Source organism: Dermacentor andersoni, chromosome 9, assembly GCF_023375885.2.
Source record: "Dermacentor andersoni chromosome 9, qqDerAnde1_hic_scaffold, whole genome shotgun sequence".
NCBI classification, from domain to species: Eukaryota; Metazoa; Arthropoda; class Arachnida; order Ixodida; family Ixodidae; genus Dermacentor; species Dermacentor andersoni.
In genome coordinates, this window is record NC_092822.1 from 108,992,239 (window position 1) to 109,114,134 (window position 121,896).

The window sequence follows — 121,896 nt, forward strand, 5'->3', positions numbered from 1 at the left end:
TGTAGAGGCAATGAAACATGCGCGAAACGCAGTTTCATTGCGTTAGTTTCAGACCATCCGTCTGAAAACTAACGCTCCCCCACGCTGTGTAAACTGCAAAGGGGATCATCCAGCATATTTACGATCATGTCTCTCTTGAAAGAACGAGAAGGAGGTGATTGTCCTAACAGTCAAAGAGAAGATTTCATTTTTTGAAACGAGGAAGAAGCTTTCAGTCTTACATCAAACAACTTATACCAATGTGGCGCGGCAGGGGGCAGCACCACATCGGTCTCAGGAGTCTACGGGGGTCACAGTCAGCAACTCCATCCACCCCCTTAGTGGCAGCAGCTGGTGCTGCTCCATCATCATCCAAGACGGCCGCCCAGCAGGCAGCTGTTCCGCAGGTCCCAAAACTAAACCGAACGCCAAGGCTCGAGGCACGTGTCTCGGCGCCTGGCTCTCGACCATCCAGCGCCTCAGAGAAGGCGATGGAGGTCGATGCGAAAACCTCGGCGTCATCGACGCCAAAGGAACAGCGTTCTTCTGAGCGCTCTAAGGACAAGCTCCTTCTAACTGCGCCGCAACGGACAGGTAACCTGAATGGTTACCGTCCATCAAACGTGTATTATTCCCTATCGCACGTCACCTTTAACTCTTACGTTTACGCACATTACATTTTTTTTTTCATAACCATGGCGTTCATTGTACACTGGAATTGCAGAGTTCTTATACACAATATAGGTGACATCACAGACATCATGAAAACCTTTTCGCCAGTTGCACTGTGTCTTCAGGAAACGAATCTCGGTCCGAAAGATAGTAAAATTTTCAAAGGTTTCACCGTTGTCCGAAGGGACCGCAAATGTTCCAGCCGCTTGTCAGGAGGAGTCGCTATTGTCGTGCAGGGCGGCACTCCTACACGAAATGTCTAATTGAATACATCTTTCGAGGCCATAGCCGTCATCATTCTGTCTCACAAAACTACCGCCATCTGCTCACTGTATATTCCACCCCACACCCATTTCATTACTAAACACTTAGAAATATTTACACATCAGTTACCGGAGCCATTTTAGTAGGGGATTTTAATGCTCACTGTACCCTTTGCGGCAGTGTCAAAACTGACCAAAGAGGGCAGCTGGTTGAAGATTGTATTCTGTCCAATGACATCTGCCTTTTAAACACTGGTGCACCGACCTGCTTTTCACCCACTTCCCGCACTTTTAGTTGTTTAGATTTAGATTTTTGCTCACCATCTCTTCTTAATAAACTTAAATGGGAAGCCCTCGACACTTCCTATGGTAGCGATCACTTACCCGCTGTCATCAAACTCTTATCATCACCAGCAACTTTATATACTAGGCCACGCCGATGGAAATTACGGCTCGCTGACTGGCCGGTTTTTACGGAGAACTCGAAACTGGAAGATATCTTTTCGCCAGAGCTAAGCGTTGACGAACTTCACAAAAGAATCACTGAGGTTATAATCTCAGCGGCAGAAAAGACAATGCCCCAGTCATCCGGTATTGTGGGCAAAAGCTAAATACCTGGAGGACAAACGAGTGCACTGAAGCCAAAAAAAGAACAAAATGTACCCCCACTTATTGCAATCTTTTAAATTTCAAACCAGCCAAAGCCAAAGCACGATTTATTCGAAGAAAGGTGGAGAAATCATCATGGCAAAAATACATATATTCAACCGTCCATCACCGTACAGTCACATCAAAACGAATGTGACCAGGTGAGGAAATTTAAAGGAGAGTGCTCATCATACACCATACCGCTATTTACATGTCCAGGCGCAGATAACACTACAGGACCAGACCGACTTATGAGGCGAACACGTCTACAACGTCTCCAGCTCAGCAAACTGCTCAAATGCATTCTTAACATATAGAGTTGGCTGAGAAACAGAGGTTTCCCACTACTGGGGCTTCGAATGAGCATTATAATAACGTCCTCAGAGTGCAAAAAATGAATAGAGTTCTCTCTACCGGTAAAAAAACGGCAACAGGTTTTGCTCGTGTCCACTACACAATGCTGGCACACCTATCTCAAGCATCGGTTGAGACTCTTTAATTTTTTCAACAAGATATGGAAGTTTGGGGTAATGCCTATAGATTGGAAAAACGCGGTAGTCTTTTCTAAAATCTGGTGAACCTAAATCCTATGATATCATTATTCCTATAAGATCAAATCCTAGCCAAATCCTATGAGATCATTATAAACATAAGGCTCACATTCATCCTTGAAACAAGAAGCCCAATAAGCAAGCATCAGTGCGGATACAAACATGGCTGCTCCACCACTGACCATCTCGTGCGACTAGAACATAAAATACGTGGCGCGTTTCTACACAAACAACACTGTCTCGCGGTTTTCTTCGATTTAAAAAAAAGCATATCATACCACGTGGCGACATGGAATTTTGAAAGACCTGGCTGACTTGGGAATTCGCGGCAGAATGCTAAACAGTCTATGTGATTTCATGTCAAATATTACATTTCAAGTACGTCGCGGCACAATACTTTCACGCACATTTATACAAAAATATGGTGTTCCACAAGCTTGCATTCTGAGCACGATACTCTTCATAGTCAAAATGAATTCTGTTAATAAGATCATCCTATCATCTGTTATGCACTCAATATATGTCGATGATTTGCAAGTGTCTTGCCGCGCCTCAAGCTTACCCACCTGCGAAAGACAACTACAAATAACGATAAATAATATTACACAATGGGCTGACAAAAATGCTTCCGGTTTTCAATACACAAAACTCTTACAGTTCTCGTTTCTCAGAAGCCAAGGTTACAGTGCAGTCCAGTTCTCACATTGGATGGTACAACGCTGCCGGTCAAAGAAGACTACAAGTTCTTAGGCGTAACTTTTGACACAAAACTAAACTTCCTGGCCCATATTAACGCAACTAAAATTAAAGCAAATAAAGCACTACATATCCTCAAGGATTTATCGCACGAGCACTGGGGATCTGACCGAACATGCCCACTGCGTATATACCGGTCCCTTGTACGTAGCATCCTCGACTACGGCGTCATAGTTTACGGTGCAACTAGGAAGTCCTACATTAGGCGACTTGGTCTTGGCCTACGACTGGCGAGCGGTGCCTACAGAACATTGCCTGTCCAAAGTTTATCCGTTTACTGCAATGAGCCTTCCCTACAGCACCGCAGAGCACTACGTACATTTTGCTATGTACTGAGAATTCGGTCATCACCACAACATATATGTTGCAATATCGTAACACAGTGCAAACCACGGGTACACTACATAAATAAGCCGAACATGATTCGGCTACCTATCTTACGACACGGAGAATACTGTCAGACTTATGATGTTCCTCATGAGGCTCTGCAGGTTGCTGAAAGGCCACCAAGATTACCACCTTGGTACAACTTTTCACGGCTATGTGCCTGGACACTAACACATCTAAAGAAAAATGAGAGAGAGAGAGAGAGAGAGAGAGAGAGAGAGAGAGAGAGAGAGAGAGAGAGAGAGATGCAAATGAGAGCAAGCAGGGAGGTTAACCAGAGTTAAAAAGAAAAATGACATTCCAAAAGAATACATATTACAAGAGTTCCTAGCTATTCAAGAAAAGTATAAAAACTACGTGGAATTTTACACTGACGGCTCTAAAACACAAGAACACGTAGGTGTCGGGATCATAACGTGAAATGTGGAATATAGCAATCGGATAAATAATTTTTCTTCAATCATTACCGCCTAAATTTATGCAATATGGATGGCAGTTAACCAAATTACTACTGACAAGCAGAAGAATGCTATTATCTATACCGATTCTTTAAGTGCCCTAAGAGCTCTAAACTTAAACTCCACGTCTGAACCCCTGCTTGTCGATTTCTTAAACATCTTCTTTAATAAGAAATACGGAGGAACCATACGATTCTGCTAGGTGCCAAGCCATGTTGGGATACCAGGGAATGAAGTAGCACATAGAAGCGCATCCATGGCATCGCACAAAAGGATAACTCACATAAAACTCACTTCAATACAAAGACACTATCCGAATGATTCGTAAGGCCGTAGCATGAAAATGGCAACAAGAATGGAACTCGTGCATAAATAACAAGTTACATATGACTGAACCCCTGCTTGGGGAGTGTAAATCATGCAGTCACCAAGAACGATTCTATGAGGTGATGTTATGTCGACTTCGAATTGGACACACGCATCTAACACACAATTTTATATTTCGAAAAAACCCGCTAACTTGAGAAAAATGCCATGAATCGCTTACAGTAAATCACATCATTATGTCAAATCTACATGCTGAAACACAGGGGCGGAAACATTTCAACAATATGTATCACTTGCATATACCTTTCCATTCTGCCTTATTATGGGGCGATGAGCCGCTGGTGCCATTAGGTAACTTGTTCGAGTTTTTAGATGAAACTGGGTATTTACATCGACTTTAAGGTAACGCAGCTATTGCTGCCTTAACATTGGATGTTGTACTGTCCTGTGACTGGCGCAGCATGGCCTAAGTCGCTCTTGCGCCATTAAACTCGAATTAACTAGCATCACGTAACTCTAGCCAACCCATGAGTAACTTTTGACACCAACCAACTTTTTACCAACCATGCCAGCATGCGACGGTACGCACGAGCCGAACGTCAAATCACGTGGGAAGGGGCGTCACGTGACCTCACGTATCTTTCGCCGGCCCATGCATGGTTCCCAACCATAGTGACATGAGTGTCAAACGAATGAGAATCGCGAACGCTATGCGGTGGTACGCACGTAGCGAACGTCAAATCAGTGGCAAAGGGTGTCACATGACCTTACGCATCTTTCGCCTGTCTCATGGCTCCATACTGACGTGTGGATGCCAAACGAACGGGCTTCGAAGAAACTCTGCGGTGATACGCACGTAGCTTACTTCAGACCATGTGAAAAATTGCCACGTAAGATCGTGTAACTTTCGCAAGCGCATGGGTAACTTTCACCTATTCCGACATGTATATCAAACGAACTGGAATCGAAAAAGATATGCGGTGGCACCCAATCGCTTGCAAATATCCGTCAAACCGGTTATCCGGTTTGACGGATTTCGGGAAGTGAATCCGGTCTCGAAAACCGCTTATCCGCTTATCAGGATTCCAAGAAACCGATAATCAGGACATCTGGTTTAAATAACCGGTTAGCCGGATATTCGAATATTCGGACACGAATATTTGGTGTCGCTAATAGCTTATTCAAATTTTCAGTTCTATTGCATGTATACCGATGCGATATGCGCAGATGATTATTTCAGCCTCTATAATATCGCGTTTTTTATCAGACGGCTCAAAAATGTGCCCGTGATATTCCTTGTGCTTTGTTTTGTGCATTATGCTTCCTTTGGTATTGAAAAAAGGGCAACTACATTATATTTCCATAACTTCTGATAGCGCAAAGGAACCGAAACACGAACGAAGGCGACAACACAGCGCGTGTCTTGTTTTATTCGTTCGTGTTTTGTCAGAGGGTATGGAGCCTTAACAAGCCCGATCTCAGTGCTTGTTAGATTATTTCTTTAGAGAGGACCTCTTCTTCGTTAGGCGACCTATAATTATATGAGGTAAAAATCTTCGAACATACGTGCCTGACAAGGTCGTAGGATATAAAGGCATCTCCAGAATAAAAATCTTGAACCATATTTCCGATGTTTTTGGGTGACCATTGAGCCTCAAAGCTTCCCTTAAATTTATCGTTGACCTGCTCCAGCAACGCCGTGCAGATTTCTTTGAAAATAGTTGTGGCAACAGTGACACGTTGTAATGGGTCATTGTTCAGTAATGCACGTGAAAGTAATCACGTCAGTATGCTATGACTATGCTCATGTATTATGACCGTGTATCTGATCAGTGACGTTAACGCAGTGTGAACACGCCCAACGGCAGGCAGACCGCAGGCTATATACTTAATAATGCGTAAGCAGTCTTTGGTTAGTACCCCAGTGCCGTCACGCGAAAAGTGTAATGCCTGCATCTGCATAAAAATGCGTAATTTTGCAAAGTTAAGACATTGAATTGTTGTATTAGTGTAAATTAGATTATTTGTAGCTTTATGAGTGCTGAAGGAACAATTAAAACCAAAAAGGAAATACGCGTAAACGGAGAATACCTATAGAGATACATAGGGATCCTTAGAAAGTGCATGGGGAAGCTTATACTAGGGGTCGGTCAACTGGAATTCGTGGATGAGTCAGCTTGAATTTTGGAGGTGGGCCAACTGAAATTTGGGTGCCGGCCAACTTAAGTTTGAGGGCGGGGCAACACGTAATTGGAACGTAGGCCAATGGAAATTTGGGGCTGGGCCAAGTGAAATTTTAGGGAGGACCACGTTAAACATAGACATCGTCGAACTTAAATATGGAGGTGGCCCAATTGAAGTTTGGGGGCGGGCCAACTTATACTTTGGGATGGCACAACTTGAAATATGCCGGTGGGCCGACTGAAATTTGGAGGTATGCTTGGGCGTACTCAGACAACTACAGTGCAGAACCGGTTTGATTGCTTCAGGTATGGCGCACCACCTAGCGACAAAAATAAAATAAAACAACGCAGATAAAATTAAACCACCAGCTGTCCGCGTTGAAAGCTCACTGGAAATTAGATGTGTAAGTGTTGTACAGAAACCAATATTGATTTTATCAAGCTAGCAACATCATTCAATTACTATATCGTCCCCAAAGTAAAAACAAAAATGATGACCTGGTCTTGTGGCAGTACGCCGCTCGTTCATTGGTCTCCCTCGCGCCACGACGTTCCTCTATTTCTACGAGTGACGTAACCCGCACGTAACAGTCACAGCGAACCGGTTCCAAAGCGAATCGTTAAGGAACACGGCTCCGGAATGCCAAAATAAACAATAAGATGCATGTAAATTTAGGAAATGGACTCTCATGCACAACAGGACTTGGCAGTGCGGGTATTATGGCAGTTACGTAAAGAAAATTTGCACTTAACTGGACCTATTTTTTGCAGGTTATGCCTACTCAGTGCGGTTTTTACCTTCCTATATAAGCCGAATATTTTGTTGCTGAAATTGACCCAACAAATTACAACGTCTGACATCCCGAACGAGCGATGACTGCTTCTCTTCTTTCGGAAAAGTGATTGCGAACAAAATGGCTTAAAATTCCACTTTGAAGCACCAAAGAAACACAAAAGGCAGTGATTTTGAATACCTTCTCCAAGAATAATATGAAGCATGAATGCGTTCGCTCAAAAAGAATCACGGAGTCCACAGAAAACTAAACTATAAGAAAGATTCAAGCCGCCTGGTTCTGTTATATAGCTTCCTTCCTTCCACAGACAAATATTTATAGGGTGAAAAGTACTGGCAAACTTAAGACATCGTGGTTATAAAGAAGATTTACTTATTCCACCTCTGTCATCTTTATATGTCTGTGTACGCCCTATTTTGGTACAAGAACACAAGCGAGCTCATATTTTCTGGTAGAAGGCAGCTTCTTTTGGCATTGATTATATTTGTGGCTGTTGAATATACGCGCTCCCAGCTTCCGTATGATGCTGGGATGCACATGTATTTTTTCGGAAGTTCCACCACTAGGGGAAATTTGGAGTCATTGTCTTTCCACCATATTAAGTGCGGCCATGTTGTGCCCCAGCTGAGGCTCGGAGAGGTATGCGTCAAGTTGAGCCGACGGGTCACTGACGCGCGGCTGTTCATGAAACAGTATGTCGAGTGCAGTTGCTTAGGTCTGGGTAGTACTCATCCCCCTTTCATCAACCGAAGGCGACAGTTGTTTTAAATTTCTCTAACATTGCTACGGATCGCCTCTCTGGCATCTCTCTCCTGATACTGGAGGTATCTGTACCTCGGATCGAGAAAAGAATCTCTCCGGCGTGCAGACACCGAGCTCTGCTGGGCGTCCCAGTCAGAGGGGAATCGCCGAGATGTTTCCACCCGAACCACTTCTTTGAAATTCTCGACTTGGAAGTCATCCATACTCTGAGGCTCTAGTTACTTTATTACTGCTTTCGCCACTGCCTGAACCATGGAGACAGGAGACACCGTGTCGCCGAAGGGAATGGTAGTTGCAAGATGAAGAGGCTCAAGGACCCTCACAAAGCTCACTGATTACATTCCATTCTTGCTGACTCATCTCTAGGTTCTACGCTTTTTTTTACTATGACAATTTTTCGTTCAGCAAAAAAACACTTTGTATAGCAGAACGATACTTGATGAGCTTTGTGAGCATCTGGTAAGTCGAGCTCCATCTTGTCGGACAGCTTTGCATGATGTGCGCTCTGTGGGTAAGCCGAGTAGCTCCTGTCCCGTACTCAACTCGTCGCTGGCGATAGTCGAATGCCTGAAGTGAGCAACCAATCTTCCGCTCTTCTGGCAGAGGCCGTCTATCTCCGTGTTAGAGCTTTTTTGATGCTCAGGTGGATACTGTGCGCAGAACAGGCAACGTCATTTGGCTCTAAAATACCTAGCAGCGCATTCGCAGCACTAATGCCATTCACTGCATTATCCGTAACAACAGCCGTTACGTTCCCGTTTAACTTCCATCCCGAAATTACTTCTTGCATTCGCTGCATGTTTTTTTTCTCCTGCGTGGCGCTCTTGCATTTCCTCCGTTGCTGAAGTGAATGCTTGCGACTTCCACTCACTGTTCAGAGTGTGCGCAGACACTGTAGTATATGAATCCTGCGCTCTCGACGCCCAACAGTCTGAGATGAGGGCAGCAGTGGTGGCTGAGTCGATTTGAGACACTATTTTGTCTGTCAACTGATTATGCAGAATTTTTATTCCATTTTTCAGCTTAGCGACCGAAGGTGCCTTATAACATGACTCTATGACGCCCATGAAATGCCTAAATCGGGCCCTGGTTGTGAATACCAAAGGCAAATGGTTAAAAGCGACCACTTTTGCTAGCGCCTGGTCAATCTCCTACTTTCACTGCACCCCTTCCGTCGCCTTGGAGGTTTAGGCGCCGCCGATGTCCCAGGTTCCGTTGTAGGACTGATAGCTTCGTTATCATCAGGCGGGTCATCACCAGAAACTTCATCAATATCGCTGAAATCCGAAGTTGGTGGTAGCCTGTAAAAATATATATGAATCGGTGAAAACCTCCCAACGCCATTGATTATGGCAGTAATATTATAAACAGAATCCAAAAATTTATTGAATAATATTTCGCTGAATAATAGGTCTACTAAATCTAACTCGAATTATAGTTTTGTAACTATCTGTCTGTACCATCAACAAACTGAGTTCCTAAGGCGACCATCAGAATGAGGAAATTCGGGGGCGTTTGTGGGAATACGTTAGGCGAAATTAAATTTTTATAGTTTAATTTTGTGTCCTGAGCCTAATAGCAAGAGCAAAAAAAATGTTTCTCATGGAAGCTATCGCAGCTATCTCGCGCAACAAAGCTGTCAGTTAGAGCAGGTATCTGAAGCATTCTTCACCGTGAAACAAATTCATGCCAAGAAAACAGCTCGGAAGTACGTCCTGCTAAAGATGTATCATGTAGAGAACAACGTTGTTCCGAGCTGTTTTCTTGCTATGATATTGCTTCAGCGTGAAGAATGCTTTAGATAAAAAAAGCAAAGAGATCAGGTTTGGTACAAACACTCGAGTACCTAACTTCGCATCCTATGAAGGGGTTATGGTGACGCTCGTGTCGAATAATGGCCATGATACGTTCAAGAGAGTCAGGCGCGCAAAACATAATTTCTGTTATACCTGATGAGCTGGATAGACTCAGTCTTCGCAAGTGCGACAAAGTTCTTTAATGATAATTTTGATGGCCATGGATTAAATTACGTGAATGAGTAAGGGAACATTTATATTTCTACAAGGCCTGCTGTGAAAAGCAAGTAATTCCTAGAAACGACACACTTCAACAGGTATTCGAATAGAACATTCTACTTACGAGTTGCGGTTTGCTGGCTTCTTTAGAAGTCCTTGTTCATTCCGAAAGTGCACAACCAGAGATGAGGTTGACATATTAACGCGAGACTACTCATTACAAACGCCACACTTTGCTCTGGTGCATTCCGAAGATCTTTCGGCATGTTGACACACCCAGCTCCGTAATCTGCCCATCACTAGTGATGAAGCGATCCAGCACGCCACTATGGTGGCTAGAAGAGTAGGTGTGGGTGTCCGGACCGGTCCGTCTGGAGCATAGTTCGCCACTTCTCCGCATCGTGAAGCAAAAGTGGCGCATCGCTCAGTGCAATGGTTCTTAGCGGCGCATGTCGTCTGGTACTTCTGGTAGACGGCGCGCAATAAATGAAGCACACAGAGTCAAACACTCGTCTGTACCTATCAGTTTGTGCAACGAGGAGATACGGGTCTCTGTTATTGCGTATTTGCAAGTTGCTAAAATATGCTAAAGCTTCTACGACGAAAAGGTGAGCGGCATTGCTAGCGGAAGCTCATATCCGATGGCGAATAAGCGGAGCCCGCACGAAAAAGTGGCGGTATTTCTGCGTCAGAGAAAATCAACACGCACATTTATTCCTTCGCTCCGAAATATAAATAATGGGGGCCTAACGCAGCAGCGGGGACTGCTTGTGGGCGAAGGACACATTTAGGAACAGCTACTCAACCGTTATTTCACCCATGTTGTCGACTGCGAAAGTTTACCGAAGATGCAATAACATGGTGCTTCTGCTCATATCTGTAATATGACGCCCAAGTAATTAAGGGCTAACATTATTTGGGACTGTGATTACACAGCGTGATATGATCGCGAACCTTCGGAGAGATCAGAGCACCAAGCTGCGAATGACCTCTATACGAATTACGACGTCAATATTTCTGTGCCGGCGCTTGCGGAGCTTCTCATCGCGTACATGTTGCATCATGCTCGGTCAGTGGATCTGGAAGTGGAAGGTTCCACGGCTGCTGCATTTTCTGTTTGAACGAAATTGTTGTTTAACATTACGCTCAATAATTAAAGCTCGATTGGAAGCGTGTGAATTTCTGTGCAAGGAACTGACGGCTGCACCCCATAACTCGGGAGGAAAGGTAAGTTCGCTTGTTCCTGAAATATTACCAGGTACGGCGTAAATAATTATAACGCTATATTACCACTACTTAATACTAAGACTTAATAGACCCCCTGCAAAAGTACGCCGCTCGCGCCAACCGCCGCAACTACGAGCGCTGCCGCCATGTTAAGGGGCGCCGCCAGCTGCCGCTGCGGTCACAGCTGTGTTGACTAAGCAAAGCGTCGCGTCGTTCACGGCTATTACGTATATGTTTATTGATTGCGCTGGCAAGTCTACGTTAAAAAGATTTATTAGGCAATGGTGAACTTCTGCTGTGTTCCTGAATGTCAGCAGCAGGGATACCGATGCAAAGGCGGCGAGAAGGTACGTATACGTACGTGCTATTAATACGCGTATTATTCGCGGGCATGCCACTGTTGTCCTGCTGCATTGACCCGGCGTAAACGAGCTAGGAGCGAACTTTTCCCGCTGCCGTATTCAGCTTTTTAGCGAAACATTGTGGGAACTGTTTAGAAGCTTTTGGCAACCGCGTTGTGTGTGTGTGTGCGTGGGATCACAGCAGGAATGAAACGACCGTACGCGCTAAATGCAGGTGTTAAACCGCGCTTCGCAAACACTGCGCAAAACTAGCCGATCGAACTTCGCTTCCCACCGCATGGGATGTTTGTGCAAAGCGCTCGTTTATCCCCGCATGTGTTCGTATTTTGATGGGCGGTAATATTTTGGGGCACTTATATAGGGAGTAGATACGCTGTCGCTCGCTGAAACCGCCGCTGTAGCGCAGCGCGGCGACTGTACCACTGACAACACGTAAAAATAAATGACTTCGTCTCGGTGTCCGCAGTCTACAGGCACAGTCACGCTATCAGAGATAAGGTGAACTATTTGCACCGACGAAAACTCTGTGCGACCCTAAATTACACCTTGATGTAACTGGAACGTCGCGGTCTTTAGTCAGCCTCACTGGTACGCCGTGCTACAAATGTGTGGGCAGCCGGCAAGTATAAAATGTATGTGGTCTACCTATAGCTGCCTAGTTTCCTCATAAGCATGCCGAGTATTTTAGTCAAAGCCCCGATCAGAAAAAAATATCACATTTTTTTTGTCTGCCCTTTGCCATTCATTAAAGAAATCCAGCGATCATTTTTTTTATGAGCCACTAATTAAAATCGTGCCATCAAGGTAATGCGAAGAAACCACTTTATTGCGAGTGAGCAACATGCAGTGTTAAAAACAATGCCTGCAGCCATCCTGAACTTCCTTTTAATCAGCTGCATTGGTGCCCAGGGCAACGTAAGCACATGAGGGCTAGTGACCCAACTCTTTTGGTGAAATACTTGCATTTTGCACAAGCATATCATGATTTACCTTTAAGCAGGTCTCATTTCATAAGTTCCCGCTGGACAAGATGATGTTCAAAAAGTGGATAATCGCCATAAGAAGGGGTCCAGGGACAAACTTCGTGGTCGGCCAGTTTATGAGGGTCTCCTCCAAACATTTCAAGCCGGCTGATTTGAAATAGAAAACTGGATTTTTCCACCTGTATCTCGGACGTATTTTCGGTTTTTCTGCAAGTACAGTGTCAAGAGTGTTTTCTGGTTGGATAAATTTTATGTACATCCAGCTGGGAAAATTTACTCTGTGGGTACAACGCAGTAACACTGACCGGCACATTCCTCCTGCGTTTTGGAAGCTGTACCCAAGCACAAGGGTGTCGTCGACGCCACAGATGTGAAGTGTGAAGTACCTAGCTCCCTCGTTTTGCAGTCAGGTACGTACTAAACTTATAAGTCGGCAAACACGTTTAAAGCCCTCATTGGCGTGGCGCCAAATGACGTTCTGAAGTTTCCATCCGAACTTTTCATGAGGTCGCTCTCCAATCGCGAAATAGTGGTCAGAAGTGGTTTTCTGGACTTAAAGTTTGCTCCCGGCGACACTGTCATGGCCCACAAGGGTTTAAGGTCAAATATCTACTTCAAGAAAAAGGGGTCGGCCTGAATCTGCCAACTTTCTTGACGCAAAAGCGATTTGAGGAGGACGACGTGCAGCGTACACAGGAAATTGCTTTACTGCGTGTTCATATCTAAAGACGACTACAGCGAATCGCGTGCTACCACATCTTTGATAGGGCAGTACCACTTTCCCTAGGTCCACTGATTAGCCAGGTATCGTCAGTGTGTGCCTTGCTGAGCAATATGCAAAGCCTTTTGATCGCCGAAAGTAACCGGTGGGAAAAATTGGTTTGTTACTGCTAACTCTTACAAATGGATTTCTGTTTATTGCAAAAGTTTACTTGTCTTTATTGCATATAATGTTTAGACCTTCGTGCAACATTCCTGTCCTCACCTGCTGTGCGAGGAATGGGAGCAAAGTGTCAAAGTGAAAACTGTCTAGGAAATGAACCACGTCGTTCCACTCTTTTTCGGCAAAACGCACGTTGTCCGAAGACAACGAATAAAGTGCGGTCCAAAGACAACGAAGTCTGCCCACTGTGTGCGGGTTATCCTCTTCTGACCAATCACCTGCTTGTAGTGTTCATGGGAAACTTTCAGTGAAGGTCGACAATCTTCATCAAATGCAACGAAGTCTTCCGAAAGGAGCACCTCTCTGGTAGAATGTCTGAGGGAGTATGGACATTTTACCTCTAGTGTCCCCCATGGAAACGGTTCACAAGGGTCAAAGGTTAGGGTGTCAGGCGATGCTCTAAGCCATGGCCTTGACGGGTCGACAAAATAGCCGGAATTGAATACTTCGACAAGTTGTCCCGTAGTTTTCAAGGTATCCTTGTACCTCAGGAGAGCGTCTTTCTCGTTAGCTATGCCGTAGCTGGGAAAGGAATTTAGTGAAGCTTCACGAATTCAAGTGTAGGCCCAGGACAAAAGTGCATTCGCAAAATGTTTTCCCCCGCAGGGGCGTCTGCGTCAGCAGGCGTTTGGTGGGTTGCGACACCACGGACCCGAGCACACGAGGGTTGGACCCTCCCGCGTGTAGCCGTGCGCGGCTTAGCCGTGTCTGGGGAAAAGGGGATCCTGGGGGTTGAGCCGATGCCGGGTGTTTGGACCTTTAAGGCCCCCCGGCGGAGGCAACACACCTCTTCGGCCTCGGCTTCACATAGACGGCACCCCCGGACTGACCCACCCGGGGGAAATCGGTAGTCGCCTCTTCCTGTCCTCCTCTCCAATCTTCGTCTTTCTCTCCCACTTTTACATCTTTCCTGTCTTCTCTTCACTTCTTATTACTTCCTTTCTCCACGGCGGCAAGGGTTAACCTTGTGTATGTGCCCTCCCTTGGGTATAATATATTAGGTTATAGTAGCAATGTACGGCTGGCGCCTGCAGCCTTACGCGTTAAGGCATGCAGCGTCCCCATGTTGGGCTCCGTGGTGGGTGGCCGCCATTGCTGCCGAACACAAACCAAAATACCATGGGAACACCCGCATTTCCCCGCCTACTTGATCGTCACCCTCAGAAGAGGGGACGCACCGAAGACTTCAGCACATGCTTGACCCGCACTAAAGAGAACTACCCGAAATACCATGTTGTACATAGTGAGAATGCTGCAAAACAGGCCAGACTCATTTCACCATTCATAGTCTCAAAATCTTTGACCGAAGCCTTAGGGTCAGGTTACAAGGTGACAAAAATGGCAAGCGGAGATCTTCTTCTTGAGATCCCACAGAAAAATCAATACGAAAAGCTAGACAGTCTGGTGACCTTTGGCAACATTCCAGTTTCTGTTACGCCACACCGATCAATGAACAGCTCACGCGGAGTCGTCTCAGAGGCAGACCTTCAGGATTTGACAGAAGCTGAACTGCTGGAAGGATGGAAAGATCAAAATGTGACCGATGTAAAGCGAATTATAATTAGACGGGACAATAAGGAAATCCCCACAAAGCATCTTATCCTAACATTTGCATCCAGTGTACTGCCAGAAACGATTGAAACAGGATACATCAGATTAAACGTTCGACCATATATCCCCAACCCTAGAAGGTGTTTCAAATGTCAGAGGTTCGGCCATGGCTCGCAGAGCTGCCGTGGTCAGACAACTTGTGCAAAGTGTGGAGTGCAGGGCCACCCCTCCGAGAACTGCAGTGGCACACCTCACTGTGTGAACTGCAGTGGTGACCATCCAGCTTACTCACGCTCCTGTCCGAACTGGAAGAAAGAAAAAGATATAATCACCCTTAAAGTCAAAGAAAATATTTCGTTCAAGGAAGCCCGTAAACGGTGCTCACCTTTCCACAGCACACCTTATGCTGATGCGGCGCGTCGGGGGGCAGCGTCGCAGCGGCAATCGCCGAGTGCCCTGCCCGCGTGCAGCGAGCAGGCACCTTTGGCTCCTGCCCCCAGGGTGGAAGTAGGTAAGCCTACTCCATCCAACCAGCAACCAGGCCCGGCTACCCTTGGGTTGCCGGTGCCACAAGAGTTATCTGCGGAAACCTGCGCTGCACGCAGCGATCCCGCAGGACCGATAGCGGCCACGAAGGTAGGCGCAGCTGAGGCTGCCTCGACCTCCCCGGCCCCTCCCAGCGCTGGCAACAGCCGGCGCAGCCAAATCCCACAGGGAGCCCCATCGACCTCAGGGCTGGTGGGCGCAGGGGTCTTGCCTTCCGAGGTGAGACTCTCACGAAAAACTTCTCGCTCGCAAGAGCGCGTGTCCGGCGCCTCACAAGAGGCAATGGACACAACACCTATACCTACGGCGCAGCAAGCGCCTAAGGAGCGGCGAGGTTCCCTCGAGCGCTCCAGAAAAAACAAAACCCCGGTTACAGGGCCTCGAAAGAGCTCTGTAACCTAAGGCATCACCTCCCTTTCCGTACACACAGCACTTATTTACATTAAATATGGATACACAAATTATTCAATGGAACATTAGAGGTCTCCTAACAAACCTTGATGATTTGCAAGAACTCATCCACAAACATAATCCAAAAGTGCTGTGTTTACAGGAAACACATTTAAAATCCAGACACACAAACTTTCTCCGTACGTATGTTACGTTTCGCAAAGATCGCGATGATGCCGTCGCATCATCGGGTGGTGTTGCGATTCTCACTCACAAAAATATAGCATGTCAACCTTTACAGCTTCGAACGCCCCTTGAAGCAGTGGCGGTGCGAGTTGTTCTGCTAAACAAACTCATCACTATTTGCTCGCTTTATATACCCCCACATTACAAGTTAACTAAACATGAATTTCAGTCCTTTATAGATGAATTGCCAGAACCCTATGTTGTTCTTGGCGACTTCAATGCACACAACTACCTGTGGGGCGACCCTCGTATAGATGCGCGAGGACGTCTTATCGAACAGTTCCTTTTCTCTTCTGGTGCTTGTCTTCTGAATAAGAAGGAAGCGACATACTATTCTCTTGCAAACAGAACATTTTCTTCAATAGATCTTAGCCTAGTCTCCCCGTCACTACTGTCTGAACTTGAATGGGAAGTCAACGACAATCCTTACGGGAGCGATCACTTCCCTATACTACTAAGAACATATAAAGAAAACGAATGTCTACCACAGGCTCCCAGGTGGAAAATCGATACAGCCGACTGGCAGAAATTCCGAACTCTCACCAGGATCTCATGGAATGACATGTCCTCTTTAGAAATTGATGCTGCCGTTCAGTACTTTACAGCCTTCATTATAGATGCCGCATTTAAATGCATATCTGAAGTAAACGGTTTCGCATGCAAACGGCGCGTCCCGTGGTGGAACGACAAGTGTAGGACCGCCCGTAAGAAACAAAACAAAGCGTGGGGGTTGCTACGCACCTCTCCCACTGCGGAGAATCTTATTAACTTTAAAAAAGCAAAATCTGAAGGAAGGAGAACACGCCGACAGGCCAGAAGAGAGAGTTGGCAGAAGTTCTTATCGGGTATCAACTCTTATACAGAGGAGGGGAAAGTCTGGAACAGGGTTAACAGGATAAAAGGACGACAAACTTATTCACTCCCCCTGGTAAACACTCAAGGCGATACCCTGCTTGAACAAGCAGACTCACTTGGGGAGCACTTTCAGAGCGTGTCAAGTTCCACCAATTATTCAAACCCCTTTCTCAAATATAAACAAATAGAAGAATGCAAGCCACTCATAAGAAAGTGTCGGCAGGATGAACCGTACAACCGCCCGTTTACTATTGCAGAGTTGAGAGCTGCCTTGAGCTCATGCAAGAGCTCTGCAGCAGGATCTGACAGAATCATGTACGAAATGCTGAAAAACTTACACAATGACACGCAAGTGACACTACTTACACTTTTCAACACTCTCTGGGACGCAGGGTACCTTCCGACCGCATGGAAAGAAGCCATTGTGGTCCCTGTTTTAAAACAAGGGAAAGATCCTTCCTCAGTGGCAAGCTACCGCCCGATAGCCCTCACAAGTTGCATGTGTAAGGTATTTGAAAAAATGATAAATCGGCGACTGATCCATTTCCTTGAACAGAACAAAATGCTTGATCCTTATCAGTGTGGCTTCCGAGAAGGGCGCTCCACAACCGACCATCTTGTACGTATTGAAGGAAATATCCGGGACGCATTTATACATAAACAGTTCTTCCTCTCGATATTTCTCGATATGGAAAAGGCCTATGACACGACGTGGCGATACGGGATCTTGCGAGACTTATCGGAAATGGGCATTCATGGTATTATGCTAAACATAATAAAAAACTACTTGTCCAATCGTACCTTCCGGGTGAAAGTCGGCAATGTGCTATCACGTCCTTTTACACAAGAAACAGGCGTACCCCAGGGAGGCGTGCTCAGTTGCACACTTTTTATTGTTAAAATGACAACGCTTCGTGCTTCCTTACCACCAGCCATTTTGTATTCCGTCTATGTGGATGACATTCAAATAGGCTTCAAATCCTGTAACCTCACAGTATGTGAGAGACAGGTACAGCATGGTTTGAACAAGGTGTCAGGGTGGGCAGAGAAAAATGGTTTTAAAATCAATCCACAAAAGAGTTCTTGTGTGCTGTTTACAAGGAAGAGAGGCCTTGTTCCGGATCCTTGCTTACAAATGTGTGGTCGACAGATACCTGTAAACAAAGAGCACAAATTTCTAGGTGTTATACTTGACAATAGACTCACGTTCGTCCCACACATTAAACACCTCAAACAAAAGTGTCTGAAAACAATGAACCTAATGAAACTTCTATCCCAGACTACGTGGGGTAGTGACAGGAAGTGCCTAATGAATCTGTATAAGAGCCTCATCCGGTCACGATTAGATTATGGTGCCGTGGTATATAACTCTGCCGCCCCAAGCGCGCTAAAGATGCTAGACCCGGTTCACCATCTAGGCATCCGTTTAGCCACGGGCGCCTTCAGAACAAGCCCGATTGAAAGTCTATATGCCGAATCAAATGAATGGTCTCTCCACCTACAGAGATCATACAACAGCTTTACGTATTTCCTTAAAGTACACTCAGATCCTGAACATCCATGTTTTGATACCGTTACCGATATGACGTGCGCTACACTTTTCAGCAATCGCCCCTCTATAAGACAGCCTTTCTCGCTGCGTGTGAAGGAGCTTAGCAATGAAATGCATGTCCCACTCCTCGAGCATCGCTTAATGCACAAAATCAAGCTCTTACCTCCTTGGGAGTGGCAGGTGATACAATGTGACATATCCTTCATAAAAGTTACAAAGCACGCTCCTGAGGCCGAAATCAGAATGTATTTCCTAGAACTTCAGTACAAACACTCCTGCGCAGATTTCTACACAGACGCTTCAAAGTCAAATGCCGGGGTATCCTATGCAGCCGTCGGCCCATCGTTTTTGGAATCCGATGTACTGCATCCGGAAACAAGTATCTTTACGGCCGAGGCCTACGCACTACTCTCTGCTGTAAAGCACATAAGAAAATCGAAACTTCCAAAAGCAGCGATCTATACAGACTCTCTCAGCGTCGTGAAGGCCTTAATGTCACTTAGCAAACATAAAAATCCCGTATTCAATGAACTGTATTCGGTATTGTGTAAAGCGTACTCATCTAACCAGAACATCATAATATGCTGGGTACCTGGCCATAGAGGTATCGAGGGCAATGTACTGGCTGATAAAATGGCCACATCACTCACATCACTAAACACCTCTTCTGCAGTTGCTGTCCCGTTCACAGATCTGAAGCCTTTCTTGCGTAAGAAACTGCGACAACACTGGCAACGCATGTGGAACGCAGAAATAAACAATAAACTGCACGTTATAAAGCCACAGCTAGGTTTTTGGCCCTTCCCATCCAAATCACGGCGAACAGATGTCCTATTCTGCCGCCTCAGAATAGGGCACACATTTGGTACACACAGTTTTCTTCTTACTGGAAACGAACCGCCAACCTGTGGTCGATGTGGTGAGAGGCTGACCGTCCTCCACGTCCTCTTGGAGTGTCGCGAAGCCGAACCTGAAAGAAAGAAGCATTTTCCTGTTGCATATCGTCATTGCATACCTCTTCACCCAGCAATGTTTCTTGGTAAGGAACCGCTTTTCAACACCAAGGCAGTTCTCGACTTCTTAAAGGATGTAGTTCTACACGTTATAAGCCCAATCAATTCGTAGAGCATCCTCGCTCCAGAGGATGCCGCTGCGATAATTGTTCTGAATAGCACATGCCTCCAGGCCCTTGTGTTTTCAAGGGCCATATGGAGGCAGTAGTGCTCTAGCATTTCTTATAATCTGCTATATTTTACCTATCGTATCATTCTTTTTAAATGCATCTAAATGTTCATCGTACAAGTCATACGTCATCGCCATAATTTTATTATACCGATTTTACGCACTTTATTGCGTATATTTTAAGGCCCCTTTACAGCCACGTCACACCAACCTCATAGTAATCATAAGTACATTGCAAACCCATTAGCACAGACATGGCGCTCTTTGGCCATACCTGGCCCTTGCGCCAAAAAACCCCCATACATCATCATCATCATCAAAATGTTTTCAATAACACCATGCTTGAACGTACCTGACGGTCTGATGAGTCAAATGTACAACATACCCGGTTTATGCTTGATTGCCGCTTGAAATTCTTGATCAGTTTGCTATCTTTCAGCTGCGATGAAAAGCACGCGACCTTCTGTTACCAATCCGAGGGGGGGGGGGGGTTACCCCATACATACGAAATCCTGAAACGAAAAGAGTACAGATGTACAACAGTCCCTATTCATGCTTGATTGCCGCGCAAAATTCTTTATATGTTTGGTATCTTTCAGCTGACTTGAGAAGCACGCGACCTTTTGTTACCAATTGGGGGGGGGGGGGGGGGGGGGGGAGGGGGGTACCCCTTATAATATACGCAACGGACCGCGGCTCGTTGGGACGACGCAATTTTTTCAGTGTGGGCGTGTGATGTAGTATGGCTTTCCAACTGCGAGCTTATGCAATCATGTGGACAATCAGATGTGCGTCCAACAGGAAGCCGATAGGTCTGATTTCGCTGCAGGGTAGATGAGTGACACAGCAGTGCTCTTGAAGGGGCAAAGTTGATTAACGTAGTGGGGCACACGCTGTGACATCAAGCAATGTAAAACGTGATTCATGAATTCCGTGATGGCGCGGTGCCCACCACATTTTTCGAGTGAAATCAGACGCTGGGTCTCTCCGTTACCCTCCTTTGCCCACTTGATCATTCAACTGCGTTGTGGCGAAGCAGAAATACGAGCATTTCTAGTGCAGAATTACGAAGCAAAAGCCCGAAATTTTTTTAACAGGTGGTAGCGGGACAATCACCTTTTTCGGGAGAAAAAATGGAAGTATTTTGCGGTTTAGTAATCAGTAAGCGGCTTATCAGTTCCACGAGCGTCAAACTCAGGTCAGCGATTCTCCTCAACAAAGCGTTTCTTTGACGCTCGAGCCTGCGTTCACGCTCCGTGTATAAAGCTACAAGTAGTACAACAACTCACGTTTGCCACAAAAATTAAAGTGATTGCAAACATTGAAGGATCGAATTGGGTTCAATTAATCGCTTTTCATTCAGATAGCCTACTACATGGGTCTGAACAAGCGCACGGGGTGCAGGAGTTTTGAAGCGCTTTCCAACATGCCGAATCCTTGCGCGCACCAATGTATTGGCGTTCTATCTTCCCTGTATTCTATTGATTTCTTTTACCTTCATATTTTCTGAGTCGCAAGGGTTAAACTTGTGGAATATATCCAATCTTGGATATATATATATATATATATTGTCACGTGGTGGTGACGTTGAAGAAAGAACACAGTAGCAATACTGTGAACAAGAAAACTAACTTTTATTGGGCGAACCTGTGCCCACAAAACAGGCTACACTTATAGCGCAACGATAGCGGCGAACACGCTCGGCGATCGTCGAAAATCTGCTCAGCGGGTCAAGCGCGTCGGCTTTTATAGAGCAGTCGTCGAATGTTCCAGACTAATCGTTTGGACCCGCGTGCTTTCCACAAAGTTCTACACCATTCGCGCTACGCGATGAAATCAGATAACACAAGGTTCGGCGACAACAGACAGCCGGGTAGAAGCATCGATAACTTTCCAGAAACGTCGGATACATGCAGGCGCGTCCCTCGCTGTGCGATTACAGTTGTTAAGCGGCGAAACGTGGTTGCCCGATAAAGATAAGTACACGTGTCATTACCCCCCTCTTAAAAAGCATCGACCCGATGCTGCAAACAAACGAAGGTAATAAACAAAAGCACTCGTAGCAAAGAAAAGAACAAAATGACGAAGTTCGTCAGCGTCCGTAAAAGGGTTTAAGGCGCACCACGTGGACCACTTCAGATCGTGCGCGGCGCCGCTGTGAATGCGAAATGCCGTCTGGCACGACCTCATAGTCTAGAGCGCCAATACGTCGGACGACCTTGTAGGGTCCGAAATAGCGTCGGAGTAGTTTCTCACTGAGTCCTCGTCGGCGTATCGGGGTCCAAACCCAAACACGGTCGCCGGGCTGGTACTCAACAAAGCGTCGCCGGAAGTTGTAGTGTCGGCTGTCGGTCCTCTGTTGGTTCTTGATCCGTAGGCGGGCGAGCTGTCGGGCTTCTTCGGCGCGCTGGAGATAGGTAGCGACGTCAAGATTCTCCTCGTCAGTGACGTGCGGCAGCATGGCGTCGAGCGTCGTCGTCGGGTTCCTGCCGTAAACCAACTTGAATGGCGTGATCTGTGTTGTTTCTTGCACCGCCGTGTTGTAGGCGAAGGTGACATACGGCAGGACGGCATCCCAGGTCTTGTGTTCGACGTCGACGTACATCGCTAGCATGTCGGCGAGGGTCTTATTCAGCCGCTCCGTAAGACCATTCGTCTGCGGGTGGTAGGCCGTGGTTCTCCTGTGCCTTGTCTGACTGTATTTCAGAATGGCTTGGGTGAGCTCCGCTGTAAAGGCCGTTCCTCTGTCGGTGATGAGGACTTCTGGGGCGCCATGTCGAAGCAGGATGTTTTCGACAAAGAATTTCGCCACTTCGGCTGCGCTACCTTTCGGCAGTGCTTTAGTTTCAGCGAAGCGGGTGAGGTAGTCTGTCGCCACGACGATCCACTTATTTCCGGTTGTTGACGTCGGAAAGGGTCCCAGCAAGTCCATCCCGATCTGCTGGAATGGTCGGCAAGGAGGCTCGATTGGCTGTAGTAATCCGGCTGGCCTTGTCGGCGGTGTCTTGCGTCGCTGACAGTCTCGGCATGTTCTGACATAACGGGCGACGTCGGCGGTCAGGCGCGGCCAATAATACTTTTCTTGTATCCTCGATAGTGTCCGGGAAAAACCGAGGTGTCCAGCGGTCGGATCGTCATGTAGGGCGTGCAATACTTCTGGACGAAGTCCTGACGGGACAACAAGAAGGTAGTTGGTGCGGACTGGTGAAAAGTTCTTCTTCACGAGGAGATTGTTTTGAAGCGTGAAGGAAGATAATCCGCGCCTAAATGCCCTGGGGACAACGTCGGTGTGCCCTTCCAAATATTCCACCAGGCCTTTTAGCTCCGGGTCTGCCCGTTGCTGTTCAGCGAAGTCTTCCGCGCTTATCATGCCAAGGAAGGAGTCATCTTCGTCATCTTGCGGCGGCGGGTCAATGGGGGCGCGTGATAGGCAATCGGCATCGGAGTGTTTTCGTCCTGACTTGTAGGTTACAGTGATGTCGTATTCTTGTAGTCTGAGGCTCCACCGTGCCAGTCGTCCTGAAGGATCCTTTATACTCGCTAGCCAACACAACGCGTGATGGTCACTGACGACTTTGAATGGCCTGCCATAAAGATAAGGGCGAAATTTAGCTGTAGCCCAAACGATGGCGAGGCATTCCTTTTCGGTTGTAGAATAGTTGCCTTCCGCTTTTGACAGCGACCGGCTAGCGTAAGCTATCACCTGTTCGACTCCGTTTCTCCTCTGGACTAGAACGGCACCGAGGCCTAGGCTACTGGCGTCAGTATGGATTTCTGTATCGGCGTACTCGTCGAAGTGCGCAAGTACCGGCGGCGACTGCATGCGTCGTTTGAGTTCTTCAAATGCGTCGGCCTGCGGCGTTTCCCACTTGAACTCAACATCACATTTAGTTAGACGTGTCAACGGCTCGGCGATGCGTGAAAAGTCCTTGACAAAGCGCCTGTAGTAGGCACACATGCCAAGGAATCTACGCACTGCCTTCTTGTCGGTGGGCTGCGGGAACTTTGCGATGGCAGCTGTTTTCTGGGGGTCGGGGCGTACTCCGGATTTACTGATGACGTGGCCTAGGAACAGAAGCTCGTCGTAAGCGAAGCGGCATTTTTCTGGCTTCAGAGTGAGCCCTGATGACTTGATGGCCTCTAGTACTGTGGCAAGCCGCCTAAGGTGATCGTCGAAATTTCCGGCGAATACAACGACGTCATCCAAGTAAACGAGACAGGTCTGCCATTTCAATCCCGCTAAAACCGTGTCCATCACGCGCTGGAACGTTGCAGGCGCCGAGCACAGTCCAAATGGCATAACCTTGAACTCGTAGAGGCCGTCTGGGGTGATGAAGGCGGTCTTTTCGCGATCTCTTTCGTCGACTTCTATTTGCCAATAGCCAGACTTGAGGTCCATCGAGGAGAAGTACTTAGCGTTGCAGAGCCGATCCAATGCGTCGTCTATCCGTGGAAGGGGGTATACGTCCTTCTTCGTGATCTTGTTCAGACGACGATAATCGACGCAGAAACGTAGGGTTCCGTCCTTTTTCTTCACCAGGACAACAGGGGATGCCCATGGGCTTTTCGACGGCTGGATGATGTCGTCGCGCAGCATTTCGTCGACTTGTTCTCTTATAGCTTCGCGTTCTCGCGGCGAAACTCGGTAAGGGCTTTGGCGGAGTGGTCGAGCGTACTCCTCGGTGATTATGCGATGCGTGGCGACTGGTGTTTGTCGAATCCTCGATGTCGTCGAAAAGCAGCTTTTGTATCGTCGGAGCAGACTTCTGAGCTGCTGTTGCTTAATCACTGGGAGACTTGGATTAATGTCGTAGTCTGGTTCGGGAACCATGGTCGTCGGGGTAGATGCGGCGGAATCCGAGAGGACAAACGCATTACTTGTTTCCAGAATTTCCTCGATGTACGCGATCGTCGTGCCCTTGTTGAGGTGCTTGAACTCCTGGCTGAAGTTTGTCAGCAACACTTCAGTTTTCCCTCCATGCAGTCGAGCGATCCCTCTTGCGACGCAAATTTCACGGTCTAGCAGTAGACGTTGGTCGCCTTCGATGACGCCTTCTACGTCAGCGGGTATTTCGGTGCCGACCGAAATAACAATGCTGGAGCGGGGCGGGATGCTCACTTGGTCTTCGAGCACATTCAAGGCGTGGTGACTACGAGGGCTCTCCGGCGGTATCGCTTTATCTTCCGACAGCGTTATTGACTTCGACTTCAGGTTGATGATTGCGCCGTGTTGGTCCAGGAAGTCCATACCGAGAATGACGTCTCGTGAACACTGTTGGAGGATAACGAAGGTGACAGGGTAAGTCCGGTCGTGAATGGTAATTCTTGCCGTGCACATTCCTGTCGGCGTAATCAGGTGTCCTCCAGCGGTCCGAATTTGAGGGCCTTCCCATGCAGTCTTAACCTTCTTCATCTGGACGGCGATGTGTCCACTCATGACTGAGAAATCGGCGCCTGTGTCGATTAAGGCGGTGACTGCGTGGCCGTCTAGAAGCACGTCGAGGTCGGTGGTTCTATGTCTTGCGTTGCAGTTGGGTCTTGGCGTCGGATCACGGCTGCGTCGTGTTGAATTGAAGCTAGTACGTCGCGTCGTGAAGTCGTCTTTCGTCGGTGCAGTCTTGGCTTCCTGACTTCCTCGGGACGGTGGCGCGTCGTCATTATGTCGTCGAGATGGTTTCTTCGGCGCTTTCGTCGGCGGCGGAGGATCTTCGTCAGTTCGACGAACAGCAACCGCACCTCCATCGGTTGCTGCTTTTAGTTTTCCGGATACGGGCTCGCTGACCGGCCCCGGGCTGGGCCAGTATATGGACGGCGCTGCGGCGACAGGTAGCGGCCTGGTGACGGCGAACGGGACGGTCGTCGAGGGCTCCACTGAGTAGCGGCGAGGTAGCCGGCGATGTCACGTGGGCGCTCTCCAAGCTGTGGACGCGGCGCGTTAACGGCGAAACCTCGCAGTCCCATCTCTCGGTATGGGCATCGTCGGTAGACGTGACCTGCCTCTCCGCAGTGGTAGCAGAGCGGGCGGTGATCAGGAGCGCGCCAAACGTCAGTCTTCCTCGGGTAGCTGCGCTGGGGAACGGGTGGGCGTGCTGGCGGCGGCGGTGGTGGTCGACGGAATTGCGGCGTTACGGGGCCCTGGCGCGGTAGTGGAAAGGGACCTTGACGGCGGGCGACGGCGGCGTAGCTCATCGCTTGCGGCTGAGGCTGCGGTGGTTCTGGTTGCACCTCAGGAACTCCAAGCGATCGGTGCACCTCTTCTTTTACGATGTCGGCGATCGAAGCCACTTGAGGCTGCGACGAAGGCAAGACCTTGCGCAGTTCTTCGCGCACAATGGCCCTGATGGTCTCGCGCAGATCGTCCGTGGCCAGTGATTGAATTCCTGCGTAGGGGGTAGAGCTTGTACGGCGGTTGAATTGCCGGTTCCGCATTTCGAGTGTCTTCTCGATGTTCGTCGCCTCACGAAGAAACTCTTCGACGGTCTTCGGTGGGCTTCTTACCATCCCGGCGAAAAGTTCCTCCTTCACACCACGCATGAGTAGGCGAACTTTCTTTTCCTCGGCCATATCCGGGTCGGCGTGGCGGAACAGACGGGTCATTTCTTCCGTAAAAATGGCAACGTTCTCGTTTGGTAGCTGCACTCGGGCGTCCAGCATAGCTTCGGCCCTTTCCTTGCGCACGACACTTGTAAAGGTGCACAGGAAGCCGCTACGGAACAGGTCCCACGTAGTCAAGGTCGACTCCCTGTTCTCAAACCACGTTCTGGCGGCGTCTTCTAAGGCGAAGTAGACATGCCGCAGCTTGTCGTCGGAGTCCCAGTTGTTGAATGTCGCGATTCGCTCGTAGGTCTCCAGCCAAGATTCCGGGTCTTCAGTCGCTGCTCCATGGAAGGTCGGTGGGTCCCGGGGTTGTTGTAGGATAACGGGGGACGCTGGGGCAGCCATTGAGGTTGTCTTGACCACGATCTTCTTTGTCGCCTCAGGTAGAAGTCCGTGCTCTGGGGGCAGGCCTTGCAGTCTGCGGCTAGCACGCTGGTCTTGGGCGGTGTCGGTTTTGTCCTCGGGCTTCGGGCTTGGATCGCGGCTTTGCGGGGGCGTTCGGTACATGAACGCACAAGCACCTCCACCAGATGTCACGTGGTGGTGACGTTGAAGAAAGAACACAGTAGCAATACTGTGAACAAGAAAACTAACTTTTATTGGGCGAACCTGTGCCCACAAAACAGGCTACACTTATAGCGCAACGATAGCGGCGAACACGCTCGGCGATCGTCGAAAATCTGCTCAGCGGGTCAAGCGCGTCGGCTTTTATAGAGCAGTCGTCGAATGTTCCAGACTAATCGTTTGGACCCGCGTGCTTTCCACAAAGTTCTACACCATTCGCGCTACGCGATGAAATCAGATAACACAAGGTTCGGCGACAACAGACAGCCGGGTAGAAGCATCGATAACTTTCCAGAAACGTCGGATACATGCAGGCGCGTCCCTCGCTGTGCGATTACAGTTGTTAAGCGGCGAAACGTGGTTGCCCGATAAAGATAAGTACACGTGTCAATATAATGCTATAGTGGCTTCAAATGTGACATTTTGTATAACTCACGCCGAAGATAGAAGACGGTACTAAAGCTAGCATTGTGGTGCCTATCTGTTTGTGTCAAACTGAAAATGCAACCTGGCGTACACAAAATAGAATATTTCATATCCTGTGACTTCCCCAGGTTGGGCGCCGAGGTGGACGGCCAGCACTCGTACTGAATACAGTAATGCTATATATTGCTTCTAGTTTCCCCCACTCCCTCATCGCTCCCTAAAGAGGGGGCGCACAGATGAAACCTTCAAATTTGTCATGAAACCAAAAGAAATATTTCCCAAGTACCATGTAATACATAGTCAAAGTGAACCCAAGACAGTCCGTACAATATCCGCACTTGTTGTCGCAGAATGTCTGACAAACGCAATCGGCTCTGGTTACAAAATAACTAATGCCCCTGTCCCACGGGAAGATTTAATGTCATTTGAATCGAATGGAATTCGCATATAATCCCACTAATCGGGATTTACACGGGAAATTTTAATGTCATTCGAATGGAATGACATTTGCCATCGAATGAGTTCGATGGCAAATGATGGCATTCGATTTCAAACCGAATGTATACTCTTGACCCCAGATAGACAACAGCGATACGCAACGGCAAAAAATAATACGTGCATCAGCAAAGTCAGAAGATATTTTTTTGGACTTATAAGAAGGAATAATTATTTTTGCCGCGATGATATTTTCAGCGCGGGCTGTGCTCAAGCGCTATTACTCTTTGCATCAGGAGTATGTTGTGGCGGTCGGCCATATTGGATGTGTTGACTGTGTTGGATGTGTTGATTGGATGTGTTGATTTTAGATGTGAATATTTGGCGTCAAAATGTTTTCGTCCGTTTTAAAAGTACTCGCAAAAGTTCTTGAACGCGTTTAATAGGCACAAAATTTCTGTGAATTTCACAAATTTTGTTACAGATCGTCATTTCTATCATTTGCGAATGCCATTATATTTTACTGTGTAGCACCGCAAGAGACGGAATGGCATTCGATTCGAATTATATAAATCTTTCCGTGTGACATGGGCATTAGATGTGAAGCGGCCACCTTCTGGAAGTGCGTGACAAGCTTCAATTCAGCAAACTGACAAAACTTGTTGTGTATGGTAGCATTCCTGTTTCTGTGGGCCCCCACCGGGCAAAGAACACTGTCATTTCTGATGACTAGCTCCTGGAACTCAGTGAAATCGAGCTGTTGGATGGATGGCAAGACCAAAACGTGGTTAAGGTGCAACGAATTAAGTTAACGCGCGATGACAAGGAAATTTCAACAAATCATATAATAATTACGTTTGGAACAAGTGAACTGCCTGATTCAATACAGACCGAGTATTGTAAACTTCGCGCACGGCCATACATTCCCAATTCGCGCCGATGCTTCAAGTGTCAGCGTTTTGGGCATTGGTCTCAGAACTACCGAGGGCATACTACTTGTGCAAAATGTGCATCTAATGACCACACCTTAGACAACTGCTTCCGCAACCCACCGTGCTAACTGTGACGGAGACCATCCCGCCTATTCGCGATCGTACCCGTCATGGAAGCAAAAGAAATAATCGAACTCAAGGTCAAACTATACATTTCTTTCCCAGAAGCGCGCACGCGTTTTTCTGTTCACAATCAATCGAATCCGTCCTACAGTGATGTGACGCGCCGTGATGCGCCGTGTGATGTGATGTGATTGGAACAGGAACCCTGTTCAACATATAGGTTCACCATCTTGGCGAACGGTGCCTTCCAAACAACTTCTGTAGAGTATCTACGCAGAGTCTAATGAATGGTCACTCCATCTTCAAAAGTCGTACTCTAGTTTCTAGTATTTTCTCAATATACACGCGAACAATGAAAATCCCACTTATTCAACCATAAACGGTATGACCAGTGCCACCTTGCTCTGCAACTGACCTGCAGTGAAGGAGCCCTTCTCTTTGCGCACCACATAGATTCTGACTTCTCTTTTGTAGAAGTTGCAAAGCATGCTGAACACACACACCCGAATGCACTTTTTACAAATTCAGGCAAAATACTCGAGCCCAGAATTCTAAACGGAAGCGTCAACATGGCGCGCCGCTGTTTCGTGTGCATTGGTGGGCCCATCGCTCACGAAATCCGTTTATCTATCTACACCCTGAAACAAGGATCTTTACGGCTGAAGCCTATGCAGTACTCTCAGCTGTTAAGTACATCAGCGATAACCAGCTTCTGAAGACTTCTGCCGACTTCTAATAGGCCACACGTATGGCACTCTCTCTTACCTGTTAACCAACGGTGATCCCCCTGTGTGTGGGAAATGTGGTGAAACGCTAGCTGTACTCAACGTTTTGTTTGAATGTCGCGAATTATAATATCAAAGAAAAAAGCACTTTCCTCAAGCATACAGACAGCGTATTCCACTACACCCGGCATTGTTTCATCGTGAAGACCCGCTCTTCGACGTGAAATGAGATTAAGATTTTTTTAAATGATGTTAGTATACCAGGTGTTATACACCAGAACGATCCGCAGCATGGCCTCCTAATAGAGGCATATGTTGCAGCATTAGTATCTAAGCACACGCCTTCAGGCTGTTGCACACAAGGGTTCTGGGGAGGCAATCGCGCTGCTTGAAAATTATCATTGATTTTTTAAAGTTTATATGTCATCTATGTACATAACACACCTCACTGTATTCATTGTTAGTTTTATTGCAAGTATGTTTTACGTATTTATACTGCGATGAGTTTTAGGCCTCTATACAGCCTCGTTACATTTACTCACCGCAATTCGTCAAGCTATCGATCGCACAAGACTATTTCTTCACGCTGTTTGGCCATACCTGGCTCTTGCGTCATGAAACACTATACATCATCAAAATTAGGTGGAGCTTCTGGCATTTAGTACTAAACCGCTACGCGATGAGCTATTTGCTGATGGTGTGAAAAATGTTAGAATCAGTATTATCACAAGGGCACAAAAACTTTACTGACAGATGAAAAAATATCAAAAATAAGGCTAAAATCAAAGCTATTTTTAAACATCTGCGGCCAAGCACTCCGTACAGATGGTTCGCCAGCGAAGCAGAAACGTGCAGCCCCGGTGTTTGGCACGACGGCTTGGCAGGCTGCCAGATCCTCGTTGCGCAGGTGCTGCTTGCGCTCGGCTGCACGAGCCCGTTCTTGTGCCCGGGCTGCAGCATCGGCCCGGCGTAGACGAACTCGTTCCTGGTTCTGTTCGCCGCGTTGATCGAAAGCTGCCTGCTCATTACGCGTGGCCTACCTATCTGGGAGCTGGAGTGAAACTGATGCGTGCGCGCTAGGCTGCGACGGAGAGCAACGACGTCACTACTGACGCAGCCAATCGCACGCCTCTTTCTTTTTTCACACATGCCCGTGGGATTGCGCCGGAGGAGTTTTCGGCGTACAGGCGACAGACGAACGCATCGACTAGCCATATATAGCTTTCGCTCTAAAAGCACGCGTTCCTACGTATAAGCAAAAACAAAGAGGTTTGCACAGCCAGCTGGAATTCTTTATGAATGTAGAAAGTACGTTGACTTTTTTTTTAATGAAACATATTCAGGAAACAAAAGGCAAGCTTAAAATCATCATCGAGGAAAAGTACACAGGTGCTGCTGTCAGAGCAAGGGCTGAATGCTTATGAACGGGAGAAACCGACTAAGCGGTCATTGAGTGACGAAAGGAGTTATGCAAAAAAAAAATCATCAAATACTGAAGAGACGGCCAATTATAATGCGATAGAACGTGCTTTCACTGAATAGAATCGTGATTTAATGGAGGAGGAGCGGGCACGTGAGGAAGGCTTCAAATGTGACATTTTTTATAACTCACGCCGAAGATAGAAGACGGTACTAAAGCTAGCATTGTGGTGCCTATCTGTTTGTGTGAAACTGAAAATGCAACCTGAAAAGCTAGATTCACCTTCATTCGCCGCGGTGACTTAGCGGCTATCATGTTGCGCTGCTATGCATGACGTCACGGGACCAAAACCCGCCCACGGCGGCCGCATTCTGATGAAGGCGAAATGCAAAAGCTCCTGTTTACTGGGGGCACGTCAAAAACCCCAGGTGATCAAAATTAATCCAGAGTCTCCCACTACGGAGTGCCTTATAATCAAATCATGATTTTGGCAAGTAAAACCCCATAATTCGATTCAATGCAAAAGCTAGATTTAGGAGACGCTCCAGGTCTATATCGCCGAGGTGCTGGCTCTATACAGATTCACGAGTGAATTAAGTCAGGCATTGCATTGTGTTATAAGGCAAGCATTCGAAGCGATACAGTTGCCTCCCTCTCTTATAGCGGCGCGTGTTGTTATAGTCCCTAAGATCGCAGACCCAGCTAAATATTAGTTCGTGGGATCTCGTAAACCGATAAGCCTTACCAACGTTCATTATAAAATCTTTATGAAGGTTTTAGCTAGGAGAGTACGGAGCGGTATTAATGCTTTGGTTGTGCTGTACCAAACGTGTGGTATGAAATTTAGTTTTATTTGTACAAAGATAGATGTGACACAAAGCGTACAAGAGGACAGGGATGCTTTCGAAGACCGAGTTGCAATGATGCAGCCGGTCCTGGAGAAGGCTTTCGACCTAGTCCCACATGAACTCCTTTTGGCTGTCTTAGAATACGCAAATATTGGAAGCCTTATTCTGGATGGAGTAGAAATGGCATACTCGAACTGTTCTATGCGTATAATTGCGAAAAAAAAAAGAACTGCCGGGAAGTGCATGTACCTAAATGGTCATCTGTAAAGCACGGCTTTTGATTATCGCCTTCTTTGCTTTTTACCTCAAACCTGAGCGTGATCAAAAATAAAGTTATGGCATCGCTCTCAAGATGACTTGTCAAAACTCTTGCTTATGCAGGTGATGTCGCTATTTTTTGAATATCCGAGAAAGTACCAAAGAAGCCGTTTTAATACCAAGATGTTTTTGTATGAGGACAGGCTGTCGCCTCAACTGGGACAAATCTTCGAAATTTTGGCATGGAGACTAGGCAGAAAGGCATGACGTAATTACAAATGCTCGATGGACAGCCCTGCCTACAAAATACTTGGGTGTACCCCTCGGATATTGTGAACCATATTAGAAAGTAGAAACAGACACAAGAGAAAACTGAAAGCAATCTGAAAGAAATGGCAGCAATCTGTCCAAGCTTACTCCACTTAGTCTTACATATTTTTTTTTCTTTGTGGCAAAGAGTTGCCGTGTTTGGCAGGTTATTTTCATGTCTCGTGTCAACGTACAAAAAGTACACAGAGTATTTGCCATGTTCATCTGGGGTAGCGCGAGAGAACGAACACGCCAAACAAATTTGTTCATTTCTTTTCGCAGAGGAGGAGCTCAATGAAGCAGCCAAGTGGCAAAGCTTTTTGGTGTACATGAAAAAAACAGCATGCATGAACTAAACCATTTGTATATAATGTGAAAGACTGCTTGCGCAGTCAGAATGAGACTGAAGAGATTAAAGCAAAAAATTATGCTTTTAAATGTGCCGGACGTAATGACTTCAGAAAGGGCAAGCTGCGTTACAAGCGTGCCATTCAGACTATTCGTCAAGGACAACCGCAAGCTTTCTAAACATTCTGTGCCGCATGACTGCATTATAAACACTACAACAATCCCCATCGCTGTGTCAGGTAAGCAATGAAAAATGCGATGCCTGAAATATGCATTTCTAAACGGCAAAGATTATTTGATGAACAATGGAATAATAGCAGTTTATGTCTCAGGAATCTATAGAATACATAAAGGTGGCGTCGCGCGCATATACTGACGTCTTTCTTCTTTTCGCTCAAAAATAGCCCGTCTCTGGTGATTCCTGTTCACCGTCACACGAGTCGCATCAGAAGTGAGCAAATATTGACACGTGAACATCATGTCAGTAAAGAGCAGCTGCGCAGTAAAGCAGCTTGGCGTTGATGAATAAGTCAGTTGTCCAACTTCTCGGTCGTACGTGCCACATGAGGAATCCGAGCAGAAGAATGGTTCACACGGAAGTCGCATGCGCTGAACTGCAGGGACTTGGTTTTCAGTATTTCAGCCGCGACGAACAGGCACTGTACGAGAGCAGCAACACCCTGTCGCAATAGACGAGCCGCTAATCGTAAGCGCGGGCTCCGCGACTTCGGGATGAGCGCGCCTCCGTGCCAACTGCCCCCTGGATGACGTCAGGTTCGTCTGCGTCCACCGCTGGCGGAGTCGGCGTGCCAGTGCTATTGCTCCTGCGGTCGCTCGCGCTGTCCCTCCTCGACAACCTGCGTCTCTGCCGGCGCCTGCGTCTGCGCCTGGACTCCAGGCTGCTTCGCGACGCAGTCTTCCAGTTGAAATAGGCCTTTGGGTAGAGCCTGCGCGCCGGGCACGAGCGATCGTGGTTAACATATTATCGCGAACCTTCTTGGTGGATGCAAATTTGTAGGGTAACCATTCTCTTCAAGTCGAGTTTGTTTTGACTTCATCATTACAGGAACGAGCAGTCGCATAAAAGCTGGTATACAGGTACAGCAGGATGAAGGGGGAACTGCGCACCCTCTGCCCTAGATTTTACAGAAATACACCACAATTACGTTATTGTAGAGAATGCAACAAGTTCCACTTGGACCGTCAGAAAAGGAACATGCAACCGAAATTGTGTGGATCCCAATGTGGGAATTCATGTAAGCGAAGCTTTCTATGCTGTTTGCTTTGATTGACGATGATTAGCGGGCACGTTGGCGGCGAGTGTTTCGTCTTTCGGTGTTTAGCACAATACTAGAGTGGTGAGTTGGCGTTAAACGTTACCTTGCGTACGCCATTGCCGTTTTTGCGCAGTGCACGGAACACACAGCGGGACGCCTTTTGACGCGCTGTTGTCCGCCATTATTCATAACCTCCGAGAACGTTAGCACTGTTATTGCCTCACAAAGCATATTGCAACGTGGCAGAACTGTTAAACCTTAATTGAATTATGCGTCTGTAAGTGCCAAAACCATAATGGTATCATAAGGCACGCCGTAGTAGACGACTCCAGAATAATTGACCTCTTGGGGTTGCATAACGTACACCTAAATCTAAGTGCGCGAGCATTTTTGCATTTCGCAACCGTCGAAATGCGGCTGCCGCGATCGGGACCAAATTCCCATCACTTCGAGCAATGTCATAGCCGCAAAGCTGTGCGACCGCTTCCGTAGTGTCGCCTAGACGTTATCGTGTTTTAATGCGGCTTTGCGTTTACTCGCCATGCGTGAGTTGTCCGCTTGGTAAATTTGCACGGTGTTTATTTTTCAGGAATAGCAGGAACGTGTCGTGCCATACCTTGAACTTAAATTATCCCGTATGTTCACTCTGATGCTGATTGACTGTCTCGCGCCCCCATCGACCCGTCGCCGCAAGACAAAAGAAGACGACGAGAGCTTCCCGGGAAAAATACACGCACAGGACTTCACCAAACAGCAACGAGCCGACGCAGAACTGGGAAGACTAGTCGAGTATTTCGAAGGCAAGACCGATTTTTTCCCGACGGTGTTTAAGCGTGGATTGTCGCCGTTTTCTCTATAGAACCACGCCCTCATCGAACTTCTTCTCTCGAGTCCACGCAAACTACCTTCTCGTGGTGCCCTCAGTAATGCGGCCAGAAGTCCTGCATGCCCTGCGTGATGATAAAACAGCCGGGCACCTCCGGTTTTTCCGTACGCTCGCGAGGATACAAGTAGTACTGGCCCCGCCTTACCACCGACGTCGCCCGCTATGTCAAGATATCCCGAGACTGTTGGAGGCACAAGAGGCCACCAACAAGGCCAGTGGGATCGCTACAGCCAGTCGAGCTTCCTTGTCGACCGTTCCAACAAATTGGGATGGACTTATTTGGGCCCTTTCCGACGTCAACACTCGGAAATAGGTTAATTATGGTGACTACCGATTACATTACGCGCTACGCTGAACCAAAAGCCCTGCCTAAAGATTGTGTGTCCGAAGTGGCAAAATCCTTCGTCGAGAATATCCTGCTACGACATGGTGCCCCGGAAGTGCTTGTCACCGACTCAGGAAGGCTTTTACAACGGAGCTTACCCTGGCGATTCTGGAACACAGCCACACGAGACAGAGGAGGACAACTGCTTACCATCCGCAAACGAATGGTCTTACGTGCAGGCTTAACAAAACTCTCGCCAGAATGTTAAAACTCTCGCCAGAATGTTAGCAATGTACGTCGACGTCGAGCACAAGACATGGGATGCCGTCCTTCCGTGCGCAGTGTTCGCTTACGACACGGCGGTGCAAGAAACAACGCAGATCACGCCATTCAAGCTTGTTTACGGCAGGAACCCGGCGACGACTCTCAATGCCACGTTGCCGCACGTCACCAGCGAAGAGAATCTCGATGTCGCCGCCTATCTCCAGCGCGCCGAAGAAACCCGACAGCTCGCCCGCCTGCGGATCCAGAACCAACAAAGGACCGGACAGCGGACCTTGCAACCTTCGACGACGCTACGTGGAATACCAGCCTGGTGGTTTCGACTCCGATACGCCGACGACCAATTCGTGAAAAATTTTTACGACGCTCGCTATTTCGGATGCTACGAGATCATCCCATGTATTCGTGCACTGGACTATAGAGCCGTGCCAGATGACATTACGCAATCACAGCGGTGCCGCTCGCGACCTTTGGAATAGCCCATATCACGAGAAGCCAACAGACAACAAGGAAAACATAGGGAATATTACCTGTACTTACTAATTGAATTAAACAATTAATAAATTAATGGCATGTAACGTGGATGAAAAAGCAACTTGCCGCAGGTACGAGCTTCGCACGAGTAATGCGAAGACGTGGGATCGTCCCCCACCTGCGGCAAGTTGTTTTTTCATCCACTTTCATTGCCGTTAACTTGTCATTTCTTTAATTTATTAGTAAGTACAAGTCATATTCCCTATGTTTTCCTTGGTGTCTTTGTTCGTTGGCTTCTCATGATATGATGAATAAAAACCGGGCCCCTCGGTTAACTCCCTTTCTTCTCGTTCTTTGAAATAGTCCATGTTGTTCATAGTGTTGGAATATTTAAGCCCTTCCAGCAGGCCTAATGATACCTCGCACTTTGTATCTTTGTGATTTTTTACTACGTGTGTTTTAGTTTCTTTCTCTCGCTTTTGTAGCATCCGGACGATGCTTTCTTTATAGAGTGGGGCATTGACACGTGTACGGTCACGGACAGCCTAAGCTGAAACAAAATAACAGCAGACGACAGATACTGGCTGCGCGACCCAGCCGCGAGAACGGAAAGTTGCTCAGTAGCGTAGTACACGAAACCGGCTGATTCGCACGGCAGCAGCGAAGGGCACTCTCGAACGCATATTTTATTTAGCTCGTCGCAGCTTTCCGTTATCACGGCTAGGCCGCGCCGCCAGTACCTGTCGTCTGCTGTTTCGTTTCAGCTTAGGCTGTCCATGACTGTACCTATTTATTCTTTTTCCGGGGACTGCATTTCACCCGCTAAAAACCTAAAGTTATTGTTCAGCTCAAGATGCGCCTGCAAGATTTGGAACTTACTCTGTTATCATTGATTCTATCTGTTGTGTATGTTATCGCGGAACCTTGTGCAATCAGATTGTATGCATGACGCGTATACCGTACTTTTAGGGATATATGTGAGCACCAACGATTACGCTGAACCCTTCCACGGGTCATGTATAAAGGCGACGCGCATGACCCGCAAATAAGATTTTCGACGATCACCGACTGTGTTCTCCGCTATCGTTGTGATCTGTTGAGTGTAACTTGTTTTTCAGTGTGCCTTATTTTTCTGCGCACAGAATCGCTAAATGAACAGTGTGTTCGTAATAGAAAGTTTCGCTGCTTTGTTCTTCATCGTCACTACAATGTGAAAAATGCTCCCCAGACACTACCGAATATAAACAGGAAAAAGCTGAAAGCGGGAGCCAACGTTTGGACTAATAGATCTGTCTTTTTCAAGGCGCTTATGCTTTCCTCGGCAGGGTTCTTTTAAAGGGGAGAGGGGATAAGGCGGTTGGGCCCGGCAACGAGCGAAGGTGTGTTAGCGGTGAGGGTGTAGAATCGAGAATAAAGGAGTGCTCTGCCGAGTCTGGTTTTGCTGATCGTCTTGACTTTCCATCTCCCGCCTTCCCTCTGTTTTTCCTGGCTATAAACAGGGTAGTTTCTGCCGGCAAAGAAACCGGCAGGGGCTCTTGATCGCAATCACTAATCAATGCTTGCCTACTTATCAGAAGCATCTGTAGATGTTCTGCTAGAATATTTTAGCAGGGTTTGCGAAACGGGAGTGATGCCAAAAGCACGGAAGAAGGCAATAATAGTACCGTTCTTAACAGCCGGGAAACCCAACATACCCTGCAGCTACCGACCTATCGCTCCCACTAGCTGTTTGCCAAAATCCTCTGAAAGTATTGCAAGCACGACGTTAACATCTACCTTTGAAGCAAAAAATTGTTAGATATTCGGCAGTGAAGGTATAACAAAAGTTGTTCAACAACTGATCACTTCATCTGACTAGAACACGAAGTACACATGCCTTTCTATGCAAACAACACTTCCTCACGATATTCTTTGTCCCATACAGAGCATATACGATCCATTGAGATTTCGTATAGTGAGTGACTTGGCGAACATAGGTATTTGTGGCAAAAGGCTCAAGTGCCTAGCTGATTTTATGTACAATCAAATATTTCAGGTGCGTCTGGGCACAGTGCTATCACGCATATTTGTCCAGAAAAACTGTGCGCCTCAGGTGCTATTCTAAGCACAACACTGTTCGTGTTGAAAAGTTACTCGGCAAATAGAATTATATCATCCTCTCATACAATCTTTATAGTTTATCTCCCAGTCGCGTACCGCGCGCAGAATATGCTAATTTGAGAACGTCAGATTCAAATCCCTTTAAATTATTTGACATACTGAGCAAATGAAAACGGCTTCTGTTTAACCATTGAAAAAACTGTTTGTGTGTGTTTTTTTCACAACAGAGGCGCTTACAACTCAACGTTATCCTGAAACTACATGAAACCGTATTGCCAGTGAAACAAGAACACTAGACTTTAGGGGTTTCATTAGAAAAGAAGCAGAATTTTCTTGCGCACATAGTGCGAAGGTCAGATCAGGCAAGGCATTTCTCAGTCCTCTCCCGGAAGCACTGGGGCTGTGACCGCAAGTGCGTTCTACATGTCTATCGTTATTTAGTATGTGGTAAAATAGATTATGGTTGCATCATTTGTGACTCAACCTGATAGTCGTACCTCAGGGGATTAGATCCACTTCATAACCAAGGACCACGCCTAGCAAGTGGCACCAACGGGACATCGCCTATTCCCACTTGGTACTCGGAGAGTAACGAGCCCCGTCCTTGGAACATATAACAACGGAACTCATGCTTACGTATGTTTTCAGTGTTCGGCCATCGCCAGAGCACCGTATATATCTACACCACACGAACAAACCGCGTGCCATTTTGTTTATTTATTTCATATACCTCACAGGCTCCAGAAGGAGTATTGCGTGAGGGGGGCGGTAAAGATAACAATTGTGGAGAAAAAACATAATATTTGTTACATAAGTATGAACAGAACGAGAATCAAATAATATTTCACCTCTTATACTTGGTACAAGGTAAAATGTGGCCAGTGCAATGTCCCTAATAAAGTGATTTCTGTTGCTAACAGACCAACTATAAGTTACCTCCTCGGGGTGACTTTACACAGTTTCTTGATTTTCATTAGCACACTTAAAAGAGCGGAATACCTTACACGGGCACACAATACAAGAGTTTCGCACCGTACTAGACACACACAACACTTACGCACAATTTTACACCGACGAGTCAAAGACACGTCGCTATAAAATAGACACGTCGTACACACACAGTGTAGACACGTCGGGAAACAGTGTCGTCGAAGGTACGTGGGGACATACTGTTAGCCCACCACATTGTATCTCTGTTTTCACATCTGAATGTTATGCTCTATGGATGGCAGTGCAAAACATTACAACGGGCAAACACGCAAAAGTAGTCGTTTATACAGATTGTCTAAGTCAATTAAAGGCTTTTAATTTGCAATCTGAGCAGGAACGCCTCATGGGCCATATTTTAAACATATTGTTACGAGTAAGTCAAGCCCAATCCATCCACGTTTGCTGGCTCCCAAGCCACGTTAGGATACCAAATTGAAGTTATGGATGATAGTGCAGCTAATGTGACATTCGGAAATAAAGATATTTGTTACGGACGGTTTTCAAGCTTTCGCCAAGCACTGACCTTCAAATAGCAAAGCGGATGAAATTTGAGAAAGAAAGAACAAATTACAACTTATTAAATCTGTCCTTGGCGAATGGAAAACACGTTACAATCAAGAACTTTCATCGAAGTAATTTTGTACCGACTACAAATAAAGCACACGCACCTCACGCACATTTAATGAAAAAGGAATAACAACGAACGTGTGATAATTGCCACAATCCATTGACAGAAATGCACATTCTAATCACATGTTTACATATAGAAGCACAAAGAATAACATACTTGTGCAATTTATACAAATTACATACTTCTACATCCCGCTTTGATTTTGGGCGATTACTCAATTGTGCCCTTGACAGAAGTCCTCAAATTTTTTGAAGAAACCGATTTTTTAATAGGCTTTAGAGCAATACAACGTTCGGTGCTTCTACCATTGTTTTTCCAACACCTCGTGGCTGGCGTAGCATAGCGTAAGTCGATTTTGCTCGAGTAAACCTGATTTACCTGTTAGAATACCAATACTGATATATAGCGAAAACGCATTGATGAAACGGAACAATTTAAACAATCTGAGCAGAAAATATACTACGCGCTACTGCAAGCCAGAAATGCTAGGGTGAAACATGTGCATACTTCAACTTTTAATTCACGAAAACGATTATAGGGGATGAACACGCGCATATGTGTGCAAGTCCGCCGTCCACTTCCCTGCTAAAGACAGTGCTGTTCTGAAGCTTTCGGTGTGTTCTCTCCTTTCCGGTTTGACGCTTTCCGCCTCGTATACGGTTATTTAGAACATACGAAATGTAAAAAAAATCGCTTGTGGCAGATAACGTAATTATTGTCCTTGAGCTGGTTTCCTCTAAGCGGCGGAAATTATTCGCACGAGAAATCTACATAGGTGGTCGAATTATTAACAAATATGCACTAAATAATCTTTAACTAACTACTTTAAACCACATATTGCAATTTACAAGTTGTACCCGGCGAGTTTGCAAGGCATGTGCACTTGCAGCGAATTTTCAGCATCACACCACTTTCGAGACATGAGCTGTCAAACTTGCAGGAAAATGCGCTGCTGTTATACTTGCTTGTTGAAGAAAACGTCGTTTTGTTCATTGTAGCACAAAAGTAATTGAGGCTCCAATGATTTGTCCCCTAATTCGCGAATTATTATTGCGAAACTAGTGTCGTGAATGTTCCTTCCAAGTGCATTTGATTCGAAGTCACCAGCTACAATTCGCGAATTGCGAATGTGCATTAAAATAATTAACAACAGCATTTTTTAAGTTGTCAATTACGCATGTTTGGTGTTTTTTTTTTTTTGCAAGTAACGTCGACTTAATTGAGTAGTCCAGCCCAATGAGTAGGATTATGCGTGCCACAGGCGATATATAACAATTCTGTGCTACCTAAAGAACTAAAGAAACTAAATAATAAACACCCGACGTATTTGTAACGTGCCTGCATAATATATTCAGTTGAAAGACAAGCAATTACGTCGTTCTTTCTTTCCGTATCCGCGTATCTCCTTATCTCCTTGACATTGCTAAATACAGAAACAAACGTGGTATGTGTACTTACGTCACCATTAGGGCACGGCCACACCTTGCTTGTGAACGCTTATTAATTCAATAACTGCTCAGAGCAGGAAGTGTCAATTAAATAATTATTTGTTCCTTCAAAAGCGTCCTGAATAACCCCCGTGGGGCTTGGTGAAAAAAAGATAGTCCGCGGACAGCATACGGTGCTGTGAACATTTCAGCCAAATTTTGCAATCATGGGCGGCTCGCAAGCGGAGCGCAAGTCGCCGTTTTCTCAAACACTCTCTTTTCAAAAGAAGCCTTCTCCTCACTCTTTTCGGGCAAATACATTTCCTCATACAGCAGATTGCCATACGCGGCTGCTATCCGCGACTCTAAGTAAACGCTCGCCACCTGGCGGTCACGCCGAGAAACAGCCGATCCAGGTTCGATTGAGGCGAAAGAGGGTCTCATATCACGGCATGCGCTGAATGCCTCGTAGTTCTCAAATCGCCGTGATGCCGCCGCGCACGAGCCGTAAAATGAAAAAAAGAAATGTCGAAAGACTTTTGTTGCAATAGTCGTGTCATGCCTGTGGAAAGACTGCAGTGTATGGTTTCATAAGCTGACGAGTCGCATCGGAGAGCGACTTGGATAAGAAACTTCGCATTGGAAAAAGGTGACGACTGATACTATACTGGTTTGTTCAAAACACTTCACTCGGGACGGCTTCCTTCTCCCCGGCGAGTAGAGCATTGCTTTCTCTTTATTAATTTTAAATATCTTGCCCCCGCAGGGGCGTCTGCGTCAGCAGGCGTTTGGTGTGTTGCGACACCACGTACCCGAGCACACAAGGGTCGGACCCTCCCGCGTGCAGCCGTGCGCGGCTTAGCCGTGTCTGGGGAAAGGGGAATCCTGAAGGTTGAGCCGATGCTGGGTGTTTGGACCTTTAAGGCCCCCCGGCGGAGGCAACACACCTCTTTGGCCTCTGCTTCACATAGACGGCACCCCCGGACTGACCCACCGGGGGGAAATCGGTAGTTGCCTTTTCCTGTCCCCCTGTCCATTCTGCGTCTTTCTCTCTTCCTTTCAATCTTTCCTGTCTTCTCCTCTCTTCTATTTGCTTCCTACTTTCCTGGCAGCGAGGGTTAACCTTGTGTGGTTGGCCAACCTTGGGTACTCCAGATTGGGTTATAGTAGCACCGTACGACTGGCGAGGGCTTGTCTTACTCATAGGATCTGCTCCGTCCCCATGTTGGGCTCGGTGGTGGGTGGTTGGCGCTGCTGCCGAACTCAAGACCCCTATATGGCTTCAAGTAAACCGCTATCCCTTCATCGCCCTCTGAAAAGAGGGCGCACCGATGCAAGCTTCCAATTCTTTTTGAAGAACAATGAGGAACACTTCCCTAAGTACCATGTCATACACAGTGAAGGCAACACAAGCGTGCGCAAATTCTCCCCCCCCCCCCCGTTGGTGGCGAAATGCCTCGCAAACACGATAGGACCTGGCTACAAACCCACAAAGATGTCCGATAGAGACCTACTCCTTGAATTGAAAGATAAAACCCAATATGATAAAATGAATGACTTAAAATGCATTGGCGATGTTGCCGTCACTGTGTCGGCACATCGAACCATGAATACGAGCCGTGGAGTAATTTCTGAAGACGATTTCTTAGAACGACAGAAAACTAAGCTAGTTGGCAATGATTCATTATGCAAAATAGAAGTGAGGCGGGCAGACAGGACAAAAGAGTAGAGAAGTGGACAACACGAACGCCGACTATCAACTGAAGGGAGCACTGAGGCGAAAAAAGAAAGAAGACACAAAACTCATCTGCGCATGCTCAGGAATGGTAACACCACATGTTAATCGGGTACACGTGCCGGCCTACGTGAGAGATAACTGTTAAGGCACTTAATCTCTTCCTTATGCAAAGTAATCGAAGGCTGACTCAAGCACGCACTTCCACCATTATAGATATACCATGCCTCTACCATAAGACGCGTATCTTCATTCTTATGCCTATACAATATCGCGCATTCATCTAACTCTGGCGTGCAGTTACAACCTCGGCAATGTAGCGAAAGATTAGAAGGCGATCCACCGGTTAACGACCTTTATGATCCATTAACCTCTGATTGATACACCGTCCCGTTTGCCCTACGTAGAACTGGCCACGGCTAAGGGAAATTTTATAAACCACACCCATACGACAGTCAGTAAAACTGTTGTTCTTATTGTGCTTCACTGGACAAATATCTGTTCGTTTTTTGCCTTTTACCCACTCCTTTTTATTCTGTACGGCAGCGCATATCTTACCTAGCTTATTGGGAGCAGTGAAAGCAACATTAACATCATATCAACTAGCAACTTTTTTAAGCCTGTGCGACACTGAATGAATATACGGAATAGCCACTACGCCTTCTAATATTTCGCTACATTGCCAAGATTGTAACTGCACGCCAGAGTTAGATGAATGCGCGATATTGTACAGGCATAAGAATGAAGTTACGCGTCTTACGGTAGAGGCATGGCATATCTATAATGGTGGAAGTGCGTGCGTGAGTCAGCCTTCGATTACTTTACATAAGGAAGAGATTAAGTGCCTTAACAGTTATCTCTCGCGTAGACCGGCACGTGTACCGGATTGACATGTGGTGTTACCATTCCTGAGCATGCGCAGATGAGTTTTGTGTCTTCTTTCTTTTCGCCTCAGTGCTCTCTTCAGTTGATAGTCGGCGTTCGTGTTGTCCACTTCTCTACTCTTGTGTCCTGTCTGCACGCCTCACTTCTATTTTGCATAATGGACGCCTTCTTGGAGCTTAGTGACGAAGAGCTGCTTGAAGGTTTTCAGGACCAAAATGTCATCAAGGTAGAAAGAATCCTAATCCGCAGGAATAACTAACAACTTCGAACAAAGCACATTGTATTAACTTTTGGTACTAGCGTGCTGCCTAGTACATTGGATGCAGGCTATATCAAAGTACGTGTTAGGCCGTACATCCCAAATCCTCGACGGTGCTTTAAGTGCCAGATGTATGGGCACGGATCCCAGACATGCCGAGGAAAGCAGACTTGCGGGAAATGCAGCTCGAACGATCATCCATCAGACACTTGCGACTCATATCCACAATGCGTGAACTGTGATGGAAGCCCTCCAGCCTACTCTAGAACGTGCCCTAAATGGAAGAAAGAAAAAGAAATCATTGCATTAAAGGTCAAAGAAAATAGAACATTTCACGAAGCAAGGAAACGTCTGTCATACTTAAATCACACAAGCTTTTCCGAGGTGGCGCGACGGGGGGCAGCTTCACAAATCCCTCGGGAGTCTACCGCGGTCACTGATAGTGGTCCGGTAATCGCTCCGCCTGCCCCCCTGGTGGCTGCAGCAAGTGTTGCTCCATCAACATCGAAGGTGCACCTGCCGACTCCGGTTCCGCAGGTCCCAAAGCTAATCCGAACTCCACGGCCTGGGACGCGAGTTTCAGCGCCTAGTTCACGATTCTCCAGCGCCTCAGAAAAGGTTATGGAGGTCGATCGAAAATCATCGGCGTCATTGACGCCGGAAGATCAGCGCTCTCAGGAGCACGCTAGGAGAGAGAACATTCCTGTAACTGCTCAAAGACAGGGACCGGTAACCTAAACGGTTACCGCCCTTGTATACATATCCATCTATCTTTACAACGTGCTCTTGAACACAGACAGCAAAAAAATCTTCCTCGATATGGCTACACAAATAATTCAGTGCCATGCCAGAGGCCTATTTCGCAATCTAGATGACGTGAAAGCTCTACTAGAGGAATATCAACCCCGACTGTTCTGTGTTCAAGAAACACATTTAATGTCGACACACGAGAACTTCTTAAAACAATACATACTTTTCCGTAAAGACAGAAATAATTGTAATTCTTCTTCAGGTGGTGTGGCAATCATAGCCTAAAAGTCAGTAGCATGCCAGTATGTATCACTCCGGAGTGCATTTGAAGCAGTGGCTGTACGGGCTATATTGTTCAATAAACTTATAACTATTTGCTCCATATCTATATCGCCTGATGAACGGTTTGACATTGCAGAAATTGAAAAGGTGATTGACCAGCTTCCTGAACCCTATATAGTAATTGGAGATTTTAATGCTCACAGTCCATTTAGGGCTGACTCAAGATGTGATGCGAGAGGACGGGCAATAGGAAAGTTCCTTCTTTCTTCTGGAGCCTGTCTATTTAACAAGGCAGGGCCAACCTTTTACAGTTCCACACACAACCCGTATTCATGTATAGATTTAGCCATAGGGTCAGCATCACTTCTTCCATGCCTGGAATGAAGAGTTATTAGTAATCCATATGGGAGCGATCACTTCCCAACACTTTTTGAAACAACAAAGTGGCACGATGGACCAGCTTACCCCCAAAAATGGAGACTTCATAGTGCAGACTGGTCGAAATTTAGAAACATAAGTAAACTGTGCCTGGAAGAAGTTGACCACCTAAGTGTAGAGGAACTGGCCAGCTACATCACTGAACACATCCTCTGTTCTGCTCGAAACTGCATACCTCAGTCCTGCACAGATAAAGTAAATCCAAAACCATGGTGGAACAAAGACTGTGAAATTGCAAAGAAACGCCAGAACAAAGCATGGAGCAGATTTTCGCGCTACCCAACAATAGAAAATCTAATCAATTTTAAGCGGTGCAAAGCAAATGGCCGTCGTATCCGCCGAATATCCAAAAGAGAAAGCTGGACACGCTACGTATCATCAATAAACTCATACACGGATGTTAGCAAAGCATACAACAGGGTACGTAAACTAAAAGGACAACGTCCAAATCCTTTTCCTCTCGTCAGCGGCTCTGGTCTTAAAATAGAGGATCAAGCGAACACTCTTGGCGAGCACTTTGAGAGGGTATCAAGCACAGAAAATTATTCCGAAAAGTTCTTACGCCATAAAAGAATAGCTGAAAATATTCCTCTACGTCCAAACAAGTCATCAGAAGGATACAACAAACCACTAACATTTCATGAGCTCAAACTTGCCCTAGGCTCTTGTCGTTATCCGCTAGGGGGCCGTGGAGTACTGACATGCCTAACATGGGCTCCTGCGTCCTGCGCTCATTTCTACAAGAAAGGCCACCCACCGCTTTCATTTTGCACCGATAGAATCGGCAAGATTCAAGGAACCAGCGGATACCACCTACATTAAATGTGAGTGCGTTTTGGTCAAGATTTCGAGCTTCATCTTCGCCGACCACCCCGCGCCTTGCTACGCCTAACGCCGCGCAAGACCACGGCGGTCCGCCGGGGAGAACACCTGTCGCACGTGCAGCAGGCACACGGCGCGTGAAAGGAGTCCGACACCACTCGGTGCCGCACGAGCAACAGGCATTGCACGTGCACTGTGAGCCGAAGCCGACGCGTCCAACGCCCGAGGGTCGTTTCGCGGAAGATATGATAGGCTGCGTGCCGTTCTGAAGTCTCGAGCCAAGATGGTTTTCGCTTCGCCCGGAGAGCGCCCGCCACGCGTTCGCCACCGTCGCCATGCCAGTTTGAGCCTGGTGACACTCGGCCCTGCATCCCTCGACGAACTCCGGGCAAGGGAGGACCTGGAACTTCGTGCCACTCGTATGCTGGGCCAGTGGCTCAGACAACGGGCCACCACCATCGATGTCCCTGTGGATCCCCCCCTGCCTACTACCGCTTCGAAGCCTCTCCAGGACGGCCCCCCAGTACAGGAGCCCCATGCCTCGGTCCCGCTCCCCCCCCCCCTCCGACGACGAGGACATGGATATGTCCAGCTCCCGGAAACGCGCCCGCGAGGCGGAGAGCGAGGACGAGGAGCCAACCGGGCGACGTAAGCAGCCGTCGAGCTCTCCCCCCAGCCCGGAGCAGCACACGGCAGCCAGCTGCCAAGCGCAGCAACCGGACCACGGCAGCGCCGAGTCCACAGACGCCTCCTCCGCGTTCCCCCCGAGCAAGGGCGCGCCCGGCACCATCCTCGACGCGCCGTCTGCTCCTGATGGCGGCGTGTCCCCTGCAGCGTCTGCTAGCGAACCAGCTGCAAACGAAAGCGCTGCCGACGCGATGGAGCTGACGAACGCAACGCCCACTGTTTCGTCACATCAGGGCCCTGATAACCCCGCGGCGCGGTTTCTGAAGGACCCACCATGCCAGCCTTCTTCGCGGCCGAAGCCAAAGGGGAAGAAGAAGGAGCAGAAAAAGAGGAAGGAGCCTGCCCATGTTTCCCGTTCGTCTCCCGGGGCAACGGACGACTCGCGGCGCCCACCCGCTACCCTGGTCACGCCCAGCGTGCCTACAGCCGCAGTACAGAGAACGATACCATCCGCCCGTGAGTCCCCCACGTACGACTTCACGCTGGTGCAGTCAAAGAGGGACCGGCGGCGTGCACGAGCCCTGGAGACTGCTGCACTCCCGGTTGACCCTGCGGTCGTCGGTACGGTGCTCTTTCGTCCCTCGGCGCCCGGTGGAACCTTCCGAGGAGCACCGCGCCTCTCACTCGCTGCATCTCTCTCTTCGCGGCCCGGTGTTGCAGTGGTTCGCGTTAACCATAAACGCAACATCGTGGCAGCCGATACTACCACCCGGGAGTGCCTGGAGGAGCTGCTGGCAGTCACTGAGCTGCACGGAATCCCAGTGACTGCCCGACTGCCAGCTGAGCGCGGCAAGAGCACCGGCTTCCTGCATGGGGTAGTCGGGTTACCCGCGGACACAGACCTGCTGGGAGCCATCGAGTCGAGCGTTCCCGTGCTGTCGGCAACGAGGGAGGAGAGCACCATTACCATCCGATTCGCGGGACCGGTCCCCCCTGAACACGTGCGACTTTTCAAGCTCGGGTTCAGGGTGAGGCCTGCCAGGCCCCGTCCGGTGCAATGTCGGCAGTGCGGCCGCTTCGGGCACGTGCTGGAGTCCTGCAGATGGCCGACCGCCTGCATCTCATGCGGCAAGAGCCACGCGGAGGGCGCCTCCTGCCAGAAAGTCCGCTGCAGTAACTGCGGGGGCCCTCATAGGGCCGACACTCCCGCCTGCCCCAAATGGCAGGAAGAACGGGAGGTGGCCACCATCATGGCTTCCTCCACCTCGGCGTTGTAGAGGCGTGCTGTCAGGGCAGCAGTCCGGGAGGAGAAGCAGCCACAGCAGTCCTCCTCATCTCCGGTGCGGTCCTATGCGAGCGTGCTGAAAGGCCCCAGCCCTGCCCTGCACCCAGGCATCCGGTACCAGCCCCTCGTGCCTCTCAACACCAGCAGACGCAGGATACTGCTGCTCCACCCGCCCAAACTACTATGGATCATGTGGTAGAAAACCTGCTGCTCACCATGCAAGCAGTCAGCACCATGCTGCCAGCTGACCATCCGCTCCGGGCCATCTGCCTGCAGGCAGTGGCATGTCAACAGCGACACAATCACCATGGCTAGTCGCCCAGCCAAACGTCGGCCGCGCATCCTGCAATGGAACGTGCGCTCGCTGCGCCGACGACACGCCGAACTGGCCGAACACCTACTCCTGCACGAGTACGACGTGCTCGCGTTGCAAGAGACATACACGCGCGACGGGGAGTGCAACCTTCCGGGATTTGTGGGGTACCACAGTGCGACCACCTGCGAGTTAGGGACTTGCGCCAACATGCAGTGCTGTGATCCGCTCCATCCACCCGGTCGCTCCCGCGCGTCTATTTACGTCCGTGCGCGCCTTGCCGAAGCCGTCGTTCGTGTGGCCGACATCGTTCCCACCTCCGTAGAGTGTGTGGCTGTGACTGTGCGCATGGGGGGGGGGGGGGGGGCGACACTTGTGTCGCCAGCGTGTACGTGCAACCCGTTCAGCGATGGGATACGTCTTTCGTGGAGAGCCTTAAGGCGCCAATACACTTCGACGTGACCCGGCGCGCGCGCGCGTGGTGGTTGCGCTACGTCACGCCAGGTCGGTTACGCCGCGTCAGGCGTAAATCCGTCCCCCTACAGTACAACGCCGCGCCCCTGCCGCAGCTGGAGTAGCGCATGCGCAGAACACCGCGCCGCTCCGTGGCGCCTGTCTTGGAACATCGAAACAAATCTTTCGCGCGCTTTCTCTGTCGGTAGCGACCGCGGACCGGATTGTTGCTCGGCGATGGCACGGATGTAGATTAAGCAGGAGACACACAGTACGATTCGGCGTCCGATCCGACGTGCGGCATACTACGTTTCGGGGCACACGGTGCGTGCATCCGAAAGATTGAGCGGCGCGTAAGCTCCGCCTAGATACAGCCCCCCCAGCTTCACTTCATATCCACATCGAGAAACACAATACAAACAACTCTGCACAACACTGTTTCGCTTTACGCGAATACTGTCCATAAAGTTATGCCCCTGCGAGTGACCGAATACTTCACGACGGCGCGTTGTCTACTGACGGCTCCGCCAACAACCAGTGATAGGGCCTGTAGGCCTAGCTAGGCGGACGCTGCGGCCGACGGCGCTGGCGATCCAACGCGAGCTCGTCAAAGAGCGCTTATTTTTGCCAAAACAATGAACACTTTACATTTAGGTCGCCCGTAATTAAATACAATGGTTTACTCGACGCAGTCATTGCGAAGGGCAAACGTGCAAGCGAAGCGAGCAGCCTCGCTCAGACGGTCGGTGTGTGCTGTCTGCCCGTGAAATGCCCTCGCGTCACGGCTCCCGATCTCGCCAGTAGCTTGGTGCTAGTGTATTAGGCGCTGCTTTGCATAACAGGCACACGTTCGAGATAATTTTACTGAACTGGTAAATATTTCGTGTCGGAAACAAACTGCAGCAGGCAAGGAAAAAAAAAAAAAGAGAGACTGCGAGAAACCGGCCAGCCAGCGCCGCCTCCGTGGACGGAACGTCAGAGAACGTCACATGCCAGCCACGCTGTCATTGGCTGCGGCCAAACGACGGTGCGGTTGTCGGACGCGTCGGACGATGAAAATCTGCTCGGTTTGTCGCCCGCCGGACGTCCGATCCGGGGCTTCGGCACGGCAAAACACCTCGATTCCGGCTGCCGTTCCGGTGCGTCGGACGCCGGATCGGACACCGAATCGGACCGTGTGTCGCGTGGTCTGCGTCGCAAGAGGAACAGGTCTCTCTACATAACACAGACACGTAGCCGCTGCCACTCCTTTTCGTCGCTTCAACAGCTTTCAGTTCACGAGCATAGCGGTCCCTCAGCCGCTTCCATAGTTTCAGGCACTTTTCGACTGAAACAGGGAAAACAAGACAAACAAACAGGCCAAACAGACAGGCGCTGAATGAATAGCATATCCGGAGACGTATGCACACACGTGCGTAGCATTGACGCTCCTGTTCAGAGGCCAGAGTACATGCGTATCTGCTCCCGCGCGTTGTTTTCCCGCTCCACATCCCAGTAGTCCATTCTTTTTGTGTCGTAGACACACGGGTGTTGCTGGACGACGTCCAGAAACCTTTCGATTCTGGAGCCGCACAGGTCGGGCACGCTTTCTTGCGAAGAGGCCATCTCGTTCTGGCTCAGCCTGCCGAGTAGTGAGTCTCTACCTCGACGAGTGAGGGCGCTAGGCGCTAACTTGCTCGGCGCGGTCGGCGCGAAATGCAGTCGGTTGCATTCGGCGCCGGACGACGTCCGAGCGCGCCGAATGCCGCCGGTCGCGTCGGCGCCAGATGCCGCCGGACTGTAGAGGGTCGTGTTTTCGCCAACGTAACGTCGCCATGACGAGCGCGCGCGCGCGCGCGCGTTACGTCGGAGTGTATTGGCGCCTTTACCGCGCGCATCAACGGTGACTGTGTTGTGTGCGGCGACTTCAACTCTCACCACACGGCATGGGGCAGCAGCCGCTGTGAGCCTAATGGCAGGAACCTGCTGAACTCAATCCACTCCTCTGGTCTGCTGATCATCAACACCGGCAGTCCCACTTTCGTGCGTCGGAAGGTGCGCGGGAGTGTGATAGACTTATCGCTGGTTAGCGAACGGTGCCACTATGAGTGGGTACGCAGCCTTGACACTCAGGGGTCGGATCATTATCTGATCGCGCTTGATCCGCTCGGTCTGAGCCGCGACCGGACCTGTACCTATCGCATCACCGACTGGTCTCTTCAGGACGCTCTGTGCCACGCCCCCTCCGGCGAACACAGACTTCCTCACGCACATATCGAGGTGCGTTGTCGCCGCTACCAAGTCGTGTACGGTGCCCGCTGGAACGCCGGCGCCCGACATCAAACTTCTGAGCTTACGCGCGGCACGCCGACGCGCTGAACGCCGCGCCATCAAAAGCGACAAAGTGAAGCACTGGACACTTTACAACCGCCTTGACGCCGCGTGCCGTCGTCATGCCAGGCAGCGTCGCAACCAGAGCTGGCAGAGTCTCTGCCTCTCCTTGGAGGACACTCGCGACAAAGCACGCCCCTGGCGCATTTTCGCCGCCCTACTTAGTGCCAAGATCCCCCGCCGCCCTTCACTCTCCATCGCAGTGGCCCGGGGCTTGAGTGCCGAGCAATTAGCCGAACTCTTCGCGGATACGTTCGCTCCGCCGTCTGTGTGCCCTGTCACAGCCGCCGTCGAACTTCCGCCACACAACATGGTTGAACGCCTCGCTCCTATGCGCTATTTCCCAATGAGCGCGATTCTGGAGCATGTAGAAGTGCTGTGTTCTGCTGAGTTCACGCTCAGCGAGTTGCGCATCGTCTTGAACAGACGCAAACGTCGCTCCGCTCCCGGTTCCGACGGCGTTACTCATCAAGTCCTGAGGAACATTGACGCAGCTCAGCTTCCGTCACTTTCGAGGTCTTCAACTCGGTCTGGCGCAGCGGCATCATTCCTGCCGACTGGAAAGAGGCGATCGTCGTTCCCATTCTCAAGCGCGACAAACCAGCCTCGAACATCAACTCCTATCGCCCAGTATCGCTAACCTCGGTACCCGGCAAAACAATGGAGTCCATGGCTTTGCACCGCCTTGAATGGATTGCCGCCGCCCTAGACGCCTTTGCCCCTGAACAAAGCGGCTTCCGCTGACTGCGCTCGACAGCTGATTCCATCGCGGACGTTGTGGCTACGCTCGAGGACGCGGCAAGCCGCCACGAAGCCGGATACCTGGTGCTGCTCGATGTGGAACGCGCGTTCGACGGCCTCCCGCACGGCACCATCATTCAAGCGCTTCGCGAGCTGCGCATCACCGGCCGCCTACTCGACTATGTCTCGACCTTTCTTAACGACCGAACGCTCAGAGTGCGCGTGGGTGACGCGCTCAGCACCCCCCGTAGCGTGACCTCTGGCGTTCCTCAGGGCAGTGTCCTGAGCCCTTTCCTCTTCAACTTGGCGCTGGCAAGGCTCCCCGATTTCATCCCGAAGCTGACAGCCTTCGAAGTCCGTGTGGCGATTTACGTTGATGACATCGCTCTTTTCGCTTGCGGGCCCACGGACCATGGCTACCAAGTGCGTCAATCACTTCAGTCGGCGATCAACGCCGTGGACGAATATCTCGGCAGCATAGGGCTTCAGCTCTCGCCGTCAAAAACCGAGGCGCTAATAATTCACCCCCGTGCGAGCCGTGCACGCTTCGAAGTGCCAACTCTCTCGCTGCGCAGAAGCCCCCTCCCGTGGCAGAGAAAAGTCCGATACCTCGGCCTCCACATCGACTGCCGCCTCAACTTTGACGCGGCCACCACACAACTCTGCAGGGACTCCAGGAAAGTCGCAGGCGCCGCACGCTCCCTGCTCGCCCGAGGCCGCGGCTGCACACCGCATCTTGCGCTCCGAGTTTACAACTCGATCGCAACGTCGCGAGCGCTCTACGCGCTCCCACTCACCAACGCCAGTGCAGCCAACTGGAAGGCCGTCGACTTCGAGCACCGCACCGCAGTTCGCCAAATGTACGCGCTTCCCCGCTTCTCGCAAGTGGGGGCAACTCTCGCCGAAGCGGGAAATTGGCCGCCCTCACCTCGCGCGCGGAGACAAGCGCTTCACCACATCGAGCGTCTGCAACGGTCGCCACAGGGTCAGCGTCTCGTGTGCCGCCTCCACACCCTCGAGGGCTCGGGCATGGGCCAGCGTGCCACCGAGTTCAGCACTCGCATCGCCTCTTTGCCTCAGCTCCTCCCCCTGCCGCCTTCGCCGCACGTCTCCGCGCTCCTAGACGTAGACATCACTGTCCTGGGCGTCAAGAGCAAGCGACAAACAGCACTGTGTGCCATGCAACAGGAGACGGCTGCATTGATCTTAGAACACCTACGCGACCGACTCCTAGTGTACACCGACGGATCCGTGTCCAGTGACGGTTCCGCCGCTGCCGCGTGCACGGCACCAGACATTTCTGCGTCTCGACAGTGCCGCCTTCGTTTTCCTGCCTCGTCGACAGTCGCCGAACTCGCGGCGATTGACCTCGCGGCTGACCTACTTCTTCAGCAGTGCGGTGTCTCGTCTGCCGCGATACTGTCGGACTGGCGTGCAGCTCTGTGCATGCTGAGGAAGGACTATGCCGGTCTTCCGCTTGTGCAGCGCGTGGGATCAAAACTGCGCCATCTCGTAAATCAGGGCTGCGATTTGGCATTGCAGTGGGTTCCCGCGCACATCGGCCTGCCCGGGAACAAAGCGGCCGACGCCCTCGCGAAGCAAGCTATCTCGACTCGCTTCCCCCTCGCCAGTTCGGTCACCCGTTTCGACGTGGCCAAGACGGCGATACTGCGCATTCTCCGCGCGCAGCACCCGGATCCGCGCGTTGCTGCAGGTACGCCCCCTTGCCTCCTCCCCCGCACGGGTCTCCCCCGCTGGGACCGCTCGTTTCTCCTTCGGCTGCGCGTCGGCTGCTACAACACGGCCGCCAGAATGCACAGACTGCACGGAAGAGGCAGCCCCGCGTGCTTGGATTGCGGCGAGGAGGAGACGCTTGAGCACCTTCTGCTCCGCTGCCCGGCCTTCGATGTTGAGCGCACTGCGCTATTTGCATCATACCGTCGTGTGGGACTGCCCTGTGACTCGGACGGAGCACTTCTCTTTCCGGCAGCCCACTCTTCCATTGTCAAGAAAGTGCTTCCTGCCCTACTTGACTTTTGCTGTGACACGCAGCTGAGAGCGCGGCTGTTAGCCCCGCATTGCTTCTTCACCCTTCTTATTTTTCTTCCGCCTTCTTTTCCTTCTCTCCCTGATCTTTTTCTCCCTGCTCCCCTTTCCCTGTGCAGTGCTGTTGAGGTGTCCTCCTCTGAGAGACAATTACGGCACTGCACTTCTCTCTTCCTCTCCTTCAAAAGTCACTACACACACAGGCTCTTGTGGCAACTCGGCTCCAGGCGCTGACAGAATAACGTATGAAATAATAAAGAATCTGCCTTGTGAGACCCTAAACTGCATCTTAGGTCTGTACAAGATCTTCGCAACTGGTCATATACCTTCATCTTGGAAGGAGGCAATAGTCGTGCCAATACTCAAGCACGGCAAAGACCTTTCCTTTGTTAATAGTTACAGACCAATTGCACTCACTAGCTGTTTACTTAAAGTATTTGAAAAAATTATTAACCGTCGCCTTGTTTACTTTTTGGAATATTGACACGTGTACTTATCTTTATCGGGCAACCACGTTTCGCCGCCTAAAAAATGTAATCGCACAGCATAGGACGCGCCTGCATGTATCCGAAGTTTCTGGAAAGTTATCGATGCTTCTATCCGCTGTCTGTTGTCGCCGAGACTTATGTTATCTGATTTCATCACCTGACGCGAATGGTGTAGAACTTTGTGGAAGGCACGCGGGTACGAACGATTAGCCTGGAACATTCGACGACTGCTCTATAAAAGCCGACGCGCTTGACTCGCTGATCAGATTTCCGACGATCGCCGACTGTGTTCGCCGCTTTCGTTGCGCTATAAGTGTAGCCTGTTTTGTGGGCACAAGTTCGCCCAATAAAACTTAGTTTTCTCGTGCACAGTATTGCTACTGTGTTCTTCTACGTCACCACCACGTGACAATATAATGGAATATTGGACCCTCGCCAATCTGGCTTCCGAAGAGCGAATTCTACAACCGATAATCTTGTTCTCCTTGAATCATATATACGTGATGCATTTGTACACGGCCAATACTGTCTATCTGTATTCTTTGATCTTGAGAAGGCTTATGATACTGCCTGGCGATACGGTATTCTGCAAGACCTGTCGTCTTACAGAATCTCTGGTAGTATGCTGAACATTTTGCAAAATTACTTATCTGAAAGAACGTTCCGCGTAAGAATTGGCAATGTACTATCGCGCACTTTTATCCAAGAAAACGGTGTACCACAGGGAGGAGTGCTAAGTTGCACACTTCTTATAATCAAAATGAACTCTCTTCGCTCTGTTATACCATCCATGGTGTCTTATTCTGTCTATGTGGACGACATCCAAATCAGCTTTAAATCTTGCAACCTGTCCATATGTCAACGCCAGATACAGTTAAGTGTTAATCGGCTCACGAAATGTGCAGACGAAAACGGGTTTAGATTCAGTGCAAAAAAGACTTCCTGTGTGCTGTTTTCTAGACGAAGAGGGGTATGTCCTGACCCTTGCATTACGATGCATGGGAGGAGCCTGGTAAATAGAAAGGAAAAAAATTTCTGGATGTAATCTTCGATAGTAAGCTAACCTTCATGCAGCATATAAAACAGCTGAAGCTTAAATGTCTTAAAACCATGAACCTTTTGAAGATTTTATCTCACCAGTCGTGGGGAACAGATAGGTATTGCCTTCTCTCTTTAAAAGCCTTGTGTTGCCACGCATAGACTACGGATGTATTGTTTACCAGTCAGCTTCAAAGACAACACTTAAGCTACTCGATCCTGTCTATCACTTAGATATCCGCCTAGCACTTGGTGCCTTTCGTACGAGCCCCGTCCAAAGTCTATATGCAGAATCGGATCAGTGGCCACTGGATTATCAACGTACATATCTGGGAGTCACCTATCCAATAAGAACCATGTCGCTAAAACAACATCCATGCAAAGCACTCATAAGTGATCAGTCCACAAATCAGTTGCATTTTAACAAGACTTCACACGCCCCGCCGTTCCCTTAGCAGTAAAATCTGTTGCGGATTTCCTCATTCAATGTCCTCATTCAATGTCCTGAACTTCACCGAGAGCGAGTGGCTCATTTTAAGGAACTTTACTCAAATCATATACCCCCCCCCCCCCCATCCCTCAATGTTCTTATCAGAGGATGCGTTTTTTAACTTTAAAAGAGTTCTTAATTATCTTGCGGAAGTTAACTTTCTAGACATCAACTCGTATCATCCTAACCATCAGATTGTGCCTCAGGTGAGATACAGTCTGATGCACAAAAGTATGTCCGAGCTCTTGCACTTCTTGCGTCAGCAAGAATTGTACAGCAAGGAACTCGGGCAATCCGCAATAATTTACCATGTGTGCCTATAACGAATGCATTTAAGGCTTTACATTTATCTTCGTAATTATTTTATAAATCATTCACTAGTATATATAGATTTGTCTTACGTGTAGGCCCCTATACAGCATTTACCTTAAGTCATAGCCCTAAACTTACAATTTTACAATACCAAAACACATGTCCTGGCGCTCTTTGGCCTTAAATGCCCTTGCGCCAATAAACTTCAATCATCATCATTTTAAATATCTTGCTGGCGTTTCAAAGCACGGAGCGTACTTTGTTCAGGCAGCCGCTTTAATAAATTTTAGTAATGTGCGTCTCAGGCTCATTTGGTTTCGTTCGGTTATGTTTTTCTGCCCCGGCATTAGTGTTTCTAATGCGTTAAGCAGCAGGAATATTCTCGCTAATGTACTTTTATCTGCAGGCACGGTACCAGGAATAACTACCTCGGAAAGTGCGAAGTTGATAATGGCACATGTTATGCCGCCAGACGACATATCGTTTTCACAGCATGCTTTAGTTTAGCGGTGTCGAGAGAAGATGTTTTATTTAACGCGTTGAGTTGTCAGTTTATTCGTTCGCAAGAAATTCAGAAGCAAAAACAAACAGCACTCGTTCCAGCTTCGAAGCTTTCGACTAGTGCACAGCGTCGCTAATTTGCTTTCCGACACTGTGCACACAGCTAAAATTGATTACAACTGGTTCAATTCGTTTCCGAGTCGTGCATTTACACTAATATAAGTCATCTACCCAAAAGAAAACCCTCGCTAGGATTTGGAAACATGGAAGAAACTCAACATTATCCTATTGGTTTTTGTTCACTTCTCACGTTTCACCGGAGTTTGAGGAATTCCTACAGGTGGCAGGTGTATGCTGTGTTTCCAAGCCCGGGCCCTACCTCGAACACTACTACTGCGTGTGCAATGATGCGCCAGTCATCGGATGAGGACAATATTATCACACGTATCAGCTAACTAAAAACAAAAGGTGCACGCCGACTCGCTAACGTAACGCTCATTTGATTTTAGCCCAATACACACTGACCTGGTAACATTGCAGTTTTTAGCCTCGTTCTGTTAGTAAAAAATACTTGTATTTAGCTTCCGAAATCACGACAGACGTTACTGCCTATACATTGTGGGATGGGGTATGAGATATATTGCAACACTAGTCGCAGTGCGGACTTGCCTATGAAGGTCGAAAACAGTCAAATGTCGTGCCTGTACCAGTGGAGCAACACCAAAAGCAAGAGAGTGCATTTATCGGAGGCCCGATACGCACAAACACTTCCCCTTTTTTTTAGCTTTCGGCTCGCTGGGCAGGCTGTACGTTTACACGCACAGCGCAACTACTTCCGCGGTTTCGTCGCTGGAATCCTTGAGTAATCCAGAAGTACATGTTGCTGGGCTAGTCGGTTCATCGATAGCTGAGTAGACCATAACTATGATGACTTAGGCGCAAACAAGGAAGGACGTAAGCGAACAAACGGAACAAGAACCCTTGTTCCCTTCCGTCCTTCCTTGTTTGCGCCAAAGCGATCATATTTGTGGTCTACTCAGCAAGAATCCTTGAGACCGATCTAAATAAGCCGATCGGCAGCAAGAACCCTTGCATCTTCCGCGAAACACTTGGACTCGACGCCTCAAGCGAGAAACGAGAGGAATGGACTGTGCTACTATGTCACTCGGTGCGAGAACAGCTGCGCGTAGCTATCCGGTACATTATAGCACAGTGAAGGGATGAGACACCGGGAACTAAACCACAATCTGAGTGATGTTCTCAGAGTTTGGTGCGTCATAAGTGCCAAAATCGGAAGTAGTGGCATCCAAAATCAAATTTGAACTGCAGGCCACAGTGAATTTTATCAGGCGGAGTGTTGTGGGCACTCCCCGCTCCGATGTAGCTTTCGCAGTGCAAGGCATTGAAGGACCCGCCGCACCACGAAGGGTATTACAGGTGATCTTTAGTTGCCAATAATTCTTCTGCTGAATGCATTGAAGTACTTCTTGCGGCGAAGTATTTTTGAAATAGTGTGTTTGAAACGGTCCAATGTTTGAAACGCCAAATCCATTTCTCTTTGGATCAGAGAGCAAACGGGTATAGACGATATTCTAATTGACATTAAGAGAAAATAGTGGCGTTGGCCAGGTAATGTATTGCACAAATTGGATAACCGTTGGACCATTAGGGTGGCAGGATGGGTATCAAGAGAAGTGCAGTAGAGGACGGCGGAAGAGTAGGTGGTGCGACGAAATTAGGAAATTTGCGGATGCTAGTTGGAATCGGTTGGCGCAGGACAGGGGTAATTGGAGATCGCAGGGAGAGGCCTTCGTCCTGAAGTGGACATAAAATAGGCTGATGATTATGAATCTCTTATTTGCATAACTTTGTCGCGTTGATGCTCTTTTCGATCAAAAACCACTACTCCTCTTTAAAACCACTAACCACAACCGAGTCTTGCATTATAGCTTAGTTTTCCGCTTTTGATCACCCATATGTGCAGAAAGCTGTAATAACGGCAAAATGGCGTTGTCCTTTTGGCCGTCCGTAAACGAGTAGACTATAGAAATAATGATAAAAATTTCAAGCCAGTTATTAACATATTCATTACACCGGCTCAACGAAATTATTCCATGAAATGAGTGGCGTTTACTGATCCCGACCTTTGAAATTGTCGGCGCGCAGCTCGTAGCAAAATCGATCTGGTACGCATCGTTGTTCCCTCAGGATTTTCTCAATCAAAAGGCGTTTACGTTCGCTGCTAAAAGGACACTAAAGAGAAAAGTTATGTTGAGTCTTATTGTTACTTATCCTTTTCCAATATCAAGAAAAGTCATTCTGACCATTGGAGAATTCATAAGCCAGTAAAGACGCAAGTAAAAAATGAATGTGGCGAAGCCGGCTTCAACATCGCGCTCCAGCTGGCCTTGATGTCATTGGCTTTTGGCGGAGTCTTCTGAAAACCAGCTATTTCTTTTGCCGCTTCCAGAAGTATATTGTATTCTAAATACAGACCACACACTCTAAAAACAAAGGTAGTTCCGGGCACTCTCTCTGAGAGAGCATCTGCTTGTCACATATATTTCACTCTTTTCGAGAGTAGATCGACCCTCTTTAAGAGGGATAGGTGAACTCCCGACAGAGACAGAGTTTTGTTACTCCACCGCAAGAGAGTGCTACTACTCTTCCGCAGTCTGCTAATACTCTCCCCACAGGGGTAATAGTACGTCCCCAGACCGAGTGCTTCTCCTCCAAGCCGAGTGTTTCTACTCCCCCAGACCGAGTGCTTGTACTCCTTCAGAACAGAGTAATAGTGTGAAAGCACGATGTAGATTTATGGTCACGTTAGAAGGGATTCGCAATACTTACATGTGGGGAATATTGGATTTCTTCATAAGCACCTACTGCACTTATGCTTGGTGAATGGGATGTAATCCGTAGTCGCCGAGTTACTCAAATGAAACGTTTTCTCTCCTAAAAGGTCAAAATCTTTATTCATCAGTCACAAGACAAACTGAATAATAATTTGAGAAACATACTGACAAACACATAAAATCAGATTACAATGATTCCCATGAACTTTAGAACACATAAAACATAAGTATATTTTCTAAAGTTTCATCAGTATTACAGTGTAGAAATATCCTTTAAGTTAAATTGAATTGTTCTTTTCAAAAATAAAGTATACAATGGAAAGTTAAACATAGAACAAACGTGTGCCAACTCACACAGTACTGACACTATAATCGAAAAGAAATGTGCGCCACATTACTGGCCAGCAAACACATTTCTGGCACAAAACGCGTCCACTTATATGGCAGAGGTGAGCAGATGAGTTGCTAAGCATGGGGCTGGTAATGTAGATAAATTGTGCAAGAAACTTTTTTGTGTGCCATATTCTAAGACAGCAGCTCATTTGATAACGTCCTGTACAGCATATGGACGTTCCTGGCTGAGAGTACAGTGTATTTAGAAATGTGTTGTATATTCTCATGTGAGGCCGCAGGCCTAGCTAGCTTTGCTTATATTTCACATAAAGTTATTCATGTATTGGCTGCACCCCATTGTTTCTAAGTGTGTCTTGTCGTCGTCCTGCAGCAACATCCTGCCCGGTCTCAAAGCAGTACAGAGGCGTATTATATTTCCTATTCGTTTGGCCTCCTCACGAAAGTAGTTTCCCGGTGCTGTTGGAATTCATCCGTTACACTTTCTCACAAATAAATAAAATTAAATTTACAATATTAGCTATTGTGCAGCAAATGAGTATAAAACTGCAAAGAGCATTGGCGTTAAAATCTTGCGCATCAAATTTCTTGTCATATATGGTAGCTTTTCAATCCCATTACGGTAATAATGCTATACTTTAGAGGAGCAGCTTGCATAATTACATGATCAATTATTGTGACTCGTTGAATATGCAATCTAACTAAAGTATAGCATGGCTTCAGATGTGAACCCAAAATCAGATGCGATGAATATGATGCATCAAAGGCGACATAAGCATAAGTACAGGCAGGGAAGTGCACAAAAAAGACAAAGAAGCAAAACATAAATTAAGAATGGCAACATCCTGTTTCACATAACTTTCCCATGCACGTGGATTTTCCATGTGACTGTGCATATACTTGCCCAATGAACCAACTACCTGAAATTAAAGCTTTTTTTTTCTACTGAAGTGGTTAAGATGCGCTAAAGTAAGAAAAATTATTGTGATTCACAAAACCTTCATCTCAAAACAAGTACAAATATGTCTGGGAAGATTAATACATCGCCTCACTGTGCACTCTATCTTAAGTCCAGAAATTTACAATGTGCAAGAATGCTTCAATTTGCTTTTGCCTTAAAAATTATGTCTACAGAAGCCATAAAACTAAGGGGCTTTTGCTTAACACTATATGTTCACGTCCACCAATTGATGAACAAGTGTTCTACTCAGATGCTCTCAGATCTTTGCATTGAACGCATCTCTACCTCCACTAGCATACTTGGTTTTCAAGTAGATTGAGTCACCCTAATCAAAATATCAAATACCTGCCAGAAGCTATCATATGACTATTTCACAGAAGGAGAAACCACAATTTTACATTTTTAAAATAATTTTTAATTTGAAGTGACTCTCCGGCTTCTAAGACGTAAGGTGTGCACCACGGTGTACACAGTTAAAGGCCTTAATTGCTCCTTGCTTTCGCTTCGGGAGGCACGAACGGTTCTAATGAACTGGTTTCGTGAGCATGCACGTAAACAATAATGACTTCTTAAACAAAGGATTCTTTTCCCCCAATGCTTCCCCTTTCCGGAACCTAAAAGGAAGTCATACTTCTTAAATTAGGTATAAAAAATAGATAAAAATGAAGACATGAAAATCTGTCACCATGTCAACATTTAAAATACAAAATCACAGTGGTTTGTATTTGCACCCTTGCATTCAGTGCTGTTAAATGTAAGCTAATAAAGCTGTTAAATGTATGTAAGCACCTAACCAAGCATGAGCTGTTGCTTTTTATAGTGAACACAGGCTTCGTGCTCATTGCAAGTATGTATCATGTCACTAAGCAAATATACAATTTCATTGTACTACTATTTTTTATCACATGGATACATCTGTTGAGAGGCAGAACAAGAAGCAGTAACTTTTCACAACACTCATCAGTTTTTTTAAACACATTTCTACCTTTTCAATGACACTTGCTCCTATGTGTTTGGCACCAGAGAGCATGCTTGATTTTGACTTTCCCATAAGAGACATTACATAAATATAACATGTTAAGATGACTGCCTAGAGCACGTGAGAATTTTCATCTTGGTGTGAGATACTGTATTTTGATTTTGTTGACATTTAGTCAGAAGGTACACCTAATGTACCCACATTCTAGTTTTCTCGCCCAAATTGTATGGCAATGTATTTCGATTCTTTGGCGTAAGCTCCTCTGCACTCTGAAGTCGCGCTGGGCTGGCTCTTTGACCTACTTGTGTCCTTGCAGCTGCCTTCTTGCGTTCTATAAAGCGGGTTCCTGAAAAATATCGTGTGCAAAAGTCAACGCGAGCACATGGAGTAAACAACATCAAGACAGTCAAGGTCATGGCACTAAAAGAAAGTCTTAACTCTTAGTCTTCCTACTGAAGTGCATGCGAAACATCTAAATGACTGCAACAGTCAACTGCTAAACCAACTTCAATTTTTAGATTTAAACAAAAAAGAAATAACGGACAGATCATCCTCGTTAGGCGCCAATGTTAAAATACTCCTGCTAATCAATAGAATATTGGTGATTGTCAGGTGTCATAGGTCTGTCATTAGTGTGTGTCGCAAACACCACTTGTGACACATGCTAAGCACTTGCCCAGTGTGCCCCCCGCACCATCTCTGGTTGTGCCACTGCTCAAGCCATAATTTGAGGACCATATCTACAAACATGATGCTCAGTAGGGATGAAAATATGATCCTCCAGTTCAATGAATATGACTGGATGTGCCTATAAAAAAGGACAACAAGGCTTGTAATGGCAAGCTTACTCACATTTGAATAATAACAAGAAAGTTCACTGCGTCCTGCATCTAAGCTTACTTAAAGGCATGAACTTATTTTCATTTATGAGGTGCGCAATGGAGTTTTTTTGACAGACTCGAGTACTGCTGCTGTTTGAAATCTAGCATTTTACATTCTTGAAGGCATGTAAAAGTTGCAGTTAGACCGCAGTAATAGTTTATTAGACCAACTCTTTGTTTTGTGTACGACAGACGACTGGTAACATGGAATTAATGCAACGTTTTATTCTGATGCTTTATTTCTCCACTAAAAATATTAAAGCGATAAACACATTTTCATCTGCCATGCAGTAGCAAGATGCACACATTACGCTTGTAACCCCCAGAGGAAGGGTGATTTAGCTGTTCATATGACATAACTCTGAAACGCCAACTCAAATTAGCAATGCACAGACATGTCCAAAACAATAAGCGTATGCAAAGTGCCCCTGCAATTGTAATTCCACACAGCAGCCGCTATATTCGATGCCGATGCGTAACTCGCTGCTTGACAATTCAATGAGTTCGTAGACATAAGCATCATATTCGCACCGTGCTCGAAAACCGTAACAGAATACATAAAATCAGACATATAATCACACAATTTCAATACATGAGCAAAAACAGTTGTCTTAGGGCTAAAAACCATGAGAGCGATTTAGTGCACGACGGCGACGAGCGATGGCTTCGAGCGACAAAACGGGCCGTCGCTTGAACAGGTCGCTCGGTTCTGGAAATCTAGAAATCGTCGCTCGTATCCCGGAAGTGATATGAGCGACTAGCCAATAGCGCGAAGCTGGAACTGGATGTACAGCCGCGTCCACGTCTGTGTAGAGCGCGCGAGCAGACGGCCTTGTTCTGCGGGACGACACAGTGCGGCAGTTGCGGGATCCGACGCACTGTGCCAAGAAGCATGTGCGGCCTAATATACATGCAGACCTGCATTGCACGAGGGGCAACGCTGAAAAGGGCCGTTGTTTAACCGAATATGTACGCTTCCTCGGGGTGCTCTTGGTATCTCCATGCCAACATATTACGCGTTTCAGCTGATACACGCCCCCGACTCTCGCAACAAACTATGCGCGCTTTCTGGCCGTTCCGATTAAGCGGCGATACGAAAATATGGTAACGCCAACAACGGCGTAAAAAGAAAATTGAGGCGTTAATTTTTTTTATGCCGTCTTCTGCCAGCCCTTGGCACTTATAGATAATGCGCTATTTTGTATTTTGGCTCAACATTATTTATTACAGGACGTGGCGTGTTCAGCCATTGCCGAAGAAGAGAAGCTTCAGCCTGCGGACAACGTTTCCACAAGGGGCCTTGTGGTTAAAACTTTGCCTCCTTCCCTAGGTTCCCCTTTTTAGGCCTCTGCGGACTACTTCGAATCCTCGTCTTTCTGTGGCTCCCTTGTCGTTCTTTTGAGAAAACTGCATTATGCTCAATACCATAGGCATTAGAGCAGCAATGACCGCTTCGTTAGATCAGTAGGCTTACACGACGACTTGTACTTTTTAAAAATAAACATGGAAACATTGAAAAAAAGATCAACTTCTATTTATGCGAAAATATGCAACGAGAAATAGTGCCTATTTTCTAACAGTAAATGGTCCTGCACGGTTCTGTTTCACAGTTTCAATCCTCGTGAGAAGCGTGTCGTACAGCTGATTCGCAAGGTCTGGCAGCTGTCGGAGACGGTTCCACTCCTGTTTAATAGCTAACCAAAGCTCGTCAGTGGTGACTGCGGCTAGACCTGCTTTTTTTTGGCTAGATTTGACTTCATCTTTCCCCATACATTTTCTATGATATTTAAATCGGGGCTTCTCGCAGGCCATTTTAGTCTTGTCGCACCTAAATTGCCCAGCGTCTGCTGCACTGCCTTTGATGCGTGGATTGGTGCGTTGTCCTGTTGTAGCCAGTAATGTCCATCCGGGAAGAAGCCATCGAGAACATGCGGAATGAGCACTGTCTCCAAAACGTCCATGTATGTTTCAGAGGTGGTCTCCCCTAAAAATCGATGCAATGGTCCCAAACCTGTGTGGCTGACCGCGCCCACACGTGAACAGTGGTGCACCCGCTTGAACGAGTACCCAAGACATAGCGGTAGTCGTACATGCGGGAGATGTGTCATCGACATATGCATTAAACTAACGGCTATTGCGCTGACATTTTTTTTGTAAATCAGGATGGCCCATGTTACAAAAAAATATAAAGGGAAGTGCTTGATGTCAATTAAAACTTCGCCGAGTAAGGCGACCTCCGAGACCATGCAGGAAGAAAAAAAAGTATCAATTGCAATGCTGAAGGTAAATATTATCGTATTACATGTCGTAACTGCTTAGAAGCTTGAGATTACACAAAAGGCGATTTCATTTTCAAGCAATGCTGTTCCTGAAAGAAGTAAGCAACTACCCAGCGCTCGCAGCCAGTAACAACGGTAGGAATACGTGACATACCGGCGATTTCGCGAACGCCACATCCTCCTCTGCTGGTCCCAACGGGTGCAGAACGAGGCCTCATCCGTGAACACAACCGTGCGCCAGTTGTTCGGGCACCAGGACTCCACCGCAGACGCAAAATCAAGTCGCTCATTGCGGTGTCTTTCATCCAGCATCACTTCTTGCGCTGATACTCTGCTCCTCATACCGGCTTCGTGAAGCCGTCTCTTGATTGTCGTAAGGCTTATATTTCTGAGTCCAACTTCGTGCCTTATTTCTCTGGCGCTGAGGTAAGGTCGGTCACAGCTGCTGCCACGATTAAGCGGCCCTCATCAACTGATGTCACCCGCTATCGACTTGCACGGAGAGCATCACTAATTCGTCCTTCATAATAAGCTGCCTGCATGAAGGACCCTGTTAACTGTGCGCATAGGGCGCCGGGTAGCTGCGCATATCGCTCTTTGGGACATTGTGCGCCCCATAATAGCAATTGCGCGTCGCTCATCCGCTGCGAGTCGGGGAGCCCTTAATTGTGAATAGATTCTGCGGAAAGGCTTGACTTCTATGTCTAATATCGGCAGCACGCATGCGATGTCATTTCATTGGCCGATAACATTTTCTAGGATTGGTGAAGACAGTTTTTCATATCAAGTGCCGTGACAGAATCACACGCGCTATCACCCACGTGCGCAATTCCCTTGTCATCGCGCGTAGTAAGAGGGCGCCCTCGGGTAACGCGCACAACCGGCAAAACACGTGCGCTTACCAATATAATTTCTGGTTTAAAGCAGCGTGCGCCGATCTGCGTGTCTATTAGGCCGCCGCGCGTGCTCCTTGGCACACCTCGTCAGACCCCACAACTGCCGCAAGGCGTCGCCCCGCAGAGCAAGGCCGGCTGCTCGCGCGCTCTACACAGACGTGTTCGCGGCTGTACATCGCTCAAATACTACCGATTGTCGCGCGGAACGAGCAAACGATTGCATTTTTATACGTGCAAGGATAAGAACCTACTGCAAGACCTTCGGAAATATTTTATGCTACTTTTTACAGCAAAATGCATCAACTTCAGTCACTAAAGCACGCGTCACGCTAGCTTCGACGCGTACTTTGCAGCCCTGATACCGGCAACACCGGGGAGACGTCGCTCAATATCGTCGCTCGCACGGAGTACGACTTGTAGGCGACGAGCGAACGCGACAGCCATCTCCATCACATCGCTTGTAGCTGTCGCGCGCAAGATCGCTTATATGGGGTTTACTTTATTCAGCATAAAACATGGATTCTTCACGCGTTTTCAGTAAGTTCAAGATAACGCGCCGAATTCACCTCTTGCAGCATGCAGGTGAACTCCTGCGGCAAAGTTTCTAACTGGCACTGGTGCTGCACGTAACTTCAGTGGTCGCAGATTACCCATGGGCGAGACACCGTCAAGCGTGCGGCTTATTTATAACGAAAGCATGCCGCCAGCAAAATGACGCCTTATGTTATGTGACTCCTTATTTCAACAGGGTTCCGTACACAGTAGACTTCCAAACTGAATAAATTCAAACACACCATACGCACGCTTCGCATAGGCTCGGAATCATGGGCTGGTGAACAAACCATTTTAAGCGTCCTCTCGCCTCACGTCTTATTGAACATACGATGGTTCTGGCAGCGTTTACCATTTTGAAAGCTCTTATGGATAGCGGCAAGCGATAAAATGACATGCAGCTTTCGCGACGACTGGCTTTTTCGATTGACATCGAGAGACACAGCGCGCTTGCCTAGTCCGTTGTCAATCGCGTCGGCTAAGCGCCGCGACGACTTCCTGGCGATAGCATGTCATATACGCAGAATGTGAACTAGACATAAGTTAGAATTCACTTACCGTGGTGGATTTGTTGTTATATCCAACGAATGACGAACGACTGTCGTGTTTCCACGGCGACGCGAGATGGCTGACACACGATCTCCCTTGGATGGCCTTCGTTGCTGCTCGTTGGACGGATCAGCTTTCTCCAGTGCTGTGCTGTTCCGCGACGCTGTTCCGCGATCGGTGGAGCAACTCCGAGTGAAAAAGTAGAGCGCTCGCTCCGCGTTCCTTTGAACTGTGGCTGCCTGTTCTTTTAGAAGCAAAACGGTGTGTTCTTTGCTCAGTGTGCGTGAGTGATACATTGCCATGTTCGGGGTCAGCCTCCTACAGTTGAAGCACAAGATTACGCTACATTTTGTTCTCTATTGCCGCAAGAGTAGAACGGGCATTCTATTCTCTCCCAGAAGGACAGAGTGAAAAGCACATTTCACCCTGCCCTTTGTGACGGAGTGAACAATACATTTCACTCCACTCGACATTTTGCGAGAGTAAAACAACGCTTTGAAAAGTAAATCGGCCGCTTCACTCCTGCGATACCCTCCCTAGTTTTTAGAGTGTAGCAAGTTTACATTTATTTGTACAGCGCTCCGATGATGCAAAAACCAGAACATACTTTGAAATTGCTGATGTCACCGACGTACGGGCCTCTACGTGTCGGAGCGAATAAGAAATTAATTTTAGCCCTCATTGTCTCGAGTAGTAAAGCACTTTAGCACGAAATTAACGAAAACTGACTTAGGAATGAATACTTCGTTAGTAAAAATAGATTTAGTGCTTTTTTGTGTCTTTTGAAATTAGGCATCATTTGCGTCTAAAACCATGTCGCACGTAACCACCTCGCGATTCACCCAGAAATTGTTGGAAAGGAAACTGCCACTGATAATTAGAAAGTGGCCTACTCCACCACCGTTAGCAGCTCGTGGCTGAGCTGCTGCACTTACCAGAGACTGTACAGCGCGAGGGACATCCATGTGCAGCTCTGCACTGCAAGTAGAATAGCCACGAGACCTGCCAACAGCCAAGGCAATCCTGCCAACTCCAGATCGGCTTCGAGCCAGGCGAACGTGAGGACCATCACGAGGCTGACGTTGAGGATGACGCTTGTCACGAACATCAAATGGTCCTCCAAGTGTTCCTCGTCCATCAGCCACATGGCGAAAGTCTGCGCACCAAAATGTGGCGTCACTTTCTACAGCGAAGCTGTATATGGCTAGGGTTCCGTGCATTTTGCTACTCTGTGGACAAAAACTATCATCATCAATGGCTCATACCCCCCGTAAGCATTCATACTCACGTAAGCAAGCAAAAAATGGAATGGCTCATAATCCCGTAAGGTTCATGCCTACTCACTTTGCGTGAATTAGCTGCGATGACACAATTCCTGTTGTCGTTGTCGGTGATTTCAATGTGGATGTGTCGGTACCGAAAAAGGAGCGGTTTACGTGTTCCGTGTTTCAAGACATATCCCTTGCGATGCCACACCGATCCGCCTAACCGACCACCCAGCGGCGTACGTGCATCAATTTGACATTATCAAAGAATGTGATTGCAATTGCGAGTGAAATAATGACCACCGATCAACACAATAAATGAGTGTACGTACCTTTCGTCACGATGACCACCCATCAAGACAATAAATGAGTTCGTACTTCTGTTCAAAAATTTTGAGGACGCTTAAGCTTCGCCTTTATTAGTGGAACGCGAAAGCATTCAAAGATCCCTGACTGCTTCTCACGCTTCCCGGCAGCTGCAGCGTACGTAATCGTAAAGTTTAATGTTTAATCGTAAGCGTATCATTTGTGGTGTTTACCGGGAAACGCTCGCGGCGAACGCCATGCAAGAAGGCGGGCTTTTTGGTCCAAACGCGGCCTCTTGCACGGGCCGCGATGCGGCGGAGGCGAGCGCCATCTGGAAGTGCTTCAAGGAAGCGGGCGCGCCGCTCCGTGGACTCTGAGATATTTACGCGCCGGCGTGCGCAAATGGCGGACGCCGTCTCCGGTCTGTGCATTGTAGAAACGCCAGAACAGGGGTGCGTTTGAGTCTTCGCGTAACATAATTACGTTTTCTCGTATATTCAAATAACAATCTGAGAGCTATCATGTCTGTAGGTTGTGTGTAAGTCGTAGTTTACGACTTTCCACGTATTTCAGCTTGAGAAATTCAGTTAGTTCAGTGAATTCCTTGCGTCACATGAATGGCCTAGGTATGTATGGTCCGAAATCTTTTTGCTGATACGACGTGCGATGCCCGACGCTGGGCGCCAGATTTTCTGCGACATGGCTTCCTAACGCATCGGGTTAAAATTATGTGTCACCTCCGTGTAATGTGCTAAACAGCTTCACTGTTCAATCACCTTCACAGAGTAGTATGGCTCATGATTTTGGACAACCGTATTCAGTAGTGGCGTCAGGCAGTTTTAACAAACTACTTCTGCATTCCATGATGTTTCTGCTAAAGAGATCCCTAGTGCCAAAGCGACATCACCGTGTACCGAAGACGGTTTGCTGTACGTCGCGGCCGATACTGATACGGCACGCTTTGCCTGTCAGGCATCTGCCGCGACATACCGTCATTCAAACTTCATTACACACATCAGTGAGGGCTGCCTTTCCTGCGCTCTCGGTGCAAGAAAGGCACTTTTTTTGCTTCATTCGCTGCATGTGAAACAGCAATAACTCAACTCGACAAGTGAGTAGTCCACAGTGTGCTTGCACATTTCTATATTCGTCGGGTGGATTTTGCTTTGAATCAATGCGGAGCCTGTAGCTCGTTATTTAGCAAATGCGACCCTTTCTAGCACTTGGGCATTTTCACTCCGGGTATTAGGTTACCTGCTCTGGTAGTTTAAGGTTTACGGCGTTGCGCCGCTGAGCTGAACGTCGCGGGTTTGATCCTGATCGCGGTGGCAGCATTTCGATGGAGGCAAAATGAAAAGACGCTCGTGTGCTTAGAAATCCATACACTATTAGGCCTGCATCGAAATGCTGCCACCGCTCGCGTACTTATAGAAAGGTGGACGTTAAAGGAGCCTACGTGGTCGAAATTTATCATAAGTCCCCCGCTACGACCTGCCTCATAATCATGTCATGACTTTGGCACAAGAAAACCAGCAATTTACCTAATTGACCTATTTTTTCATGTTGCTCTCGAAATGGCTATTCTGCACGCCAAGCCGCAAATCCGAAATTACCGGCGATTTTCTTTTTCTCTTTTTGCGGACGCGCTGCTACTGCGCATGTAGCAATCTGTACATCTGTGCAAATGGTCACGCATCGCAGAAAATACTTGGGCGCAAAGCGTTGCTTTCCCTGAAACGTAGATGTGGCTACAAATAGTGGAACTCATCTTATTTCTTTACAATTTGCCTACACGTAGAAATAAAATTATCCCAATGTCAGTAAACTGTTACCACAAAGTCTGCAGAACTGATATAACAGAGTGAAAAGATTTTGCGTTCGCAGATGTAGCTCTGCAATAATGCTAATTAGCAGGTTTAGATTAAGCATCAGTCCGCTCTTTTTTCGCCGTGTTAATGATTCAGCTTCAGGGATTGATCAACTAGAATTGTTTACGTCCCTCACCGGGTCATCTTCGTAATTTCAGATTTTATTATTGAGGAGTCGTCTTCCGGGGGTACGCACTCGCGTCACCGAAGTCGCCATATCGTAGTACAGCCAACACGGTGAGAAGCTGAGCGCTATGTAGATCCGCCTATCTGCAACAGTGCAGTGGATGCTGTGAATGTGTCAGCAAAATGGCGTTTATCGCCCCCTCGAATAAATAATCGCACCCTCTTGCGCTCATCTTCAATGTGAACAAGGGACCTGTAGCGGTCTCGAAACATCATTTTATGTTTTATTTCCTTTTGAAGCTTAGGCGAATACCAGTTTATTTGACAACGTATCATCCTTGCCTGACGAGCTTTCGTTAAACTTTGGCTAAAGAAATACGTTTTGTATCCTCACAAGCAAAACGTTCACCGTAGAATGGATGTACTGGAGTGTTCGAACAAGGGATGTCGCTGGGGCGAACGTTCCAACAAGGGGACTTGTCCTTGTAAGGCAGCAACTACTTTCACGTTTTGACAAAAGTCGCCACGCCAACTCGTTGAACACGTCTTACGCAACATCCTTTCATTGCGAAAGAAGGTAAGGCGTGGAGACGCGTACCCAAGAGCAGAGAACCGGACAACACAAACGCCGACTATCAACTGAAGGGCGCACTGCGGCCGAAAAGAAAGTAGACACAAAACTTATCTGCGCATGGTGATGATGCTTTATTGGCGCCCCCCTTGAAACGGGGCGAGGACAAATCGTCACCTAGTCTGCTTGAGTTACTCAGGTGTGCTATCAATGCTTTTCCTTTTAGCATTCTTGTATACATCTCCTTACCTTGTGTATCTACCTTGTACCTCTGCCTATGCCTGTAATGGGTCCGGTCGTATCAGTCTACTCCCCGATTTTTTTTCCCACCAATACTCTCAACGTCTCCTGCTTATCTAGACTGCTGACAGGTTGATACTTCCGTCTACTTTAAATCCAAGCACTTCTGGGATCTGTAGGTTACGTACTGGTCTCGCTGGGTGAATCCCTTCGCGTTCCACTACGACGTGCTCAGTGGTGTCCGGATTTTCGCTGCAGAAAATATTCGCAATTCGAAGAGGCATGTGCATGTGCAGCAAACACATGCCTCTTCTAATTGCGAATATTTGCTCCGGTATGTTTTTCTCCTTATGCAGCCAGCTCGAGTCTGAAATAGCAAGGCCCCTCCTCATTGTGTTGGCGTACATATTTTTCAATTTTTTTCTCTTTCTTGTAAATCTCCACGGTCCTTTTCATTTCCATTATTTGCATTCAATTCGCTGCCTCTTTTTGTCTCACCTTCTTTCTGATTACTCCTGGTTGTCTACAATTTGGTTGTCTACGGAGGAAGCCTAAAAGCAGTGAAGAAGAAACTAGGAATTGGCAAGAATCAGATGTATGCGCTAAGAGACAAAGCCGGCAATATCATTACCAATATGGATGAGATAGTTCAAGTGGCTGAGGAGTTCTATAGAGATTTATACAGTACGAGTGGCACCCACGATGATAATGGAAGAGAGAATAATCTAGAGGAATTCGATATCCCAGAAGTAACGCCAGAAGAAGTAAATAAAGCCTTGGGAGCTATGCAAAGGGGGAAGGCAGCTGGGGAGGATCAGGTAACAGCAGATTTGCTGAAGGATGGTGGGCAGATTGTTCTAGAAAAACTGGCCAGCCTCTATACGCAATGCCTCAAGACCTCGAGCGTACCGGAATCTTGGAAGAACGCTAACATAATCCTAATCCATAAGAAAGGCGACGCCAAAGACTTGAAAAATTATAGACCGATCAGCTTACTGTCCGTTGCCTACAAAGTATTTACTAAGGTAATTGCAAATAGAATCCGAAACACCTTAGACTTCCGTCAACCAAAGGACCAGGCAGGATTCCGTAAAGGCTACTCAACAATAGATCATATTCACACTATCAATCAGGTGATAGAGAAATGTGCGGAATATAACCAACCATTATATATAGCTTTCATTGATTACGAGAAAGCGTTTGATTCAGTCGAAACCTCAGCAGTCATGGAGGCATTGCGGAATCAGGGTGTAGACGAGCCGTATGTAAAAATACTGAAAGATATCTATAGCGGCTCCACAGCCACTGTACTCCTCCATAAAGAAAGCAACAAAATCCCAATAAAGAAAGGCGTCAGGCAGGGAGATACGATCTCTCCAATGCTATTCACAGCGTGTTTACAGGAGGTATTCAGAGACCTGGATTGGGAAGAATTGGGGATAAGAGTAAATGGAGAATACCTTAGTAACTTGCGCTTCGCTGATGATATTGCCTTGCTTAGTAACTCAGGGGACCAACTGCAATGCATGCTCACTGATCTGGAGAGGCAGAGCAGAAGGGTGGGACTAAAAATGAATCTGCAGAAAACTAAAGTAATGTTTAACAGTCTCGGAAGGGAACAGCAGTTTACGATAGGTAGCGAGGCACTGGAAGTGGTAAGAGAATACATCTACTTAGGACAGGTAGTGACTGCTGATCCAGATCATGAGAGTGAAATAATCAGAAGAATAAGAATGGGCTGGGGTGCGTTTGGCAGGCATTCGCAGATCATGAACAGCAGGTTGCCATTATCCCTCAAGAGAAAAGTGTATAACAGCTGTGTCTTACCAGTACTCACGTACGGGGCAGAAACCTGGAGGCTTACGAAAAGGGTTCTACTTAAATTGAGGACGACGCAACGAGCTATGGAAAGAAAAATGATAGGTGTAACGTTAAGGGATAAGAAAAGAGCAGATTGGGTGAGGGAACAAACGCGCGTTAATGACATCTTAGTTGAAATCAAGAAAAAGAAATGGGCATGGGCAGGACATGTAATGAGGAGGGAAGATAACCGATGGTCATTAAGGGTTACGGACTGGATTCCGAGGGAAGGGAAGCGTAGCAGGGGGCGACAGAAAGTTAGGTGGGCAGATGAGATTAGGAAGTTTGGAGGGTCAACATGGCCACAATTAGTACATGACCGGGGTAGTTGGAGAAGTATGGGAGAGGCCTTTGCCCTGCAGTGGGCGTAATCAGGCTGATGATGATGATGATGATGATGATGTCTACAATTTCAAATTGCCCTGAGCGTGGTTGCCAACTTTCTTGACTCCTTCCTCCATTCAGTGTCCACGCTTTTTAAGTACATGTAGATGCTTGCGCACGTCATGCTCTGGGATGGCAGCGCCACCTGTCAATCAGGCCCACATGCGGGCCTACGCGAGAGATAACTGTTTATGCATTATATTTATTCTTTATGCAAGTTAATCGAAGGCTGGCTCACGCATGCGCTTCCACTACTATTGACATGCCAAGCCTCGACCATTAGACGCGTTTCTTCGTTCTTCGTTCTTGCTCCTGAGGAGCAGGCAGCTTTCGATCGGCAACGCCGCGAGCAGAGCCGGGAACGAGCTTGTATACGCAGTGCCGATGCAGCATCCCGGGCACGATAACAGGCTCATGCGGCCGAGTGCAACCAGCAACTGCATACCGAGGATCCGGCAGCCTACCAAGCCGTCGTTTAATGAACCGTCCGGATTAACTCAGTGATAAACACTGGGGACGCACGTTACAGCTTCGCTGCTTAGCCATCTGTACGGAGTGCTTGGACGGCGATTTTTTTAATACTTGTACTTCCCTTATCCTGCTCTACGCACCGCGTTATTTTTCTTGTGTTCCTGCACTGAGGTACGGGGTGCGTTAGTTGGGCGTACAGAAACGCCGCTAAGAAAACCAGTCATTGCACTGATGAAGACAAGTTCCCTTGCCGAAACGTCGGTTCTTGCGACTTTCATTGTTTCCTGCCCTAGCTGCTCCAATCTCACTCTGTGCCCTGAAGCCGTTATTTTGTGTGTCTAGGGTTGCCATCTGTCTCAAATTAAGCGGGACAGTCCCGACCTTCGAGTACAGGTCCAGAATCCCAACGTACCTACGTCGGGAGGCCCAAATGTGCCTGCTTTTCCTTTCTTCTGCTGTATATTTATCAGTAAACCAAATAATATGTGACAGCTCAGTTACACACTTTTCTCTTTTGCATTGTGTTGCATTGTTATAAACGTAAAAGCAGTTTCGTTTCTGGCCTGGTTCTGGGGCCTAACCGTTCGCTGTACCTCTATCTGCATTAGTAACAGTGTTAGCCAGGCAACAAGACACATGAGAAGCGCCGCATGCGCTCGCCCTATTTCTTTCTTTTGTTAGTGTTGCCGTCCTCTTCCACACTCATTAAAAGACTGCATGAATTCGAACTCGCCCAGATGTTTAGCCAGGCAACTAGTCATCTTTCTTGTCAACCGCGACATGGTAGGACCCAAAAAATATGTGTGCACGGAGAGGCTGAGTGGTTTCTGGCATTGAGAGGGTGTCAATCGTCGCCAACGCTTCGCCCCCCCCTCTCGCGTCCCTCTCCACTCTTTCGTCCCGACTTCATCCGCTCGATAGTCGGCCACCCTATGCGTACCTTGTCCTGGTCACGACGTGCACTGATTCCGTCTTGAGGCACGTTAATCGGACCGACTCGGATCCGGTTTATCTGGATGTGAGCGCATCTGTACAAGTCGCGGTTGGTGTTTTCTGCGAAGGGCGGAGAAAGGAGCGATAAGAACGTACACCTACGCATATTGAAGCAATTCGTAAAGCTATGCGTGATACCTTAGTTCAACCGAGAATGAATGCTATTTTCCAGTCACTGATCTCGAAAAAGCTTTGTATTGATACTGAGAAAAGAAAAAGAGCTATATCAAAATATAGTTTCCAATCACCGAGGTCAGAACAGTATCGTACAGCCAGTGAGCTCGCGAAAGCCTATATTGAAAAAAAAACATTTTGGTTATTTGCTGACAACATATGTCGTTGACTTTGCGCGCACTTAGAACTTGCACAGGTTTCTTCATCTTTTATTGCTCACTGCTTCAAATGGGCCGTTAACCTTTTTAGGTACAAATATTTTTGCAGTATTTAAGGTAACATACATTTCATATATGCATTTCAACATTAACGGATTTTTTTTTAATTTGAAGCATTAATATAAGGTGTTCGTTACGAGGTGATGTGCATTCTCATCACCGTAGTATACAGCACTTGGTGAAAAATACATATGTTGATTGAGCGTTCAGATACCAAATAAACAGGATAGCTTGACATAGTGATAGTCGATAGGAAGTCACTCGATGTATTGCAAACAAATATCACTATTTCGTTTTACTTGGCAGGTTGCAAAGAGTGCGTGAATGCATATAGGTATTACGTAGGCCTTGCAGTTTTGCCGCAACAAGTGGTTTCGGGCAGCAGTTTTGGCACCTTCTGTAAGTCTCATCCGTTTTTACAATGCGCACATCCACTCCAATAAACATGACGCCTTCTAGTACATGGTAATTCGCACTAAAATGTACGGAATTACTTGAACTTCAGTCACCGAATGCTAATACGGAGTGATCTGCTCAGTGTTGAACAGTACCAATACTTCAGTGCAATCACATCTATGTCAGTTTCAGTTTTAACAGGTTCCAGCACGGTGGTCACCTGTAGTGACAACCTTTGCTGTGATTTTCTTCTCTTAAAGAGAAGAAAAAATGGCGTGCGAGCCCTGCCTGTCGACATTGAAACGACGCTCTCTTTCAAGCTTCTGCTCCCTGAGGACTGCCTTTGGACTCCATTGTCACGTGTGACAACATTTGCTCCCGGCCGCGACGACCTCCGTCATGCCATACACGCTGAACCCTTAAATTGTTCTATAAAAATAAACTCACGTTCTGTCTTTATGAACACCTTGAAGGGGCAGCGGAATATGACGAAGACAGAAGGCAGGAACACACAGGACAGCGGCTGAACTCACAACTAACTTTATTCGAAGGCATACACAAACTTATGTACACAACCCATAGCCACGTGCTCTCTCATCGATGGCGTCATTATCAGTGCACAGGCAAAAACGCAAAGTCCTGTTACCTAATGCTGCACCATGAGGCGGTTTAAAAATTCAAATTCACTGTCATACAAATTTAACGATGGCATGCTTACACAATGCGACCCTTTTTTCCCGATATAGTAGGCCTCAATAATCTCCATCGTGGTCTGACTTCTATGCGCGGGAAGTATTGTGGTGTTTTTATAGATTGGAGTGCGCCCATGTTCAGAGCAATGCCGCGCGACATGTGAGTAAGCGTTACCCGTTAGCGAGCGCCTATGCTCAGGCAATCTAATGTTCAGGCAACGACCTGTTTGTCCGATATAGACGTGACCGCAGGGAAATGGAAGCTCGTAAGCAACTCCCATTCTACAGTGCACCAGCGGGGAAGTATGCTAAACAGTGCAGCCTTTCCTAGCACAAGTGGAGGCAGCCTGGGCCAACTTCCTATCAATCTTACCACAAATTTTGATCATCTATTTAGGGGCAGAAAAAACAGCCTTTACATCAAACCTGCCTGTTACATTCCTGAGGCTGTGCGATAGCTTATGTACATACGGGATTACAACCAGTTTTTTCTTCTTGTCGGCAGGCTCTGTACTGTTCATTCTTGTGGGTGCTCCGAATTTTACACGCTTAGCAAGCTTCTGTAGGGTCATGCGGATAGCATCCTCTCGAAAACCTGCCGCTCTCAAACGCTCCAGTTGTTTTAAGAAACTCTCAGAAGTCCTGTGAAAACACGATTTCGAAAGCGCGGAGAATATAACTGAAAAAGCAATGCTATTTTTTACCACCTACGAATGTGCGGCGTGAAAATTTAAAATTGTTTTTTCTGGCCTTGGGCAATACATCCTTGGGCAATTTTAAATTTTTAAATTTTTACGAATTATTAAAATTCCTCAATTTTAAAAGACGATCTTTTTTTGATCTCGCACCCCGCACGTGCCCATCGCTTCGTGGTCGCACTATCGGGTGGCCGCGTCTCGCTTCACACTTGTGCACCGTGACCGGTGTGCCTGAGAGATTGCGCCCGCAGGCTGTTACAGTTTACCGGATGTAGATTATACTTTATGTACCTCGTATGAACCAATCATAGCGAACTGCAATACATCTAGGGCTCCTCAGGCGCCTGTATCCCTGTGAGTTCTCCACAGCAACGCTATTCGGCTGTGACCAACGTTGAGCAGCAGATATGGCTTACTCCAATGCGGAAAGAGCAGATATGGTTTTGGCTCTAGGTGCGTCGAGCTGACATAGTAGGCAAGCAGTTGAGCAGTATTTCAACGCTGACATCCAGGTGCGCGCCGAGCTCAATGACGATTGTGCGTGCATATGAAACGCGGAGACAGACTGGGACTTTTACAAAGAAACGACACAAATCTTCCATCCGGGGCGAGGACGTGGAGACAGGTATTCTGTCAAAGTTTTCTTCAGACCCACATGCAAGTGTTCGTAGTGTGGGTGCTGAAGCTGTAGTGTCAGTCTTCAGTGTGGAGAGTATACTTAAGAAGAGGCAACTTCATCCGTACCACGTGCAGCTGCACCAGATGTCGGAGTCCCGCGATTTCGAAAATCGAAAGGACTTTGCAAACTGGATTATAATCAAGACGAAAGAGGACCCAGGCTTTGTCAACAAAATACTGTGGACCGATGAAGCTACCTTCTCAGGTAATGCCCAAGTGAACATCCACAACGCTCACTATTGGAGCGACGAAAACCCTTACTGGGCTTTCAAGACGCATCGCCAATATCAGTGGTCTGTTAATGTGTGGTGTGGAATTTACGGTGGCACTATCATTGGCCCTGTGTTTTTTTGATAACATGCTTGCAGGCGAAAGATACGTCAACGACATTCTTGAAAGGGCGCTTGAGGATTTTCTTTGAGAAGTTCCATTGGCTAGGATCAAGGATATTTGGTATCAGCTTGATGGTACTCCCGCACACGGCAGCAGCAAAGTTTGCAAATGGCTGCCTGAAGTATTCCCGCAGCACTGGATTGGACGGCATGGACCCATTGCTTGACCGGCACGGTCGCCAGATTTAACTCCCCTCGATTTCTTTCACTGAGGCTACGTCAAGGATCAAGTATACCCATTTCTTTCTCTGAGGCTACGTCAAGGATCAAGTATACCGATTTCTTTCTCTGAGGCCACGTCAAGGATCAAGTATACCGGACACCAACCACAACATCAGAGGACCTAAAAGAAAAAGTAAGACAAGTCTGCAACTCCATCCTTGATACCATGATCGAGAACGCCTCGGAAAATGTGCCTATGAGAAGCCAAATGTGCATTACAGCAGATGGTGCACCTCTTCGAACATGCATTATAATCAAAGGGCGCTCTTTGGATTGAAGGCCACTGGAAAATCATTCCGTTCCCTAACGCCGCATCCCCTCCCAACCCCACTATACACTCCTTCGGCAGGCTGCCAGCTCTTGCCCATTTCAAGTATCAAAAAATAAAGCTACGTTCTCGTTCTCTTTCGTCTCCTTGGACGCTTTATCGCTTCGGCACCGCTCGGCCATGGTTCAGCAGCACGCATTTGCGCCTTCATGCGATAAAAGCCACACGTCCAAATACCTACACCAGACAAAACGCCCTGTCGCGGGCCAGTCTCGCTGCAGCCGACCTTGTTCATCCATCGCACGCTTGAGAGCAGCACAATAAGAGTGCGCAATCGCCCCCTCACGTGGTACTTTTTCATATTTTGCGGGCTTTTTTGGAACGTGGAAGAAAGGACCACGTGAGATATATCTTGTTGGAAACAATTTATTGAGAGGTTTCTCAAGGTGCTCTACAACTTTGCGTTTCACACTTCGGATCTGCAGCCAATACTTAAAAATTAAATTATGGGGTTTTACGTGCCAAAACCATTTTCTCATGAGGCACGCCATAGTGGAGGACTCCGGAAATTTCGACCACCTGGGGTTCTTTACCGTGCACCTAAATCTAAGCACATGGGTGTTTTGGCATTTCGCCCCCATCAAAATGCGGCCGCCGTGGCTGGGATTCGATCCCGCAACCTCGTGCTCAGTAGCCCAACACCATAGCCACTGAGCAACCACGGCGGGTCTTAAAAAGTTGATTAATTAAACAACTAATCCGTTAGTTAAGGGGAAATTAAAAAATAACCTAACTATGGGCCAGTGTGAACATTATGCATTCGGTTCAACTCGCGTCCGAAGTGCCTTTCATTTTTAAAACTTTGGCTCAAGTTATGTGGGACAACCTGTATAATGCGCCAAACAAGGCTAATAAACATGTTGCGCAACCATAGATCGCAGCCCGCCTTCCCTCCACTCACCCTGATGTATCGCGCGCGACAGAAGGCGGCGTGCTTCCTCCCCGCTTTTCTTCCTTGAGCACGCAATACTGAGCCGCCATCGTCGGCTCATCCATGGCACATCCACCCCCCTACGCTTTCACTCGTACATACAGCACGCTGCGCGCGGTCACGATGTTATCGCCCTTGGACTTCATACGGAACATTAGGGCGACGGCGATGGCAGTAATGCGCCTGGAGTGTCCATTAATTGCTACCGCAATAATATAATAAGGTATCCTGCAAATGAAGCGTGCCGTGGCCCATTACCTTCCGCAAAAGAAGAAATAGTAACAAAATCGGACTTTCACCACGCGACACTTTGCTACCCCGCAACAATGTCTTTTTTTTTTGTGGGGCGGGATCAAGGAAATGAAAAAAAAAAGAAACCAGTAGAAAACATGTTGGCCGCAACCGAATGCCTACTTTGGGCACCTAATGTGGCTATCAAAAGAATATCGAAGGAAACGTGAAACGCTTGGTACACAAAGAACCATACTCATACTGCTCGGTATCCTACACCGGCGAGACAAAATTTTCCGGATAGGTTGCTCTCAAGCGAACGCGTTGGAATCCGTTAAGTCCCCGCAGCAGGGTTGCCAGGTCTTCGGAAGAAAAACTAGCAGAAAAATTCCGGAAATCAGCCCCAAAGTCGCCAACTGCGACAAAAGGTTTCATTGGTACCCAAAAATCTAGCCACAGTGCGACAAACGAACATTTACCCATATTTAACGTGAAAATAAAGAACAGGCGAGAAAGACCTGCAGTTTACTGCTGCGCTGACGACAAATAAAAATACCAGAACGAAACAGTAGTTATCACATAATATTGTATCGTAATCTACCATAATGTATCACCAATTGATGTTCCTTGATATCGATTCCTTGATGACTGACGTTCCTTGCCGCGTGCTGTATCGTAGCCATAGTGGTATCGCCCGTTTCAGTAGTATAGACTTGCTGAAAGCGGTCCTTGCACAGATGGTTATATTAACCCTATGCCACTATGACTTCACTTTAAAGGTTCCAGTGCGAACTCTATGACCTCACACACGTTCTCCGCTCCCTGGTACGCAGTCGCTAGTCACATAGAAACTGGCACCTGTAATGTCATGGCTGTGATGACGTGTTCTTGGTTGTTGCAGTCGTTTCTGGCGCGAAGAACCATGGTTTTCAAGATTCTCTATAGAGGTAACCGTCGCTGGGGTGATATTAAGACATCACGTATGGCTTCCGTACTTCGAAGGACGCAAAAGCATTGTCTATAAGATTGTTTAATTCCTGTTACTCGGAGGGAGCTGCTCGGGCCTGCTCAATTAACCGTCAATGACAGTCCCGAACTGCCCGGGGCGTTGATTTCAGCCATTGAGCGTTGCATATCAAGCATCTTGGGCAGTCCTGGACAGCCCAGGGTAACAAGTCGAAGAGGCTCACTGAACATGTGGTGGCTATGATATGTTTTCAGTTCCTGAATTTACTTCCGCAGCTTGCAAGACACAAAACCGTGGCCTTGAAAATTGACGTTTGGGGCTGTTGCTTCGAGGGGCCGTCGGGGGGAGTGTGATTCGGCCACTACCTGTACCAATTACCACGTCCAAAAGCAGCCATAAAGTAGCCAAGTCGTCAAACATGATTTTCGGTCGCCGGGAGCCTCTATAAGTAGCCAATTTGGCGAGAAGTCACCAAATCTGCCAACCCTGCCTCGCAGTGATGACGGCGAGCGACCATGCATTGTTTCTTTTTCTCGTCTTCTAGCCAAAAAGCGTCCAAAGCATTGCAAGACGAAAATCCACTCGGCCAGAGAAAACGAATGCGCGTCGAAGTGCGCCAAGCGATAGTCGGAGCAACACGATAAGAACGCATGCGCTCTGGCGGGCTCCGGCAACCCACGGGTAGCGAGAACAAAAAGAAATTGAAGAGGCTCATTGTGTCCTCGCGAATAAAAGTCAAAGTAGAAAAATAAATAAAAACGTAATTGCCTTTGCTGGCTTTAGTGTCTTGACAAGGTTACAAATTTGGCCCAGGTGAAAGAAAATGTTTATATTATTTTCTGTTACATGACGGCAAAAACGAACCACCACAGTGCTTTGTCTCATCGGACCCTGGCTGCGTGCTTTGTCAACTTCTCTGATAGTGTCTTGATTTCGCTTGTCTTGTTGTATGGCCCGATGTACGACATTAGAAAAGTCAATGCACCTTTGACGTCAAACGTTTATAACAACATCAAACCCACAAAGTTCCTGAATGGAAAATCTAAAAAGCGACTTTGTAAATGTCACTTGCACCTTTCGCATCAAAAGTTTATTAGGACTTTATACCCATAAAGTTAAAGAATTGAAATCCAGCGAAACACCCTTGAAACTTTGTGCTCTTTGCGTTGTGTAACTCCCGGTGCATGGGCGTTGCCGCGAAATCCAGCCCGATTTCGCAATGTTCGGGCTGAAATGTCTTTTCGAGCGTGAAAAGGACATCCTAAACAAAATCCAGAATGGTTTCCAACGCCGGGGGTTTTTGGTCGGCGGTGCATGACAGCACGAAAAAATTTCGTGGGGGGTGGAGGGTGCTGAAGCCCCATAAGCCTTGACATTAATTGACGTCTTCGTAACCAACGTCCACGATAACATTTTGTCTGGTGTAGTGAGTGCTCATATAAGTGATAACTTTCCGATATTTCTTTTCATGACCCAGTGTTCACTTATAACGCGCAGACACCGCGTCCCATAAATAGTTCGAGATATTAGTATGCACAGCCTGGACAATGTTCGCGACGTAATATCGCAAATCGATTGGTCAGGACTGATGCGTACTAGCGACAAAGAAACTGCCTATGAATGCTTTTGCGCTAGATTAAGGATACCGATGATAAATGCTTTAATTAAAAAGGGGTTAAACCGATATGTAAAGTAAAAAAGAGCATGCATAAATAAAAATGTATCAATAAAATTTGTACCAGAAACCGCCTGTACAAAAATTTCATTGACACCAGAACTCGGAGGATTTCATGAATTTAAGGTACAAGTGAAGAAAATAAATCGTCTTTCGCGTATTTACATAATATTTAGATAACCTGTTTAATGACGTTATAGTGCGGGACGCGAGCGCGGCTGGAAATCAGCAGAAAGAAGCGAGTGATGCGTCCCTGAAGAACAAGCAACAACTGACTATTTTTGTGTTCGTTCAGCCTCTACGGCTCGGTTGCGTACCCTCAAAACACTTCACTTTCCCGCACACTCCACGATAATATTTTATCGAGTCAAAAAGGGAAATGGTGTCTGGCTGCTGCTGTGCGACCGTGAGGCCGCCACATCACTTCCCCTCCTAGTGAGTTCGCGAACATTCATAGGACGATTTAAATTAAATTTAAACACAAGTCCATACGACGGGGCGCACTGGGGGCTCGTCCACTGCGTGTCCTTGTGACTTGGCGTGGTTGGACGAGTAGAGCCTTGGATGGTGGTGCCAGATATGATGGCGCATGTGAAACGATGTCTGCTTCTTCAATGCGCGCTGGCTTCAGCCGATCGAGTGGTACCACTTCGTGACGACCGCGCACGTCGATAGGGAACTGCTTCTCACGTCGACGCAGCACTCGGAATGGCCCGTTATACGGTGGTTGGAGTTGGCGATGAACTGCGTCGTGGCGCACGAACACCTGTGTGCACGAAACGAGTTCTGATGGTACGTACACCGCGCGTGGCGCTGCCCGTCGCGGTGGCATAGTACGAAGGTTTCCATTATGTCTCGTAGCCTAAGTGCGTAGGCTGCGGTGGCTGGGCAACCGTTTTGCGGGCTGCCCGTGAATTCTCCTGGAAGGCGCAATGTCGTTCCGTAGACCAGTTCGGCCGCACTGCAGCCGATGTCTGTCTTGACAGCTGTCCGGATTCCCAAGAGGATGAGTGGTAGTGCCTCCATCCAGTTGCACTCTTCTGTTGCGGCGAGCGCATACTTGAGCTGGCGGTGGAAACGCTCCACCATGCCGTTGCTAATCGGGTGGTAGGCGGTTATTCTGATGCGAGAAGCACCAATGAAACGCGTAATGCTGGCGAAAACTGATGATTCGAACTGCCTTCCACGGTCCGTTGTTATTATAGATGGTGCACCAAAACAAGCAACCCAGTGGTGCAAGAAGGCGCGGGCAACCGTGTCAGCTGTGATATCCGTGGCCTTCGCCCAGCACGTGAATCTGTCAATGCACGGCAGTAAATAGGCATTCTCTTGGCAAGGCAGCAAGAAGTCCGACAATGTCGAGGTGTACGTGGTCGAAACGCGCGTCTGGAGGCGCGAACGTCGCCAACGGGGTCACAGTATGTCGATGAATTTTGGCACGCTGACACGGTATGCATCCTCTTGCCCAGCAACGCACGTCTCGGTTGATACCTGGCCAGATGAACCTTGCCGAACTTGCGATGGTACCAACAAAGTTTTTGGCGTTTCATAGGCGACTGTGGAGCACTCTGTCTGCTTGACCGTGACGCGGTTTGGAGGGCGGCCACGGAATTTACGAGACGCGAGATTTCGTTATCTCTTGAAGCTGCTCATGTGGAGACGGTTCGCTTGTGACGGCCGCAACAGATGTGGGAGCTACCGCCATGAGCTTGTCGGCTAACTCGGCCAGCTTGGATAGATCGTTCTCATTTGAGGCAGTCATTACCATTCTGACGTTAGGGGGGATTTTCTGTAGAAATATTTCTCGGAGCAGCAGGCTGTCAAGAAATCCACTTTGCTGCCCAATAATTGCTGCATATGACACAGCAGCTGGCTTGGCGTCCTGTCACCGAGGTTGGCTGCGTGGAGAAGCTGTTGTAGCCGTTGGCTTTTGGGGGGTGTGATCCTACGAATGAGTGTTGCCTTCAACGCCTCGTAAATGTTGTCTGCTGGTGGGTAAAGTAGCAGGCCTCGAATTTCGCTAGCGGTTGATGGGGGCAGACTGCTCACCACATAATGGTATTTCGTGCAATCTGCTGGGATGTGCCGTGCAGTCAATTGTGATTCTACCTGAATGAACCACAATGCAGGATCCGCAGTCCAAAACGGAGGCAGTTTGACGTCGACGCCGCAGAGTGTCGGAATTTCGGTGCCTTGAGGTGTGTCCACAGCACTGGCTGCTCGTCCGGGTTACTAATGTAGTGCGGGAGGCGAGCGCGGCTGGAAATCAGCAGAAAGAAGCGAGTGATGCGACCCTGAAGAAAAAGCAACAACTGACTTTATTTTTGTGTTCGTTCAACCTCTACGGCTCGGTTTCACACCCTCGCACCACTTCCCTTTCCCGCACACTCCGCGATAATATTTTATCGAGTCAAAAGGGGAAAGGGTGTCTGGCTGCTGCTGTGCGACCGTGAGGCCGCCACAACGTAATAAATAAATCCGATGTTGCTTGGAGGCATATTTATGGTTTTCTCGCGCACGGAGATTAGCTGATAAAGTTTATCAAATTAGGCTCTTGCAAATAACTTTAACAACTATTTTACAGCCTTAGTAAGGAATACTCATGAGTCTAATTATTTCAATTACCTTGGCTGCAGGACTAATCAATTTGCGTTTTTAGCGCCTACTACAGAAACTGAGGTATTTCCTGCTTTTATCTCTATCAACAAGAGCAGATGATGTGATGTCGACGGATTTGAGATCACGCCAATTAAGCACGTCCTGCACTTGATTCTACTTGCATTAGCACACATCTTTAACTTCAAATTCTCGATCGGCTCGTTCCCGAAAAGACTTCAGGTTCCGAAGGTAATAGTTTTGCACAAAGTGGTGTTAAAAACGAGTTGACAAAGCTAGTACATGCCCGCATGACATCATTTCTAATCAAACAGAAAGTGATCACTAGTATGCAGTATGGCTTTGTGAAAGGGCGGTCGCAGAAACTGCCTTACTTACTCAAAAAAAAAAGGAATTGCAGTCGTTTGAACAGCAGTTCTGTACTCTGGGTACCTTCGTTTATTATTCGAAGGCGTTCGATTGCATAAATCACGCTACACTACTCACCAAACTGGAACATAATGACTTTATAGTGGAGTCTTTCTTGAACTAATACAACCATACCTTCAACACCGTACGCAACAAGTGATCATAGACAGATACATGCCAAATTTAAAGGCAGTTCACGCGCTAGTGCCACAAGGAAGTACCCTGGGGCCTCTGCCTTTTTGTGTTTATAATAATGACTTAGGTACTTAGGAACTCCAAGGCTAGAATTTGTAAATTGCAATATGGACCATATTGTTAAATTGGTCCATATTTTCTTAAATTTGTCCAAATTGGTCCAATTAGTTAAAAACTGAGTGTGTTATTTTTTTAATTAGTCGATTTTGGATCTCAATTTCTTGTGCAAGTATTGTCGGCCGATTCGAGTAGACACAGGCTGAGAAACTGAACTTTCTCCTACTATGACGTCTTGTAAATACTCATATAGGCAGTCGCGTCAGTGAACAATTCTTCGAGGTGCTACGAAGGTTCTTCAAGTACAACTGGTAATAAAGTATAAATATGTTACGGGGATGTTGGGGGTATAGAAGATTGTATTTACAACACACACACACACACACACACACACACATACACACACACACACACACACACACATATATATATATATATATATATATATACAAAATGAGTCAGAGTAGTTCAGATGGCTGACCAACAACAACACGCAGCAACCAACCAGCGTCCCGCGATCTTCTTCTTCCTCTCTTCTTTCATCCTTCCAAACCAGGACCCCTGGGTGGTGAAGCGCCGTCTCGGCACATGATAGGCGAAGAATTGCGAGAGAAGTATGGTTTTAGCCACGAAACGTGAACGACGTCAACAGGCGTAACTGTAGGCGCAATCTCGTAATTTACGTCGTTAACTTGACGTAGGACTTCATAAGGCCCTGTGTAGTAGCGAGAGAGAAGCTTCTGAGAGGCCAGCCCGACGACATGGTGGCCAAAGGAGCACCCAAGCACCTTGCGCGAACTTAACAACGCGATGGCACCGGTGATAACGGCCTTTTTGTATATGTTAAGAGGCTAGTAAACGAGATCGGTCGACTTGACGTGCCATGTGAGCGCGATCGATGACTTCACGAGCGTACTCAGTGGCAACGCGGGACACAGAAGGTAGGATGGTGTCAAAGGGCAAAGTGGGGTCGCGACCATACCAAAGATAAAAGGGCGAATATCCTGTGATGTCATGTCGGGACGAGTTATACGCGAACGTCACATAGGCCAGCGTGGCGTCCCAGTCGCGGTGATCGTTGGAGACGTACATCGACAGCATCTGTGATTGTTCGGTTGAGACGTTCCGTAAGACCTTTCGTTTGTGGGGGGTAGGCGATGGAAGCTTGTGCGCAGTGGCACAAGAGCGGAAGACGTCGTCGATAACTCGAGACAAGAACGAGCGGCCGCGGTCCACTTATTCCCTCTAGTCGTCGTCGGAAAAGGGCCAAGTAGGTCACGGCCTACGCGAAAGAACGGTTCAGAGGGAACTTCAATTGGATGGAGTCGTCCGACAGGTGGCAAGGGATATTTCTTCCGCCGCTGACACAATTCGCAAGTTGCGACATAACGACGCACGGAGCCGTAGAGACCCGGCCAGAAGAACCTGCGTCCTACGTGGTCGTATGTACGCAAAACGCCAGTGTCCCGCCGTCGGTGCATCGTGAAGTTGTTTGAGAACGACGGATCGCACATGACGAGGATGGCCAAGGAGCAACTCAGGGCCGTCAGGGTTGATATTGCGGCGGTAGAGGATGCCGTCGTGCAGAACGAACATGCGGCACGTGGCGTCAGTGCTGCCAGATTGCACTCCGGCGATGATGGACTGCAAGGATTCGTCGCGTTGTAGTTCATCGCGCATGTCGGTCATGTCAGTACAAGCCGTCACGCAGGTCACCGGATCATGCGCAGCAGGATCAGGGGGATCCACGAGGTGACGAGAAAAGCAGTCACCGTCCTTGTGCAGACGTCCAGACTTATAGTTGACAACAAGCGAAAGTTCCTGGAGCCGCAAAGCCCAGCTACCAAGCCGTCCTGTCGGGTCCCGGAGGGAAAACAACCAGCAGAGTGCGTGGTGGTCTGTAACGACCGAAAACGTGCGGCCGTACAAATATGGCCGGAACTTGGCGACAGTCCAAACTAAAGCCAAGCACTCCCGCTCAGTGATGCAGTAATTTCTCTCGGCAGGTGACAGCAGGCGGCTGGCGTAAGCTATCACGCACTCGGTACCATTCTGTTGTTGGGCAAGAACAGCGCCGATGCGATGACTGCGTGCGTCAGTGTGGACTTCGGTCGGCGCAGATGGATCAAAGTGGGCAAGTATTGGAGGAGTGGTCAGAAATCCTATGAGAGCAGCGAACGCGTTAGCCTGCTCCGGACCCCATGAAAATGGCGTGTTCTTCTCTTAGAAAATCTGTCAAGGGCCTAGCAACGTCGGCGAAGTTTTTGACAAAACGGCGAAAGTAAGAACACAGGCCGACGAAGCAGCGCACGTCAGAAGCAAAACGTGGCACAGGAAAACTGCGTACAAAGCGAACTTTTTCCGGATCTCGTTGGACACCAGATGCGTCAATGACGTGTCCCAATACGGTAATCTGACGGCACCCGAATTGACACTTCGTGGAGTTCAGTTGAAGGACGGCTTTTCGGAAGACCGCAAGAATGGCAGCGAGTCGGGTAAGGTGGCTGCCGAACGTGGGGGAAAAAACAACGTCGTCAAGGTAACAGAGACAGGTGGTCCATTTGTAGTGTCGCAGAAGAGAGTCCATCATACGTTTAAATGTCGCAGGAGCATTGCATACGCCAAAGGGCATCACTTTGAACTGATAAAAACCATCCGCCGTGATGAAGGCCGTCTTCTCGCGGTCTATTTCATCAACTGAAATCTGCCAATAGCCGGATCGAAGATCGAGGGACGAGAAGTATTTAGCTCCATGCAAGCAGTCCAAGGCGTCATCGATGAGTGGTAGCGGGTAGACGTCTTTTCGCGTGATCTTCTTTGAGTGGCGGTAATCGACGCAAAAACGCCAAGTACCATCTTTCTTCTTCACAAGGACGACAGGCGAAGCCCAAGGAGTGGCTGATGGCTCGATGACCCCTTTGCGGAGCATTTTGTCCACTTCTGATTGGATGACTCGACGTTCAGCATGCGATACACGATAGGGACGCCGACGAATAGGATTCGTGTCTCCAGTGTTTATACGGTTCTGAACAACAGATGTTTGGCCTAAAGGCCTGTCGCCGAAATCAAGCATGTCACTGTATGATTCAAGCAGGAGACGTCTGTCCGTGGCCTGTGCAGAGGTGAGGTCAGGTGCAATCATTTTTGCGAAGTCATCAGTTAAGTAACCAGAGCTGTGAGTTACAATTGGTGCTAATAAACCACTCTCGGCGGTCAGACTCCCAATATCAAATTCGGAACCACTAGAAACACTGGCCAAGAGCATGTCGGCCGGAATCACTTGAGGGCACAGGCTGAAATTCAGAAGCGGTAGAACGACATCGTTATTAGTAACCGTGACCAGCGTATGTGGAACAGCAACGTTCCGGTTCAAAAGCACGTCGATGATGGGGCGAAGCACATATTCACCGTCAGGAACCTGTGGCTGGGCGGTCAAAGTAACGTAAGTAACTGCCTCGGGTGACAGACGCACATCGTGAAGCGAGCACAAGTGCGGTGGGGTGGTGCTCGAAGCATCGGCGGGTTGAGGCAGTTCTAACTGAAGAACGCAGGTCGCGCAGTTGATGAGAGCAGAATGAATGAATGAAAAGTCCAATCCAAGGATAACGTCGTGAGGGCAATTGTCGATCATAGTAAAGAGAACAGAAGCAGGGAGGCCGGCTATACTTAAACGCGCAGTATACATTCCAAGAACGACAAGCACGCCGCCGTCGGCCACACGAAGCACTCGGGAAGCTGCTGGGGTGAGGACCTTTTTTAAACCTCTACGTAGGCTATAGCACTCATCACAGATACGTGGGCTTCAGTGTCGATGAGTGATTGGACAGGTACGTCGTCTATTTTAACATCAATTACACTCCTCCTTGTGGCGACAGCGCACACAGACTGTAAACCAATGTTTTCAAATTCCTGGTGAACGATCGCTTGTGCGAGGGGAACTGAAAATGTGGTAGCATCAGGGCTACGCGAACAGAAAGCTGCCTGCGCCATCGCATCCACTTCACGTCTAACGATTCGCACCACGTCCTCTGATGGCGACGCATGCTGCTGTGTGGGTTGATCTTCACACGTCGACGTTGCGGCAGTATTGGGAAGCCTGGAGAATGGTTGCAAGACGCGTCGGCTTTTGGCCTGCTCGAATTGTCGGCACTCTTTAATGATTGCATCAACTGTAGAGCAGCTTTTGCACATGAGCAGATTAAACGCGTCGCCAGCAATGCCCTTAAGCACATGCCCGACCTTCTCAGCTTCTGTCATGTCGTGATCGGCTTTACGACAAAGTGCCAGCACGTCCTGAATGTACGAGGCATAGGACCCCGTGGGGGATTGGGCACGGGAGGCCAGTTCCTGCTTTGCGGCAATTTTACGGCCGGCTGGTTTGCCAAACCACTCTGCCAATTTCTCTTTCCATTGGTCCCAACTGGTTAGCTCTTCTTCGTGGTTTTCGTATCACAACTTTGCCATGCCTCTTAGGTAGAACAACAGGTTAGCTAGCATAAGCGTAGGGTCCCATCTGTTGATACCACTCACGCGTTCGTGCATGGCCACCCACTCTTCAACGTCGGCGCCATCGGTCCCGCAGAAAGTTCCAGGATCCTTGGGTTGCACAACGACAACCGAAGGTGATAGCGACGTAGCATGCGGCGGTGACGTAGGAGGCTGCAACGACGTTGATCCCGAGTGCTCACCGTCATTCATGGTGCGGACGGTGATGTGACGTCCACTGCGGAGCTCCATTTCCAGCCGTGGTACCCCGCGCCTCCACCAATATGTTAAGGGCATGTTGGGGGTATAGATTGTATTTACTATATATATATATATATATATATATATATATATATGCAAAATGAGTCAGCGTAGATGAGATGGCTAACCACAAACAACACACAGCAGCCTGCGTCCCGCGATCTTCCTCTCTCATCCTACCGCAACAATATATATATATACATATATATATATATATATATATATATATATATATATATATATATATATATATATATATATATATATATATATATAATGTGCACGTAATATATGCACGTATATATATGCACGTAAGAGCGTCACATTTCCCTCCGCGCAGACGAAGCCCGCCGGGCAAGTCAAACAGGCTGTCGAGAAATAAAGGGCTTTAAACGGGCGACATGCGAAAGTTCAGTCTTTGCTGATCGCCGGTCATTCGATGTGAGACGTGCTATGCGGTAGGTTAATTCGCTGATACGCTCAGTAATAACATAGAGTCCAACATAGTGGGCCAGCAGTTTTTCACATAATCCACGTTTCCTGGTTGGTTTCCAGAGCAACACTAAATCACCAGGGTCATATATCACGTGTCGGCGTCGGCGGTCGCAGCGTGCCTTCGAGCGGTCTTGTGAAACAAGAGTGCGTAAAGAAGCAAGTCGTCGGGCTTCTTCAGTAAGACAGACTGTCTCTGATATACAAAGATTATCGTGGCTGGAGAACGGGAGGATAGTGTCTAGTGTATAACGAGGCGGACGAGCGTAAAGAAGAAAGCAGGGACTGTAGTTCGTAACTTCGGGATTTGAGGTGTTAAATGCGTACGTAAAGAAAGGTAGCACGCTGTCCCAGTTCTTATGATCTGACGCGACATACATGGACAGCATGTTAGTAAGAGTTCTGTTCGTGCGTTCCGTAAGGCCATTTGTTTGGGGATGATACGGGGTGGAATGTCGAAACCTTGAAGCACATAGACGAAGCATCTCTTCGACCACGTCTGCAGTGAACTGCCGCCCACGATCGCTAATGATGACTCTGGGAGGTCCATGTCGGAGAATGACAAAACGCAGCAGAAAAATATACACTTCGGTTGCGGTAGCCGATGGTATTGCAGCTGCCTCACAGTAGCGTGCCAAGTGATCGGCGGACGGGCTCTCATCGACGCTGGCAACGGTTGTCACATTCGCCTGGCGTCCAAATTTTGGCACAACGCGACGTGTTTTGAACGTCTCAAACGTACGGCAATGACGCACGACATCTGAGACGGAATCAACGTGTTCCCGGCTTATGAGGAAATTGTATACATCTTCTGAAATTCCTTTGAGGAGATGTCCGACTCGGTCTTTCTCAGACATCTGCGAATTGACGATTTTGCACAGCTTGAGGATTTCCTCTATGTATATAGTGCATGTTTCTCCAGGAGCTTGAGCTCTTTCAGCTAGTGTTCTCTCGGCGCGTTTCTGTTTGGCGTAGGAGTCACCAAAACACTTCTTAATTTCTTCAACGAAGCGCCCCCACGTTGTTAGGGAGTCTTCGTGGTTTTCATACCACATCAGCGCTGTCTCACTCAGAAAGAGTACAACATATTCAAGCTGAGTGGCAGAATCCCAACAGTTGTAGCGGCTCACCCTTGCGTACTGCGTCGGCCACTCGTCGACGTCTTCGCCCACTTTTCCCGCGAATGAGCGTGGTTCCATGTAGTGCTGCAAAGGTCCAACTGGCGCTGACCTTTGAGCAGGTGAGACTAGAGCTGGCATTTGTCCACCTCCGTCCTGAGCCACAGGGAAAGTCGTTGGCAAGAGACCGGCAAGACGACGGCTCCGGCGAAGTTCTAGATGTTGCGACTCCGTGGTACGTTGTGTCGTACCCCGCACCTCCACTACTCTGTTACACCCACAAAAGGCGTTACTTTGAAGCCGGGTAGCGCTAGATGCGATGGCCTTGATCAGCTGAGCGTCTGTCGAGATGCAGCTAGCCAGCCACCCGTCGTCTTCTTCGTTCACCACTCTTCGGTGCCCCCGCACACTGTTTGTTGAGGCGTGAACCCACTATGCACGTCCGGGCGTCACAATATATATATATATATATATATATATATATATATATATATATATATATGCACTGTGTTTAACACTGTGTTTCTTTCCACAAGTTGCCGCTCTTCTGTCGTCCTTCTGGGCACCTTCTCTATTGTGACCCCGCCGCCCCGATTCAACTTGCCCTCTCTCCCGCTACAACGTCAGCGCGCGCACTGGTGCTGCGCAGCGACCGTTTTCTCCCTCCTTGCCTCGTGTCAACGGGAACCTAGCTGCCGCTACTTCCCTCCCCCTTCCACTTTCTCACTTCTGTCTCCTTCCTCCTATGTGTTTTTTTTTTTCTTTTCTTCTTCCTTTCATTTTTTTTCTTTTTTTCACTGACCTCCTTGCTCTACATACATGGGACTCCGCCTTCCTCTTGCCCTGCATAGTTGCCAATAAGGCAGCTCTAAATCTGCCAAAGCGCCGAGAGAAAGTCAATCACTGTCACAACTGTCCCTCTCGGTTTGATGTATCTGAGAACGACCGGGCACACGGTCTGGTGTCTTCACTATCAGGGCCGAACTGCCATCTGTTGTAAACCCTGACGAAGATCGGTCCACCGATCGAAACTGTTGAAATTAAATACTTGTTTTGTTTACCTTGTAGCACCACTCAAGTTCTTTACATATATATATATATATATATATATATATATATATATATTACAATACCGAGACCGACCAATTTGTCCAGCGCTGTTTATTCCCCAAAAGAAAGGCAACGCCCCAGCTCATGTGCGATGAAGTAGAACAGGGAAGATGATGATGGCTATGTACAAATGAAAATGACGAAGTACATTAATAGTGCTTACACTAGCTTCCCCCCGTTATGGAAGTGGCCAGCCTGGCCGCAGATTAGAGATTATCTAAACGGGGAGTGAAGGGCTTCATCCGCGAGACATGAACAATTTCGGCATTCCGGCGGCGCCGGTCAGTGACGGAGTGTACTGGGCGGACGAGATAGTTCACTGCAGATGTTTGCTGCACAACGGTGTATGGGCCAATGTAGCGTTGAAGGAACTTCTCACAGAGGCCTGGAGTGCGGACTGGAGTCCAAAGCAGGACTTGGCCTCCAGGGTGAAAACGGACGTCACGGCGTTTGTTGTCGCAGTGACGTTTGCGCTCAGCTTGGGTAGCTTCTGTGCTTTGCCGGGCGATTTGACGGCAATGTGCAACTCGGGCAGCAAAATCTCCTGGAAGCGACGCGTTAGGCGAAGAAGGTGCTAAAAGAATTCTCTGTCGAATATGGTGGAAGGAGATCGTCCATGCACAAGGAAGAAAGGGCTGTAGCCGGTAGTCCGTTGAATAGCAGTATTATATGCGAATGTCACAAAAGGAAAAATTTTATCCCAGTCAGTGTGGTCAGGACGGATGTACATGGAAATCATGTCAGACAGCGTACGGTGGGAGCGCACAGTAAGGCTATTGGTTTGCGGATGATAGGTAGAAGTAGATTTGTGGACGGTATTAGTGGCCCGAAGAACTTCCTTGAGAACTTGGGAAATTAACACCTTGCCACGGTCACCGAGAAGAACGCGAGGAGCCCCGTGGCGCAAGACGATAGAGCGCAAGAAAAAGTCGGCGACCTCAGAAGCGATACCGAATCGCAGAGGGGCAGTCTCGGCATATTTTGTTAAATGGTCGACCGAAGTGACAATCCAACGGTGACCGGAGGGTGTCAACGGCAAGGGACCATATAAATCAATACCAACAAATTCAAAATGTGCGTCCGGGCAAGGGAGAGGTAGTAAACCGGCAGGAGGGGATGTCGAGCGTTTGCGGTGCTGACTTGACGCACAAGAGGCAATGTATTTGGCCACCGTTGCGGATAGGCCAGGCCAGAAGCAGCGGGTCTTGATGCGGTCGTAAGTCTTGTGGAAGCCTAAGTGGCCAGCTGATACGTCGTCGTGAAGTGCCTCTAATACTCGCAGGCGAAGGCAGCGAGGTAGAACTGGGACCTACAGGTGACCTGTTGGGTAGTAAACGTAGCGGTGTAGCACGCCACCTTGAAGGCGGAATTGTCGAAGTTGGCGACACAAGTGGCTGTTGGGTGGTTCGGCGAACCCACTAAGGCGATCCATGAGAGCTCGACAGTAGGAGTCGGCCCGCTGGAGCAAGACTAAACCAGAGCGTGATGAAAGCGTGACTTGGTCCAGGGGCGTTATCGAGAGCTGATGTGAGGCAGGCGTAGCATCGGAGCGACGTGGTGCGGAAGACGACGGCGCGTTACCGGGAGAGAGCGAGAGTGGGCAACGAGACCATGCGTCTGCATCATGATGACATTTTCCAGACTTGTACATTATCGTAAAGTCATATTCATGCAAGCGGAGTATCCAGCGTCCAAAGCGTCCGGACATGTTTTTTATTGATGACAGCCAACACAGAGCATGATGGTCGGTGACGATGGTGAAGTGGCGGCCGTAAAGGTATGGGCGAAATTTCTGAATCGACCAAACGATAGCCAGGCACTCTTGCTCTGTAATGGTGTAGTTCCGCTCAGCTGGAGAAAGTGTTTGGCTGGCACATGTTATGACTTGCTCTTTCGAGGCTGCATTACGTTCTAGAAGTACTGTGCCCATACCTTGTGCGCTTGCGTCAGTATGGAGTATGGCATCGAAGTGGCGAAGCACTGGTCCGGAAGTAAGAAGTCGCTTAAGAGCTTGAAAATCCGACTCGCAGTCGCTAGTCCATGTGAAAGAGGCACCGGTAACCAGTAGCTTGTGTAGAGAAGCTGCTATTGCAGCGAAGTTGCGTATAAATCGACGAAAACATCACGCCAAGTCGAGGAAACTACGTAGATCTTTCTGTTACTGGGGGCGAGAAAACTGGAGAACAGCACTAATCTTTTCGGGGTCTGGCTGGATGCCATCTTTTGAGACGACGTGGCCCAATACTTTTACGGTCTTGCTTGCAAATTTGCATTATCTTGTATTGATCTGGAGACCAGCATTTGCAAGGCACTTGAGAACTTCGTCTAATCGATGAAGATGTTGGCGGAAGTCAGACGAAAAAATGACAATATCGTCCAGATAACAGAGGCAGGTCATCCATTTTAGACCACGAAGTACATTGTCTATCATGCGCTCAAATGTGGCAGGAGCGTTACAAAGGCCAAAAGGCATCACGTTAAATTCATAAAGTCCGTCTGGTGTAGCGAATGCGGTCCTTTCTTTGTCAATCTCATTCATCGGAATTTGCCGATATGCTGATCGAAGATCAAGGCTGGAGAAATACTCCGCCCCTTGTAGTGCGTCCAAAGCGTCGTCAATTCGAGACATTGGATATACGTCCTTGCGTGTGATCTTATTGAGCGCTCGATAATCGACGCAAAAGCGAACGGAGCCATCTTTTTTCTTTACCAGAACCACGGGAGATGCCCATGGGCTTGATGAAGGTCGTATTATCTTCCGCACAAGCATGTCAGCAACCTGTTGTTCAATGACCTTTCGTTCGGACGAAGATACACGATAGGGGCGTCGTCGTATAATAGCGGAACCATCGGTTTCGATGCAGTGTGTAGCCGCAGAACTTTGGCTCAACACAGGGGAACAGCTATCGAAACAGGCTTTGTGCTTTGCCAAAACCACCAGTAAGGCTTCGGACTGCGCGGTTGTTAGGTCAGAACCAAGAAAGGCTGGTGGAGGGAAAGAATCATCCAAACCTGATATTGGTGCTGGCGATGGAGAAAGGCAAAGCGCGACTATAGAGATAGGTTGAGTGTCGGCGAGGGTTGCCACAGTCATCCCTTTGGGCAGCATCACTGGATCTGGGGTCGTGTTGCAAGCAGACAGAAGGGCGCGGCCACGTGAAAACCGGACGAGACAGGTGGCAATGAGAATTCCGCGAGAAGTACAGCGGGAAGAAAGGGCGACTAGAGCGTCTCCGTCGGCGATCTGACTGGATGTAACGCTACAACGTCTTCGTGACCAGGACGCAGGACGTAGTCGGCAGCGATGACCAAGTTCACGCATGAAAGTGAAGATTCCGTAACAGGTGCAAGCGCTGTATCCGTGATATTGTTACGAATGATGTTTATTTACAGGGTGAAACGGTGAAACGAGGTCCGAGAGGGAAGCTACAGGCCAGGCCCAGCCGGCGCAGAGTACCGCGAGATCACGCGCGCACACTCTACTTCTTCTTTTTCTCCCTCAGCCGCGCAGTGCTGCGACATTTTCCCCGGGGGCAGACGAAGCTCGCTGAGCGAGTTAAAGGGACCTGTGATGGCACTGCTTGAGTCTGGCCACGTGAACAAAATGCGTCGCCCGTGAACGCCGATTACTTGCTGTCACTTTGGCGACGACATAGTTCACATCACTCAAGCGGCTCAGTATAACGAATGGTCCGGTGTAAGTAGCGAGAAACTTGCGGTACAATCCCTTTTTGCGAACAGGTGTCCACAACCAAACATAATCACCGGGAGTAAAGCTGACGGGGATATGCCGCGCATCATAGCGAATCTTGCTGTTGCCTTGTGAGGACAACGTCCTAAGATGCGCCAGTCGACGTGCTTCCTCAGCACGACACAGAGTTTGGGCGATGGAAGGATCTTCTTGGCACGATAAAGGTAGAATAGTGTCCAGAAAGCTCTGGGGTGCGCGGGCGTACAGCAAAAAGAACGGCGCATATCCAGTAACTTCGTGCTTAGCACTATTGTACGCGTACGTTACAAAAGGTAAGACGGCGTCCCAATTCTTGTCGTCAGCAGCGACATACATTGATAACATGTTGGTAAGGGTACGATTCGTCCGCTCCGTGAGGCCATTGGTTTGGAGGTGGTAAGGAGTGGAATGACGATATGCAGAACCACAAAGCCGTAAAAGTTCTTCAACGACGTCAGCGGTGAATTTCCGTCCACGGTCACTGATGACAACACGGGGAGCGCCATGACGGAGTATGACGTGATGCAACAAAAATGAAGAGACATCTGCTGAAGTGGCAGATGGAAGTGCCGCCGTTTCCGTGTAGCGAGTAAGATAATCTACGCATACTATAATCCAGCGGTAGCCAGCTGACGTATTTGGCAACGGGCCAAGCAAGTCGATGCCGACTTTTTCAAAGGGTAACGTCGGTGGCTTAACTGGTTGTAAATAGCCTGCTGGGGCCGTCGTCGTTTGCTTGTGGCGCTGGCAAACAGTACAGCTGGCGACATACTGTTTCGTTGTTTTCCAGAGCTTGGGCCAGAAAAATCTCTGTCTAAGTCGGTGTAGTGTGCGTGTAAAGCCAAGGTGCCCGGACGTGATATCGTCATGCATGGAACGAAGGACAGCAGGGCGCAGGTTTTCGGGCACAACTAGAAGCAATGGGGGACCATCAGCCGAGTAATTTTTTTTGTACAGCAAACCATTACGAAAAGTAAACGGTGTTGTTCCTGCTGGCTCACGTGCAGCTGCCCGTAGGGATATCAAAGTAGGGTCGCAACGTTGCTCGCTCTCGAAGGTACGCAAGTCTGGAAAGTCGGAAGAGATGGAAACTATGTAGTCGTCGAAGTCATCATCCTCAGCTTTAGTGTGCGGCGAAGGGAGACGGGATAGGCAATCAGCATCCGTGTGACAGCGTCCGCTCTTGTAGTTAACGGAAAAGCTGTACTCTTGAAGGCGCAAAGCCAAGCGGGCCAACCGGCCAGACGGGTCACGCAGCCCAACCAGCCAACAGAGTGAATGATGGTCAGTCACTATCGTGAATGCGCGGCCATGTAGATACGCACGGTACTTCTGAATGGCGAAGACGACTGCTAAGCACTCGAGTTCAGTAACGGTGTAGTTTGTCTCCGCTTTTGTAAGTGTCCGACTAGCGTAGGCAATGACATGCTCACGGCCATCGCAGAGTTGAACAAGCACAGCGCCAACACCCGCACCGCTGGCGTCAGTGTGCAGCTCAGTTGACGCCTCCGGATCAAAATGCCGCAGTACCGGTCCAGAAGTCAACAAAAATTTCAGCTGTTGAAACGCCGACTCGCAGTCAGCAGTCCACAAGTATGGGGTGTCTTTGTGAAGGAGAGACGTGAGGGGAGAGGCAAGCTGTGCGAAATTCTTGATAAAGCGTCGGAAATATGAGCAAAGGCCCAGAAAGCTTCGCAGATCTTTCACCGTTTGTGGCTGTTGGAAGTCGCGAACCGCTGCTGTCTTTTCAGGGTCTGGTCGTATGCCGTCTTTGTCGACCAGAAAGCCTAGTACGAGGGCTTGACGCTCACCGAAATGACATTTCTTCGAGTTTAAAATAAGGCCAGCTTGCTGGATACAATCAAGAACGATCGACAGGCGCTGATTGTGCTCGTGAAATGTCCGGCCGTAGATAATGACGTCGTCTAAATAGCACATGCAAATTTCCCATTTGAGTCCGCGGAGCACGGTATCCATAAATCGCTCGAATGTCGCTGGAGCGTTGCATAAGCCAAAGGGCATAACGTTGAACTCAAAGAGACCGTCAGGTGTCACGAAGGCTGTCTTCTCCTTGTCTGAGGGGTGCATGGGAATTCGCCAATATCCTGACCGCAAATCAACAGAAGAGAAATACGACGCGGAGTGGAGGCTGTCGACGGCGTCATCTATTCGTGGTAGGGGGTACACGTCTTTCTTTGTGACGGTGTTTAGGCGGCGATAGTCCACACAAAATCTCCATGAGTTGTCTTTTTTCTTGACTAGGATTACAGGAGCAGCCCAAGGGCTACATGATTCCTGGATCACTTCTTTCTGTAACATTTCTTCGACCTGCTCGGCGATGACTTTTCTCTCTGAAGGTGAAACGCGGTAGGGCTTCTGACGAATTGGCGTTGCTTGCCCTGTAGGGATGCGGTGTTGCATACGAGACGCCGGTGGTGTATGGGACGCTCGTTGGCCTTGAGCGAAATCAAACACTGTGGCGTAGCGAGCGAGCACAGCTTCCAGCAGACACTGCTCACTAGAAGACAGCGACTTGTTAATCATGCGCTTAAAGTCAGCAGAATTATGATGATTGGAATCGGGGTTGGATTTTTTTCGGCAGTTGAGATTTCGACCGTTCTGACGCTGACAATGGCTTGTTCATCAAAACTTGCCAGTTTAAGTTCTAGCGGCAATGTTATGGATTGGGTTGAAACGTTCACTGTCCACAAACGAGTACAACCATCAGTGGTGACAACGAGGGAGCGAGGGACTATCGCATTTTTCTTGAGCGCATTGTTATAATCGGGCTTGGCTAAACCTGTACGAGGGCAAGAAGTATTGACAGGTACAAACATTGCAGTCTTAGGGGGCAAACACACATCTTGTGACACGGAGAGAACGTCGGCGGCATCACTGGTGCTATCTGCCATTGAAGTTCGCGCGTCGCGGCGAAGAGAAATCGCGCCACTTCCACAATCCAAAGTTGTCCCCCACTCACGCAAGAAATCAATTCCTAAAATAATGTCATGCGTTGTACGTGCAAGCACAGTAAATTCACTTCTAAATGTCTGCTCCCCTATCGTAACTGAAACAGAACAGACCCCAAGTGGGCGTAACATTTCCCCGCCAACTCCACGAAAGGTAGCGTTCCGATCCCAAGAAAACATAACTTTTGGTCCAAGACGATTTTTGAAGGACAGGCTCATAACAGAAACTGCCGCCCCAGTGTCAACTAAAGTAAAAGCACTCACATTGTCAACTAAAACACACACTTTGTTTTTAAACAATTTTACACAAGGGGGTCTTGATGAAGATGAACATATTGCGGCCTCACCACCGTCGGTCGCACCAGCTAGTTTCCCAGCGGCGGCGGTGATAACGAGCGACGACGAGGTGATGGAGAGCGTCGTTGTCGTGTCGGTGGTGGTGTGAGGCTGCGATCGGAAACGGGGGAGTCACTGCGGTTCGTGCGTCCCTGCTGCAGCCGCTGGAAGGAACTGGGATATGGCCAGGGCTCGTCAGCGGGCACGCGGGGTGTGTAGGAATTAAACCGTGGAGCACGCTGCTGGTGGCGGTGGCAATACCTAGCAATGTGTCCAGCCACACCGCAGCTGTAGCAAATGCGGGAGTCGCGGCTTGTAGCGGGTGACACCGGTGACATGGGTGTCATGGGTAGAAACGTACTCTCAGGCTGGTTGTAGGAAGGAAGAGCCCGCGGAACAAATCGTTGTGGTGCATCTTGTCGGCGTTTCAGACTTGTCGGTTGCGGTGGCAAGTTGCTGCTCTCCGTACGATCAGCATAGGTCCTGCGAGGTTCTCGGAAACTCTGAGGTGCCCAGGTGGACGGTGGCACACGAGAACGATGATCAAATTCACACTGATGGCACGTATGAGCATCGTCAACAACTTTAAGGCGTTCAAGCTCTTCTTTAACTACTTGCCGAATCACCGAGGAGATGTCGTCGTGGGTTGGGACGGACACACTTGCAATAGTAGTAACATTGTCCAATCGTCCTAACTTTGGCCCAATCCTTCTCATTTTCAGCGCTTCAAACGCCCGGCAGTGTTTCTTCAGATCAGACGGAGTACTAAGATCTTCCTTCGTTATAAGAAAATTATAAACATCTTCAGCGATTCCTTTAAGCAGATGGCCTACTTTGTCTTCGTCTGTCATGGTAGCGCTGACGATTCCGCATAATTTCAGAACAGCCTCTATGTACGTTGTACACGTTTCGCCAGGTAATTGAGCTCGTCGGGAAAGCGTCTGCTCAGCCTTCTTTTACTTAGATTGGGTCCCCGAAGCACTTAGTGAATTCTTCTACAAAATTATCCCAGCTCGTTAGAACGCTCTCGTGGTTTTCAAACCAGAGGAGCGCGGTTCCAGCGAGAAAAAAAAACCACGTTATCGAGCTGCTTCGTAGTGCTCCAGTGGTTGTGGCGACTCACTCTGTTGTAGTGTTTGAGCCAGTCGTCGACGTCTTCGTTGGCCTTCCCCGAAAAGGTGGGTGGCTCTCGCAGCGGTGTCCAGTAGCCAGCCTGACCTGCTTGATTGCTGTCTGGTCCACCGCAGGTGGGGTCGTCATTGCCTTCTCCGGAATCGGCCATGTCCGCTGCTTGTGGTCGTAAACCGGCCAAGCGTCTACTCCGTCGGACAGTTGGTAGAGCTGGGTCGTCCAGGATCGTCCAAGATTTACCCCGCACGTCCACCAAAGATGTTACGAATGATGTTTATTTACAGGGTGAAACGAGGTCCGAGAGGGAAGCTACAGGCCAGGCCCAGCCGGCGCAGAGTACCGCGAGATCACGCGCGCACACTCTACTTCTTCTTTTTCTCCCTCAGCCGCGCAGTGCTGCGACAATATGGACAACTTCCTCTCTACATGAAATGACGGCGGAAGCAGAATGTAGGAAGTCCCAACCCAGTATAAGTTCGTGGATACACGTTCGAAGGATGAGAAACTCAATATGGTGGCGTATGCCGTCGATGAGAACACGAGAACACTGTCCGTCGGGATGAATGAATGCATTATTAGCACCACGCAAAACAGGTCCAAGATAAGGCGTTTTTACTTTCCGGAGCCGGGAACACAGTTCACTACGAAGAACAGAAACGGCGGCACTGGTATCGATGAGAGGTGGCGCGGGAACACCTTCGAAAATTACAGAAAGCATGTTGGCCGGGCTAACAGGAGGAATTTTTGAAGACCGATAAGCAGTTTCCCCTCCAAAAATTGCAACAGTTAGTTTTGCGAGAGCTGTCAAGATGGGAAGTGGGGCGAAGCGGTGATGTAGAGCGCCGGTAAGGCGATAGAGAACGACGCATGGTCGAACAGGAACTATGAGGCAGATTGGGAGCAGCTGGAGCAGATGGAGAACGCTGTTGAGGGAACGAGTACGATCCGGGATAGTAGGCGTCTGGACGGTGAGTGCGGTCTCTGTCGTGCTCAGCATAGCCTAGTCTTTCCTCCTGCTGGCCACGGCGGCAGAAGCGAGATATATGGCCGCGTATACCACGCAAAAACAAACCGGACGAGGTGGACGCCACTGAGGGCAGGATGGCACAGCAAGTGCTCTGGTTCCAATCGAAACCAAATGGTCATAGGAAACGTCAGTAGGCACGGAGGTCACCTTAGGGGTGGGTAGCGAAGCAACATCCGCGTAGGTAGGTGTGGGGCGCGCTACCGGAGCAAGATGCGTCGTGGGTGTAGTCATCGCTGTCAACTCTTGCTTTACGACCTCGTGCAAGTCGAAGGTGGGGGTTAGGGCGCAGGCAGCAGGTGGACGCCTTAGGTTGTGTATTTGAAGCTCTTCGCGGATGATGGTGCGGATAAGAGCACGTAGATCTGGAGAATTGGGAACCTGAGGATTGCTGCTGTCATGTTGAAGACGAATAGACTGGAGCTCGTCTAGGCGTTGACAAGTTGTCATATGTAAGAGGCATAGGGCACAAAAAGAAAAGAAGAGGACGAGGTGCGCTGACCGGTCCGAACGGCATGAGCCCTCGAGGCGCGTGACCCGAGGTGTGATCGGGGGAGAACGGCGCCAAGCTGGGATTATCGACGTGGCTCAGGGCCAAGAAGGTTGGCGCGCCAGCTTCGCACTGGCGACGGGAGCCATGGAGGTTCGGACTGGCCCGTGACGCTGGCTATCCTGGGTGTGGCCGTCGACCTCGGCGACGTTCGAGCAAGGCTTCCTGGACCTGCTGCAGCCTCCCATGGCGCCGCCGGGCACTCCAGGAATTGGATCCCTCTTCTTCGGCAGCCCAGCACGAACGGTAGTCCCCGGGGCTTCTCGTCGGCACGCGGAGAGGTAGCGGCTGAGCCCGGCGGTAGGCCTAATCAGGAAGGCCGGAATGCCACGTCACCGACATAGTTCGGGGCACCGACATCCGAGACGGAGGGGCTGGCCGGTCGATGCCACGACAACAAAGCTTGCAAGTCGGCAGGAGCACCGACTGGGATCAAGAGCCGATGCACATCGAACTTGGAGTTACGTGCTACGACGGAAGTTTGTAAGAGCGTTCCTTTTTGTTAGCGTGCAGCCATAGGCCAGGGTTGCCGGACTTTCGCGCGAAACCCGCTAAGGACGCACGTAGGCGAGGATAAGGACATTGTTTTGGCTCTGCAAGTGTGGGGCATTATCTTTTTGCCAATTGAGTTTTGACTTTTCCTTTTCGAGTTTTGACTTTTCTATCTCGAGTTTGGGTAAATTAAAATCTGTTTGCTGTGCTCGCCTGCGTCTCCCAACTCCATCTCTCCCAACATCCGCACGACCCCGAGATCAGTGACCCAAATTGGCGAGCCTGCAAGGATAAAATTCGTACCAGGATACGTCCCAGGATAGAATCCGTACCAGGATACGTCCCAGGATAGGATCCGTCCCAGGATATTTCCAGGATTCTATTTCGGCCCTGTCACTGATCTTGCTGGTTTAGAGATGGAGTGGGAACGTTTGGCGGCGACAGCTAAAGATTTAAACCTGTCGAAGGAAGAGACGATGGCGTTCTTCGAAAAGCAACACGAACGAGCGTGCGAAGAGCACAAAAGGGAAAAGGAAATCTTAGAATTGAAGATAAAGCTAGCAGAGATGGGCGCGGGCCCTCGTGATGGCACCAGTACTCCCGGATCGGCGCCAGCCGGCTCACCTTCTTCCAGGCCAAAACAGGTTTGCCCTAGGAAATTGATGGCACCTTTCGATGAGCGGAGGGATGACCTGGATGCGCATTTGCATCGGTTTGAAAGAATAGCAATCGGGCAAGGCTGGGAGATGAGCGAGTGGGCTAAAGCTTTGAGTCTGTGTTTATGGGCGAGGCTCTGAGTGTCTTTGGGCGTTTGCCAGCAGAGGAGTCATTAGACTATGACAAGGTAAAGAAAACTTTATTGCAAAGATTCAGGTTGACCGCAGAAGGGTGCCAAAGGAAGTTTAGGTCATGTAAGCCTGAAGATTCGGAAACAGGCAAGCAGTTCGCGTGTCGGCTAACAAATTATTTTGAGAGATGGATAGAGCTGTCCGAGACGGACGAAACGTATGAAGGGTTCGCGACAAGGTCGTGGGTGAACAGTTTCTTGCCAGGTGTAGCAGCAGTTTGGCGATATTCCTTAAGGAAAGAAAACTACAAACTGTGGAACAGATGGCGGAACAAACAGATCAGTTCGTAGAGGCACAGGGATTAAGAAATTTAGGAAAGAGCGACAATGACGCGTACACAACAGCAGTAGGAGAGACGAAGAACCAGGGGCAGCGTAGTAGACAAAGGGGACCCCAGAGATGTTTTCTATGCAACCGGTTAGGTCATGTAGCGGTGAACTGCCGAGTCAGAGATAATCGTCACGAAACACTGGTTGTTTGCAGTTATGCCAAAAGAAAGGCCACAAAGCAGACGAATGCAGGACTAGGTCCGTGGATAAGACGGCATGTATCATGAGGTCTAGAGAGGACGGACAGAGAGAGCAGGACATGCCTGTAGTGGAAGGCGAGGTACACGGACGCAAAGCTACAGTCTTGAGAGACACGGGATCCAGTACCATTTTAGTGAGGAGGAGTCTAGTGCCACCAGAAAGCATGACCGGGTACCTTAAACCAGTAATCTTGGTAGATAAGTCCGTTACATATCTGCCAGAGGCACGGATTCAAATCTCGACACCCTTTTTTACCGGACTAGTCACAGCTAGATGTGTGGATGACCCTCTTTATGCTTTGATTGTGGGAAATGTACCTGGGGTAAGAGAGCAGACGATCCATACCCAAGTTGGAAGAGGATAGGGAAGGACGTGGAAGAGAAAGAACATTCAGAAGCGCAAAAAGAGGGGATGCAAGAGACAGACGTAGCGGCTGCAGTACAAACGCCAGCAAGCAGTAGTGGTACCAAACCCCTGACAGTGTTGCAGGTCTCAGCCATTAAAGGATTAAATGTAACCGCTGAAGAATTTAAAGAACTACAGAACAAGGACGAATCAATACGGAAGTGTGAACTAAAGATAGGAGAACTGATGCGTAGGAAAAGGAGTAGAACAGTAGTGAAGTTTGTGAAGAAGAATAACCTACTGTACCGGAAGTGTGTGTTTAGCTCAGGTAGGGAAGTACTACGGTTGATGGTCCCGAAAGAGCTGAGGAACACAGTACTGAAGATAGGGCACGATAGTGTAACCGCAGGTCATCAAGGTATAAAGAGCACGTTAGAAAGGATCACAGAAGAGTTCTTTTGGATCGGGGTGCAGAGTGACGTGAAGCGGTATGTTAAATCATGTGATGTATGCCAAAATACAGTGGCTAAGGGACGGGTAAGAAGGTATGAACGGAGGAAGGAAATAGAAAGGGGAAAGAACGAGAAGAAGACTAGAGTCTGCATGGGGAGTGCAGAAGAGAAAGACCACGGGGAAGTGCACACTTATATAGATAAGAAGACCATGGGGTAGAGAGTGTTAGGTTGAACCAAGCTCTAGTGGCAATACAAGTAGAGAAGTTAAGGGAGTTGATTCATAAGTTCGAGGAAGTGTCTGCAGACCTCCCAGGGCGCACATAAATAGTGCCGTGTGAGCTATAGTAGTAGTAGTAGGGCGGATTTCATGAGTAGGGCTTTGGAGTGATGAAATGTCAAGAGTGTAACGCGGACGATTAAGTGTACACGTGTAAAGTGGTGAGAACAATGAACTCGCAACGTTGTGTACTGTGCATGTCGTGAAACTTGTGTGACAGTGTGGTGATGTGTTGTGAGCCACGACGACGCTAGAAAAAGCACCCAAGTCTCAGCGGGAGAGTCAAATTCGCCACCAAGAAGACCGACAGAAGGCAGCTTTTGGAAAAAAACTCCTGAAAAGGGGGCCTATGTCATATGTAAGAGGCATAGGGCACAAAAAGAAAAGAAGAGGACGATGTGCGCCGACCTGTCCGAACGGCACGAGCCCTCGAGGCGCGTGACCCGAGGTGTGATCGGGGGAGAAGCGCCGCCAAGCTGGGATTCTCGACGTGGCTCTGGGCCAAGAAGGTTGGAGCGCCAGCTTCGCACTGGCGACGGGAGCCATGGAGGTTCGGACTGGCCCGTGACGCTGGCTATCCAAGGTGTGGCTGTCGACCTCGGCGAAGTTCGAGCGAGGCTCCCTGGACCTGCTGCAGCCTCCCACGGCGCTGCCGGGCACTCCAGGAATTGGATCCCTCTTCTTCGGCAGACCAGCACGAACGGTAGTCCCCGGGGCTTCTCTTCGGCACTCGGAGAGGTAGCGGCGGAGCTCGGCGGTAGGCCTAACCAGGAAGGCCGGAGTGCAACGTCACCGACATAGTTCGGGGCACCGACATCCGAGACGGAGGGGCTGACCGGTCGGTGCCACGACAACAAAGCTTGCAAGTCGGCAGGAGCACCGACTGGCATCAAGAGCCGACGCACATCGGACTTGGAGTTACGTGCGAAGACGGAACGTTGTAAGAGCGTTCCTTTTTGTTAGCGTGTAGCCATTGGCCAGGGTTGCCGGACTTTCGTGCGAAACGCGCTAGGGACGCACGTAGGCGAGGATAAGGACATTGTTTTGGCTATGCAAGTGCGGAGTATCATTATTTTGCCAATTGAGTTTTTGCTTTTCCTTTTCGAGTTTTGACTTTTCTATTTCGAGTTTGGGTAAATTAAAATCTGTATGCTGCGCTCGCCTGCGTCTCCTGACTCCATCTCTCCCAAAATCCGCACGGCCCCGAGATCAGTGACACACGTGGAAGTGATGTCTTGGACAGAAGCCGGATTTTGGACGATCAAGGCGTTGAACGCGACAGACCCAATGCCTTTTAATATGTGGTGAACGCGTTCGGCTTCCATCATGCTAGGGTTCGCATGGCGACACAGAGCCAAGCAATCCTCTATGTATGAGGTGTAAGACTCTTGTGGAAGTTGGCGGCGCGTTTGCAGCTACTGTTTAGCGACTTCTGCACGGCCAGGCGATGAAGCGAAGATTTGCTGCAGCTTGGAGGTAAACGTGGACCAATCTGCGATGTCGGATTCGTGGTTAAAATACTACGTCTTTGCAACACCGGTCAAGTAGAATGCGACGGCCTCAATTTGTGGGTATCGTTCTACTTATTGCAAGAACACACGCGGTCGTAGTGGTCAATCCAATCGTTGACGTCATCACCGCGGAGTCCCGCAAGGACAGTGGGATCGCGCTGAGCATAGAGTTTTCTACAAATTTTTGTAGGAAACTCTAGGGCGCTGAGGGCTCGTCACAGTCCAAGAGGGCGCCGCTGGCGGGGTCGTCTGTGTGGTAGCGTTAGAGGCGCCGGAAGGGCCGGGGTTGGAAGTGTCCATCGTTGTAGAGGTAGCCTGGCGCAGGCGGCGACCGGAACGTGGCTCCAGGGAGGACGGGAACGCGAGAGTACGTCGGGGTCTTGATGTACCACTTCATAATACCGAGACCGACCAAATTGTTGAGCGCTGTTTATTCCCAAAAAAGGCAACGCCCCAGCTCATGCGCGAAGTAGAACAGGGAAGATGATGGTGGCTATGTACAAATGAAAACGACGAAGTACGTTAGTAGTGCTTACTGTACGATGTGGGGTGCTGACAGACGCTAGTCGCGTCTACACAAGTGACTCGGAGCCGCCTTGACCGAACGAATGCTCCACACCTTTATTCGACAACCCCATACATAGAACGCATGGCGCGTAGCGCCCTCTACATCTCTTCCCCGAGATATGCACTCAAGAAACAACAAACATTTCACAAGTCAAGTTTTCTCGAAGTCTTGACTCGACGACCAAACCTGGTGACTCTCACTCTACAATCTTTGGAGACTTGCGGTGTTGCCGTTGCCGTGGAGACTGTTGCCGTGGTCTGCCCTTCGTGCTCCTCGCGGTTTTCACTCCGAGCTGGCTCGTTCAGCTGGTTCATTGTTGTGCCTGAATAGGGCACTAGATGTATCCTATTACGCACAAGAACCGCGTTGGGTGTTTCGACGACGTACGAACGAGGCTTGGAGGCTGGGCTGAGAACAGACGCCGTATCCTTGATGTCTCGAACTCACACCGTATCTCCCGGTTGCAGCGGAGGAAGTACGGTCGCGGCATGACGGCGATCGAAGTCTTTATTCTGCCGCCCTCTCACCTCTTCGTCTTGGCACTTCACATCGTCTGGCGCAGGCCACTTCGGTTCCAGGCGGTCCACTGTCTTGGGAAGCCTGATTTGCAAGCTGCGACCCAACAGTAGCTGCGCTGGGCTGAACCCTGTGACGCCTGCAGTGTCTCTGTACGACAGAAGAGCCAAAAAAAGGATCGTCTGCTTTCGCAAACAACTCTTTGATCGTACGCACCATCCTTTCCACTTCCCCATTTGACTGCGGGTAGTTTGGACTTGAGGTGATGTGTTGGAAGCCATAGCACTTCGCAAAAGCTGCAAGGGCACATGAAGCAAATTGCGGTCCATTATTACTTCGTACTACGACTGGAATGCCAAAATGAGCAAAAATGCTTTTGACTGCATTTATGACCGCCTCAGAGTTCGTGCTTCGCATGTAGATGACTTCAGGGTATCGAGAACGATAATCAACTACTAGTAGATAGTTGTGTCCCTGGTAACTAAACAAGTCCATTCCTACTTTTTGCCACGGTTGTTCTGGAGTCTTCGTTACGACCAAGGGCTCTCTTCTTTCCGCTCTTGTGACTGCACACTGTCTGCAGCGAATGACTCTATCACGTATTTGCTGCGAACGTCCATACCACCACACGGAATCCTTCGCCTTTAGTCGGCATCGGTTAAATCCCTGGTGGCCTTCATGGATAAGTTCGAGCGTATCCTTTTGCAGCAAAGCTGGGATGACAAAGCGATTACCTTTTAGCAGGATGCCGTTGCACAAAGAGAGACCACCTCGATGGCTCCAGTACTTCTTCAGGTGCTCCGGAAGCCTGTCCCGACAAGGCCAGCCTTGAGTGCAGTATTTGACGAGCTGGTTGCCTTCCCAGTCCAGTTCTTGGTGCCTGCGAACCTCATCTACAGTAACCAGCTTCGTGTCTGTGACAGTAGCAACTTGAAATTCAACAAACTCCTCTACCACATCAACCACACTGATCGACGGCTTCTCATCCGGAGCCCTTGAAAGAGTATCCGCAGTGGCTAGCTGTTTGCCAGGAACGTAGACCACGCTAAACTGGTAGCGCATAAGTTTGATGCGAAACCGTTGAATACGTGGGGGCATCGTGTCCAAGTCAGCGTTTCCAAGTAGTGTTACCAGCGGCTGGTGATCGGTTTCTACCGTGTAGTTTAGGCCACGCACATATTGGTCAAAACGGTACACTGCCCATGCTACTGCCAACGCTTCTTTCTCTGTTTGGCTGTAGCGCTGTTCCGCTTCAGTAAGCGACCTGGATGCGAACGCTACCACGCGTCGCTCGCCTGATGGTTGTTCCTGCAGAAGAACCGTGCCCAATCCAAATGAGCTCGCGTCGCATGAGACAATGGTATTACGACCTGGATGATACTTAGCGACGCACAGGTCCGAGGTGAGCATCGCTTTTACCCGATTAAAAGCGGTCTCTTGAAGCGGTCCCCATTGCCATGCATTTGCTCACCTAGCAAGGCGCAAATAGGGGCGGTTGCTTGCGAAAGGTTGGGCAGGAAGCGACCAATATGATTAGCCATGCCGAGGAATCGCCTAACCCCGGCGACGTCCTTGGGTGGCTCCAAGTTGCGCAGTGCTTCGAGTTTGCTGGGACTTGGCGAGATGCTGTTGGCGTCGATCACCACACCCAGAAACTCTACTTTGACTTGACGGAAGCAGCATTTTGACTTGTTGAGTTTAACTCCGGCTGTTTTTAGACGTTCAAGAACCTCCACAAGTCGCTTGTCGTGCTCTTCTCGATCTTTGCCAAAAACCAGAATGTCATCTATCATGTTGACGACGTTCGGTTGCCCCTCCAGAATTCGAGCCATTTCTCTCTGAAAATATTCCGGTGCTGAAGTCTAGCCGAAAGGTAGACGACAGTAGCAGTAGCGTCCAAATGGTGCGATGAATGTGGTATACTCTTGACATTCTCGGGACAATCGCACTTGGTGAAATCCTGCTGTCGCCTCGAGCTTTGAGAACACTTTGGCGTCGCCCAGTTGCCCGAATACCCATTCGACCGTTGGATGCACATGCTTTTCACGGAGAACTTCTTTGTTGAGCTTCGTTAAGTCCACACATATTCGGATTCCGCTTGATGCCTTCGGTACTGCGACCAGACCGGCACACCATGGCGTCAGCTCCGTAATGCGCCTGATGACACCTTGTTTTTCCATCTGGTCCAGCTCCTCCTTTACCTGGTTGTACAGAGGAATGGGAATTCTGCGAGGTACACTGACAGCAAATGGCCTGGCATTTGGCTTGAGTCGAATAGTGTACTCCTCCCCTACAATACCAAGCCCTTCGAAGATATCCTGGCCAGGGGTTGCGTCGCTTGCAGACTAGTTTGCTTTTCATGTCGCTGTGCGGCGTCGATAAACTTCACCACTCCCAACGCGAGGATAGCAGGGCAGCCTAGTAGAGGTGTAGACTGCGAAGGCATGACGTATACTGACTGTACACAGATGCGGCTCTTCCACTCCAACGTAGCTGTGAATTGGCCTGTTACTTTCAAACGGCAATTTCCTGGACCGGTGAGAAGACCCTCCGGTTTTTCGAGTCGCGACGGTACTCCTGAAAAAGTGCTTGGAATGACGGTAACTTGCGCTCCTGAGTCGACCTTGAATTTAAGTGGGACTCCATTCAAGTGGACCCAAACAAACTTAGCCTTTGCCTCATGACTGCTCTTGACAGCATGCATCTCGATGGCATGTGACTGTCGGCTTTGCGAGCGCTGTTTGGCTAAGCAAACTGCTTCGAAGTGTCCTTTCTTTTTGCAAAACTTGCAAACAGCTTTGTTGGCAGGACAAAATTTCCGCTGATGCTCATCTCGTCCGCAGAAGTGACACGATCTGTGCGCGCCGGCGAGGAGCGTTTCTCTTGCTGCCGACGCTTGATTACGTGACGGCCTTCTCGTTGACCTGTGTTTCGCTACATCAACGGTGACTGGCCCAGATAACTGGCTTTCTCGTTCACGTTTTTCTCGTTCCGCATCTTCGTGCAGCCGTGCATGCAGAAGCGTTTTCTCGAGCGTCAAGTCAGAAGCACGGCAGAGTTGTTCCGATAACCTGCTGTCCAGCACACCAACAATAAATCGGTCTCGAACGAGCCTGTCCTCAATGGACGCTGAGCCGTAGTTGCATCTTTTTACCATGTTTCGCAACGCGGAATAAAAGGCATCCACGCTCTCGTCTCCTTGCTGCATCCGCTTGTGAAAACGATAACTCTCGTGAACTTCGTTTAGCGGGTGCACGAAATACGAGGTGAACTTATTTTTAACAACGCTGTACGACTGAACTTCTCCGGCCGACAAGTTGAAAGACGCCAGCACGCGTCGACCTTGAACACCCATGCAATAAAGAAGCGTTCGTACCCGAACCTTGTCGGTAGCTTGGTGCAATCCTGTAGCGTAGGCATAGTCCTCGAACTGCTCAATCCAGGTAGACCATGCACTTGGGTCGGCGAAGTCGAAGCTCGATGGCTATTCGAGTCCAAGTACCCCGGCAAACACAGCGTCCGGCTTGTTCGCCATTAGAGAGAGCGAACGGCGACCACTTCTGACACCATGTACGATGCGGGGTGCTGACAGACGCTAGCCGCGTCTGCACAAGTGACTCGGAGCCGCCTTGACCGAACGAATGATGACAACCACAAATGACAACCACAAATATAGAAGGCATGGCGCGTACCGCCGTCTACACTTATAATATATATATATATATATATATATATATATATATATATGGGGTGGGGCGGGGGGGGGGGGGGGTACGCAAGGCTTATCGGGCCCTAGCCTCCCGCCCTACCCGACTCGGAAAAATGAAAACTTTCCGTTATGGCTTCGGTAACTGTTAATAAACAAAGGATATCCCTCGTTTGCCTTACCTGCTGTAACGCGATACGCAAGGCTTTATTCGCATTAACCACAGGTCGGCGTACTCACGAGTACACTAACTCATACTCGCTCAATGCTGATTTCACAAGCGTTGGGTGACAATGGGTGTGGGTGAATCTGGGCATGAACGGGAGAGAGTGCTGGTTAATGTGAGTGGATCAGTGCATGAACGGGTGTGAAAGCCAGTCAGCTTTAGTACGGACGAAAGTCAGTGAGAGTGATTTCTAGCATGAACGCGGGTGACGGTCGACGAGCGTGAGTACTCGTGATTGGGAGTTGACGCGCGTATAAGAGTGGGCAGGTGCCCGTAACTGTGAATGGCATTGATTATGGACGCTAGTGAGTGCTGCTAAGAGCGGGCGTGACTATAGCGGCGAGTGTGAGTGTGCATTAGTGTGAGTGAGTACATAACCTGCGAAAAAAATTACCGCTGAGTACGAGTGAGTATCAGCCTATTCTGCCGACCCGTGGCATTAAGCCTTGCAGAAACAGACTGGATTAAGTTGGCCTTACAGCTGTAATTGACATAAATAAATTGTGCCGCAAGTCGAGAAGCCAGCTGAGACGTCACACCCAGGAATCCGCTCCCGCGTCCCCTTCGACCTCATTTAAACGCGCTCCCTTCTCTTTCCCTTGACCCGAAACTGAGCTTCTCGTAAAACTAGTGAAGCCGTCGTCCATGTGGCTTCCTGGGAAGGTGGTGCCATCAGCGATGTAAAATACCCATAGCTCTTTCCAAGAAGCTGTCCTGAACTGGATAATTTTTCTTTTTTTTTAAGAGTAGCATTCATTTCCAGGCTGCAATTCTGAGAGCTAAGCGTGGTATTGCTGGCCAGCATTATCTCAAATACCGCGCTATCGCAACGACAACGCTCATATGCCGAACTCTTCTATGCCTGAGGCTGATTGACGGATTTACGTGTTTCTTTTTTTTGCTTCTTGAAACTACAGCTCACTATCAGAGACACTAAAGAGGAATTGTTTTCCACCACCTATGCTAAGAGATTGTGCTCCTTACAGTACTACTGCGCGATACTTTAGTTCTCAAAGCATATAAAGGTGCTCGCGACGTCGTCCTGTATGAAAGCCACCGTACTTGTGCAGTCATGTTTTAGTGGATGTTTGAGACAAATAGAAAGATTTCGAGTTGAGCTGGTTCATCACAAACGTTTTGGAAGCGCGACATTTGACTTGGCTTGTATCTTGGGAAAACGTGTGGTGGCTGAGATACGATGAGCGACCACATTTTATGAGGAAGCCGGCCTGGCTACATAAGTGGGCGCATTGAACACGGCAGAGGAATTGGCAAATATCGCGACCGCCTAACCGGCGTCGGTCTTGGGGGACGAAGAGACGAGAAGGCTTTGTACAGTATTTACGGGATATAGAATGGTATATAGCATCCACTGCAGAAAATATAGCTGCTAATAACAGCGCAATAGCCTTCGGATCCCACCAGACCGACCACATTGACTGGTGGGGACTCTCTCTTCTAACAATGGGCCGGTCTGGCCTTAAATGTCCTTGCCGGTCCATCGTCGCACAGAACAACGTGGGACATGCGGCGACGTCCCCCGCGTCACCTTTCTTCTGGTTAGCAAACCGTAACTTCTTGAAGGTTGGTGATCCTTCCTCGTTTCACGTTGACCAAATCACTTTCGAGTTGTTATTACCCTTATTGTGTTTAAGGCATGGGCACCAGCAGCATGCGGGGAAGCTCAAGTCACCGCGACGAATGCTCGAAGATAAGTGCCACAACAATGGGCGCCGAGCGGATCCTTCGACGCGTGTGGCGCGCTACGTCTTCATCGCCACCACATGAACGGCAGCGCTACAGGGGCCTCCGCACACCGCGAACGAGAAGTTCGAGCGACAGTAAAAGCGCAAAAAGGAATATGTACATCGGGGCACGAGGTAACTATGTATCAAAGAGAATGACGTTAGAATACTGTGCACACTATGTGCAGTTATGCACGAAATTTAACAGTACATGGGGTTATTACTGTTGAGGTCATTTGCGGAGCGCGCATGCAGGGATGATGCCATTCGTGTGGTACGTTGCAGCCGCTGCATGATCGGTGTGCATGTACGGTCGAGTTCAGAGTTGTGCGGGAACGCCGCGGCCAAGCTGTCGTCGCCTGAATTTCAGCTGGTGAAGGGATGATAGTTGCAGTGAAACACCTCAGCGCTTTCGAGGCACATGACAGCAGCATCGAATCTGGCACCTGCTGACGCTGCGACCGAGGTGACAACCTCGCGACGACGCAACGTGGCTGCTCGATCAATGTTAGCGTGTCACCGTCGTCTGATTGTTAGTCGGATAGTCGGACTTGCGAATAAAAGTTCGATATCGATGTCGGACGCTTCCGAGGTGCGTGATAGCAGCGTCTGGCCTGGTGCCTGGGGAAGATTCCGTGGATGCAGTGACGCAAAGTTGGGAAGCAGCGGTGCTGTTAGCTGCGCTGGGCACAAGTTTTCCGACGCCGAGTAGCATAAGTCGAGGAAGCATCTTTTTGAGCGAACGTCAAGGCAATGACAGCTGAGACACCGCATGCGCACTGTGAGGCGGAGTCAAGGCAAGGGTTCTACGGGAAGGACACTGGCGTAACGAGGAAGTAATGCACCTGACCACTCTAGCTCACGGTTATGTTGCCGCGGGATCTCAGTTGTAACAGGTGCACCGGTATGCTTCTCGCCAGCCGCGAAGGCAGGGCTCGCGGATGAATTACCTCTACGGCATGGATTGGGGACGCCGTGCAACTCGGGTGAAGTGCACGCCTACATGGCGGCACGCTGGGGTGTGGATGCAAGGTGGTTGTCGTTGAGAGGTAACAGGCTCACCAGTTATATAGCTGATGGGGTGGCCAGCGGATCGCAAGGTTGTTTGTCGTCGTAGAGCGGACGAAACGCGGGAAGCGCAGTTGTCGTGTTGTCTCCCCGCCGTGGCTCCTGTGGTGTCGGTGCGGCGGAAGATTTCCGAGCGTTGACGCCGCTGTCACCAGGCGCCGATGGTAAAGACGACAACGTAATCGAGCAGCTCCTTCAGAAGCGCCAGTCGTTGAAGAAAACGGCGAGAAACTGGTGCGCCGACGTGTTCGAAGAAGATGATCTTGAGAAATTCGTAATTGTTCTCGTCTGGCGGCGTACGGTCAAGATGAGAGAAGACGATGGCGGTAATCTCTCGCTTGAGGAGCAGATACCGCCAGAGCTGCGACGACTCGCAATGGACGTACAGCTGTGCGTGTTAGTGCTGTGCGGACAATAGTGCCACAGTTTGCAAACGCCAAGCCTTGTCGAGTGTCGACGGGTGTCACTCTTCTTCCAGCTGGTACATGGCCGAAGGCGACGCCGGGTGGCGGGCGATGCTGAGCCCGTCCTTGTTGGTGCTCTGATTATGACGTCCGGGTCACCACTTGCGAGGCGGCTGAGATGCGTTGAGCGGCCACATTTATCCAGGAAGCTGGCTTGGCCATGGAAGCGGGCGCAGTGAACACGGCTGAGGAATGGAATGGGCAAGTACCGCGACCGTCTGTCGGGCACCGAGCGTGTTCTCCGTGTGCAAAGCGAACTTCCTTTTCATCGCCACCACATTAACGTCGGCTCTACAAACGTTTGTCCTGCAGCAAGCTTAAAACCGGCACACAATAATAATGACACCCTTTCATTATGCGCCAGTAACAACACACCCATCGCTGCGATTAAATTCTATAAGCTGGATATGGCCTACAGAAACCGCGTCGGCAAAAGCCGGCGATACAAGCTCGTGCGCTGGAGAGGAGAGCTAGTCGGTCTGCCGCCCTGACCGTTATTGTTTGACTTAGCGAAAGAAAAACGCCTAGGTACGTACCTCTGCAGTTGCAAGGCGTTGCCGTACCCGCCTCGGTGTCTCTGTTCCGGCAATCATGACCAGTGCTCAGCGTCGGGCGGTGCCGCATTGGCGGCTCGTCCAAGTTTGTTTCGTGGCTCGGCGTCTTTTGAGATGCACCGGATGCTCCTGGAGAAGCAGTAGGTGCGATTTCAGCGCCATCTGAAGCCGTAGCTGGAGCCGCCACCGCCGTGGAAGTCGCAACGAGACCGTTACCAGGAGTCGCGCTCAAGCACGTTTCCAGGGCAGGCTCTTCCACCACTTCGTCTCCTCATGGCTCCTCGGACCATGGATCGTGGCCTGCGCCCCCGCTCATCTGGCTGTCGTCACAGAAACGAAAAAACAGCAGAGATTAACTCAATTACAGGTTTTAACGCACCGAGACTGCACAGTGGGATAACTTAGCCGTAGTCGATTGCTCCGGAATATTCGATGGCCTCATCGGAATGCGGCCACCGCAGTCGGGATCAAACCCGCCACCTCGTGCTCAGCAACGCGACGCCGTAACCAATGACTTACTGCGGCGTTTCGAGGACCGAGCTTACCAATGCGCATATGCTGAACTCTTCGATGTGTGACCAAAGAATTAGCGATGAATTTAAGTGTTCTGGCTTCATGAATAAACGCACGCGCTATCAGAGGTACCGTAAAGAGGAATCACTTTATACCACTTGAGCAAAGAAATTATGCACTTTGCGAGGCACTATTAGGTCGCCAGGTGGTCGAAACGGCAAACTAACGTTTTTTATTTTCTTGCGCATGTTTTCAATGCGGTCGTTAAAACGGGAAATCGAACGCGACACCTCACGGACGCCATTCGAAAGCTGGCCAGGCAACTGCGGTTCTGGAACGAAGGGGACAGGAGTGGATAAGCCAATACTTCCTTACCGCAGGTCGCGTGGCGGCAGTACTGCGAAGGTACCGCAGCAAACGCGTGCAGTTGCGTTAAAACGAGCAATTTCGCTGCGAAGCAATGCACCACGCTTGTTGCGATCGCGTTATCCTCCTTATTTGGCTTGTCCTTTATTGTCAGAAGGGAGGCCTCTCGTTCTCTTTTTCGAAGGGCTGAGCGAACGTTCGAACACTACGAACAACCAGCGTGCACGATACGTATTCGCGCTTTCCCGGGCGCCGTGCGTGTCCTTTTCGTCGGTCGTTCTTGTGGCGGGATATCGCGTTGCGCTTCAACGTGTACGACCAACTTGCTCCACCCTTGGATGACCCAGCTTCTGAATTTTGAATACGAACCCAATAAGTCTGACATGCTGAATTCTTATTCGAGTCAATAATTCGCCACTGGAAGTTGTCCAATATTCACTACTTCTCGAATATAAAGGACGACAACACTTATTAGTGTCAACAGGAAGAAAGATCGATGCAAGCGGTGAGTGTTGCGATTGAATATTGTGCCGCGGTGCAGCCGCTGTTGTTGCGCAGAGGTGCCATTTCCTAAATGAACGCACAGAACAGGAAACTTGTGCTCAGTTATTCCCAGTCAGTCAATAAGAGATACCCCTAGTTTAGCCAGTTTGGAAACTTGTTTGTAAGGATCGAGTGCGGCATCCATTACTTCAACAGTCACACCTTGTTCGGATGCCCCTAAAACAATGTTTCTAATATTACATTTACCTTGTTCAAGCAACACAATGCTCTATAGGGGTATGCGAATAGTGATTTTTCAGACTGAATCGAATATCGAATAGTTTTTTGGCTTTCAATGTGACATCGGCTTTCAAATAATGAACAGCCGATGTCACAATTATATAAAACAACGTTCACATCCTGGTATCCTTAAAGTTAGCACGCTTCTGTCATTGCATAGCACCTTATGAAGTGTTGTTTATTAAAAGCGCAAATCGAGCATTACGAGTACACAAGTAGTTTCTTCGCATGCACAGGATTCTTCTAAGAGTGCTAATCGTCACCGTATAAGCTGCAAGGTTGGTCTGCTTAATCGGCGTAGCCTGCTCCACGACGCACGTTATCATCTTTTAGGCCAATAGTATGCCCGCGATTCGAGGACCGAATCGAACCGAGCACTACTCGATTTGTTATTCAAAAGTTTCGAATATTTACACAGCCCTGTCTGTGTGCATATATATAGTGCCTTGCTGTTACGTTGTTCGTTTACGGTCATTATCACTGGCACACCAGACACGATCGCCTTTTGTTTGTCATCTACAAGCTGATACGTCTACAATTAAGGCGATCATCACGGCAATGCAGTCATATATACTGATTTGTTATGTGCACTAAATCTCTAAATTTAAGATGTGAGTGAACCCCTGCTAGGCGATATAACAAGCATACTAGTTTCTGAGAAACACAAGGGACCCATCGGTTTCTGGTGGGTCCCAAGCCGTGTAGGGATACAAGCGAATGAAAAGGCAAATGAATGTGCATCCATGGCAGCACCCAGAGGTATAGCGGATACAACAAAACCATTTAAACGCAGCATCCGGGAGATGCGGATTTGAGAGAGGCTGACAGCTAGTGAGGTTAGGGGAGACAGGCTGGTTTCCCTCTCAGAGACTCGGCAGCCAGACAGCGTATGCCGCACTGCCAATGTTACTGCCTCTCCTTTGCGTTCCTGTATCCACTCCTTTCTATTGTGACTGCTGTCGTTACCATATTAACGGGCTATGATATCAACTATTGAATGACTGCAATACGAAGTCATTCAGTATGCAGCCGGTGTAAGATGTCTGGTTTCTAGGACTGTAACTCTTTCAAGGATGAAAGTAAATATAAGAAAGCGCCTACCAATACTTGCGTGTGGCGATGGCTTCAGAACGGCCTCTTCTGCTTCTTCTTCTGCGATCCTTGTCTTGTCTTGTCTTGTGTCCTCGACAGTGGCGCGTACCCACTATGGGGTATTGGCCAAGAAGCAGGCGGTTTTCCGTATGGTTAGAAGTAGAGAGAAACTAGATTTGTATAGTGGTGCGTGGGACGATAGTACTGCAATTTAGAAGTGTAATTAAATATTGTTATGAATTCCGATAAAATAAGTAAACGTAAAGAAATTAAATAATATAAATTATAGATAATTTTAGAAATTCAGCAAGGTACTCTTCTTGTGTCTCTAATAAAATTGTAAACTGCCAGAAAAGCATCCCTGTGGCTGGATCCCAGTGAAGTCGCCCCAAAAGAAAGAATGGTTGGCGAGGTTAGCGAGAGGCCATGTTTGGTAAATGAGTATTCTAATAGTTTTTTTCGTCTTAGAAAGCGGCGGCACGAGAGAAAGTAATGTTCGATAGTTTCAGGTTCACTGCAAAAAGAACATAGAGGGGACACTGCGAGACCAGACCTGTGTAAGTAAAAATTTAGAGGAGGTATGCGACATCTCAATTTTGTAGAATAAACTTCCAATTGCCTTGAAGGACACCAATTAGTATACCATGGGAAGCCAAGATGGTGGAAATCAGAAGATGGTCTTAGAATGGATATTGCAGAGTTTTGAGATATAGCGAAATTTCTGTACCTAGCCGCGGTGACATAAGCTGATGTCGGCAAAACAGATATGATAGGGCCGTTCAGGGAAGCTCGTGCGAGTGAATCAGCCATTTCATTCAAGTGCAACCCATGATGTCCCGATACCCAAAGCAAACATACTTTTCGTAAGTACGAAGGCACCATCGAACGAAATGTTCTTTGAATTGCTGAATTTAAAGATGCAGTTAGTGCTGTGCATACAGATAGCGAGTCGGTCACAATAACAACTAATGGGTCAGTTTGGGGCAGTTTTTGTAATGCTAATATAATCGCTAATAATTCTGCCTGAAATATAGGTGTGAAGTCGGGAAAGCGAAGGGAGTAAGACCACTGAAGAGATTCAGAGAAGATCCCCACTCCTGCCTTCTCATTGCACACAGAAGCGTCCGTAGCTATTACATTGTCAGTGGTTAGCTGGTGTAGGTGGCCGTTTAAGATATTAATGAAATCTTCCCTTGGTAATAGTTTAGCATGATTTGGAAATATGTCATCGAACTCAATTTTGAGGTCTGGTAAGGCATGGAGGAGGAAAGAACTTTATTCTGGGCCTGTCCAAGGTGTTGCCACCTGCCTGGCTAGTCCCATGTCGGGACCGGGAGGTCAAGCCTCCTAGCCCTATCACGGGCGTACTGGACAGCCAGGACTTGAGGGATATGATCTGAAGATCTGATCATTCCTAAAAACCGATTCCGGGAAATGCCAGGGCCGAGCGACCCACACTCCCAGAGCAGATGTTCAAGCGTGCATATCTCCTTTTCGCATGCTTTGCATATAATATTCATGTCTGTAATGTCATACCATTCCTTTATTTGTGCAGGTGAATAATAAGACTGTAATTGCCTAAGTGTAACTGCTTGTGCTCTGTTTAGCCTGTCGTGAGGGGGTAGAAACTCCCTCATTTCCATGTAGTAATGTTTTGTCATTTCATTGTATGTAATGAGCGTATCTCTCTGTAGATTCTCGAATCCAACAGAATCAAAACCATATGTAAAAGCGGCCCGGTCTGTAAGGTCGCGGGCGACGCTGTTGGCCGATTCATTTGGATTGACAGGAATGTCCTCAAGTGAACCAAAGTGTGCCGGGAACCAATAAATGTAACGTGTAACATTTGTTTGCATTTGGTTAATTATTCTTGCAGCCTGTGGGGCAATCTTCCCTCTATTGAAAGCTCTAATAGCTGTTTTCGAGTCACTGTATATTTCTGTGAATCTATCGTCTGTTAGTGCCAATGCAATGGCAACTTGTTCAGCGACTTCAGGTTTGCTAGTGTAGACCGTGGCGCAGTTGGTGCATTTGCCCTGATGATCCACTACCGCCGCCGCGAACTTAGTTCGATCCTTGTAGGCAGCCGAATCCACAAAGCAGGCTCCTCTGCCCCTTTTATCCATTTTCTTGATTAACGCCCTGGCTCGTGCAACTCTCCTGTTGATGTTATGTTTTGGGTGCATATTCCTGGGTAGCGTTGCGACAATTATGTTGTCTGGGAAATCTTGATGAACTTTAGTGTAATTTGCTGGATCCGTAATGGGGTTGATCATGATCTTGTCCGGAATTGATCTTCCCGTGCTGGTTGTAGATATTCTCGCTATTTGTGATGTTTCTTGAGCCTCCGCGATCTCCATGGTCGTGTTGTTTATTCCTAACTTGAGCACTTTTTCAGTGCTGGTTCGAATTGGGAGCCCCAATGCGCTTTTAACAACCTTCTTGATTCTTGAGTTGCTTCTCAAGCTTCTTGAGTTGAACCTGCGTCCAGTTGTACATGGCAGCGGCGTATGAGATATGAC

At 48.5% G+C, this 121,896-nt stretch overlaps 1 protein-coding gene across 1 annotated transcript; it reads right to left on the reverse strand.

The window, feature by feature from the left end:
- Positions 1-33,056: 33,056 nt before the first annotated feature.
- Positions 33,057-116,957, reverse strand: LOC129384169 (uncharacterized). The gene is made up of 4 exons (XM_055069367.2): positions 116,603-116,957; positions 75,179-75,291; positions 68,083-68,303; positions 33,057-33,564 (listed from the first exon to the last, which is right to left on the reverse strand). Exons 1-4 carry the CDS (start codon positions 116,688-116,690, stop codon positions 33,318-33,320), a joined length of 669 nt encoding a protein of 222 aa, XP_054925342.2. The 5' UTR covers positions 116,691-116,957; the 3' UTR covers positions 33,057-33,317.
- Positions 116,958-121,896: the final 4,939 nt, after the last annotated feature.

Coding starts and splice junctions, on each gene's coding strand:
- LOC129384169 (XM_055069367.2), bottom strand. CDS start 116,690: ATGCGGCACCGCCCGACGCTGAGCACTGGTCATGATTGCCGGAACAGA. Junction 75,292..116,602: donor AACGCCTTGCAACTGCAGAG/GTACGTACCTAG, acceptor CGCCCTTCGCAG/AAAACACCAACCGCGACTTG. Junction 68,304..75,178: donor CACGTCGTGACCAGGACAAG/GTACGCATAGGG, acceptor TTTGGTGCGCAG/ACTTTCGCCATGTGGCTGAT.